General features: G+C 46.9%; 6 protein-coding genes and 1 pseudogene across 11 annotated transcripts in view; 3 read left to right on the top strand and 4 right to left on the bottom strand.

The window, feature by feature from the left end:
• Positions 1–8,358: 8,358 nt before the first annotated feature.
• Positions 8,359–13,832, bottom strand: LOC133352782 (potassium channel subfamily K member 1-like; annotated as a pseudogene).
• Positions 13,833–29,917: 16,085 nt separating this feature from the next.
• LOC133352600 (F-box/WD repeat-containing protein 7-like) lies at positions 29,918–57,531 on the bottom strand. The gene is made up of 12 exons (XM_061568344.1): positions 57,342–57,531; positions 55,447–55,625; positions 53,914–54,002; positions 52,540–52,731; positions 47,244–47,362; positions 46,642–46,793; positions 42,782–42,854; positions 41,736–41,847; positions 38,524–38,648; positions 36,950–37,025; positions 32,985–33,100; positions 29,918–31,989 (listed from the first exon to the last, which is right to left on the bottom strand). Exons 1-12 carry the CDS (start codon positions 57,468–57,470, stop codon positions 31,861–31,863), a joined length of 1,491 nt encoding a protein of 496 aa, XP_061424328.1. The 5' UTR covers positions 57,471–57,531; the 3' UTR covers positions 29,918–31,860.
• A 2,557-nt stretch (positions 57,532–60,088) lies between these two features.
• Positions 60,089–73,772, top strand: B3GALNT2 (beta-1,3-N-acetylgalactosaminyltransferase 2). 3 transcript variants are annotated; one of them, XM_061568430.1, is made up of 13 exons: positions 60,089–60,709; positions 61,176–61,292; positions 63,199–63,340; positions 64,070–64,170; positions 65,428–65,636; positions 66,289–66,384; positions 67,361–67,471; positions 67,913–68,003; positions 68,498–68,681; positions 69,109–69,237; positions 70,673–70,832; positions 72,546–72,602; positions 73,357–73,772. In XM_061568430.1, the coding sequence occupies exons 2-13, from the start codon at positions 61,190–61,192 to the stop codon at positions 73,498–73,500; spliced, it is 1,527 nt and encodes a 508-aa protein (XP_061424414.1). In that variant the 5' UTR covers positions 60,089–60,709; positions 61,176–61,189; the 3' UTR covers positions 73,501–73,772. The 3 variants fall into 3 exon arrangements, with proteins under 3 accessions (XP_061424414.1, XP_061424415.1, XP_061424416.1); XM_061568431.1 differs by having other exon boundaries at positions 60,089–60,582; XM_061568432.1 differs by lacking the exon at positions 60,089–60,709 and having other exon boundaries at positions 61,033–61,292.
• Positions 73,773–75,977: 2,205 nt separating this feature from the next.
• On the bottom strand, positions 75,978–90,733 carry TBCE (tubulin folding cofactor E). Its single transcript, XM_061568247.1, is given in 20 exon segments — positions 75,978–76,411; positions 76,852–76,943; positions 78,211–78,270; positions 78,794–78,859; positions 79,957–80,110; positions 80,791–80,919; positions 80,921–80,944; positions 82,088–82,152; positions 82,405–82,469; positions 83,561–83,656; positions 84,086–84,162; positions 84,732–84,834; positions 85,505–85,539; positions 85,541–85,605; positions 86,475–86,563; positions 86,683–86,883; positions 87,301–87,385; positions 88,284–88,384; positions 89,678–89,715; positions 90,722–90,733. Coding segments are annotated over 20 exon segments (1,650 nt in total). The 3' UTR covers positions 75,978–76,318.
• Positions 90,734–91,641: 908 nt separating this feature from the next.
• GGPS1 (geranylgeranyl diphosphate synthase 1) lies at positions 91,642–98,285 on the bottom strand. The gene is given in 7 exon segments (XM_061568417.1): positions 91,642–93,265; positions 93,478–93,723; positions 94,647–94,790; positions 94,792–94,947; positions 96,136–96,206; positions 96,659–96,775; positions 98,170–98,285. Coding segments are annotated over 6 exon segments (918 nt in total). The 5' UTR covers positions 96,735–96,775; positions 98,170–98,285; the 3' UTR covers positions 91,642–93,040.
• A 2,153-nt stretch (positions 98,286–100,438) lies between these two features.
• Positions 100,439–136,098, top strand: ARID4B (AT-rich interaction domain 4B). 4 transcript variants are annotated; one of them, XM_061568672.1, is made up of 25 exons: positions 100,439–100,972; positions 106,182–106,233; positions 107,179–107,289; positions 108,966–109,031; positions 110,091–110,181; positions 110,780–110,859; positions 111,013–111,104; positions 113,526–113,673; positions 114,308–114,387; positions 114,510–114,586; positions 115,857–115,999; positions 116,623–116,698; positions 117,383–117,477; positions 118,784–118,881; positions 119,702–120,266; positions 121,009–121,733; positions 122,702–122,872; positions 123,638–123,722; positions 123,894–124,113; positions 124,493–124,552; positions 125,100–127,058; positions 128,206–128,463; positions 130,138–130,377; positions 131,043–131,186; positions 131,821–136,098. In XM_061568672.1, exons 2-25 carry the CDS (start codon positions 106,228–106,230, stop codon positions 131,904–131,906), a joined length of 5,676 nt encoding a protein of 1,891 aa, XP_061424656.1. In that variant the 5' UTR covers positions 100,439–100,972; positions 106,182–106,227; the 3' UTR covers positions 131,907–136,098. The 4 variants fall into 4 exon arrangements, with proteins under 4 accessions (XP_061424656.1, XP_061424658.1, XP_061424659.1 ...); XM_061568674.1 differs by having other exon boundaries at positions 122,705–122,872; XM_061568675.1 differs by lacking the exon at positions 106,182–106,233.
• Positions 136,099–139,234: 3,136 nt separating this feature from the next.
• The window catches only part of LOC133352788 (interferon regulatory factor 2-binding protein-like B), a 6,845-nt gene continuing 1,900 nt past the window's right edge, over positions 139,235–144,179 (top strand). The window contains exon 1 of the mRNA XM_061568676.1: positions 139,235–144,179. This exon is cut by the window's right edge and continues 1,900 nt beyond it. Within this exon, the coding sequence (XP_061424660.1) occupies positions 139,915–142,395 (2,481 nt within the window). The 5' untranslated portion in view covers positions 139,235–139,914 and the 3' untranslated portion in view covers positions 142,396–144,179.

Here is a 144,179-nt window from a genome sequence, read left to right on the forward strand (position 1 = left end):
AACATTTTTCCTGGAGTTACTATCAGTGGTGACTGATATCTGAACGTCTCCTGGATGCGCTTTACAACGGCTAGCGTGGTTGAAATATAGTCAATCACCACCCATGATGGACATGGCAGTAAATTATTATTACATATATTTTCTGCTGTGACCCGTGAATCAGAATACGTGGACTCTGATAAAGACCATGGATATAAGCTGAAACCACACACACAGAAGCCTGGGGAGATGCATGCTGGAAATTTTGAACGAGGAACACATGGGTCAGAAGCATCATGCGGACTGTAAGAAATGGAAGCATGCGCACCAGACTGGTGATGGAATTTCAGCTCAAGGAAGAAACAAATAATACTGGTAGGAACCACTTGGTTCCACCAGCCCACAGGGGATTATTGTGTCCGTTCGTCCGTCGTGCATCCAAAAATGGGAGGGGTGGGGCTGGGTGGAGAGGGGAGGGTGGGAGGGGGCTGGGTGGGGAGAGGCTGGGTGGGGAGGGGCTGGGTGGGGAGGGGAGGGGCTGGGTGGGGGGGCTGGGTGGGGGGGCTGGGAGGGGAGGGGCTGCTCACCCGTGGTGCCCTTATAAAACTCAACGTTTAACCTACTCACGCCGGCTTGTGACCGCCCTCACAGTCGGGCATAATTGCGGAGTACACCACGCCGTCGTTGACCCTGGCCATTGACCGAGCAACCCAACGTTCCTACCAGCTCCCTCCGCAGGAGGAATGTGTGTTATTTTGTGCTCTACTCATTGGTCAAACGGCCTTCTCTGAGCGCACCCTATCAGCGGCATCTGTCCGATACAAGCAGACTCGAGATCGGTCTTGACATTCATTGACTCGTAAAAAAATCAGCCTTGCTTTGGCCAAAGCTGGTAAACCGCCAGATGTGAGAGACAAATATGGGAAGGAAGCATGATGTTTTATTAATTTTAAATTATGTATCCATGGAATGGCCTACGGGCAGCGCGGTCGACGCTGGCTCCAGAGGTACACGGTTCGAATCCAGCGACCGCCCTCATTATTACTGTGGGTCGATTAACCACATACATACAAAGCGCCGTCTGCTTCACACTGACCATTAAAGGTCCCCTGACGTTAAGCATAAGAGTTAGACCATTATGTGGTGGTGTCATGATCCAAATTTGGACAAATTTGAAAAATGACCCGCAAATTTCTCATTTGGAATAGACAGAGCAATTAGATTATCGCCCCTTACTGTAAAAAAACTTGGCAGGATCCTGCTGAAAATTATTCATGAGCCTCGGTGATTTCATTTTCGTGAGTCAACAAGCTTTCAGATGCGCTTCCGCGGCTATCCGGAACGCTCTGCCTTGCGATATTATGAAACCGCTGGAGCTATGCACTTTTACATAATTTAGATTGAAAACTCATTTATTGAGAACTGATTTATGTGTTTCTTTGTTGTCCTTCCCCCCGCACCTCCGTTCTGTACGGTTGGCTACGTACGGTGCAACATACATACAAGCATATTCATATGTCACCATTGGAACCTCATTTGCCAGTAGCAAAATATGATCATTGTTTTTTAACCCTTTTATCTGGCAACAAAACTGACGCCTTTTTTTACAAGGAGTCATGTTTGCATTGATCAGAATACCTTCAGTCGGAATGAAAACAAAAATATAACTCTGATAATGTATGCACTGTCTTTGAAATTGATTGGTTCACACTCAAAATACTCGGTGTGCATACATTATCAGAGTTATGTTTTTTTGCATTCCTACTGCAGGTATTGTGGTCAATGCAAACATGACTCCTTGTAAAAAAAAGTGTCAGTTTTGTTGCCAGATTAAAGGGTAAAAAACTAATTATCCTATTCATATGTGTTGTATGATGCTAGCAGCATTACACCAGCCCCAGCAGTGCTGGCATTGGTTGCGTAAACCCCCCACAGCCTCTCGTGCATGGCTTGATCAGAAGCGATGCTCTGACATATCAAAGAAATCTATTTTTGAACGTCTTTGTGAAATAGGCGAGATAAGATCAATGATCTCGGTTGGGCGAGCGGATTGTGTCCAGTGTCAGCTGTCAAATAATAATACTAATGTTGTTCTGCTGTGCATGGCGAAACAAAGACATTTAAATATTCATTATGTCCACCCACAGTCGATGTCGTTGTGAAATCGACCGTGCCAGGGGATGTGCGTGCAATAAATATGGTGATTCGATTCTCGGGAGTAATTTTTTTTGTTACAAGCTGCATTTGCACAAGCAAGAAAGTTCATCGATGGCATACATTTAAATATACTGTACGTGTAGTATATGTGTGAACGCGTGGCTGAAATTCAACCGAAGTTTCTGGGGCTGAGGTGCAAAATATATATCAACAACATGCTACCCCTTCCCACCTTCGGACCAAGGAACTGGGAGCTGCAGCAAAGATTCCATGAGAAATGTACGTCCCATGTAGGCGTGCAGGCCCTTTGTCAAACCAATGCTGAAAGAGGGCCTCTCTAAGCTGTGCGAGTTGTGGGGGTCGTTTGACCATACTTCACTATGCTGGTCAGTATGGGTTGGGGGAGGGGTGGTAACAGAAACGTTGGAGCATAGTACAGTACAAGACTGGATTGTGCAGCACTGCCCACCGCTGACAAAGTAGCGGTGAGGTTTGGCTGTCCAGTCCAGTGCTGTGCAACCTCCATCCTTGACTCACACAGAAACCCGAAGCTCATTCGCCTCCAACGCAAATCAATGATGAGGAATACCCACAGCCATTCGTCATCATTAACAACATCGTCGTCTGCATACACACAGTCGAGTTTGTAGCTCGTCAGTCCAATTTTAAAACGAATTATAATCATTCCTTTCCGGCAACCAAGTGCAGAAAATAAACAACCGGGTTGCACATTTTAAAGCTGACGCCGATTGGCAAGACTTGCAGCATCCTGGCTTGCGGTCAGCGTCACGTGTGTGGGCTTTCTGACAAATCGCCCGATGATGCTGGATGTAATTACCAGCGAAACGTCGTACTACTCAAATTGTCAATGTTCTAGATTTACTCTCCAACACACCGGTGAGCTGAAGTGGTAACTAATTGGCGCGTTTTGTTTACGTGGCAAATCCCTTACTCGTTGGCTGTGTCGGGTGGTGGAGGGTTACGAAACATTTATACTGACGCTATCTAAGCCAACAACCTTGATTGTGAACTGGCTTGCGGTGTCGGCGCACTTCCCTCTCAACGTACAACGGGCGGGGCCAAACGTTGCTGGCAGGTGGTTGGCACCGTTGGCTAAAGTTGGCCCAGTGTTCAGTGTTTCGTGGTTTTCCACTTTATCTCGCTTCTTGTTGTCCTCCCATCAGTCCAAGAGGGACAATGCGGTTACATTAACTCCCCCCCCCCCCCCATCTGGATGAAGGCTTTCGCCACGTCTCACCACCCATGATTCTATAAGTCACCATGCTGGTCAGTATAATAATGATGATGGCTGTGGTGGTGGTAGTATCAGTGTCAATTGCACGTTTAAGTAATTTGGACTTAACGCAGTTGATGTTTCTTCACGAGACATCAGTTCGCATGCACCACGACCAATGTGGAAACTTCGCCCACGTGTATCGGTGAAACCCAGAAAAGGACTGGCAGACAGATTGAGGAACCAACCAAGTACTCTCGCCATTCCCAGCCTCACACGCTCTCACGAGTTACAGAATATCTAATATTCACGGGGACACAGCCTCTCTGCAGTCATCACATGTGGCTCGCTAGGATGCTGTGCTTTGTTTTCAGGGTATCTCGCATGTTGGCCATCGTTTATGAAGGATCTCCCATCACACGGAGTTAAACGTGGGACACCAGGCCAAACAACACGGCACAACCCAAAAACACATCGGATAACCATGTGGTCTGTTGTCCAACTTAACAGATGAATTCTCTCGGTCAGAGGCAAGACTCACGTTGACGCTCAGGATGAACGAGCATCTTGGTCTTGACACCTACCTATCATAATCTTGAGACTGGAGAAATCCGATGAGCTGTGAAGCTCTTTTCCAGTAAACCTATATAGACAATCCCCTTTAACATTTGTAGTGACCAACTCGGAGACACTAAGAGTTGGAGTTACTTCTTTATGAACAAGCACCATCGGGGTTAACACTTTTATAATAAGTCCGTCTATGATCAGCGACGTTACTCAGTCAGGACACAGTTGGTAGGCTGTCTGACTGGTGACGCCCCGAGATGGTGAAGACGACGAGAATGGTGAAGACGACGAATAGAACGGTGAAGACGAGGAGGATGATGAAGACGAGGAGGATGGTGAAGACGACGAGAAGAATGGTGAAGACTTCAGCAGCACAATGGGTAGCCCACTCCATATGACAGCCCCGAGGTCCCCTTGTACCGCCTCCGGCCACACCCCCTTTCTAGAAGCTACCAGCGGGTTCTCGGTGTGACCTTTGTGACCTTTCCCCGAGATCCTCCTCTGGTGTATCACGTGGCCTGCTAACGTCAGGGGTGCCTTACGCCACAGATCCCCTTCCCTGCCAGCAGCCAGCGCTATGCTGCTACATTACTATTATTCTATGCCACTACACATTCATGCAGCATGTTTACATCACGAATCTCTGCATTTGCATAGTAGTGATGGGCAGCGGTAGTGTAGTGGACAGCGCACTTCGCTACAAACCCGGCGACCCAAGTTCGATTGCCGCTCACGGCCAATACCAGTGACGATTATCTGAATCGATTCCGCCTTTAAATGCGGTCAGGTGTGGTGCTAGCCACCCACCCCCTCGTGAGCCATTCAAACGTTCATAGATGCTCGCGAACAACACTTGCCAAGTCTGTTAAGGCTATATGGGGGATCGGTCTTTGTCGTAGACATGCTGTAGATTATGCATGTGGGGGTAATGGTTAGATGGCTCGGTTGTCTACACGTTTGCCATTATCATTATTTATAATTAAGCATTAGTCTTCACTCTTGCGCAGAAAACATTTGCCAGATTATAGGAAGCGCTTCGTGGAGGCCCTTACCTTCAAAAGGCTTCAATCTTCAAAGGGCCCGATCATATTCACAAGCCTCTTCATCGCTTCTGGTTTAATCAGTAAACTTCTGAATGGCGTGTCCACAGAAGGTTAAAACTAACTGCACATCAAACGTCCGAATATTTGAAACTTTTCGGACCTATTATTAATCCAATTCATAGTTGGTTTCTTGTAGGCATGTAAAGATAGTTTTTAAAGTATAACCCTCCACCATCCAAAGCCAATCAAATCAAGTTGTCACATCAGCAAAACCGGAAGAATTGTTTTCGTTGAACAGCAGGCACAATATTATTTGGAAAGCTGCTCAAAGAATTCCAAAATGGGTTTACTCCTTCATGGAGACGACATTACCACATTGGAGACCGGTTGTTTCGCGACACTACCCTTCGTCCTCTGCACAAGAACACACGCCACACGTTCGTATGACAAAGCTCAAAAAAATGTTCCTTTATTTTTTGTTCTCTTGTGCAGTCAATCACAAACACAACAACCATATATTAAAAGCCAGCCGATCACCAACCACAGCACGTTTGTCACCACGACTCTACTGAACAATGCCTTCCGCCGTGCGGCAACATAAAAACAAAACACCCACACAAACACACGATTCGTTATTAATCTAAGGCGCTGGTTCAACTCGGCACAACCGGAGGGGTAGACTGCAGTTAAAATATGAATGCGATGTCAGTGAACCTGCACGCACTCCATCTGAAGTGGACTGCGGTTCATATTTCACCACCCACGCAAGGCGCTGCCGAAGTGCGCACGTGCAAACTTGAGATCAAACCGTTGAAAAATGGCACGGCTAGAAAATGACTCTCCAATTCCCGTTACAACCATTGGTGAACGCGTCAATTTGGGTGAGACGGAGTGCCTTCAAGGAGACATTTGCCATCGGCCACTTTGTAATCAAGAGCGTCTAATTACCGCTACAATTCACGAGTTGTGTAAATCCCGTAACGCCAATGTGGAGTTAGGCAGCGTTAACCGATGGCGCAATGAGAAAATTGCACAGCAGCAACAATGGTAATCGCATTGGGTTGGTAATACCATGCTCTTCTTTGCATCGTTAGCTCGTTACACCACAGCGCCGTGGGACAAACGTGACCTGATTAAAATAAGTCTCGCGAACGGAACCTTTAGCTGCTCACTGCATCTCTTGTCGGACATCAAACGTTGTTTTCGTGCGATAAAAAAAAACATGGCGCTTTCAAGATGCTGACAATGTTGTGTTGCTATCCCAAGAGTGTTTGAGTTGCACCGCGTTTCGTTTGGCGCGACATTCATCTCCGTTCCCGATGAAAGCTCCCTCGACCCACTGGTGCCCATTACCTTTGCCAGCTCACATTTTATTACGATTGCTCATTGTTTGTTTCTACACTTGCCGAATTATCCAGGCTTTACAGCAGGACTTAACATCGTTCATTTGTCCCAGCACATGGGGAAGAGATAAAAACGTCGGGCAGCCACTCTTGAACAACACGTGGTACCTACAATCGGAGAGCCCCGTAAGAGAACCGCAAATACATACGCAAGCGCATTGTACGGCATTCGCTACGCGAGATTTAAACCCTCGACCTCGAAACCGACTAGTCAAATTAGGCATGCCGACCGAGAGAGTGCAGACATAAATACCTAAAGCCATATGCAGCGGGACTGTGAACAAACTCGATTCAAAGTGTGGCCAGCAAAGACGACCACTTTGCCACCCTTCGCGAATGGTTCACCGCAGAGGCGTTTCATCAGTCGCCGCCGACAAGGAGATTTGTAAACAATGACTTTCAAAGCAGCATTCTCTCGTTTTAAAGTCCGTATATTTGCACTAAAATGCGACTAATAGCTTCCGAGCCAGGTTCACAAAATACCTAGCAATAGCTTTGCACATCTCAGCTCAGAAATTAGGTTTAAAAAAGCCTTCCCAAATAATGCGAAGTTTATGAAGACTCGTCTTAGTGCATACAGCAACACAAAATAATAATTCCATAGGGCACTTTGTGGCCAACAATGGAGTTAGATTCATACGGTTGGTTGCGTTGTAGCTTAAATACACGATCGTTTTCCAATGCGAAGCATGCTATTTTTTGTGTAAACAAAGTGAACTTTATTATTCATAAGTAAAACATAATTTATTCAGATAAATACCCACATGCACTGCATCCATGTAATGCTTCCTACATTCTTACTACATGCTGCCCAGGGGCGTTCAGTTGAGATGCGATGCACTGCACACAGTAGAAACGTAACAATTCACCGGAGCAGAGATCACGTGAATTGTCACAACTCCAGATTGTGATGCGAATCCAAAAATGTATAATTAGGTCTCGTTTTTACAATCTCGTTTCTATTGCTTGTTATTTGTCTCACGTCAAGTTTTTGTTCACGTCGGTATACTCAATGTTACTCAGTCAAATTTGCACAAATCGCAAATCATCGTTTTTCACGTGAACACACAACTTGATGCTATTCCATGAGCGCAAGAAATACATTTTTATCAATGAACCAATGAAACAAGCACATCGCTCACGACCGCACCGGATAACGGAATTGAATAAAAGGTGTCGTGGATTCGAGTGACGGACTTAAATGGCCTTGAATGCCATTTGGCACAAAAGCCTGCGCGTGTGCTCAAGCATCTCGCATCAACGAACGGGGTGCAACTTTCACGGTTTTAAATTTGGTAATCAAAGAAACAAACACATTCAAGATCCATCCAATGGCTTTAAACATTGAGTGAAACAATTTTAAAAAATGTACATCCAACAGTTCATTTCCGAACTCAACAGGGTCAGTTATGTTTGTAAAGTTAGCTTCTGTGTTGTTTTGCGAGTTAAAAAATTTCCCCTTTTTCCTATCGTGAAGATTTCATGAACAGTTAACTAATTTTTTTCTGTTAAATGCTTTGAAATGTCAACTCCAACTTTACACTGTGCTTTGTTTAAACTCTGCATGCAAACAGGCGACGCGCCACAGCCCTCCCCGTGTCATGCGTCAAGTCCCCCGCGGGTGGACCGCTCCGAAAGCCCCAAAGCGTTTGTGGTGCACGCAGCCCTCTCTCAACTCGGACGCGGTCCATCAGTGCGGCGGTGTTGGTGGCGATGGACAGAATGAAGACCACGGCCCAAACGTTGAGTAAAGCGGAGCTTGGCATTCACAAGCTGGCGAGGCTGGAAGCTCGGCGCCCGCTGTAGAGCGGCGTTATCGGAATTCTTGCGATAAATTACATGCACGCATTTTTTGCGTATTTGTGGCGGGGTTGGGTTCCGTTGCCAATTAATAAATCACTTCATAACCAATTTTAAAATATTTGCTTTCACTCCCAGCAATATGCGCACGAGAGGGTGTTAAACAAATCACAGCTTTAAAAAAACGAATGTAACCCAACGGAGTTGAGATTTCGCCACGCTCACCGCGGCTTGAACCTGCCGCGTGGAAAACCGCGACGAATTCGTTTCACTTCCTGCCGGCGGTTGGCGACGTGGCGTCGGAGCCGCCCAGCGCCTGGTACGACACGGCCAGGGCCGTCGCGCTTGCGATCGAACAGACGCCGGAGCATCCCGTCGCCGCTCTCCGCCTGCGCCGCCTCAGCGGGCGACGCCGGCAACGCGGGAGCCTCGCCGCCCGTCTCCTTGACGGCGTCGCCGCGGTGGGTCCGCACGAGGCCGTGCGGCTGCTGCTGCTGCTGCTCGGGAAGAGAGGGCGGCTCCCACTGTGGGTGGAAGACGGCCGTGAGACGGCGCATCTGCGGGAGCTCGCAGAACGTCTCCAGCACCAGCAGCATGGAGACGAGGCCCAGCAGCAGATAGACTGACGGGAGACAGGGGTGGGGGTGGGGGGACACGGAGTGAGTGGGGCAGCGAGAAGGAATGAGAAACCTAATCACTTACGAGGGGCGACGATTCACGTCGTCTTGCCCGAACAAGTGTCGTTTAATCGAATTAAAACTTGGATGCGGTGGATAAATTTGCATCATTATCAACATCAGCCAAAATCAATCCACAGCTAAATGAAGGATTGCTCAAGTGATCGCTATTTCAGCCAATCGCAGGACAGTGACATGCGAGAAAAAACAAATAATCACATAGTTTCTATTTCGCTGCGTGAATTGATCAGATTGCATCGCCACCCAATCAACGCACACCGCAAAGCAGACGGCGCATATTCACGGCTAATACACCCGCAGCGTTCACCGGGGCGCGACCCGCTGCACTCGAACCGCGAACCCCAGCCACAGCCCGGCCGCAAAAGAGCGCACGCCACCATGCCGGCGCGGTCCGGCGACACTGTGCCGGCACGATCCGGCGCTACGCACCGGTGACGCAGACTTTGTAGAGCTCGCGGCTGGGCTGCCGGTCCGCCTCCCCCGGCACGTAGTCGCCGAGGCCGACGGTGCTCAGGGAGATGAAGCAGAAGTAGAAGGCGCCCAGGAATCCCCAGCCCTCCTCCAGCGACGTGAAGACGGCGGCGGGCACGACGAAGAAGAGCACGCCGACGCAGGCCAGGAGCAGCGCGGCGTGCGCCGCCGCCAGCAGCTCGGGCGACGACGAGGAGGAGGCGGCGGCGAGCGACCGCAGCGGGCGGCGCGTCAGGTGCTCCATCAGGCGCTGGACGATGGAGGTGAGCAGCAGCAGGGTGAACGGGATGCCCAGCACGGCGTAGAGGATGCACAGGGCCTTACCGGCGTCCGAAAGGGGCACCGTGTGCCCGTAGCCTGCGGCAAAAGCGCGTCCGCGAGTCAAGGACAGGAGGAGTCGGCGGAGAGGACTAAAAAAATGTAACTTTTTATTTTATTTTACCCGGTAAGGCCCACCGAGCTATATGGCTCGAAGCGACCCGGCCACCAATGCATAGCTCAACGAAGTATTTATTGCAGCCAAATACTCACAAAAAATGCACGTTTTCAAATGGCGAGGGGAAAACACCGGAGGACCTGGCGATAAAATCCACACGCGACCACGGGGAGAACGTGCACATGGGCAGGCCACGTCATGGAGAGCAAACCGACGAGAGGCGAGGGGCGATGTAAACTGCGGAGCGGAGACCAAAACGGAGTAAGAGGGCACTAGAGACGGCGGCAGCAGCAGCAGCAAGATGACGTCGCAGAGTTCGGGAGCCACGACTGGACAGGAGAGCAACCACAGCAACTTGTTTGGGCCCACGACCCAGGGGCGTAGTGCGGTTGTCCTGGGCCACGGTGAAATTTAATTGGTGCCCCCCCCAACACCCCCACCTCTCTCCACGCAAGCACCTTCGGCCCATGGGGCCACCGTGCAGCAGCTGCACTGCCTGCGCACTGCGAGGCGATACCACCAACCAGCGCAGAATCCACCGCACTTGGGTGAAGATGGCACACAGCTAAGCCACTGAGAAACGAACAATTGTGTGTGTGTGAGATGACATCCAATTTGTAGGCTAACACGCGTGAAAGGAATTTCTAAAAATAACAACAATCATTATCATCATCCCAGATACCCTATTCCACCGAGAACAGATTTTGCTGACATCTATAATTGAGGCATTAAAGTGAGTCACTGCCGAGACATTACCAACTGTGCAAATGGCACTGACATTTCAGCGCGGAGCGTAATCATCCACTCAGCCAGAAATTGTTAGGATGTTTCAACTTGGCGATGTTTTGCCAACCTCTTTTCATGTCGATTAACACAAATAATAGATCAGAAAAAGCCGTTAATCTCTCCAGAATATTTTTTTATTTTTAAACCGAGTCTTGCCCCCCCCCTCTGCCTCCCACGCCTCACGAACCGGCACTAACCAGTGTGGTGAAGTATGGTCAAAGAACCCACGTGACCAACACGGTGTGGGTGGTGGGGCGATCCTCCCGCAGGAACTTGACAAAGTTGTAAGATGATACATTTTTGGTTCAGCAGCCTGAGGGAGAATATACTAAGTGCCAGATTAATTTAATTAAGCCAGCAATCTGTCGACGGTCTGAGTTCATCCAGTCAGGCCTGTTCAACAACCCGTTCAGGCTAATCTTGTTTGTTGTTGCAGATTTTGCATGTTGAAGGATTTTGCATGGAATAAGGAAACCTGCCAGCATTCTGAGAAAACCGCACGCGTGAACATCTCTCAACTCCAGACGCTTTCAAGTCCTGTATTGACATGTTTGGACAATGCCAATATTGGGTGTTTGGTATGCCAAAGGAAATCACCGTACTCGGAGAAAACCCACCATTGTATTCCTGGGGTATAACATCCGCACCTTAAATTAACACGGTTTGGCTACGTATGGTGGGAAAGAAGGTGACCGTACGTACATCTCTGCACGTAATAATTAAATCATCTATGGCTGTGGCTGCCATTTTGCCACCCAACAGATCTCATCTAATACAGAACTGGGATTTGGATTTATGAGACTTTATACTACATTTGCAAATCGGTCAATGTTTTACTGGGTGCGAAGTGGCCAGGGAAAGACAGCACTGTACAACAATGGGGGAGTGCAGGGAATTTAACACACAACAGAGAATAAGAAATTATACACGACACAACAATGTCAAAATGTTTAAGCAATTCATCTAGTTAATCACACAAGTCCATGTGAGGGAGAAAATACCAAGTGCCAGCTAGACGCCAAATTATGCCATGGATGAAGGAGCATCCTCCAAATCCGGCATTAAGTCTTGAACAGAAGTTAGAACGAGACACTTAGAGGTGCTCAAAGACAACAGATGGAAAGTTCCACAAACTCAGGGGTACATTGCACACGCTATAAAGATGTGGGTTATCCGTATGATCGTTCAGTGGACATGTGTGGGCGTACTATGTCAACCAATGAAAACTCACTAAATTAAAAAAAATGTGTCCACCTTTCCAGATGAGGCATATTCATAAAATACCACCATGTCAGACACGGACACATTTGGATGGCGATGGGTGTATTTATGTTTATGGAGAGATCAATCTATTGATTCAATCCATATTGTAGGCCACATTTTCTAAAACCGTTGATTATAATGACACCCCAATTTGTGTTATTAGAACAATTTGCATATTTTGACCATCGCCTAATCCGTGCAATTATAATATCAACTTGCGGAGCAGACAAAATTCACTCTCGATGAGAGACGACGACTCGGGAGGCACGAAGAGCCACAGACGAACTCGGAGCCAAGCGTTGAGCCAGCACCAACAATTGCCCAAGCTTTGCAGTCCTGTATATATATTAAAGTGTTATCGGCCCAATGATGAGCGCACGGTATACATGCGAGAGGTAACCAAAGCACCTGGAGAAAACCCACGCGTTCAAGGAGACACTCTTATCCCATCCAGACGGAGCAGACGGAGTCGAGATTTTTTTTGCCGTGCCAACTTCTCCTGGCAAGTCAGGGCCATGGCACCTCCCCATCGTTCGCGGGAAGAGTTTGTTTCGCAAACATCGGCGCGGTGATCCCCCAACTCTCGCTGTTACCTCCAGTGCTGGATTACAGGTCACGTGGGTAGCCACCACCGCCCGAGCTAAACTCCCCGCGTGGATGAATGAAAGCATCGACAGACAACAACAAACAACAACAACAAGGGGAGCGAAACAACAACTCCCCGACTGTTGCGAGAAAGATTAACGAGGTCATTCGGAAATTCGGACTCTTTGAGGGTCGCCGAATTGTGTGCGACTGCCCGGATGGGAGGACACAACACAACCGCCAACAACAACAACAACAACAACCAACTCCTTACCGACTGTCGTGAGTACGGTACTGGCGAAGAACAGGGCAGACACGAAGTCCCAGTGGGGGCCGGCCGTGGCGTTGCGCAGCGCCGAGACGCCGTGCGCCTTGGCCTCGAGCGCGTCTCGCAGGAAGACCTCGAGCGCCTCGTCGGCCAGGCACGCGTGCTGCCGCACGAACGCGTCCCGGAGCCTCCTCACGTCGCTCCGGAGGCGCTCCTCGTACGGTCGCTCCAGGATGGAGAAGACGACGGCTCCCAGCATGAGGTACAAGGCATAGGTGGCCAGCAAGCCGACGAAGCACACCAGCGAACTCGAAGCCATCGTGTGAGTTGTTGTTTTCCGACAGCAGCAAGTCCACCCAACCCACCCTGCAGAAGATATTTGCTGTCCCTATGACACTAAAATTTCCACAGCTCTCTCGTTTGCCTTCTCTCTCTCCACGTCTACTGCAGTATCGTGCGTTGGAGGTGTTCTACCGTGTACGGATATATAAGGGCTGGCAAGCCTGGCGTGTTGTTATATTAGTTGCAGAATAACCCACGGAATTAAAATAACGATGTGTTGTTGTTGAACGCGCAAGTTAGGCGGCCGAGTTACGCACGGTCGTTTTGTGTCATCACGAAGACGCGGCGGCACCCTGGCACCCTGTGCGTCTCCGTAGAACCTATCGCTGCCTACGGCTGCATTCGTACAAGTCGCTCGAGGCGGGCGCTATTTAAATCCTCCCGGCTTGCCAGTTGCGTGGTACACGTTGCGCGCGTCAACTTGCCGAAATGTTAGCCGACGATCTGAACGCGAAGAGTGTCGAGCCCAACATCTTTCTGGGGAGGTTTCAATCGAGTTTGGAGCGACCTTGCCCTGCTGATCGAGAGAGAGAAAGAGAGACAGCGAGCGAGAGCCAGAAACGGCGGTTTTGAAATATAAAATGTGCACGTTGTTTATGTATTTATTAGAGCCGAACAATCGCACGGAATCGATCTCGCCGCTGTCTCCCCGTGTTGGCCACGCGTCTCTTTGACACGCGATCGCGAAAAAAAAATCCCCACCTTGCAAACCAACAATGGGGGAAGGGAGCCCTTTGAAGAGAGGAGGAGTCAATGAAAAACCACACCCGCCGCCTGGCCCATGTCGCCACTGATTTACTGGTGATGCCGAACGGCACGTAAACAATTACGTCTCATCATCGGCAGGAGCGGTCGTGGTACATCCACTGCTGGATGAAGCCTTCAACCCGCCCCCCGCTTCTCCTCCCCCACTCTCCACCGAGCTTTCGCCATCTCTCACGATTCTGTGATTTAATAATCCACCTAGCATCATCAGCATCAGCTCACAATCCTGAGATTTAATAATCATCTATTATCATCAGCATCATCTCACAATCCTGAGATTTAATAATCATCTATTATCATTAGCATCATCTCACAATCCTGCGATTTAATAATCATCTAGCATCATCAGCATCATCTCACAATCCTGCGATTTAATAACCATATAGCATCATCAGCATCATCTCACGATCCTGCCATTTTATAATCCACCTATTATCATTATCATCATGTCATGATTCTGGGATGTATTAATCCACTATAGCATCATCTCACGCGACCTCGCGAATGTAATGCGGTAATCCACCGTGCCAACATCTGCACACGAGCTGATTACAATCTTGTTCCGTGATTATAATAATTATACACGTAAAAACACAACATTACATTACAAGTAGTACGCCAATTAAGGGGTGAACTGTTCGTGTGCGTTCGATTGCCGTGGGTTGGATTGTCAGATGCGTGCTCAAAGTGGGAGGCATGTACAGTACTCTATTGAATAAAAACAATTATTAATTCATAATGAATCGTAGGCAACATCCTGTGTGGGTGGCATACGCTAAGCGTTACGAGGTTACCGTACATGTAATTAGCATTAATTACACCGATATGTTAATGTTTACATACTGTACTGAATGTGTATATTCTTTGGCAGGGGGAGACGCGGTGGTGCAGTGGTTAACGCACTGCGCTGTTCAGCCGGCCACCTGAGTTCAATTCCCCGGCCACGGCCAACATCGGTGACAACCGACGTGAGCACGGCGCTTGTGCCAGGCTAGGTGCACCACTTTAAGGCCACGTGAAGTGTCTAACGCCGGCTAGCAGGAGGTCATGGGTCAAACCCAGGTGGTGCCATGGGGTTGACTGACTGAGATGAGTGGCCGATGCACCGCCCGTGTCACCTCCAATGCCAACTTGCTGTGTTTTATCCGCCCGGCGCTCCGCTCGTTGTTGTGAGCGTCGCTCCTCTGCCCTCCGTTGTTGCTGGAGGGCGACTGCCTCCAACTGCCCAGTCACCGCCCCCCCCTACAACCTCCCCCGCCTCTACCAACCCACACTGACCAGAGTGGTGAAATATGGCCAAACAACTGCCGTGGTCGACACGACGTGGAGGAAGATGTGGACATGACAGTTGTATTCATTTGCTTACAAGTAAATTCAGTCAGCATATATCAGTGAATGTGCAATGTCAGTACCGTGGCATACATTCAGTGTAATGATTGCACATTATATCTTACTTTACGGATTATAAGACTGTCTGGCAAGTAAGACGCACCCCAAACGTGTGGCTGGTGTCACTAAAGTTATTCAGATCTTCATCTCACACCACACACACGCTCCTACCGAACTCTAAGACGCAACCTCCAACTACGCATTGCTCTTAGAAACACAGTGGAATCTGTGCGTCTTGCAATCCAGAGAATACGGTCAACGTTACTTTTAATATATGCGTGCGGACGCTTATCTCTGTGTTGAGAATGCATACCAATTAGGGCTTTGATGCCTTAATTGGGAAGGTGCGATTGATGAACAATTCATAGAAACACCCCACCCACTCCCCATGTATTAGCATGACCACACACATACGAGTGCGTGTGTGTTAGGACGGTACACGCGTGTAAGCTATTATTGTTGTACACACCCACGTGATATATTTCAACATTCACATCACATCCTAAATTGGGACCTGAACGGACCCGTTCTGTCCATTGCGAGTGTGTGAAGGTTCATAAAGAGAGATGGGGAAGGGTTTTTACGATGATGATGATTGTGGGGTTAAGATTTTCGTTACTAATTTAGCAATCCTGCCCGGAACGATGCGATCGTTTAATGACATTGCAGGTGGCTGAGTGTATTCACGATGTAACACGATTTTTGTCCCTGGGTAGTACGTGTTCTTTTTTATTGCTTATGCCTAGAAAAAGGAAAGTTTGTGGGGAATAATAGCAATTTTCTGTACTTTTGAGGCGTACGCAATTAGGAAATAACACTTACTACCCAGGACCAATCAGATTCAAAGACAATGCATAAATTATCAGAGTATTGTTTTTTGTTTGCATTTGACTGCAAGTATTGTGGTTAATGTAAGCATGATTCCTTGCAAAAGGTGTCAGTTTTGTTGCCAGAAAAAAGGGGGAAAACCCTATTAGAATATGAAATGTGTTACACAGTGTTATTGATGGAGTGGATTTTTAACTTTGCTTTTGTGTCCTGGTGACAAAATAAAAGTTCGTGGGGAATAATAGCCATGTTCTGTACTTTTGAGGCATTAGCAATTAGGAAATAACACTTATTACCCAGGAACAATTGTGTTTGTTACACAGTGGTATTATTCCATCGCAGCTTCGTGAGACGGCGGCTTGGGGAGGCCTTCATCCAGCAGTGGATTGACCATGGGCTGATTATGAAGATATTAGAAGGGTGACCGAGCCTCCAGCAGAATTGGGACGTTTAGTCCCCTTTCGTGTCTGACATCGCGATAATCGTCGCGACATCGTGCACTGCTGTACATGTTGAAATGTAATATCGTGCTATCGTCCGGTCAAATAAAAAAACAAAATAACGGATCGGTTTGTTTTCTTCCCCGCACAGATCCATTCGAAACTGTGGGCAGTTTGTGGGTGGCGTCGGTGTGCTCTGTAATTGCCCTCTACTGACTCTTGCTCTTATTGTTAGATACTGCATCGGCTTGCACACAAACGTCGGTCCGCGGCATGACCCGGGTATATTGATGATCATTGAGCCAACGCAGGGGCATGTCTCTGGCACATCATGTATGTTGAACTTCTTTCACACCGTACGTCGCCGATCGTGATAATTCGGAGGTGCTGATGGCACTTACTGTGGATTGCATTTCAGTAGTGTTGCTTGCTTTGTCCCCACGGAAATTATGTCTGGCCAATCTGAAAAGTTAACGACATTAAGGGTTTTAATTGACATTTCAGCTGGAATAATGTGAGCTTAATTTGATGATAGAGTTAACGACTAGGGATACGGTGTCTCCGTAGGAATGCGGTTCAACTGGTTTCATCGATCCATCTCCAGGGCGGTGGTCCTTATGGGCATGTTTTCCTCCTTTGGCTGCGTTAAGTCACCAGTCTCGTCCATCGCCATCGACCCTTCATGGTGCACGCCACCCGAATTGTCGGGTTACAGTCGTGCGCAGACACTCCCCAGCTAATGACACTGGCGGACAGCTGAAACAAACAAATAGAAATATAAGCTGACGTTTTAAGCAATGGTCTTTATTGGCAGAGCAGAGGCGCCCAGGCTGGGAATTGACAACGTGATTTTTTGGCAGTATATCATCGAATAACATCACATCAATTTAACCACAAGTGGTGCCATACCGACGCATACAGACCCTGCCCCAGGCCATTGATTTTGAACTCGGCCACGTAGATTTGGCGTCCGTCGCATCGGCGATGACAAGAGTTAGGATGTGTCACGTGCTTGGCGCAAGTGCGAGACAGCGTGACCCTGTGGAGACCCACATAGAGAGGAGACCCGTAGCCTCGCGTAGAGACCCATAGACTGGCACAACTATTTATAGTCTCACACAGAGTTACATAAACTCACATAGAGTTACATAGATTCACGTAAGAGTTCCATAGCGTCAAACGCATAGAGACCCATAGACTTACAAATAGCTCTCTGGACTCTTAGAGATCAATAGACTCACATAGAGCCCCATAGACTCGCATAGAGATCCATAGATTCACCCATAGAGTCCCATACAGGTCCATAGACTCATATTCTCACATAGAGTTACATAGAAGCACATAGAGACCCAGAGTGGGAGGCTAGCAAGACTCGATGAAGCAAGCCTTTTCCCGCAGACATCACAGGTGACGGCAGGAAGGCGATTCGTGATCAGGCTTCGAGTGCACGCCGCCCCACTGCGGACTCGGTGTCTTCTCCACCCTCGTCTCCTCGATTTGCTCCACGCCTAGGAAACTCCTCCGTTGTGAGCGATCACGAGCTACCTCCTCCCATTCGTCGACGGAGATACCAGAAGCATTCAGACGCCGCTCGATCAAATCGTTAATCCGCAGGCACTGTCCTCCTCAGCTGTGTAAGCAGGGCATCATTTATAACTCGATATTTTCTGCAACGCTGCTGGCCTGGCTCGGAGTAGGGATTGTTGGCATAAGGCACTACCACTAGAGTACAAGGTATGTCTATCCATGATAATTCTATATTGTACCCAATATCCATATACTCCTATGATGAAGTGTATACGAATATAGGGCAGAATGAGGACAAAGTCAAGCGAGATGGATGTGGAGTGCTAACATCATTCCCAGAACAGTGCTCTGGACTTGATTTGAAGCGCTGCCCAAAAGGGCCATGCCGAGAATTTGAACAACATTCGGATGATATTCTCGGGCCATGCAGAGACAGTGCGTTTTACATCGAAAAATATTAATGATTTATTTTTACATTGCAGCATTCATGAAAATTGCATCTGAAAATGCTGTAGCAGAATTTGTAGAGTGCGCAGTTTTGGCATGGAGGTGCGAGGGGAGACTATGGACAAGCCGGAGGGCAGCCAGAATCGATGCCAACAATTGCCCAAGCTATGTGGTCCTCTATTGGAATGTTTGTCCAACTCTGTAAATAATAACCATGCAATAGTTGCAGTGAAAATTCACTCCAAAGTGCCGTGCAAATTGAACCAGTAATGTCCAGCATTTATGCTAAATAAATTGTCATACAATTAATTGGCATTCATAAAAATTTTGCAGGAGTAATGGCAATATTTACATTTCATCTAAATTACACAATATAAAGCCATGCTCTGCATATGTGGGGCATAGCAAAAATAAAATAAAATCTAAAATACAGATGCAGTTCCCTTATGTAAAAATGTGTTCCGTTACGTGGCCTTGGGGCTGGTCATCATTGTGTAATAAATGGACTCAGACACTTCTTGCTGACTCCGTGTCCTTTATTTGGGGTTCGCGTTCTCCTTCCCACACGGCACTCCTCCTGAGACTCTCTCCCTGGCAGCCCCACATCTGCCTTCGCTCCCGTAGCCTTCCACGCTCCTGCAGCTCCGCTGCAGGCTCTTGGTGCAGCCCTCCGGCTGCCCCCACAGCAGCTCCATCGCTGCTCCCTGTTCCTCCGTGCGTGGCGATCTCGCCACCTCCCAATGTCAGCCCTTCGTGGCCTCTATGGCTATCTCGCCATTTCCTACCTCAGCCCTTCGTGGCCTCTGTGGCTATCTCGCCATTTCCTACCTCAGCCCTTCGTGGCCTCTGTGGCTATCTCGCCACTTCCTACCTCAATCCTCCACTCTCTCTTCCACCCCGCTGGCTGGCGCCGTCATGAGCCCCTCAGCCACCAGGCTGAGGCACGGCAACCACCCAACGTGTTCACCACCCTTCACTCCCCCGACTGACCCAGATAGCTTCCTGTCTCCCCGCTATAACTTCTCCCCCACGTCACCCTGACTCCTCCCTCTCGGATCGTCATATCCGCCCCGCCCATTTACGCCCGCATTACAATTGTATAAAACATCTGCTTAGTTCAATGGGGCCTTACCAGCTGAAATAAAGTGAGAGTATGCATGGTCGGTGTTCTCTAACAACACCAGTTTCCTCCCATACAAAGTCAAACACTCGTTCATATCAAAATGTAGCAGGACCCTACTGAAGATCTAAATTGACACCCAGTGAGGCTCCCCTGGGTGAATAAAGATACTTTTGGATAACTCTGCACCCCATCGCGTTTGGTCTCTGACAATGTATAAAGTTTGAATCGGTAGCGTGTCCTCTTCTCACACACATGTGGGGTTTTTTCCCATTCACTGCTAGATTTCCTACAACATGTCAAACAATAATAATCTATAACTATAAACCTGAATCAGTTGTATAACAAGCCTGGCTCAGGATATCCAGTATGTCAATACCAAGCCATGAGTTGCTCGCTTTAGCAGATGCCGCTTTATAATATTGGCTCAGATGGCTAGTAGGCTGAGAAGCAGTCTTGAGACTCCGAGAGCCTATCCTGTGTAAGTTAAAAACATAATTCAAAATGTTGTAATCCTTTTGTCCTGCAAAGTATTATCGTTTGTAAAGTGACGTGTGCTCAGCAGTTGATTTCACAGTCTCAATGGCTTTTCTGAACGAGACTGGAATGTTACAGGAATTGTCAAAGCAGGACGTCATTGATTTATTTTTTCCAAGTGCATTATGTGCACGCAGACCTTTAACCTACCTTCGTTAAAAACAATCTCACATAGTATTCATCAATTATTTAAGCATCACTTTACGACATAGGAACTACAATGAAGATGTGTGTGATTGCATTTATTGGGTAATTACATCATAAATAAAACATCAAATGTAACATTTCTTTCTTAATTTTGGAGCTTTCGTGACTGCAGGAATTATTCTTTGGTTTTTTCGGTAAAGTCACGTATAAAAATAAAATAATAAATTAAATAATAGCATACGACGTTTCGATTGCAACACAAGCAATCATCATCAGGTATAATGAAATAGCGACATAGAATATAACCAGAAAACTATAGACAGACATATAAGCAGACAGATATCACCAAGATACATAGAGAGAGCAACCCAGGTACAGAGAGAGGTGATCGTCTCTGTGGGGTGGCCTTAAATTGGCAGAGGGGGGCGGAGGCAGAGAGAGGGAGGGGGTAGGGAAAACATTTACATGTCAATGAGTACGAAGGGAGGGGAGTAAGGTAAGCAGGCTTAGAGGGAGACAGAACACACTAAATTAAATAACCTAGCAAAGTATCGAAATGTTATGTAAAACGACACAGAGAGTCGGTCAACACACAATTAACGCATTGCCTGGTCGATTACGTATTTCAAAGATTGCTAAGTTAGAATTTAAGTGTGAAAATTCCAAAGAAAGACAAAACATAAAAAAGAGGAACGGAGACACACAGACAGAGCAGAACCTAAGAACGATACAAAACGAGTGTAGACAGAGAAAATTACACTAAATATACAGGCAGAGAGAGAGAACAAGAAACCCAGAGAGAGAGAAAAAGGTAAACTTGGAACTTCCCCGGGAAGTTCCAAGTTTACCTTTTTCTTGTTCTCTCTCTCTGCCTGTATATTTAGTGTAATTTTCTCTGTCTACACTCGTTTTGTATCGTTCTTAGGTTCTGCTCTGTCTGTGTGTTTCCGTTCCTCTTTTTTATGTTTTGTCTTTCTTTGGAATTTTCACACTTAAATTCTAACTTAGCAATCTTTGAAATACGTAATCGACCAGGCAATGCGTTAATTGTGTGTTGACCGACTCTCTGTGTCGTTTTACATAACATTTCGATACTTTGCTAGGTTATTTAATTTAGTGTGTTCTGTCTCCCTCTAAGCCTGCTTACCTTACTCCCCTCCCTTCGTACTCATTGACATGTAAATGTTTTCCCTACCCCCTCCCTCTCTCTGCCTCCGCCCCCCTCTGCCAATTTAAGGCCACCCCACAGAGACGATCACCTCTCTCTGTACCTGGGTTGCTCTCTCTATGTATCTTGGTGATATCTGTCTGCTTATATGTCTGTCTATAGTTTTCTGGTTATATTCTATGTCGCTATTTCATTATACCTGATGATGATTGCTTGTGTTGCAATCGAAACGTCGTATGCTATTATTTAATTTATTATTTTATTTTTATACGTGACTTTACCGAAAAAACCAAAGAATAACATTTCTTTACCACGTATTAGAGGTTTGGGTCGAGCGGTGGGTGCAGTGGCGAGCGCGGTGCATCACGAACCCCGCAACGCGAGTTTGATTACCGGTGATAGCTGACATCAGTGGTGAGTGATATCTAAATAGGTCTTGTCACCCACCCCACCCCTTCAACCCATATTGACCAATATGGTGAAGTATGGCCAAACAATTCCCATGACCGTCATGGCATGGGGAGGTTTTCGTCCAACAGTGGATTGACAAAGGCCTGTAAATTATTATTATTATTGATACTGTATTCCAAATGTGTAATTAGAGTTGTGTCATGAAGCAATGATAACATCCTTACAGAACTCCTTCAGCCTGTAAACTATTGTTTCATCATTATCCCTGCGTTTTTATTGGTAGTTCGGTGGTGCAAGTGGTTAGCGATGAACCTGGCGACCTGAGTTCGACTCCCAGCAACGGCTAACATCAGTGGCGACTGAGAGATTGTATCCTGGGCCCAGCTCCACCGCTCCCCACAGCCTTCATCGGTCCGCGTTGAGGAAGCGTGGCTGGCTCGATCCAACAAAGACGGCCACCGCATCGCGTGGCGCTTTCAGGTTGTGCATCTGCGGCCGTCCGGAACGCTCTTCCTTCCGATATTAGGAAGCCGCTCGGAGCGATGCGCTTTTAAATCCAGATTGAAAATTGGTGTATTGCTCTTCGTGTGTTAGTTTGTTGTCCCCCCTCTCCCCGCACCTCCGATTAGCACGGTTGGCTACGTACGGTGCGAAAGAAGTTCAACAAACAAACAAGCCCCAGCCACAGACCAACGAGGAGATGCGGGTGTTCTTCAGCAGCGGGTTGAAAGAAGCACTGTCAAAAATGATGAATTATTTGTATCCGCGCTTTGTGTTTATAGCACAGTATTCCATGATACGGCCGTTTAAACCACTTCACATCTGCCACGAATACACAGCAGCAGCAGCTGTTTATTCACAGTCGCTGTTGGTCTGCACGCCTTTGCTGATTACACAGCGCTTCCAGTCGAAATGTGCATCATTGCTTAGACCAAGCCATTTCCCATTTATGATTACGACATTTTGTCAGTTTTTTTTCAAGATACAGTATTAATCTTGCTCATTCAGTATACATATTGTGTGTGTGTGTGGATATGGTGCAGTGCGTGTGAGAATGGAATACAAAGGTGGTCGGGCGTGGTGATAACCATCCCCACACTTTTCGATTTAAAGCTTTCGTGACTTGGTTCTTTCGGTAAAGTCACGTCGAATGGAAACAATAAAATAATAAAAATAAAACATAATAAAATAATTCTCACGACGTTAGATAGACAAAAGACAGCGTCTCCCCGACAGACCTGGTCTTCACTTGAGGACGGCTGCTTGCGTTGTGGCCGAAAGGTTGTGAGAATTATTTAATTATGTTTTATATTTATTATTTTATTGTTTCCATTCTACGTGACTTTACCGAAAGAACCAAGAAGATCATCCCCACACTGTCGGGCATCGTGCCGGCCTTCATAGGTGCTAAATAACAATACTTGCCCTCAGTCTGCCGAGGCTTATATAATAGACAGCATACAAACACCTATATTGTAAACTATGGTTGGTGCTATACCACAGTGGTAATTATCCACACTGCACTGTGAACCCAGCCATGGCTGACATCAGTGGTGAGTGATTTCTCAACCGGTCCTAGTGCCCCAGCTTTGCCAACCCACACTGACCAGCGTGGTGAAGTATGGTTTAAACCCCACCTGGCAAAATGCATCATCCAGCAGTGGATAGACAAAAGGCTGCAGCTTTATAATTTTACATAGTAAACAGTAACCTAGATGAGGTATTTTTGTAAGAAGTATAAAAGGTTCAAGTAGAGCAAACCCAGAGCACGCTGCCATAGCAACTGTATTGGCTGGTGGTGGTGGTGGTGACAGTAATTTTTGGAGACACCAGGCACTTTCATTTTAACTGCACTCCCGGGGAAGCTGGTCCCTTGTTTTGGAGGAATAGAGCCCTTGGTGTCACGACCTCAGACCTGGCACCACGGGCTTTTGTGTGTGTTGCATGTGGTCTGCTCAGATGATTTTGTGGCAACAGAAAATTAACATTGTCAGCTTCAACTCCGAATTATAATGGCGGGAAAGCAATCTCTGATATATATTTTTCAAACAAAAATTCCTCCGGCTGATAGTATTCATGTGACTCGTGAATGCCGACCGCTGAATAATTTACTGCGATGTCAAATCTCCTTTTATTCTTCTCCGTGTTGTGGAAAAGGAGGGCTTGTGTGGCTGAGCCACTTAGCGTGCTAACCCCCCCCCCACCGCGTTCAGAGGTCACGGGTCCACATGAAACCCTGTATCTCCGATGTGTTTGTAAAAAAAAATCCCCGACAACGTCTTCATCGGGCGGGTTTTTTTGTTTGTTCTCCCACCGCTTCATTTGTGTGTGCACAGAAAATATTCCTCGCGTTACTCGTAGCAGGAGATGGCTGTCAACAGCGTGAACAAAAAATAGCCGCGTCTATTTGGGTCAAATTACTGCAAACCAATAATAGGAGGGTGTCCTTGAAATGTTTTATAACCCGCGACGCATTTTTTTTAAATCACCTGTCATGGAAGGCTACCGTGGCGTAATGTCTAGCAGCACACTTTCACTTGCAATCCAAAGGACGCCGGTTGCATTCCAACTCCTGGCGTGGCAGATGAGACATTGGTGCCAGTTTCTTAAATCCCCCTCGCCTCTGTCCACCCGGCAGTATAATTGGTTGCACAACCGTTTATCGATTGGCAAGGTCCTGTGTTCTGGGATAAAGTGTGGGTTCTCTCGCCTCTGTTTCGGATGTCTGGTCAGAGGGGAAGAGTAGGCCAAACGCCACCTTGAGGGGCTCGCGGAGGCGCTTACACCAGCAGTGGCACCTTTGCCTTAACTGTTATGGCATTAGCAACACACTTGATATTTAAATTTATTGTATCATCTAACCGATTCTCATGGGATGAAGCTCATAATTAATTAAAATCATGCTATTCTCAACAACAACAACAATAACAACGACATTTCTCGGACATTGGAGCTTATGTGGGTTATTAAGCTTTTTTCCAGAACACTCATGCATTAAGATACGACATTTGCTATTTCCATAGGGGGAGTACATTTTTGTGCCCTGATTTCATTTATTGACTTCAAGCTTTCGTGACTGTAGGAATTCATATTATTGGGTCTTTCGGTAACGTCACGTAGGTATGATTTCATTTATGTTTAATAGTTATTGCCTTCTGGATTATGAAAGATTGATACTACAATGTCGATTTGTCACCTCATTGAGGTTGCATCAATAGGTACGTTTACTGGCCGTATGCTTCAGCAGGTAAGCGAAGCTCACAAGCTATAATTAATTGTGTTTTTAGTTACTATCATTCCAGGGCATAGAGTGTATAGCACCATGACCTCAATAGTTCAGACACAATCATGCATTTATGTATTTCGTGAAACATTTTAATGGTGCATTTTCCCTCTTGGACCTCCAAGTGTATTATATAAGGTTTACAGTAACAAGTGATTTTCCAGACAAACACACGCACACAAGAGCTTGAGTGATCAGAGGAGCCCTTGCGTAATTTCCTAAAGCCCAGCAACAAGATGCATCGGAAACCAGTGGTAATGTTACAAAATCTTGATCTTTTCCTAAGATGCTACCCCTGGTCCTGTCCTCTTGAGATTAAGTCTCGGGACTGGTCGACGTGCCAGTCCCGTTTATCTAATCAGAATTAATGAAAGAAGTGTCCCAAACCATTTCATCATCATTATCATTAGCCACGATACACTATTGGATGAAGGCATTCCCATACGCCATTACCATCTCTAATGATATTTCAATACAACAATCCATCTGGCTCTTGCACATGAGTTGAATCAAACGCTCGATATCAATAGACACATAGACATTATTAAGCTGGAGGATCCTGATGAGCTATGAAGCTTTTTTGACGTGGAATATGGCAGAGTAAGTTACATAGCCTGAAGGAAGTCACAAAGGTGACGCTCCATCTCCCATGTCCTCTTGGTCTTGTTCGCTCCTTTGGTTGTCACTCTTGTCATTCTCACCCACTGGCCAGTCTCTCTTCTCGTGACGTGGCCTGCCAAAGCCCACTTCAGTCAATATTACGTCTCTAATATGACGCGTCCTGTCCAATTTGAGCCTTAGAAATTATGCACAAGACCCAGCAAGCTGCTGATAACCGATGCAGCTCACGAGGAACCAATGCGGTGAATTCTAAGATATCTATACCCCGGGGCATTATTCATGTCACAATTACTACCATTTTAATAATACTGCTGAAATAATATTCATCATTCGATAATAATATTTATATCACGAAGCCTCAATGCTCTTGTAGAACGACCCTGATAGGGAATATTTGACCAAATTAACTATTTTGATTTAAAGCTTTCGTGACTGCAGGGATTCATCTTCTTGGTTCTTTCGGTAAAGTCACGCAGAAGGGAAATAATAATTTGTATTGTTTTATATTTATATTATTTTATTATTTCCCTTTTGCGTGACTTTACCGAAAGAACCAAGAATACAAATTAACTATTCCAGAATATTTGATGTGTGTGAGACGAAGCAGGATTTCCCAGGAAAAAAAACCCCAACACGCATGACCAGGTCTACTTGCTGTACTCCCGTCCATAAACCAACTTGTCAGTTAAATCCAGGTTCACACTATAAAATTAACGTACAGCCTTGTTTTGTTCACTGCTGGATGAAGGACACGTTATATCACTCGCTACCGATGCTAGCCATTGCCGGGATTCAAACTCGGGTGGGCCCGTTCATAGCGCACGCGGTGTGCTAACGGCTGCGCCTCCGCATCCCCCCAATGGCATCTAACCCTGAATCATAAACAAAGGCCACGCGTCCTCCGCTCGAGCGAAAACACAACACGTGTCGCCTAATGAGCGCGAGCCACGCCGCCTGCTGCAGCAGCAGCGGGCAGCTGTCTCTTGGCGATACACGGCGTTTCGTCTCCGGCATTTCGCTGTTGGCCGCAAACAGTTGTGAACCATCTTCTTATTCTTTGGTTCTTTCGGTAAAGTCACTTTTTAATTTACTTTTATTAATTTTAATTTTTTACCTACGTGACTTTACCGAAAAAACCTAAGAATATGAATCCTTGCAGTCACGAAAGCTTCAAATCTAGAACCATCTTCTTGGTTCTTTCGGTAAAGTCACGTAGAAGGGAAATAATAAAATAATGAAAATAAAACATAATAAAATACAATTCTCACGACGTTTCGGCCACAACGCAAGCAGCCGTCCTCAGGTGAAGAACAGGTCTGTCGGAAAGACAGCGTGGCCGAAACGTCGTGAGAATTGTATTTTATTTTTTATTATTTTATTATTTCCCTTCTACGTGACTTTACCGAAAGAACCAAGAAGAAGAATCCCTGCAGTCACGAAAGCTTTAAATCGAAGTTGTGAACCAGTGAATGTGATCATCATTTGAAATGAGTGGGGGAGGGGGGGATAGCGAGTACCTAGCTCTTCATTTGACCGCATGAGTACCGCGCTACTGCGGCTCAAGTTATGCCGCCTGTGGTGGTACCGATTTCGGCTCTGGCCCATTTACGAGATGGTGGTGGTGGTGCAGTGATGTGTCATCGGACGTGTTTGGTGGGTTACAAAACCCCGTTGCTGAGACCACACGCTACGAGGGAATTAATTACGTCCCAGTGGAATAGCCGTGGGTGGTAGCGGACACACACACACACGTAGTTTACAGGGTCTGTTAAATAACGCCTATTTTAAGGCGAGAGAGGATTAAAACAAGACGTGTCTCATCTCTTTATTTCATGTTGTCGAACAGACTGTTTTGTTCCCATAGACAGACTTGATGCGAATAAAAAAAAACCAGTGGTTTCCTGTTCAAATGAGTACAGCTGCCACTCAACACCACTCTGATGCCATTGGTGGGAATTCATAGGAACGACGGTGGGGTCAAGTCTATCCATAGGAAATCCACCGTCTAAGACTCTAAGCACCACATCACATATATTTGCATTAATCTTACATTAACTGTAATTTTGCGTGTATATAAAAAACTAAAATAGAATTATCTTGATGTTTTATTGATCATACACGGGCGGGGGGTGTGGGTCAAACACGTTGACCCCTCCCTTGCAATTCCGTGAAGTGCCAGGATGCGATATCATAACTTGATGCAAGATTGACCTCTTGACCTCTTGATTGTAACACTGTGCTGACTGCAGCGGCCTCTCTCTCTCTCTCGTTGCTGCGGGGATCACGCAAAGCCATTGTGTAAAACATGCAGCGTCTGTGACGTCTCCACGGCGACTGTGCCAGGCCAGGTGCACTTTGAGGTGCACTAAACAAATGGACAATCTTACGCGTTTCAATCGAAAGATGACGAACAAAAGCAAATTGCAAACGCATTGATTACAAATGTAATACACCCCAATGCTACTCATTGCCTGTCTTCAGATCAATTGTTAAACATGTGTGTGCTGCAACACCACCCATGTATTCATGTCTGCATGCAGGGCCACACATGCATTGCAGATACAAAGCACTTTATTTTTAAACATGAATGCCACAACAACAAACGCAACGCTTCAATTTGTTCGGTTCGTAAATTAGGATGTAATGACCGTCGCCTTCGGAATTATTTTTGACCCAAATTGCTCAAACGTAAGATATCTTTACTGCAACAAAATAATAACACATTCAAAAATTAGATTGATCGAAATAGTTTTTGACTTCACCAGGATCTCAAATGTGCTGAGTTGATGACCTCAACCCGGTCGCCAATGACTGTACAAGCAACCCCAACACGTACATTTTTGCTTCTTGAATTAATTTGCCTCAATTGCTTTGCCCGTCGTGACAAACATCACTCTCATATTTCAGGGCTGGCGGGAAAGTGATGCCCCCCGTCTACTGAATGGACGTAGTGACTTGAAGGGAACTCAGAGGTAGCTCTGCAGTGTCCGCTTGCGTGGGCCATTCTCGATCACGAAGGGCTTGCACTGCTGCGTGAGATTCATGGTCTCGTCACGTGACACCCATAGCCCATCGAACACAATATTTGCAGAACAAAACACCGGTACAGATCCGTCTCGCTGGGGCTGAGGTTTATAAGCAGATAAAAGGTGGGATAAGCGAACATCAATAGAAAACGTCAGTTGCACCGTGCAACACAAATGAGTAACTGGACTAAAGTGAAGAACAATAACTTCCTTGAACGGGGGAAAAGGCTGGACTGTTCTTCGGAAGGGAATGTACGTGACATTAAGTGCGTGACTCATTTATGAAAATCTGCAGATAATTAGTTTGGTTTATTCAGTTTTTGGAACCAGCTGGCCAGTATTGGGCAAAAACTTATCACGCGACTTTTCACCCAGGCACCTGGAGAGCACAGACGAAGTCTTTCTAACCCAACATTACAAACAACAATCATAATTTAGAATCAATCACTTGCAACGTGAACAAATACGACATTTTGTATTCACCCCGATCGCACGGACTTAATATAACGGCGAGGGTGTACATGCAGCTGCCAGGCAGCAGCAGCAACAGCTCTCTGCCCTGCACAGCAATGTCACCACGGCGCGCTTGTGCCAGGCTAGGTGCACCTTGAGGCCACGTGAACTGTCGAAGGCTCACTGACAGGAGCGTCACGGAACAGACCCAGGTGCCCATGGGCTGACTGACCGAGATGTACGCACGCCGAACTTCTTTCGCATCGTACGTAGCCAACCGCGCCAGTAGGAGGTGCGAAATGATGACGACCGGTAGGAAGGCACCAGCTCCACTCCCCACCACCGTGCCCACTTGCGTTCCGCTCGTTGTTGTGCACACAACCGCCCCACACAGCCACACGTACCAGCTCATGCACGCGGCTACCTCCGCCCCCTCCACCACCAGCCCTCCTTATCCCCGTGTGTGCAATTGCCGAGCCTGCAACCTCCATGCATCATTTATAAAGGGAGAGTGGTGGGGTGGGGGAGCAGTGGTGGTTGCTAGCCCAGTGGGAGGCCCTAAGCAGAAAATCTTTTTCAGGTCTCTCCTCCATTTCCGTTGGTCGCATCCCTCGTGCGTGACAGAAGCGATGCAGACACAAGAGAACGCCCATGCAGGCAGGGGAGAGAGCAACAGATGAAATAACTGTACGGTGGTCTGAGAGAAGATACGGGCAGACAAGATCGTGATGAGGCATTTATTGGCTTTATAAAACCATAATCAGCTTACGTTGTTTTTTCGGTTTTTGATTATAAACATATGAAGATGAGATAAGGGAGATACAACCAAGACAGGAATGTGAGATGTGCATTGCTTTTCTTGCATTCGAATTAACGTCGACATTTATTGGGAGTCGAATTCGAGGTGTTCTTTGATGGATCGTTCTTTCTTTATTCGTGAATCCGGGGGCCCCATTGAGCCACTTGGATGCCCGAGCCAATGTTTGCCGCAGTTTCCCCAGTGCTGTGCCACCGATGCGAGTTGCTCCCTCCCAGAGGCGCTGCTGTACATAGAGATGAGTGCTGGCAAAAAAAACCCAACAACTACCACCGAGATGCGCAGACAGATCGAGGGACGCCCACTGCGTGTGTGTGTCTGTGTTACCGCGCGTTTAACTCCTTTCACACACCGTAACGTGGCCAAATCGTGCTAACCGGAGGTCTTTCAAAACAGCTGCCGACTGACTTAATTCTGATTCACCGACAAACCGCTGAGAACGCGAACGCTCCTGCGTGATTTTTTTAAACGTAGAACCCAGGGGGGGGGGGCTTAATTTCAGCTCGAGTTATCTGGGGTTGGTGTCTGGAAAATATCCCACGAAAAACGAATCCCTCGTGCAGCTGTCGTTTAGGATCTAATTGTTGGATAAAAAATATATATAATTCATCATTGCGGTTGCCAATGTTCGTATTTAATGAACTTTGCTCAAATGTTAATCGTGTGTGCATGTAAAAAGGTGAAGGTGCGGCCCTGCAATTCCTTGCTCAACCCACTGCCGGTGGAAGGACCTCCGCCAGAGCGACCTCTGGAGGGCATTTGGCCTACTCTTCCACGCTGACTACACGTGTTGGAATAGGTGGACGTACCCACACTTTACCCCACCGCACGCGACCTGCTGTGGCGTAAACCCGTTTATACTGCTGGGTGGACGGTGTCGGAGGAAATCAAGAATCTTGTCCATATTTGAACTGCTGCAACAGAAGATGGAATTGAACCGGCGTCCTCTGGATTGCAAGTACACTACGGTGTCCTGACCCATCACACCGCTGTGGCAGCGTCCTGTGTCTGAAATCAATGTATGGATTGTAGATGTAAACAGGGTTGTATAATCTTCTTGGTTCTTTCGGTAAAGTCACGTAGAAGGGAAGTAATAAAATAATAAAAATAAAACATAATAATGTATGTCAATGGAAAACAAGGGTGTATCATTTATGTGAGAATGGTTAACAGCTTGATTTACATCATTGCAGGACTTGAGCCGTATATTGAAGTCATCATATCCAGTGACCGTTGCGGTTAATCATCAGTCAATTACATGTTTCACAAACATATTCAGTGGAATGTAATGTAAACATTTTCCAAGATGATATCCTTATTGATTTTATTCATTGCAAAAAAACTAAAATAAAACGCGCATTAAAGGCACTTTGATGAGGGTTTCAGCAGCAGTTAATAAGTTGCCCGTTTAACAATTATTTCAAACGCAGTACAACCAAAAACAGTGTTGGGGCTTCTGGGTTGAATGACATAAGCTACGAATATGAGGTCAGAATGCTGGCAGACAAGTTGCTGGCTTTTGCGAAGCAAAACACACACACTCTCCTCCTCCGTATCAGTGACCACTTGCCTACCGCTCCGTGTCTCTGCAGGGGAACGGTTAAGTCCGGTGGGCGTAGCGTGCTTGGCACGGGCCCTGGTGCAAGAAATGAAATGCAATGTGGTGCTGCGTCCAATTTTGATCTTCGTAACCCGGCGCCCGGACTCCTCCAGGCCTGGCAGACCCTGGCGCGGTTGCAACGTCCGCGCGCTCGATAGCCGCACCATCGGTTTGTCACGGCGCTCGTGGGCGTGGGTGCTCGAGGCTGGAACCGGCCTCCTCCCTTTCGACTCGGCTCTGACGAGACGCTCACCAGTAGGTGAGGAGGGTGAGCGTGCCTGGCGCTTCTGGGGAGGCTATCACCACGGCGGTTTCGCTCACCCACATGCGGTGGAGCAGCGACGGGTTCCTGTGCACCACGTTCAGCAGGCGGCCATTCTGTGAACCGAGACAAGCGGTACGTACGGTGATGATTCAGGTTTCGCCAACGTGCACGATCCACCAAGCCTCGCCTGTCAAGTGCTGGCGAACGGGGCGCTTGCCACCGTGTCTGGCTCAAATGCAAAGATCCTCAGTTCATCCGCAAAAGCGCTCACTGTGGGCACCCATGAAATATCGCCTCGAACGAGAGGGGTAGGAATGCCGTGTGGGTGTAGCCTGGTTGTACGGGTGTTGTTATGGGTGTTAGTGCGAGGAAAGCGATGGGGTCCACGTGTCCATTAGCCCCTCTTCGTAGCCCTGTGGCCTGACCCCTCCAGCCAGAGCAGTTGCACCGCCTGCACACTCGAAAGCGCCCTGAGAAAGATTGTTTCAGGGCACTTTATGAATGTAAATTATGAAATTATGATAATAAAATTTTTAATTATTGCAACACTACTGGAGACATGTGCATTACCATGCAATCATGATGATAATGATGATCAGGGCGTGTATTTACAGGTGTTCTCTTTAACATGCCTCGGCAATAAAAAAAAAATGCTTTACACCACATCGCCATCTCAACCATTACAATCACCCTGTGCAGAGTAGCCGAGGGGACCCCGAGTGGCAGCTGTCCCAGTGTGGCACAGGTTGTACGTAGGTTGCACGCAGCACCGGTCCGTCAGTATGAATCTACGTTGCTATTGTTTTTACTGCCAATTAAGTAATTTGCGAGTAATTTATCAAAATGTCACGACCAACGTCGTGACCCATAACGCCCTGCACGAACGGCCCAGCCGTGGAATCTCGTGGGATCTTTAACGTCCACCATGTCCCCCCCCTTCACTCGGCCGTGTCGCATCGAACGTGCGCTGCTGTTTGCGGATTTCATGTTCCGCCCTTCGTTCAGTAAACCAGCGCTTTGTATCAGACTCTTGTTGAAGTGTAACAACAATCTTTTAAATGTCCACTATGAAGCAGACGTCACATAGTATTTGACACGTGGCTCTCACCTTCACGTCCCAGACGACGATCTTCTTGCGGTTGCCGCCACTGACGAGCCGGTCACGGAGGAGGTGCAGGCACAGCACCACCCCCACGTGCTCGCGCAGAGTGAAGAGGCAGCGCCCTGCGCGCAGACGCGTCACGCGCCCGGTTGTCACGCTCGCGGTCGTCAGCACCAGCACCAGCAATACCAGACAGCGGCAGTAACGCCGTCAGCGATACCGACAGCAGAGGCGGCACCAAAAATGCCAACAGCAGCAACGGCAAGAATAATACCAGAATAATAATAGCAGCAGCAACAAGAATACCAGAATAAACACATTCATGCGGAGGGAGCTGGTAGGAACGTTGGGTTGCTCGGTCAATGGCCAGGGTCAACGGCGGCGTGGTGTATTCTGCAAATATGCCCGACTGTGAGGGCGGGCACAAGCCGGCGTGAGTAGGTTAAACATTGAGTTTTATAAGGGCACCACGGCGTGACCAGCCCCACCCTCCCCACCCTACCCCACCCCTCCCAGCCCCTCCCCACCCTCCCCTCCCAGTCCCACCCTCCCCACCCAGCCCCTCCCCACCCTCCCCTCCCCACCATACCCCTCCACACCCTCCCCTCCCCACCTAGCCCCTCCCTCCCCACCCAGCCCCTCCCTGCACGACAGACACAATAATCCCCTGTGGGCTGGTGTAACCAGGAGGTTCCTACCAGTATAATAATAATAGCAGCAGCGGCAAGATCAGCCAGTGGCTCCCTTTATAAATTGTCTCATTGGTGTCATGCTATGAAACAAATGTACTGTGTTTCTTCTTCTTGGTTCTTTCGGTAAAGTCACGTAGAAGGGAAATAATAAAATAATAAAAATATAACATAATGAGATGAATCCCTGCAGTCACGAAAGCTTTAAATCGAAATGTACTGTGTTTCTGTTATGAACTCTCACGGCGAGCAGTGCACCACCCTGTGTTGGAGCACAACTCGGGTGTATGAGATAAGAAGGCTCCTTCTGAAGTCACTTTCATTGACCTCTTAATCTCGTCACGTGCCAGTGAAGCCAACATTTTCAATTCTCATAGCTGGACCCAGCCAACATCACGTATAACATGACGGATACTTTTTTTTAGAATTCATCGCTGACCATGCTGACACTGTCAGCTCACCCCACGTGAGAACCTCGTTTCGTTGTAGGCGGCTCCCAGGATTTCGACCCAGGAACCCAGCGGTGCCAGCTCGGTGCTCTGACGTGCCCAACTCACATGACTGCCTCCTGTCAGTGGGGTTCCCAATGGGTATGGCCACCTTCTGCTAGAAATAAAAAAATACCCTCGAAATAGCCAGAGTTGACATCTACCTGGCACATTTCTTCATGTTTCCAGACGTGGTTATCGTAACTTTGGCACGCCGAGTACACACATTGCGTGTCTGCCAGCTATCTCATTCAGTTAACCCAGGGGTCGGCAACCAAAATATATATTTTTTTTAATATTTCAAGAGCCGCAATGAATATGAATACCAGACGGTGGTTGTGCATAAATAACGTCACCAAGAAGTCCTTAAAGAGCCGCTCGCGGCGCTGGATCCGCGGGTTGCCAACGACCTCTGAGCTAGCTCAAAAGCACCTGGGTCTGCCGCGTGGCCTCCTGCCAGCCGGCCTTCGACATTTCACGTGGCCTCAAAGCCTGGGGGAGGCGCTGTGGTGTTGTCACCGCTACTTAAGTGGCGAACGGCGGCGGTGGCGAGCGTTGGAAACGCGTCCGTGGCTTTGCTGCAGGCAACAAGGTGGTGATGCCACACGCTATCGAGTCTCGCGCGGGCAAATCCCAGCACGTCCGTGTTCTCAGTGGCTCCACCTGAAAAAATAACTCCCGCATTGGTGGCGCTACCCCCATTAAAACAAAAACCCAAATCCTGTTGAGGTGACAGAAGACAAACTGATAGTGGAGATGGAGACCAAAAAACGATGATAGAAATGAAGTGACTCGTTATGTTAATAAGATTTGTGTTTTAGAAGATGTGAATTTTAGATTATAAATTTTAAGGACTCTGGGTGTCCCTCGCACTACCTGGGGCCCTACGCCCAGCACCTCTCGTGCTCTCCATCCACATTGGTTATTGAAGAAGTTTCTCTGTGTGCCTATGTATGTGTCTCTCTCCATGTATCTCTGTGATATCTGTCTCTACTTATATGTCTGTCTATATGTCTCTGGTTCTGTGTTTTATCTCTCTCTCAAATTTAGCATTCTCAGGAAGAACGTAATCAACCAGGTAGGGTGTTGACTGTTATGTTATCCGACTCTCTGTTGTATTACATTACATTTCTAAGTATACTAGATTTGTGTTTCTATTTCATTTATACCTGATGATGATTGCTTGTGTTGCAATCGAAACGTCGTAAGCTAGTATTTAATTTATTATTTTCTCTTTGTATGTGACTTTACCGAAAGAACCAACGAGTATTGAAGAAGCATAATTAATTCAGCACAGCGCCTAGCGATGTCTGCCAGAGAGACTGCTCTTGAGGTCCGTTGGCATTTCTTTTCTTTATAAATGAGTTTAATTCCGTCGCTCCCTGTGTTCCGTTTCTCCAAATAAGCACTGAGATTAGCAGTGGAATAGCGGTGTTCTCATGGAATAATAATAATAATGTACAGACCCATCGTCAATCCACTTCTGAATGAAAGCCTCTCCGTGTCATGATGATTATGGTGGTTGTTGACTCATACTTCACTGCGCTGATCAGTGAGTAAAAAGGAGGCCCAGGACCATATCACTGATGTTCGCCTTTGGCCAGGTGTCAAACTCAGATCACCGATTTTATAACGCAGGACGCATAACCACAATGCCACCGCTCCACTCAAAATGTTTTAAGCAGCTCGATGCATGAAGCAGCTCGTGTAAAACACAAATTAATTGTTGTTATTGCCTTATACAGCTGACCACTGGTACGAGGCTCAGTGAGCAAACTGTGATTGGCACAGCAGCATATGTGGCTCAAGTGCAATGGAGTGAGTGATTCTAGAGTAGAATGTAATCGCACATGCCTAGACTTAAAAGTGTGTGTGCTCCAACCTCTTACAATACACTCCCACCTCTTCAAATACATCTGGCCAGTGTGGGAGAGGAGGCCAAATGACCCTCTAGTCTACAGGGAGGTCATCTCTGGAGCTCCCTCTAGTGGAGGCCCTTCCGCCAGCAGCGTCGTGAGCCAGACAATGCAGGGCTGCACCTTTCACTTTTTAATTTACGTTACCATTATATTCTTGGTTCTGTCCGTAAAGTCACGTAGAAGTGAAATAATAAAATAATAAACGTCGTGAGAAATTTGCATTATTATTTTATTATTTCCCTTCTAAGTGACTTTACCGAAAGAACCAATAACATGAATCCCTGCAGTCACGAAAGCTTTAAATCGAAATTTACGTTACCATTCTTACACGCTTATAATTGTGACAATTCATTGAATCGTGAGAGGGATGAATCACGGACTGCTCGCTGCACGACGCCCGCCATCTCCTCCATGCCGCGTTGGAAGCGCAAAGATGAGACGCTGCGCCGCCGACACTTTTGGGGACGTCGCCTTCGCCGTGGCGCCTGTTTGATGTCGACCTGCAACCCCTACAGTCGTAGCGGCTGCTGATCACAACGAGGCAGCGACGCGGCCAAATGAATAAAACACAAAAAGGTCACGGCAGGGAGGCCCCTCGGCCTTTTCCGTTTGACCGTCTTCGTGATGAAGGCTCGTCTGATGAGGTTTGACTGACACGCGTTAATTTGTTTGGCCCTTTTCATCCAGAGGCGTATGATGTGAAATAAAGCAGCCGGGTGACTTTTTTTCTTTCGAATGCAGACAGATGTTGTTGTTGTGGTTAACGCATCGTTATCACCGCCATCATCATCATAGCGTCGTTTTGCAAATGGATGAAGTGTTAACGCAGAGTGGCGATTTGGGCGGCTTTTGTTGCCGTGTGTGCAGGTACAGACCTTGAAAATTCCACACCCGGACGGAGCTGTCGGCAGATCCGGAACAGATGACATTTTCATTGTAGGCGACGCAGTACTGTGAAAAACCAAGAGGCACACGTGACTTTGAAATTCTGATTAAAGTCCAGAAGCACGACCGTGAATTTTGCATGCCTGGCCACCAAACGAGCGGTTCTTTGAAATGGTAATGTCCTCATTTATTCCACCCAATGTTACTGCAAAGGTAAAGGGGCAGGCCTGCAAACACCACACGCCGCCTGCCAATCGGCTGCTAGGCATGTAACGATGCAGTCGATAAATAAAATATTTTCATGCTCGCGTTACACGTACCGAAGTGTGTTCGTGTTCACGCTTGATTACTAACCCAAAACGTACCAATTAGATGCCTACCAGGCACCCAACAATACATCGGGCTCAATCCTTGCACTCGCCATACATATGCATCAATTTGTTTGCTGGAGAACAAATGATGTTATGATTTATGCCGAATATATGGAAATTAATGTGGAAGAATAGGTTGCAATAGGGTATAGAAGAGGCCCTCTAGAGCTCCCTCTAGTGGAGACCCTTCTTCCAGCAGTGGCGTGAGCTTACAGTTGCAGGGATATGATACTCCGCAGGTCTCTCTTGCAGAGCGGCCTATGGCTGAGTGTTACTCAGCCGCGTTTCCAAATAGAACTGAACTGTTAATCAAATCGCCAGGGCAGGGTGTGTGTGTGTGTGTGTGAATCAATACAAGTCTGCTTCATGAACAAACAGCTTTGTATCCATGGCACACACCACGGGAAGGAAAAGTCAGAGTCAAGGATGTTATGAATGGGCAAAGGGGACGGGAGAGGGAAGAGAGAAGAGAAAGAATGGGAAATGAGATGAAACGGATGGAAAAAGAACAGAAAAAAACTGGAGCAAAGGTCAGAAAATATGGGGACAGGGAGAGGCTGCACAAGGACATCTACGCTGCACGGTGCAGCGTCTCGATTTAAAGCTTTCGTGACTGCAGGGATTCATCTTCTTGGTTCTTTCGGTAAAGTCACGTAGAAGGAAAATAATAAAATAATAAAAATAAAACATAATCAAATAATTCTCACGACGTTTTGGCCACAACGCAAGCAGCCGTCTTCAGGTGGAGAACAGGTCTGAAGACGGCTGCTTGCGTTGTGGCCAAAACGTCGTGAGAATTATTTTATTATGTTTTAGTTTTATTATTTTATTATTTTCCTTCTACATGACTTTACCGAAAGAACCAAGAAGGTGCAGCGTCTGTTTTCACAGCGGGCGGTGGGGAGAGGGGAAGGGATTGAGAGTGGGGATAGCCACACCAGAGGTCGCAACCGGGTACCCGATACCCGTACCCTACCCGATACCCGGTTACCCGGGTACGGGTAGCTGTTTGTGACCCTGGTGCGGCCGGGTACGGGTACCCATTTGCGACTCTGGTGCGGCCGGGTACGGGTAAGGAATCAAAACCCGTTTGCGACCTCTGAGCCACACATCTCAGCTGATATACGGGAGGCTTGAGCCGTTTAGGATATGAGAGATGAGCTCATCTGTGCCACACCGACGCCGCCGCTCACCACCTCCTCCGTGTGTCCCGTGCACGTGGCCAGGCGCTCCCCACTCGCGGTGCTCCACACCACAACGAGGCCATCGCCCCCGCCGCTCACCACGCGTGCCACGTCGAACTGGCAGCAGTACACCGCTGCGGACAGGCGCAGCAGCGCAGTCTTTTCATAATATTCAACACGGAGGCTTTCCCGACCAATGTTATCCGTAACAAAGAGTTTTTTTGGGTTAGATTGCGTAAATATGAATATGTCGTTAAACCTGCCACCACCCGACGCAGCCAAAAAAAATGCTTTTTATTATACATTTTTAAAATAATTTTTACTTAAAACTTTCGTGACTGCAGGAATTCATATTCAATGGTTCTTTCGGTAAAGTCACGTAGATAGAAAATAAAAGAAAAAAATATAAATTATTTCTAAAAAAATATTAAAACCAAAAAACTCACGACGTTTCGATGCTGTTCGGCCCCTATTCCCAGTCCCTGCATGTCTCAAGCGTGTTGGCCCTGGCTTAAGCGAGCCGGCTCAACGAAGCCACGCTCAACCTTGAGCCGGCTCTGAGCATGGTCCCCAGCCAGACTCAGGATTTCCGTGAGCTGAGAGTGAGCGAGCCGTGGCTGAGCCACCGCTCGCTCACGTATCTCTGAAAGCAACTGGGCGGCTCAGGACTGAGCCGAGCCAGAGCCGAGCCACGACTGGGAATACGGCCCTGTTAGAGCCAACCTACAGGGTGCAGTTTTGCTCTCGATGAAGACAAAACCCTATTGTGGGTTATTTATTTAAATGATTGTTCGTAATATTTCACTACATTTGGTATTTGCGCCATTCCCATAGGGCAAGGCCATCACGGAGGCGCTACGCTTCACAGACGAGTTTAGTTTGAGAGCAGGGGGCGATGTTGTTTTGTGGTTTTACCCAATTCATTAATTTTCCGAGTACAATAGAACCCCTCATAACGATCGCCGCCTGTTAACGACTAATCTCTTAACGACGGGCCTCCCTAGAACACAATGTGTTCGCTTACCGACCATTCCCCTGTTAACGACGGACTTAAGACGAACAAGCGACCGCCAATTTCGGCCAATCGGCGAGCTCCAAAGTGGTCTGATCAGGCCTCGGCCAATCAGCAACGTTCATTCATGAGCATTGGGGTATTGTTTAAATTTAGTGTCTGCAGCACTTTGAAGTTGAAACATAAACTCGCTTAACGACCAAATCACTTAACAGTTTCGTTAAACCAGTTACCGTTGATAAGAGGGCTTCTACCGTATTTCATTTTTTGGCACTAGCCTACTCATGATATATCATGGTATCTGAGCAGACAAGGGGCAATTCATGGTAAATACACCCACAACATTGAGGCCTCACCATGCTGTGTCAATCAAGGGGGTGTGTTGACCATATTTCACCATGTGGGTTGAAGAGGGTGCTCAAGAAAGGTTAAAATTTCACTCGCCACTGATGTTCGCCATGGCCAGGAATTGAACTCGGGATAGCAGGTTCAAAGCACAATGCGTGAACCACTGCGCCACCACTTTCCCAATATAGCCATGACATATACACTGCACACGACGTGAGATGTGTCATCTGCAGCAGTGGCCACACTATTTAATTCTGTTATGATAGCTTTGGAAAAAGGAACTCATGTGGATCCTATTGCCAATGTCTCACTGGAGTCATATACAGAGTGGTCTTGGTACCGAAGCCCAATGTTTAATATTTAACATCGCCCTGCTGTCATTTATTCATTTCTTTAGCATTTTTTGAAGTGGCAATTTTCTCCGACTCATATTATCAGGCTCAACGGAGGGGTTTCTGGCTCGGTGCCGTGCAAGATGACGTCAATGCTTTTTAACACCTGGGTTAGATGTGATCACATTCGGCCAAGAACTGCTACCCTGGGGATTGAATTTGAAATGCAACAGTTGGTGAGCCGAATTGTAATTGAGCTCAGAGGTATTATAAAACCCGGAATGTTGTTGTTCTTGTTGGGGTATTCTCTGGCGATTTAAATCAGCTACAACACAATGTGTGTGGGTCTATCCACTGCTGGATGAGGGCCTCCCCGCGCCGTATGGGTCGTGGTGATTAATCCGACCATACTTCATAGTGCTGGTCAGGGCGGGCTGGGGAACGTGGATATTCGTATGATCATATTGGCGGCACACCGGTGGTTGACGGTATATATTTTTTAAAAAGCTACATTTTCGCACTCAATCATTTATTTTCCCGCGATTTGCAAACCCGGTCAGAACATCTTGAGGTGTGGTGGTGCGAGTCAAAATCAGTTCTGGTGATGTCAAAGCAGCCGGAAGACAAATCTTTATATGAGCGGCTGAACACGAAGAAGCTTCAAAGTCTGTTGCCGTATAGCAGCACCCAGCCTGATGACGATTGGCTGGCTACGTGTTCCAAAGGCAGATTTGATTCTTCGCGCCTTAAACTTGGTCGAACGGTTCCTCCATTCAACGGACCAAAATCAACGGCCAATATTGACCATTTTTTCGCAAGTCTCAGTAGACTGAATAAACCTTTGAATCGTCAAACCTGTCGACAGGGTCAATTAAAGACTGATAAATAGATGTGCTGATTAAAAATTTATATTTTAGACTGTTTTATGAGGACCGGTGTGTTATGCTGCACCGGTGTACCACCAATACATCCATGTATACGGGAACATTGAATTACAGTACAACAATGGATTTTGCTGCAAGGCCCTCTGTTGATGTTACATTGCAAAAGTCCCGCAGCAGAGCATGCCAACCTGGCGTGCATGGTGGTCACCCAGCCTCATAACATTCTGGCTGGCTTACGCAAGATGTAAATGCATCATTACACGGATTACGAAAATGACTTGAGTCATACAAACCGACATGCCTTCACTTCCTCCGGAAAATATTGCAAAGCACGGCTTTAATGATGAACATTAGCTATTTATCGAGAACTTGAATTGTTGGGTGTGTTATTTAAATAATATTTTGTCAAGAAGTTAATAAATTGTATCGAATGAGCAACGACAATAACGATAAAAAATAGTATTCAGCAAAATGGGCGTTTCGATTACCGTGGAAGCCATATCAAACGACGTATCGTAGTTGTGGATGTATTATTGTCCTTCCCCGGCACCTCCGATTAGCACGGTTGGCTGCGTACGGTGCAAAAGAAGTCCAACATACACACATATCGCGGCGAGCCTAGCAGGTACACACATTCCAGCATACCTTCGGAGTGACCCCTGAGGATGGCCTGGCACACTCCGCGCTCCGTGTCCCACAGTCGCAGGCTACAGTCCCAGGAGGCGCTGAGGGCCAGGAGTCCACACTGATGAAGGGCCTGCAAGTGACGGGGCAGTGGGCGAAGCTCAGAGTTGTTCAGCCCAAGCAGCGTCCTCCCACACATTTGACCTTTCTCGTATTGTTTCACGTATGCTATTGCATTGGAAGTGTGACTCACGATGACACTACGCTCAATCATTTTCTACGGCCAATCTCGCTGTAGTTCGTTTACAGCCCCGTCTCTCGTCTATTGAAAAATGTATGGCCATTGGTATCAGGTTGAGTCTCCTTCTGAATTTTAAGTAGGTAACTAATTGACTCACTGCCAGATACATTTGTGCAATGCAGGGCCACGATTCGACGCGAGAAGCTATTTCGGTGTTTATCTACTCGTCTGTATTGTTTGTTGTTTTGTCTTGCTTGCATATTTTTGATCACTCCATTAGCCTACATGGAGCATTAAGATACAATTTACATCTAATTTTCATCAAACGATTGTTACGGTCGTGTTGACCTCATTGCAACAGGATTACCCAGAATGCAATGTGCCAGAAATGTTTGATAATTTTAGTTTACATACAAATTACTTCACAGGCAGTCCTCGACTTACGAGCACCCACAATTACGAACACCCGCACTTAAAGCAGGTTCCATCATTTTTTTTTAACATTGACTTAAAACACGACCTCGCACTTGCAAACTGAACCACGGAACTATTTTGTTCAGCGGAGCGATCCTCCGCGAGATGTAACGAGTCAGCCTCGCGCTGCGAGTGAGTGTTTGTGTGTGTGTGTGCGCGCACACATATGTGTGAGTGTGAAAGTGAGTGTGTGTGGAGCGGTTGTGTCGCGGTTAGCGCGCTGCGCTTCGAAAGCGGGGACCCAAGTTCAATTCCCACTCACGGCCAACACCGGCGATGATTATCTGAACCGGCATGGTGTTGGCCTTTTGGCTTTCGAGGCCAGCATGGGATGGTATGAGATGGCCCCCACCTGTATCTCGTCTTCATGCCCACGCAGAATGTGCAAGCACCTGCCGCCTTTGACCGCCCACACGCGCACGGTCCTACACGCACACGTGCACACACATGCATGATCTGTGTGTGTGTGGGCATTTTTTGTTAGTAGGGGAGCAGTAGTGTAAATGTGAGCGCGCTGCGCTACGAAACCCGGGGACCCGAGTTCGATTCCCGCTCATTGTCAACTCCAGTGACGATTATCTGAACCGGTCCTGGGTTTCCCCTAGCTCGACTCAGCCTCAAATGCATACCTGGTGCGGTGTGTAAACATCTCCACTAGAAAAACAAAGGCGTGGTGCTGGCCACCCACCTCCTCGTGTGCCGTGCTGGCCTTCATAGGTGCTCGTGAACAGCCCTTGCCCCGACAGCCTGTTAAGCCTATACTGGGCATCTTTGTATTTGTGTACCATCATTAATGTACGTGTGTCATCACTAATGGTTATCAAGCGAGATGTATTGTCGATTCCCAGGGCCGTGGTGGCTTTGGGGAGGAGTTCATCCAGCAGTGGATTAATTTTGGCTGACAATTAATTGAAGGAAAAATACAAAGATCCCCCTTTGTAGCGATCACCAGACTCATTGGTTAAGTGAACAGCGGTGCAGAAGTTGCACGCAACATTATGAACCTGGCTCACATCAAGTGGTGACCCTGGGCATCATCCAGAGCGACACAGCCTTACATTAGTACCCAGTGTTTGTAAGCATCCACACTGGGGAGACAAAGGCGGCTGGGCATGCACGGTCCTGACCGCACTACGCCCTCATGCGCCGTGCCAGCCTATACATAGGTGGGTGCTAACAGCACTTGCCCCAATAGTCTGTATAGGCTACACCAGGATCTTTGTCTTTTTTTTATCCCATCATTAACCGAAGCCTTAATACAGCGAATGGCTAAAACCTTTTGTTGTTGTCGAGGCTGATTTGCAATTTCTACTCTCGCGTCGAAACAAAGCTTCCTTCAGTAATTCTTATGAAATATTCACGGAGGAATCAGTGCCGTAGCGTTTCCAGCCTCAGCCTACCGGTAAGATAACATCTGAAGGAATGGATACACTTTTAACTCTAGATCATCGACAATGATAACTCTCTACAATTACATTATGAGACCTCCTTTGCCAGTAGCAAGATAGAGTAATAGGTTTTTACCGATTTACTTGGCAACAAAACTGACACCTTTATACAAAAAACCCCTATTACTACTAACTCTCTACAACTTTGCGAAGTCAGAAACGCCCCCCCCCCCCCCCCCCCAATCACAGCGTCCGTCCATTCTCCCCGTCTCCCCAGACACCACTCTGCCGCACCACCTTGCCAGTGGCCGCATCTTCACTCGTTCCGACCCAAAGTTCCCCGTCCTCCTCTCTCAGCGCGGCGCTTTGCAGGCACTTTCACGTCTCCTCCGAGGACCTCCGCAATCGGAAATACTGTCCCTTTTACGCACAAAAATATCCCACTCACACCCTAGTGCCCACCATTACAACATTCACCGTTTAATAATTTTTTAGACTCAGAGAGACTTCCTGAACATTCATGGTCAAGGAATCTCTCCTTAAGGTCAAGATGTCATCTAAACTGCCCATTCTCTCCTCGTCAAAAAAAACAAAGGCAGTCACCGCCTCGCGCGCTTTCAGATGCGCTTCTGCGGCCGTCTGGAACGCTCTTCCTTTGGATATTAGGAAGCCACTGGAACTGTGCACTTTTAAATCATCATCTAGATTAACAACTAATTTCTGTAGAACTGCGTTTTGTGTTTAGTTTGTTGTTCTTCCCCCGCACCTCCGATGAGCGCGGTTGGCTACGTACGGTGCAAAAGAAATTCAACATACGTAGGCATATACATTGCTGGTGCCTCTTTGTTCACCAGATAAACCCGTCCCGTTATCGTGGATCCCACAGTCTGCCCACCTGCTTTCACCCGGCCATGCCGTCAGGGGGCCCTGCTTGGGCAGGTTCTGGACACAGGGCATGGAGGTCTCTGCGAGGCGAACCTCCACCCTTGGGGTTTTAGTGACAACCCACACCGCCACTGTGGCACTGTGCAAAAAACATTGTCGCGCGTTGTCGTCGATGATGATGATGACTGTCCACTGATTCGGTTCAGCGGAGGTCTACGGTGATTTCACATGGTCGACGGGGACGCTATCGCATGGCTCGGCGATTTACGCACGCGCTGAATGAACCACGACTCGAACGAACGTTGCGAAGCTAACCGCATTTGGCGAAGTTTCCCTTCGTCATCGTAGCAGGCAGATTTCACCCACCGAGCTGTACCGAGAGTGTCTCGGCCCGGCCCGGGATTTGTTTTCCAACAGCCGTGGAAACGCAGCAGCAGGCCATCGGCAGTGCCGGCACGGTGCTTTGCAAATAAGCGTTGCGTTCCCTTTTAAGCCAACCTTGCCACGTGCATCAAAGGCGAATGCTTCTTTTGTGACTTTGACAGCTAAAACTTTGATGTTCAAGCGCAATTGCACTCGTCTGCCGAGTCTATCGTAGTCCCTGAGCAGCAGGGCAGGGGATTTGCCAGGCGAGTGAGTTTCAGTATCTTCATGCTGCGATGTACTCACGCCACGCTTCAGACTTTTTGTATTGCACCTATTTTAGGATGCATCTATTTATAAACACGTGGCACATTGTCTGTTTTTTGCTAAAAGAAAACATGGTGTTTTGTTTTTTTGTAAAGTGCGGTTACGCCGTGTGGTTCTCCGTTGCGGTGTCGTGTTGTACACCGTGCTGTTCGCTCCACGCACTGAGGAGGCTGCCAAAATGTGGAGCGAAACATTGGACACAATCTGGAATGACATGCGGTACGATCCCGAAAACACATCGGGGAGCTGTGAACAACGCTCGTGAGAGTGAAATGCCCTTTTAGGCCATTTTACTTTGGAACATATAATTTGGGTCTAATTAGTGTGTAATTGCAGTGGCATCTCAGGAATGAGGATTATTTTGAACGTCCTTTCCAATAGATTGTGTTTGTTTTGCAGTCTTTCCCAAAAGCCCACAGAGATATGGCCAATAGTTTTTCCTGAGCTGTGTGGTAAGTTTCATAGCAACTGGGTTACCGATAGTTTTGGAATTGTTGTGAATATGAGATGGAACAGACGGATGGACAGAGAGATATAGAAGTTCATGAGCATATAAGCGAGTAAGAAACACCGAGAAATGCATGCTTGAAGAGAAACATTTGAAATTGAGAACGTACGCAGGTAGGTGTATGACATCATTCAAACTTAAGCAAAGTAAGGCGGGCTTGGGCAGGACACGGGGCCGGAAGAAACGAATCTGACGCTCAAGGATCATGACGGAGGGGCAGCAAGTGAATAGCGGAACCCGTATACATCCACCGGGGGAGACGGAGCGACTAAATCAGTTCGTGGGCAGGTGCTGGCTGGATAATTACATCGGAGGATTGTGAGAGATGGCGGCGACTTGGCGAGGCCTTTATCCAGCAGTGGATTGAACAAGGCTACTGCTGTTACTGCTGATGATGATATTGATCAGGCCATCAGTAGTGGTGAGATGTTAACTACCCTTCCCGGTATACAGGAGGTTGTGGGTTCGATCCTCACCCGGATGCCCGTATATATGTGGACTTGGCATGTTCTGCCCGTGGTCGCGTGTATTTTTCTCCGGGTCCTCCGGTATTTTATCTCCACATTCAGAAACATGCGTTTAGAGTATTTGACTGCTACTATAAATACCCGCGTGATAAGCCACTTCGTTGAGCTATAATTTGTGGCCAGGTCGCTTCTGAAAAAAGAGCCACATAGCTCAGTGGACCATAGATGTTAAAATAAAAAAGATGGTTTTAGTTAACTGGTGCGCGTGCTTCACCTGTCCGCACTCGCGCTCAGAAGTCTCGCTCCGTCGTAGCAGAGGTGATCGACGGCGGCCGAGTGGCCCATGAGGGCGCGCGTGCACTCGCCCGTGGCTGCACTGAAGACGCGGATGAGGGAGTCGGAGCAGCCCGTGAGCACCACCCCGGCCTGCACACGCGACACGCACGCGTCACCGTACGTGCCACGCCGGAGGGCGTTGGGGACGCACGCATGCCGGGTGATCGAGGATCCCACCGCCACTGCCGCCATCCCAGCCACCGAGAAGCAGTCACCTTCCTTACAACTGGAAAATAAAAATAATCTCTGAATGCAAAAAATGGTGGGACAACATCGTGTCTGGTAGGGCAACCCGGATTCGAAGACAATATTTTCAGGCGTGCCAGCTCAATGCTCTGGCGACCTCCGAACCACGTGGCCACGCACCTCTCTGTTCCCACTGTTCTTATTAGCGCAGAGAGTACCGTCAAATCGTATTTATCTGAGCTAATGGGAGGAAGCGGTGGGTGGGTAGGAGTGGATGGCACAGATGACACCAGACCACAGACGATGCAAATGCACGCCTCGTGTGTATTTGACCGAGGGCGCAGCAGCGCTTACCCTGACCCGCACGGCGTTGACGGCGTCCGTGTGCCGGGCGAGCACGTGCGCGCACTCCGAGGTGGCCACACGCCACACGCGCGCCGTGCCGTCCACGCTGCCGCTCACCAGCCACTCGCCTGTGGGCCAACGCGGAGCAGCGGGCCACCAAGTACCCTCGTCGTCATCATCGTCGTCGTCGTCATCATCATCGTCGTCATTGTCGTCGTCGTCATAATCGTCATCATCGTCATAATCGTCGTCATCTACATCATCGTCGTCGTCATCGTCATCATCGTCGTCGTCATCATCGACGTCATCGTCATCACCGTCGTCATCATCGTCGTCGTCGTCATCATCGTTGTCATCCGCATCATCGTCGTCGTCATCTTCATCATCGTCATCGTCGTAATAATTGGAGGCGCACTTTTAAATCATCTAGATTTGAAACTCATTGCTATAGAACTGCTGTTGGTGTTTAGTTTGTTGTCCTTCCCCGATTATCATGGTTGGCTATGTAAGGTGCGAAAGAAGTTCAAAAACACATACATATATACATAGCTGGTACCGTGGTCGGCATCATCATCATCGTCGTCATCATAACCAGAGGCGCACAGGGGAAGGGGGGGGAATGGGCTATTTCCACCCCCCGACACCCCCCACCCTTCCACCCCCCATCCACCCCGCCCGCGAAAAATATATTTAGACAGCCGTCACATGTCATGCACATTTTTTTTTTTGAATAAAATTACTGATGAGTCTTGGCGTACATTTAATTTTAGATACACTTAATATTCTAGAAAGTGCTCTTAGTAGGACACCTAGTGTATTAAGGCAGCCGATGGCGCATGTGTGAGTGGTTTTGTCCATCGCTCCCGTCACTTAGATATCCGTGTGTTTTTTTTATACCAAACTGCATGAGTTTATTATTTTAGGCTGAGTTGACCTCGGGCAAAGCCAGGCCACAGTCAGATATCAATTGCCACTGGTGTTGGCCATTGCTAGACATTAGTCGGATCACATTACAAACAGTCCCTGGGTCTCGGAAGACCCGATTTACGGAAATACGACCTTACGAAAAAGCTCCCATAAATCATGTAAAAAAAAATTAATGCGTGGAAATGTTTGCGTTAGTTATGTAAGCGCAAGAAGTGCAGCGCGGCGAGGTTGAGGATGAATACCGTGGAGCATTACGCCTCACTCTAGCTTCACTAGGATGAAGGTAAATTTGAATTCATCTTGATTTTAGGACAATTGTTCAGTTTCCGACATACGGAAAATTCGGGTTACGGATCGTTCTTGGGAACCTAACCCGTCCGTAACCCGGGGACTGCCTGTATAGTCTGGGTTGGCCACCTGGGAAATGTGTGTGCGCACGGTACACAACATCCAGTATATCTCTCGTTATGGCTGTGGCTACGAGTCACGTGCCTCCCCCCAATCTATAATCGCGACCAAGAAAATATCTGGTGAGAAATTAAGTGTGGAGAGTGCAGTTATAATCGCTTACGAATGCACACATTTCCTATTTCCGAAGCTCAGACCTGCAGCCAATAATAAAATGCGATTTGGATTGGCATAGCGGCTAATGCGACTGCATCTCAAGACACTATCAAATCCCTGGTGAGCAAATGAAATGTTCAATTTCATGCATACAATAATAAAAAAATAATAAATATTCCCCTTTCTATAATTAGCCTCATACATGTTTTATTTGCAAAGTCAACTCAGAGTCAATTCCTGCTCCAATGAGCATTGAGGGAGTGCTCATCTTCCGTTTACAGCCCTGAGTCAGTGGGGGAAATTCCACATTCCTATGGCTGGGGGGGGGGGGGGGAGCTTATCCAGAGAATAACCACTTGACTTCCTCACATTTTATATAAACTAAGAGTCCCCCAATCCCCAACCTGCACTATATTAGCTCGCAACCTTCTGATTGTGAGCTGCTCGCTCTACCGCTGAGCTAGCGGACCGGCTCCGCTTTATTTGCAGAGACCTCGCTCAATATTCACTCGCACCCAAGGCTAGCAGCTGACAAACTCCCATCGTCATTCTCTCTCTCTCTCCATTTATGTTTTATTAATTTGTGTGGAACCGAAATAACAGCCTCTGCCGAGTGAAAACTGCACTCCTCCTCCCCCTGCAGAGATGACAGCCCCAGCGACCCTCACTGCAAGTTCACAAAATGTACCCCAAAGAAAATCATTGTGGGATCATTTTACAAAAGCGAGAAAAAAACAAGGAAGAAAAATGATGTGTGCATGGATTTTATGATACGACCTAATGTGTGCTTGTCTTCGGATGTGTTTAGTTTTGTTCGAGAACATACACCGGTTAATGACATTATTAAAACTGTTAATTAAAGTATGCATCTTCTTGGTTCTTTCGGTAAAGTCACGTAGAAGGGAAGTAATAAAATAATAAAAATAAAACATAATAAAACAATTCTCACGACGTTTCGGCCACAACGCAAGCAGCCGTCCTCAGGTGAAAACCAGGTCCGTCGAGGCGACAGAGTCTGAATGAAACAGCACACGGGCTTAGAGCATATATATAAGCTGGGCGCATTGACAAAGGAATTTGCATATCAACAGGAATTTAGCATATTTATGGGAAATGCAGGAATGTAATTAGTACTGCATATGCATGTGCATTATGCAGGATTAACAGCATCAAAGGGAGCTGCAGTTACTGCTGCTGCAGCAGTTGCTGCTGCTGCTGCAGTTTCTGCTGCTGCTGCAGTTGCTGCTGCTGCTGCACTTGCTGCTGCTGCTGCACTTGCTGCTGCTGCTGCAGTTGCTGCCTTATCCATTTTAATATAACACTATGTATTATTCTACCCACCCTAATGTGTATCATAATAATACATAGTGTTATATTAAAATGGATAAGGCAGCAACTGCAGCAGCAGCAGCAAGTGCAGCAGCAGCAGCAAGTGCAGCAGCAGCAGCAAGTGCAGCAGCAGCAGCAAGTGCAGCAGCAGCAGCAACTGCAGCAGCAGCAGCAACTGCAGCAGCAGCAGAAACTGCAGCAGCAGCAGCAACTTCTGCAGCAGCAGTAACTGCAGCTCCCTTTGATGCAGTTAATCCTGTATAATGCACATGCATATGCAGTACTAATTACATTCCTGCATTTCCCATAAATATGCTAAATTCCTGTTGATATGCAAATTCCTTTGTCAATGCGCCCAGCTTATATATATGCTCTAAGCCCGTGTGCTGTTTCATTCAGACTCTGTCGCCTCGACGGACCTGGTTTTCACCTGAGGACGGCTGCTTGCGTTGTGGCCGAAACGTCGTGAGAATTGTTTTATTATGTTTTATTTTTATTATTTTATTACTTCCCTTCTACGTGACTTTACCGAAAGAACCAAGAAGATGAATCCCTGCAGTCACGAAAGCTTTAAATCGAAATTTAAAGTATGCATGTTGAACTTTTTTGCCCCGTACGTAGCCAAGCGTGCCCACGTGGCGATGGGCAGGACATGCCGCTATAAGTGACGATGGCAACATTGATAGTGATGGCCGGTGGTCAGGACTCACGTCGGGAGTGGAAGCCAAAACTAGCTCTAATATCACTTGTCACCGATGTTAGCCATGACCGAGACTCAAACTCTGGTCACATGGGTTACTGTACCATTATATGTATTGTAATGTTTGATTTACATACATAGATTCATACAGTCCCACGTTAACTACCGTTTCACCTCTGTGCAAACGTCGCAGCGCCGGAATCGGGGACCGTTCTGATATGGTTATGCACGCGGTGCTCTTAGTGCACCGTGATTTCTGTTATCCGGTCCGTTTGCCGATTCGCCTCGGGACTCAGACTGACGCCTCACCGCCCGCTCACTCTCACAACTCACGCTTGTAATGCCTGAATTTAGCAGCTGCATCGCACATATTCCCGCATGCGCCCTGAATAAATGAGCATCACCACAGCTCGGGTTGCCTCCCCTTCATGTACAAACCCCACCCCCCCCCCCCTAAAAACAACGCCATATCATGGGCAGAAGAATAATGTCGAACAATTGTGGAAGAGGGAAGAATTACATATACAGTACGTGGTATTGTCATGAGCATTGTATTATTACACAACTGATAAACACCAGGAATTTTAATGACCTGGGAAAACGTAGACATTTCCCAGGGCAGCTACACTCAAAAAGGGAATGATCCTGTGGAAACCAGGATAAGTGTCAACCTTATGCACAACGCAATCAATAACGCTTGCACGCATGTTGTTTCCCCCTTCACTTTTCACGGATTTTTCCGCCAGGAATTTGATCTGTGCTTGTGACGACAGATGGCGTGCCATTTGAATCTCATTATGGGGCCGTTAGGGTTGTGACGTTTGCTATTTCCGTTCATCGTGATGACGCTTTGCTGAAGAGTTTATCAACTTGTTTTTACTAGATTTAATTGATAAGTTGGCATCATGCCATGACTTTTAAAAAAAATCACCATTTGGCATGTGCATCGCCCTGTGTCAGAGAAAGCCCTCCTCAGAAGATGACCTCCTGGAATTATTTCTAAAATAATCATCTCTATGCACACTATAATAACATTAACTTATAACACACACAGTATCCGTTGCTCTCGAAGAGACAGCATGACTCAGAGGCACGAGGAGGAACCACAGATAAGCTGGAAGGCAGCCATGCTGTGGTCAGCCGGTGCCAATGATTGCCCAAACTTTTGTGGTCCTCCACTGTTATATATGAAGGTCAATTAATGAGTGTTTATATGTAGGTGAAAAACGGGGAACCTAGACAACACTCTATCCCATACAGGCTTTATAGGTGAGGTCCACATTTGCTGTGCTGCCTTTTCCTCGCGAGCCTCATCGACGCCCACGGGATGTGAATTTCAAAAAATGTGTGTGATACGCCAACCCTCGCTGCCTCCACAGTGCTGGATTACAGGCCGCGTGCGTAGCCACCCGGTTAAATGAAACTAAAATATATCTACAAGCCAAAAAATATTGTATTTGACCAAGTAACGCCCACTGAGCTATTTAGTTATTTTTCAGAAGCAACTGTCCATGTGGATATTTACTTCAGCCAAATACTCTAAACGAATGTTTCTAAAGGTGAGGGGAAAAACCGGAGGACCCGGAGAAAACCCACGTGATCACAGGGAGAACATGCAAACTCCAAATATACAGGCGTCAAGGTTGGGATAGAACCCACGGCCTCCTGTATACCAGGCGAGGCAGGCAGAAATGTGCCAGAATGAGGTGCGTATTGCGAGTGACTGCCTAGTTGGGGGACTGCAGGCAGCGGCGATTTTGAGACGAGTTCAAGGGTCCATCTCACCGTCGCAGTCGAGGCACGTGACGCGGTCGCCGTGCCCTCGGAGTGCGCGCTCCACCACGTACCGCCCGCGCGCCCAGTTGGCGCTCAGGTGAGCGGCGCGCGCGTGCACGCGCTTCCAGTGGCACGTGGGCACGAGCGAGCTTCTCCCCGTGTCGCGGATGCTGTGGTCTGTGTACGCGGGGCTGGTGCGGGCTGCAGTCATCACCACCACCACAACCAGGGATTCAATTCAACCGCGTCTGTCCAGAGTCGGCGATTCGGAAATTATTTCTGCACCCTTGCGCACCACGTCCAGTATACTACTCGCTACGGCTGATCATCGTCTGATTATTATCATCATCCATTCACAATTTGAAGGTACATTTTGTCTGCATGTAAAACAATTGTTTTATTTAAGTCCATCATCATGTATTCTGGAATAATGTCACCACCGCAACCAGGGATTAATTTCACCCAGCTGTGTGCGGTTCGGTGACCCATAACATAATTTACATCTGGCGAACCACAGCCAGAATATATACCTCTCAATGTGGTTGTGACTACCAGTTAAGTAGCCTATTGGAGTCGCCAAATGACTGGGTGGGAAATTAAACCCTGACCACAACCATTGTCATGCATCATTAATCGTCAGTGTTGCCAGTGCCATTGTGACTGCCCTCTGTGGGTTTGTCAATACGCCCATTGTTGTTCTTCACCCGCACCTCCGATGAGCACGGTTGGATACGTACGGTGCGAAAGAAGTTCAACATAAATGCATCATATGTTTATCATTCTAAGATTCATTAAACAGATTTACATTTTCTTAGGTTTTTTCGGTAAAGTCACGTAGGTAAAAAATAATAGAAATAAAATAGTAAATGAAAATAAATGTCTCTTATTTTTTACCTACCTGACTTTACCGAAAAAACCTGAGAGTATGAATCCTTGCAGTCACGAAAGCTTCAAATCTAGATTTACATTTATCTCTGCACGTCAAAATATAAAATTGCTTTAGTTCATCAGCCAATGTGCCTTTCGGACTAGGCGAGGATTGCTGACCAGATGCTATTTCAAGATACGGCCCTGTTCAACGCAAAAGCAATGTGCATGTACACATACAGTCCTTTGTCAATCCACTGCTGGATGAGGGTCTCCCCTCACCATGTGGGTCATACTTTAACCACGCTGGTTTGTGCCGGTTGGTTGAAGCAGGGAACGTTGGCACGGGGACATAGAATCACGGTGCAACAATATATTGCTGCCCCATGCTGCCCATAAAATTGCTAGCGTGTGATTACTCACTGTTGCGGACCATTACGGATAGTAAAATTAAAAAAATTTGAAACCGTTTTTATTCCGTGGGCTCATGGAGGCTGTGGGTGTGTCTGTGTGCACCTGTAGCTGAGCAGTGGGAGCGTTGGGTCTCAACGAGGAGTTGATCCGTGCCAAGGTGGAGCCATCCCCGTGCCGCACACAGCCTCTTCCTGTGTGGAGCAACACAGTAGTAACACGGACGTGGGAGTACGGAAGTACCCTACACCACCGAATTCTGCTGGTGGAAATCCATCCAACGACTGTCCAGAATGAATCCTGTTTAGCTACCGAGATATGATGAGATCGAGTGCATTCCACGTGATTCAGCCGTAGGTAGACGGCACAGTAGGTGTAAATAATTCATCCATCCAGCCCTGCAGCATCACATTGGATGCCCATCACATTCAAGATCAACGGTAAGATGGAACCTCCCAACCCAACCCAAACATATATTTATTCTATGGGTCTATCGGTAAAGCCACGGAGATAGAAAAATAATAAAAAAAAAACATCACGACTTTTCGATCGCAACACAAGCAATCGTCTTCAGGTGAGATTGCTGGTGTTGCGATCGAAACGTCGTGATATTTTTAAATTATTTTTCTATCTACGTGGCTTTACCAAAAGACACATAGAATATGTATTGCTGCAGTCAAGAAAGCTTTAAGTCAAGATCAAACGTATATTATATAGAATTAACATGGGCAGGATGTAAATGTACAACATAGAGTAACAGCAGAGTTGGGCGAGATCACCGAGCAAATGGGCACACACTCGACACAGCTTATATGGCCCCTCCAATCGGCCAGAAAATGATTTAAGTTGAGTGTGTAGTGGCCCTATTCTCGATTTGGGTTCGAATAGGAGTGTCACTTGACATTGATTAAACTGACTTTTTAAGTGGAGCAAGTTTATGGTCTCAGCCTAGTAACCAATGTCTGCACAAAAACGAATTGCCTTAAATTTGGCGTTTCACTTCATATCAGCCGTGAGAATTCAACAATTTTGTTTGACTGCTAAGCAGCAGGCTTTGTGGAAAGTCCTCGCCCTGTGTGGACAAAAGGTCACTTGAAGGTTTCTTAGAGGTAGTTCTATTACACCTGCTTCCGTGGGCGATTCTCAACAGACAGCACAAATGGAATCAAATTGGTCCAAAAAATATCAGTACCATTTGGTGAAACGGCACAACTTAGTGGAAAATATAAAGTATTTGGGTAAAGTAGGTTGCTTCACAAACAGTGGAATGTCCACTACAGGTCTGGTTGCCACCTGTCAGAGCCTTCCCAGAATGTGTCCCCTTTTGCTCTCCTGGGGAATCTGTAAATGTCCCTGGGTCATTAAAATTCTAGATTTCTTTGTCAATTGCATTATAACGGACCTCTTCCGGTTGTTTTGAGATACAGATCTGTATTCTTATGCCTGTGATGTGTCCCAGTATTTGTACCTCATGAACAGACATTCGCCATGGATACTCGTTTGACCGCTTGGACATGGGAAACACATTCACTTTGAGCTTTGCCTGGTTGACCCAAGACATCTGGAGTTGTGGACCTGGCTGCATCTAAAAGTCTCGCTCTTTACCTGGGAAGGATGGGGAGGGAGTGTAGAACCCACCAGAGAACGTCGCTGTTGGCCCGCTCTCTCCACACGCGGCTGCAGAGGGCCACGTGGCACAGATCGGAGGGTCCAAGCAGCGCCAGGACCCGTTCGGCCAGCTCGGCGGGCAGCAAGCGGACTGGGTCGACCAGGAGCAGCAGTCGGAGCGAAGCGAACGCCTCCCGCAGCTGCTGCGGCTATGTGGGACAGAGACGCGTGGCCTCCGCATCACTGGATATGATCGTGATGATGACGGCGACGATGTAATAATGATGGTAGGATGATAGAGTGAAGGTGTATGGAGCAGTGGTTGTGCAATAGGGGTGACAGTCGTTCAGTAATCCACGTATTTATTATTAGAATTTATTAGGATTTGAATTCGAGATGATTTGTTCGTACACCCCTTAGTTGCGTCAATCGATTATCTCGGGGCCCTCTTGAGCTACATGGGGCTCTGTGCTTTTGCTTGCTTTGCTTATAAGTTTAACATACACAGGCGTCAGGGTCGGAATCGAACCCACGACCTCCTGTATACCAGGCGAGGTAGTCAACATCTCGCCACTGTACACGTACACACACTAATTTATGTAGAACTGCTTTTTGTGTGTTTAGTTTGTTGTCCTTCCCCCACACCTCCGATTATCGCGTGGTGGACAACGTTACGGTGCGAAAGAAGTTCAACAAACAACGACCGCCGCTCGCCACTAAGTGGCGGTGACGTCCCCACGGCGCTTGTGCCAGGCTAGGTGCACCACTTTAAGGCCACGTGGAGTGTCGGACGCCCGCTGGCAGGTCAGGGGGCAGACCCAGCAGGTGCCATGGGTCGACTGACTGACTGAGATGACTGCTGGCCGATGCACCACCTGTGCCCCCCTATTACTGTGCAACACAAAGACAACAGTCCCCGCTACTACACACTGTAGGGGCAAGTGCTGTTAGATATACATACACACAGGCATACAGATATACATACAGATTTACATACAGATATACATGCACACACATACAGTACATACAGATATACATACACACATACAGACAGATATACATACACACACATACAGATATACATACACATACATACACACATACAGATATACATACAGACATACATGCACACACACACATACAGATTTACATACACACACATACAGATTTACATACAGATATACATGCACATACATACACACATACAGATATACATACAGACATACATGCACACACACACACATACAGATTTACATACACACACACATACAGATTAACATACATACATACATGCACACACATACAGTACATACAAATATACACACATATATACATACAGACATACAGATATACATACACACAGATATAAAGATAAAGATCCCCCATATAGCCTTAACAGACTGTAGGGGCAAGTGCTGTTAGCGAGCACCTATGAAGGCCAGAACGGTACACGAGGGGGTGGGTGGCCAGCACCACGCCCGACCGCCTTTGTCTCCCTAGTGGCGATATTTACACACCGCACCAGGTACTCATTTGAGGCTGAGTCAACACACAGACACACACACAGACACATACACACAGACACACACAGACACACACAGACACACACATACACAGACACACATACACACACACACACAGACATACACACAGACAGACAGACAGACACACATACACACACAGACACACACACAAACACACATACACAGACACACACATACACAGACACACACATACACACAGACACACATACACACAGACACACACAGACACACACACAAACACACATACACACACATACACAGACACACACATACACACAGACACACATACACACAGACACACACAGACACACACACACAGACACATACACACACACAGACATACACACCGACACACACACACCCCTAGCGCCTCTACCTCACCTGGCAGGTGAGGTAGAGGCGCGTGAGGGCGTCTCCCTGCCGCTTGGCAGGCAGCGACGAGAAGAGCGCCGCGATGTCGCGCAGCGTCTCGTCCACGCCACCCTGCTGCTGCTGCTCATGGGTCGTCATCTCTCCCTAGGCACAGGGCAGCGGGCACACCACCACCCACCACCACCAACAACCACCACCACCAACAACAACCACCACCACCTCCCGTGAGCGTCTCGATCCGTGTTGCCACGGCGACTCTGTGTGTGTGGGGAGCCCACGCGACGCGTCTCGTTCACCGCGTCGCACGAACAACGCTCGACTCACAAGTGGCGCACTTTGGCTCAAACGAGCACACGGTCTGCTCCAAAGGCGATGTACCCACAATGTAGGTTGCTTTGGTGGGAGAGGGGTGTGGGTGAGATCGCGTTAATATGAATGTGTCGTGAAACCTGCCACCACCCGACACAGTGGGTCTGTCACGTTAACAGAACGTGCCAATTAACGCGTTATCAGTACAGCAACAGCGGTGTGTTGGAGGGCAAAGCCACAACATTTACAATCTGAAGTAACACGCCGTGGGGCGGTCGTTTGAACATACTTCACCACGCTGGTCAGTGCGGGGGATTGTTGAAGGCTGAGTTGAGTTTTACCAGGTGAGAACTCATAATACCAAGACGGGTCCCATTTGCAAGAATCACTTGGGTCTCACAACAATGCCAAAAAGCTTAAAAAAATAGTAAAAACATAAACAACTACGACACGACAAATAAAAAATATCACACAAACATACATCAGTGTTAAATCAAAGTTAAATTAGACGCACAGTAAACAGGTTCGGGCATTATTTTTGTACTGACCATTGCAAAATTTTAAGATTTAGGGACAGCACAAAACACACGAGGACCGATATGGGTCTCGTTTGCGAGAGTGATGGTAACATCACCACGGGGTTGGTTCGTAGGCTCTCCTGCCGAAAACGTATAAATAACATGCCACATTTAGAACAAGAACAACAAACATTATCTTTGGCAAAATCTACAGCGATAGTAAAGACTCGCAACAATAGCATTCTCTACCCGCTACCCATCACAGCCAAGTGTGCACACAGAGCAATTTATCTTTGCTATTGAATTGCTCAGACAAGCGTGTAATGAATGCATTTGTGTGTTGTCTCTGAAATATTATGCTACGTACATCGCACGACTACTGCTGCTGGAAATATCCGCAATATATTGGGGAAATATCGTATTCTCTACATTATAAGACGTTCTGGAAATTAAGACTTGCAAACACAAAACCGTGTCATGTCAAAATGAGTTTTCATTTCCATCTTGTATAATTTGATGTTGCATTATGTCATTATGGTGACCTCCAGGTCACTCTTGCAAATGTGATTTATCCCAGGATTCTTGAGTTGTGTTTCCCTGTTTAAAACAAAATAGATCTTCCTAGAGTTGTACAAATATGGTTACACGCACCCTGAACTTTTTTATCTAAATTACAAAGGGAAATTTGTGCGTCTTAAAATCCGGAGGGTATGGCAATCGTTCAGAAGATTCAACTCGTCATGCTCGCCACGTGGAGAAAGAAATGATCTGACAAGAGGGATCTTGGCATACGTGATCATTGTTTAAACAACATCTGTATTATATTGATGAGCTGTGTCATTTCATTCATTTGATTTATACTTCGTAGATTGACTGTCGTTTTAAAATTGATGACCACAATGTAGAAGTGTCGTATGATGTAGACAAATACAATTTGATGTACGGTGGGCCTTCTGGAATAATAAAGACACATTGATGATTGTCAGCCCCTGTTGGCGATGAACGTTTATCGACGAAACTTTGCCACGTCCTGTCAGTGCGGGTTGATGATTCTGGTGGAGATGGTGCCGCACCTCCGATGAGCACGGTTGGCTACGTACGGTGCGAAAGAAGTCCATCATACAGCACACACACCCTGTGCCAGGACGAGCTCAAGTGTTATCACTCGCCACTGATGTTAGCCGTGCGTGGCCGGGAATCGAATTCAGGTGGGAGGACTTTGTGGTGCGGGGTGATCGCCACCTCTCCTCCAGCCCGGTGGCTGAGTGTGTGCTTATAAGAGCTTATATGAACATGAGTGTGTGCTTGTGTTGAATCAATGCTGCTGAAACGACGCACTCACAAGAATGCGGTGTGGTTGATGGGATGTGTTTAAAATATTTATACGTTTCCATATATTTTTTCACGTGGAGATACTATGGGTATGATGCGTATTTATTGTCCCATATATATTGTTAGGGGTGCCGTGGTGGCGAGATGTTAACGACCTCGCCTGGTATACAGGAGGTCGTGGGTTCGATCCTGACGCCTGCTGTATATTTGGAGTTTGCGTGTCTCTCTCTCCGTGGTCGCGTGAATTTTTCTCCGGGTCCTCCGGTTTTTCCCTCCACATTTCGAATCAACATCACGCATTTTAGAATATTTGGCTGCTATACGTTTCCACATTGCGCTATCATTCGTGGCCAGGTCGCTTCTGAAAAAAATAAGCTACATAGCTCTGTGAGCCTTAGCTGGTAAAACGAAGAAACCACAATCTTAATATTTTAATACATTCAGCAGTTAGACGTTGATGAGCAAGTGACACATTCCTATTTTATAACCGCGTCTGCAGGGACCCCTGGTGGACACGTCCCGCTAAAGCCACCACGCTGGTGAACATCCTGGGCATTGACCCAGGATGTTGATTCCGTGCCTGCCTGAGGACTCTGGGATGGTCTCATTGAAACGTTCAGCCGGCCCGTACACACACACACGCTGTATGGGCAGCCGCTAGCAGTTAGCGAGCACCTATTAAGGATACCGGAACGGAGCACGTGGGAGTGTGGGTTGTGGCCAGCACCAAGCCCGGCAGCCTTGGTGTTGTGATACGTTGACCTGGATTCGAACCCAGGTCACGTCAGCCACGTGTGAAAAGCGCAATGCCCCTGGCTGATCCAGCCGTGAATCATTGATACCTTCAGTGGGCTGTGATTTACAACGCTGCGGTTTGGGCTGTGGTGCCAGCCCATTCATCTTCACCGCCCTAAGCCAATGTCTATTCCACTGCTGGATGAATGCCCCTCTCACTGGCCCATGCTGCTTGCCCCCTCCATCTCAACTCCTGCACGCGGACCGATGCGATCGCTCCATCTCCGCTGCGGTGGTGCCTTCTTAGCTCCTGGATGCGTTGGTGATATCAACGCAAACTCCCGAAACTGAGCGTGGTACGGTACTGTAGAGTAAAACGTTACTAACCATTACGGAATAAGGTAGTCTGTGCATGTTGGGTAATTGCATAACTCTGTAAATGCACTTCTGGATGGAGACCTCTCCCACGCCACAGTGTTCGAGGTCAATGTGAGTTGTTTTGCCCATACTTCATCGCTGGTCAGTGTGTTTTTTAAACATAAATTGGGATTGCCCTAGACCGGTTCGGATATCGCTTGCCACTGATGTGAGCCGTGGACAGGAATCGAACCGAGTTGCCCACTGGGGTCAAGTAACGGTAGACATGTCCATAGAACTCTTAACAGTGTTCACGGTGATGATTAAACCGGCTGATAAGTTGAGGCCGATTTCGACTCGGCACTTTGTAAACATTGGCTCTGGCGCCTATATATGGTCACACGAGTCTTGCCTTATTATAGACACACACCACCACCACCAACAACAATAACCGGGAGGATAGTCACATCAGTGTTGTGCGAAGGCATGCCACGGGCAATTTATAAGTTGGGTCTGAAAATGTAAAGATTGCATGAATGTTGGCACCTCTCAGTCCTCTCTCTCCCTGTGGCCGTCGCCAAATTCTCTCCAGAGTTGGATTCCTGGATGATGGACAGGATGTCGTTAATACCACCGCTGCTCTGCTGTTTGCTGTCCGTGCTGGTGGTGGTGTATCGTGAGTATCTATTGGACACGCTGAGACTAGGAGGTGAGTGAACGTGATTGGGGAAGTGTGCGCACGTTTCATAAAACTTTAATTAATGTGGCGTTCACTTCGGCGCGATGGGGTCAGATATTGGCGGAAACCCGTTTGCTGTATTATGAATGTATGTAGAACTTATTTCGCACCGTACGTAGCCAACCATGCGAATCGGAGGTGCTGTCTCCAAGCTAGGATTCCCTTTAAAGAAGATACTCTGAGGCTGTGGTCTCATTGGGTGCTTAGCTGGACGTGAATCAGCATGGTTTATCCTGGCATGGGTGACCAAGCAGGGCTTCATATTCTTGGTTCTTTCGGTAAAGTCACGTAGAAGGGAAATAATAAAATTATAATAAAATATTATTTCCCTTCCACGTGACTTTACCGAAAGAAGCAAGAATATGAAGCCCTGCTTGGTCACGAAAGCTTTAAATCAAAATTCAAGCAGGGCTTGCCAGGTGTTATAGGCATGGGGCTACGATGTGGCAGGGATATAGTAATGCTGAGTGTCACCCCCTCGTATATGCGGTGGGGTTTCTCTGGGTCGTCTGATTGTAAATGGTAATTGTTTAACTATAAGATACTCGTGAATTTAACCCGCTGCTGTCTTTCATTATGGATGAATAATTTTTAATTCGCAAAGTCCAAATTTCTTAGCCCAGACTCATTACAGTTATGCACAGGCACTGATACAATGTTTGGTTGTATGGGTTGTTACTCATTGTGTTTTGTGGTCGTTACAGAAATGCAGCTGAGTGTCTTTCGCTTTTAAGACAATTCCATGCGATTCTGAAATATTATCGCCAGCCATTATCACGCCACTGCTGTATGAAGGTTCTTTCCCAGACATTATTTTGTTTGGCTGCCATTACATGACCCGTCCCATCTGTTGACTCCTACCCCTTCCAATGATGTGTCCTGCATGTACGTACCTACGCATGTTGAACTTCTTTCGTACTGTACGTAGTCCTGCCCAAGCCAAATTGCAGTTACTCACAGTGTATATGACATCTCTGATTTGTGTTTGTCTCATGTGCAATTCTGTCTTATTGTGATGCCAAGTGTGCAAATATTTTTCCGTGGTTCTTTGCTCACTTTTCAAGTTTTTTCTTTTTTCTCTGTCATTGTCCATGTCCCTGACCCATATGCCGTAGCTGACATTATGAACCGATTGAAAATATTATTGTTTAAAATTTAAGTTTTCCAAACGCTCGATCTTGCTCTTGTTCACCTCTGATGTTTCATTGTGGATTCAAACCACATTCAATGTTTGCCCTGACATTGTATACACATTCTCCTGTGTTTTACACTTGCGTCCCTCCAATAATGATTTTATTTTGTTGGGTAAACTTATTTTTCCATCACTTTCATTTTGCCCGTATTGATCTTGTGCCCAAATGTGGTCTTTTTCTGTTTAGGATGGTGATGTCATCGGCAGATCTGACATGGAGTTTCTTAAGCATTCAAAAAACACTTTTAAAGTGATTCCCAAGTTGTTGTAAATGCATTGTTTCGGTATTTTATACAGGATCGCTGATGTTGAACTGGAATTTTCCAACTTAACATCGCGTTTACGGAACTTGTGTTGAATTATGCCATGCCAATTGAGGTGACACGTTTACGTTTGGAAAATTTATGCCGCTGACTTATTTGTATACACTGTACTGTACCTACACTTGTGCATAAATGGCCAGTGCATGCCTACTGCTCACCTCATAAAAAATGTCTGCGAATGTAACGGTAGCATAGCATCGTGTCACTTGGGATAACGATCAGCGAGGTATTGTGGTTCATTTGTGGCGAGCACTTTGTGTGTGTAATGAATATTGTACGATATATATTGTAGTATCCCCATATCGAGGCAAAGCCAGGCCTCAAGCGGTATTTGCGCCGACTGACGGACAAGTGGTTGCAGGATCACGAGTGGGATCGGTGGCGGTTGGTCGCTACGAGCTGGTGGTCGCCATCCTCTCCGCGAGGGACAACTGGGTGCTCAGGCAGGCTGTGCGTGACTCCTGGCTGCAGGCCGTGACGGCCAGCCCCTCGCTGAGGAAGCGGTGAGTGTGGCCAGCTCCTTTTCAATTGCCGTGGGTCAAAAGGCAGTAAAGTCGGTGCAGGTGGCTGGGTTTAAGTTTCAGCTTATTTTGATTTGTTACATGGATGATCGCGTTTTGCAGAGTTGCCCGGCTATTGTACAAGGGAGATGCGTGGTGCTTGAGCACAACAACAATAAAAATAAAGACAGAAACATCAGTACGGTATTGCAGAGAACGAGTACAAGGAATAATGGGGCATCACGGTGGCGAGATGTTAACTACCTCGCCTGTATGCACGAGGTTGTGGGTTCAGTCCTGACCCTGTGGTCTGTATATTTAGAGTTTGCATGTTCTCACCATGGTCGTGTGGATTTTTCTTCGGATCCTCTTCCCTCCACATTTAGAATCAACATGCATTTAAAGTGGTTGCTATAAATGTCCACGTGATAAGCCACTTCGTTGAGCTATCATTTGTGGCCATGGTCACTTCTGAAAAGAGCTATATAGCTCAATTGGCCTTACCTGGAAAAATAAAAAAAAAGTTACAATGTCGCTCAGGGGTTGGATGACTGAGCTGGCACTGCCGAGATCCCGAGTTCAAATCTGGAAAATGTGTACGCAATACAGGAAATGTAATAACCAGAATATTTAGAAGAACGGTGTTGTCCCATCTGTTTCTAGACAAGAGGCAAAGCAGTGGCAGCAGCAGCAGTGGTGGAGGTGCGGTAGTCATGTGGTTGTGTGCGGTAGGGTCCTGCCGAGGTTTGTGGTCGGAAGCCACGCATGTGACATTCACCCTGAAGACAGAGAGGACCCATACTCCTGCTCTTTACTCAACATCACTCTGCCTGGTGAGCTCCGACAAACTTACATCGCTCCGACAAACTTACATGGCTCTGACAAACTTACATCGCTCCGACAAACTTACATCGCTCCGACAAACTTACATCGCTCCACTTAAAAGTCAAAAGGTTGCTTTCTGGAGGTCATCAGGTGGCCCAGAGGTCAAGGCCTTGAACTTGCACCTCTGAGATCCTGGCTTTAAAATCCAGCCAGTCGCTTGTGATTAAAACTGCCTTCTCAAATCTAGTGAGTTGATGGTGTCAGCCTGGTCATCCATTACTGCACGAAATAAGCCATCGTATTCGAGCAGCACGTTAAATGCGATAAGCATTGCCCACTGTGTTCAGAGCGGGTAGGCAAGTGCTGCCCCTTTCTGTGTGGACCAGGGGATTTCAGAGGTAGCTCTGTGTTATCTTTTTTCTTTGGGCCATTCTCTAGCACCAATGATTGCACTCCTCTATGAAAGATGCGAATGGATTCTTTATCTCATTACATCGATAGCACAATAAAAATACAATTGGCAAAAAGTACAATTATTTTAATGTGAGTTTTATTCCTTTAGCCAATGGGTTCTATCATTCTAATGTTGTTTTGCTTGTTTTATCTCTTATGCCTACTGTCTTCATTGTGCTTGTTTTCCGTGATTGCTTTTGTCATATTTGTGACACAGGTCACTCTTTTAAATGAGACTCTCCTGGTCTCTTGATGTCTCAGCAGATTGAACAACAAAAACTTTATATCACACAGGTTCGGTAGGATAGTACATTTGTATATGGTTGCTGCTGCGGGTGTGTTGACCATAGAATATGCGCCGTCGCCTTCACAGTGGATAGTACATGTGTCCCCTGGCATCTTTCGAAATGAGAAGGCCATTGTGTGCTGGCGTCATGGTCCGCAATTGCCGAATTAAAAAACAACTCCCCGCAAATGGCCCAATTGGGATTACACACGCAGCAGAAATGTATCGCCCCCCCTATTAGCAGAGTAATGCCCGTTTGCAGATCAAGATGCTGAGTTACCTTGCACCCGCAAGGGCAGCTGCCACTGAGGGTGCCCTTTCCATAGTTTTAATAAGTATTTTCATAGTTAAAATTTGTTGAGATGAGATTTGATGTAACTTGCATATAATGTGTACAACACCTTGAGGTGCCCCGGTGTAGAGGGCACAACAGAAAAAGAAAACTATGATTAATTGCTATTATTATAATTGCTATTATTAATATTCACGTTTTCAACGTGTTTTTTTCACCCCGTCCCACGACCAGCGAGCGAGCGGGAAATCGAGGCGGTGACTTGGCTGGAACCGGGGTCGGCGTCGCCGGGGCCCGGGCCCCGGACTCGCGTGGCGCGGCCAACGTTGCTGGGGCTCGACTTCCGGGTTCGCCACCCAGTGGTGGTGACGGCACTCGGTGTGTTCGCCTGGGACGGCACCGTCCCCAACGTCACCGTGCGGCTCCACAACGCGGCCACCAGGGTGACTGCTGCCATTGCCACCACCTCCGCCGCCACTACTGCCTCTGCCGCCACCACCACTGCCGCCACCACCACCACCTCCGCCGCCGCCACCACCACCACTTCCGCCGCCACTACCGCCTCTGCCGCCACCACCACTGCCACCACCGCCACCACCACAACCTCCGCCGCCACTACCGCCGCCGCCACCACCGTAATCTTAATTTGGACTGGAAGTACAGAAAAGCACAAGCGTAATTCAGTACGAATCTTATATCGGCGTCAACCGTCATATATTTATATTGTATCTTGAAATATGAAATCGTTGAAGTTGTTGTGGTGACAGCCACCCAGTGAACGTACCACATTCGACAAACGTTCGCATGTGGTCGGAACGTTTGCCCAAGGGTGCCATGTTTACTAGGCAGTCATTATTTTGTACCTTGTCGAAATTACAGATCAAACTATTCTTTACCCGAGCGTTTTTTTTTTTTCTCCGGTCAGCAATGACCTCGAGCGGACGACGACCGATCATGGAGCCCGACGATGGCCACGGCTGCTGGCCCGCCGTCATAGATCAAAGCGCGACTACTGACTGCGTGACAAAGACGGAGTCAACGGGCCTCAGTGAAAGGCGCAGTCGCAGGCCAACGGTCGTGTCCGTCTGTTCTCAGGTGGTGCTGGCCGTGGCTCACTTCGGAGCCCTGAGCCCCGGCGTGCGCGTGCGAGCCTGCAGGTACAAGCCCGTGCAGCAGTTCGTGCTCCCCAAGGTGAACGTCATTGCGCTCGTTCACCCATGAGCTTTGTGACTTTGTTTTTTTGCAGAGTCGGGGGGGGGGGTGGGGGGGCAATTGTTGCTGTGTACGATCCCCAATTGAGTAATTTTTGGATAGGTTTTAAAAAATATATAGACTGTGACGCTGACGCACAATGGCCTGCTCCTTTGAACGACGTCACGGGATGTTTAACGTCCGCTGTGGAGCAGATGCCACGGCTAACACACCCGCAGTAGTAACCAGATACAAATGTACTATCCTATCGTACCTATGGGATATCAGTTTTTTTTATTGTTTTAATCAGCTGAGATCTCAAGAGACGACTGATAGTCCCATTTACAAGAGTGACCTGTATCACACATGTGACAAAAGCAATCGCATAAAACAAGTACACTGAAGACAGTCGGCATGAAAGCAAACGCAAGCAAAACTAACATTAGTATGGTAGAACCTAAAGGAATATAACGTGCATTAAAATAATTGTTTTTTTCCCCAATTTCATTTCAATTGTGCTATCCGTGTCATGTAATCAGATAAAGAATTCATTCACGTCTCTCATAGAGCTATGCAATCTTTGGTGATAGAGAACGGCCCAGTAATAACCAGGGCGGCCACTGATTTTGAAGAGGATAATAATAATTATTAGAAGTACTTAAGAGTCTATATAAATTCGCATTTCAGGCACGAATTTGTAATCCACCGCTGTGAAGGCAAGGTTTAGGGGATCAAACTAATGTGAAGCGTCAATTTTTGTGGGTATTGAGGTGCCGTACCCTCGACTAATCTCCATCTGTTCCATCTGTATGGGATAGTGTTCCCCCCTTGCATGCATGGGTTTTCTCTGGTGCATCCACATGTAAAAAAACTCAATAATTGGCTGAAAATATTTTAACATATATAGAGGACTTCAGAGCTTGGGCATAAAGCCTTGCTGCCTCCCCGCTTGCCTGTGACCACGTGTGATGTGCAGGGCTTCGAGGGCACAGTGGTGTGGGACGGGGTCACCCCGGCGGACATCGTGCTCTCTGACCCCGGCGACTACACGCTGGACGCGGGAGGGGGCGTTCTGAAATTCGCAGCGGTGTGCTCGCGCAGTCCCCCGCTCCCGATGTAACACTGCCCGGCTCGTTCATCTCAACTCACGTGGCTATCTTGTGATGTCGAGAGCGCCGCGTCCGCGTCCATGCATCGTAGCAAAAGGTTGTGTCCGCGAAGGCAAAGGACCGGGGAAGATTGTGGCTGCGTTATCTCGTGTGCGCGGCCAGATCGACTCGACCGCGTTAAACAAAGCGTGACCATCGATAACGCCGTGTTGCTGCATATATTTATAAGGGCCAGCTTTAATGAACTCCGGAAGAGCTTCTTAATCAAGTGCCCACTTTGTTCAATGTGTTTACGCAGGGTAACTAGCGGACTGCGCACAGCCGCCGTGTTTATCTTGGGCCACCCGATATTGAGTGGACGGATCGATCGATCGATTAATTAATTAACGAGTGGGTGTATTTACGAATGTGCTGTTCAGACGGGGCGGTACGGAGAGGTGGGGGACGAGTTCCCGGAGTTCAGACAGGAGCGGGCGGCACTCGCGGGGTCCTTCACCTTCGCCGTTCAAGGTTAGCGGCAGAGACGCCGTCGGGGTGGGGGTGGGGGGAGAGGCGGGGGGGGGGTGTGGGGGGAGAGGCGGGGGGGGGTGTGGGGGGAGAGGCGGGGGGGGGGTGTGGGGGGAGAGACGGGGTTTTTTTCGATAAAATATGACGTTTATAAATGTTTGTTTATTAAAAATGTTATCCTTTAATTTTTCAAAGTAATTTTTTGTTAAATAAACGGCAATTATTATCAACCTTCGCAGTTGATAAAAAAAACAAAAAACTTTTCACTCGGTAAAACAGTGGTCACCTACACATGGACTGGCCTCCACTTGGGGAACGTGGAATTTCCGCCACTGGCTCAGTGCAGCCAGCGAGTTCGAGCGCAGCCCCATCGCCCGATTGAGCGAGGCGCCACTCGGACTCATCATTCGCCATTTCTCTCCGCGTCTCTCTCCGTGTGCCGCATTTCGCCGGCTTGTACGTCCAACCCTCCCGCCCTCACCCGGCCCCTCGTCCAGACGGCGGCTCGCTCGCCACCCACGCCTCCGGCCGGGCGCGCCGGCGTGCTGAGTGGGCCGAGACGGCGCGCCGGGAGGCGGCCGCCCTGCGCGACGAGTCGGCGCGTCACGGCGATCTCGTCCTGGTGAACGTCACCGACGTCTACCGCAGCCTGCCCAGCAAGATGCTGCTCTTCTCCCGCTGGTGGGCGGTGCGCGCCGCTCCTCCGTCAACGCTCATCCGCGCGTCGTTATCCACCCCCCTCGTCATCCATCCCCTTGTCATCCCTTGTCTGTATCGTTGAATGGATTGACCATGGCTGATGATGATTTATTATTTCATTATTACTTCTCTTTTAGGAGGGTCCTGCCAAGGTCTTACATGGGGGTGGGGGGTGGGTGGCATGTTGCCGTGTGTGATCCCAATTGAGTAATTTGCAGGTACTTTTTCAAGCCATTGGGATGTTTGGCCAATACCAATGTCACAATGTGTGATTGACGCGATGGCAGCAGCAGCAGCAGCAGCACAAGTGGAATGTCGTTGATCGCGTTAACGACTCTTGTTGCCCATTGCGCACAGCGCTAGGACGAGTGACCTCTTATAACGCCACACGTGGTTCTCATTGTTCCAGGGCAGCAGCATCTCTGGACTTCAGGCTGCTGCTGAAGACGGATGACGACAGCTTTGTGGACGTGGCGGAGGTGCTGAGGAGTGCGGTGCTTCAGGGCTACGACCAGACCCCGGGCCTCTGGTGGGGCAGGTAATGGCAGCTCACCCCACCACCCAACTCAACTCACCCCACCACCCAACTAAGCTCACCCCACCACCCAACTCAACTCACCCCACCACCCAACTCAACTCACCCCACCACCCAACTCAGCTCACCCCACCACCCAACTCAACTCACCCCACCACCCAACTCAGCTCACCCCACCACCCAACTCAACTCACCCCACCACCCAACTCAACTCACCCCACCACCCAACTCAACTCACCCACCACCCAACTCAACTCACCCCACCACCCAACTCAACTCACCCCACCACCCAACTCAGCTCACCCCACCACCCAACTCAACTCACCCCACTACCCAACTCAGCTCACCCCACCACCCAACTCAACTCACCCCACCACCCAACTCAACTCACCCCATCACCCAACTCAACTCACCCAACCACCCAACTCAGCTCACCCCACCACCCAACTCAACTCACCTCACCACCCAACTCAGCTCACCCCACCACCCAACTCAGCTCACCCCACCACCCAACTCAACTCACCCCACCACCCAACTCAACTCACCCCACCACCAAACTCAGCTCACCCCACCACCCAACTCAGCTCACCCCACCACCCAACTCAACTCACCCCACCACCCAACTCAGCTCACCCCACCATCCAACTCAACTCACCCCACCACCCAACTCAGCTCACCCCACCACCCAACTCAACTCACCCCACCACCCAACTCAGCTCACCCCACCACCCAACTCAGCTCACCCCACCACCCAACTCAACTCACCCAACCACCCAACTCAGCTCACCCCACCACCCAACTCAACTCACCCCACCACCCAACTCAGCTCACCCCACCACCCAACTCAACTCACCCCACCACCCAACTCAACTCACCCCACCACCCAACTCAACTCACCCCGCCACCCAACTCAACTCACCCCACCACCCAACTCAACTCACCCCACCACCCAACTCAGCTCACCCCACCACCCAACTCAGCTCACCCCACCACCCAACTCCGGCGGTGACAGCGCCAACTTGCTTTGAGGTACATACGTAATGAGTTATTCATTAATTGTCATTTTTTATTCATGACGAATACTAAAAGATAGTTTTATGATATCACGGCCAACTAATAATGGAGGAGGCAACTGCTCCTTATAACTACCCCCCCTCTCTGTAAACTCATTGAATAGTTTATTTTATGAATGCAGAACCCTATTTAGAAATCTTCACATATCAGGACCCCTGCCTCCCAGGGAAGCTTCTAGATCCACCTCTGCCCCATGCACCTTTGGTTGCCTGCAACCAGAATTGCCAATGCCACACCGTCCGGTGGTTGCACCGGCGATTTTACAACAACGACGACGACGACTACGACTGTGACGACGACGAGAGCATTCGCTCTGGACGATCGCTCGCTCACTCGCTCGCTCGGCCCGCCGCACGCTCGGCAGCTTCCGTCGGAACTGGGCGGTCGACCACGCGGGGAAGTGGGCCGAGCTGAGCTACCCGGGCCCGGCGTACCCGGCCTTCGCGTGCGGCGCGGCGTACGTGCTGTCCGCCGACCTCGTGCGGTGGCTCTCCTCCAACTCCGACGTCCTCGCCGCCTACCAGGTGTGCGCCCCCCCCCCCCCCCGCCCCCATCTTGGCTGCTAGAAATTTCCACGTGATAAGCCTCTTCGAACTTCTTTCGCACCGTACGTAGCCAAGAGGTATCATTTGCGATAGCCAAGTCGCTTCTGAAAAAAAGAGCTATACAGCTCAGTGGACCTCACCTGGTAAAATAGAATTAAAAGTAGTTTTAGTTGACGTCGATTCTACATGTGGAAGATAAAAACCGGAGGACCCGGAAAAAATGCCACGCGACCACGGGGAGAACATGCAAACTCCAAATATACAGGTGTCAGGGATGGAGCCCACGACCTCCTGCATACCAGGCGAGGTAGTTAACATCACGCCACCGTGGCGTCTTGCGGAGGGCTCACTGTTCCGCCGAGTATGGTGGCCTCGGCGCCGGGCAATCCGGAGCTCTGGTGAATGCTACCAAGCGTCCCAGTCTGGTCGGGAGAGTCCCGGTTGGTTTCAGAAAGTATTTTATTATTTTTCTATCTACGTGACTTTTCCGAAAGACCCAAAGGGTATGAATTCCTGCAGTCACGAAAGCTTTAAGTAAAAATTTACCCCTTAATCGTTTGCGAAAATCAGGATTTTATCCGGGTTTAAGCATTTCTGGCCTCATGCTCGACTCATGATAATGGATGACGTTGGTGGAGGAGTAGACGGGGGCCTATGAGCAGGAGGTGTATAATCTATGGAAACCTATAATCCTTATGTAACAGATATAACTTTTCTGATGAGACTCCGAAAGTCGAAACCAGCCCCAGGTTTGTCTTATTTAAACAAATTCTGCTGGAAGACGTTCGTCCGGAAGTCCCATGATAGGCTGATTTATTAAGTGATTTTATTTGAATGTGCAGAAACATGGTCATTGTCTATTTATTATCAAAAATGATAAGCCAGAGTTGAAAAAAAAGTGCATTAGTTGCGAATGATACCTGATGCATTTTGTTGAGACTTGTAGTGTTGTGTAATTTACAAGCACAACAAAGCAAGCTGCTTCTTTTAAAAAAAATATAATTTCAAGTTGGACACATTCAAGGTCAAGAGGTCATCATGGCCAATGCCAAATGATGCCACCTCACCTCGCCATCGGTTCTGTTTGCTGGATGCCATATTTCTCGTGAAGTCGACACCCCGACCTTCAAGTCCTTCTCCCCACAGTCTCCCAACGGGTGGCCTCAGCTCTTCCCTGTGGTCATAGACCTGTGGGTGCTTCTCCAATGGCCGTCACAGTAACCTGCCCTCCAAAGACAAAGATCCCCCGTATAGCCCGAACAGACTGCTGGGGCAAGTGCCGTTAGCGAGCACCTATGAAGGTCGGCATGGCGCCTTTGTCTTCCCAGTGGTGATTTATACACACCGCACCAGGTACTTTTTTGAGGCTGAGTCGACCTTGGGGGAGGCCATGATATAATCGTCACTGGTGCTGGCCGTGAGCGGGAATCTAACTCGGGTGGCCGGGTTCGTAGTGCAGCGTGATAACCGCTACACTCCACTGCCCTCGTCCACCCTGCACAGTGTCCCACCCATGACAACCTCCTTTTCCTGATTACGTCTACAGCACTTTCCACATTCTCATTATGAGCTTCCAAGTTGCTTTACCCAAGCCTTTCCATAGAATTCTTGTTTTCAAATTCCAGGTTCATTTTCTGCTAAGCGATAACGAGTACATTGTGTTAATTGGGTGAATGGCGCGTGCACGTACAGGGTGAAGATGTTTCCATGGGCATATGGATGGCAGCTTTGGCACCAACTAGGATACAGGTAAATAGTGTTTACACAGAGAGTGTACAAGCAAATGGACAGAATTCTCTCATGCCACTAACGTCGCCATCTGTGCCAGGTTTCCAGGATCATCTTCGTGTAAAGGTAGCTGCCATGGGAATTCTGTGAGTCTTCCCGGGATACTATAAAAGTCCCGGATTTTGTCAGTTGTGTAATAACACCACCTCTCAAGACAATGACTTGACATGCAGTTCTCCTCTCGTCTCAATTGTTTGTGCTTCAAAGGTAGCAGCGCTATACGCCACTTATTGTAAGAAAAGATATATGTGAAAGCATCTGTGTTAACATAGACCTCCCCCCGCACCTCCGATTAGCACAGTTGGTTGCGTATGGTGTGAAAGAAGTTCAACACACATACATGAGAACCAAAAAACATATCCTGACAGAGATGTATTGCAAATGATAATGGATCCATTGTCTTTTGAAAATGTTTATTAAAGTTAAATATTTTCTTTGCAAAAGTATCACAGCATGCACACGATTGTATGTAAAGTTTCGTTGAAAGCATTGTGCTCCCGAGTTATTACAAAATGAAATAAGTTATGGATTCTGATGATTAATGAGAGGATTGCGTAACAAAACTAGACGACTCAATGTGAAGGACACGTTTAAACAAATCGGCAACAGCGTGGAACTCATCCCTGTAGGCAGCCCCGAGTCCACGGTGGAAACTCCACGTTGCATTCTCACGTTCAACAAATAAATTGCCGCTCGTTGTCGTGCTGCCCTGCAGGACGACCGCTGGTGGTGCGACGCGGCCTGCGAGCGCGGTGCCCTCGCATCCTCGCAGCACTCGCCAGCGCGGCTCGCCACCATGTGGGCGGCAAAGCAGCGCTGCGGTGACGCGTGCACGCCATGCGATGCGCCGGACGTCTAGGACGCCGGGCGCTCGTTTACCCCCCCTCGATCACCCTCCCTCGCTCACCCTCCCTCGCTCTCTTCGCTCGCCCTCGTTCGCTCACCCTCCCTCCCCCTCCTCGCTCGCCCTCGCTCGAACCGGGCCCACTCGTACGGGACTCCCGCCAGCGTCTCTGCAACTCGCACGCATTTGTGCAGCGTCCGATTGCGACTGCTGTTCAGAACTGTGGGCTGGGACAGGACCTGGGCAGGACTCGCCGCTTGAAGGGGGCGATGGTCCGAGGTCGAGAATAATCACCGAGCGGCAGACGAAGGTGGGGAAAGCGCCCGAGAGGACGTTGACCGCGGAGGCGGAGTGACGGGATCGCCTCCTCGAGTGCAGGCGCCGGGCGGATTGTTGCATTGCGGCACAGTAAAGAATGGCGGCGACTTGCGGAGGCCGTTATCCAGCAGTGGATCGATTACAGCCCAGTGATGATGATAATGAATGCGACTGCATCTCTGAATGTTGCTGTGCAAATTAGGTGCAACGTGTGAAGAAAGTAGATCGGCAAAAAAGTATTTTTTAGAAGATACGGTTAAGCAGGGCAGGGAAGTGAGATGATGGCACGCTGGAGTGCGACTGAAGACATTTCATCGAGAAGAAACGGATGTTCGCCGGCTGTACAGGAAAGGAAAATGTGAAGTCTGGATGCGAACAAGGAAAGGATCTTAGCAGTGCGAATTACTTGAGCAAGATATTTCCAGACCATGAAGAAACTTGTGGAAAAGGAGTGATCTCCCATTGAGCGGTTGACTGCAAGCTGATGCGTCCGTTTAGATTGCACGTTCGCATGGAACGGCTTATGTGGAGCCTTGCCAAACCATTTTCATGGACTTCAGAAGCCCGAGCAGGTTACCAACCACCACTGTGGCACCGAGCCGGAGAAATTCACTGACGAGAACAAGAAGAACTTGTATTGAACTTGGCATGAGCCAAAAATGAATTCCCCGGCCAGAGCACCTATGCTGTTCTGTTATCGATCCTGCCCACGACATCCATTACGTAAAGTGAATGAAAGAGAAGTACAGCTGATAGCTCGTAAAAAAGTGGCCGTGAGATACGATCCGTCACCAACAGCCGAGTAGTAGTACGCAGGCCCAATTCCGCCAGCTTTTCTCTTGGTGATTAAAATATGTATAAACGTAAAAGACGAATAGCTAATGAAGCAGGACTTTGAAACAAGTTTTTATTGATTAAAACGACAAATATTGGAACCAAAAACAACTATAAAAGTCAAACTAATAAAATAGCTTTGTGTGGCCTAGTGAATGTTGTGTAGTGAGAGTGCCGCGTGCCACGAGCAGTATTAGTGAGTGGCAGCCGTTGTGTCGTCGGTGTCGTAGGATGAGTGGTTGTGTCGAGCAGCGGCTCTCGGAGTGTGCTCCCTGGGCCAGCGGTGGTCCGCGATGGCTGTGATGCAATTGCACGTTGATCAGAAAATAATAAAATAACTCATTCATATTTTACCCATATTTAATTTCAAAATGTAGTTTGGTAAATGACCCTGATTAAACTACCAGAACATCAAAATGCCCCTCCCCCTAAAAAAAACTCCTTGTAGCCGGTAATATGAATCATTTAGTATTAGTGGTATTTAGAGAGCTAAGTGAAATGCGTTTTGTCACCAGGGGTGCGGGGGGCTGGGTGGTGGTCCGTGGAGAAGTTTGCATCGGCTGAGTGTCTCACGGGTGGAGAGCGAGCGTGCGAGAAATGTTTAACGAGTAGCGAGTGTTGTATTGTGTGGAATAAAAATTGTGGGTGGGGAGGGAGGGAGCGGACTAAAGCAGGACTTTTGATTTAAAGCTTTCGTGACTGCAGGGAATCATATTCTTGGTTCATTCGGTAAAGTCACGTAGAAGGGAAATAATAAAATTATATAAATATAAAACAATAAAAAATGATCACGTTTCGACTACAACACAAGCAATCATCATCAGGTGTGAAATCCACAGCAAGAAAATTTGAAAAAAATAAAATTCTTGCTGTGGATTTCACACCTGATGATGATTGCTTGTGTTGCAGTCGAAACGTCGTGAGAATTTTTTGTTTTATATTTATATTATTTTATTATTTCCCTTCTACGTGACTTTACCGAAAGAACCAAGAATATAAAGCAGGACTGTTTAAAACTAAAACTGACCGAAAAAAAATTTAAACAAAATCCCATCAGGTGGCAGCCAAACCGCGCCCGCGTCCTCTCGGGCAACCATAGCCACCTCCCTGCAGACCAGTGGGTGCTCGATCAATGAAGTGTTTTGAAGTGCCAAACTCTGCTTAAGGATGGGTGTTCCTAACCAACTAAATGCCTCTTTACGTTGTGCATCCTATCGCCCTATCTACCGAGTCCTCGCGACAATATTTACATTATCAGACAATATTTACATTATCACCACACCAGGATAAAAACAATTGTGTTATATCAGCAGAATGATTGCAAAATAAAACAACACAGGATCATTTAATGTATCCTTTATTTCTCATGCACAAACGTATAAGTTATCTGTAATTTGAGTGTTCACAAGTATTGGCGTCACAGGATTTTATTGTGACATTGTTTACCGACAATTTTTCTTCTCGTAAAAATCTACCACGGTAACCTTGATATTATACGTCATTGTGGTCTAAGGAAAATATTTTCAAGAGAAACGTTGCCATATATCACCTTGAGTGCTACCGAATTGTAGTGTGAAGTGAAAGGTGACGTTTTTGCAACAACAGTTTTAGTACCATTTAGCAGAACTGATAATAAAGACGATGGGAATAATGAAGATGACTGTTGATGATTTTATCACCGTTACCAGCGGACCACCAGGTTGTCTCCATCCTCGATAGAGTAAAATCTGAGTGGCCGAAGATCATTGTCCAATTCAAACTCCTGCCCCTCCATCTGAATCCGCGCAGAAAGAACAAACGTTATCATTAAACATTGCCGTAGCTAATATATAAAGCCACTGTCAATTGGACAAAGCCAGGGTACAGTCAAACAATCAATTCGTGTCTATAATGTGCACGTGCGCGTATAGTCCTTGTGTGATCCACTGCTGGATGAGGGCCTCCACAGACCGTGCAGGTTGTGGGGATGACTTGAGCATACTTCACCAAGCTGGTGAGTACGGGTTGGTGAAGGTGGGCAGCATAGACATGAGAGCACAGAAGTACAGTACAGCAATGGACTGCCCTGTGCTGCCCTGCGACGTAGCTGCGACGCCTGTTTTATCCACCATAACCTCCGTGTCAAAACTGTCGCCTTAATTATCGATCACGATAAAAGTAGATTTACAACCCTAATCCGGGCGTAGAAAGCGGTAGGGGAAATAAGTCACTCACCTTGTGGCTCGTGTATGTCAGCACCAGGTCCGACGCCTGCACCTTCAACAGCCTGCACAGCATTCCTTTAAGCTTCTGTACCGTCATCGAGTCTGCATGGAGTGGTTATCATTGCTCGTTATCATCGTCAGCATCACCAGTGGAATAGTCAAGGCATATCAATAAGGCAATGTATTTATTCCAACGTTGGGTTATGTTTGCAGTGTTTGTTTCGCATTCTTGTATGTGCGCTATAATGGGATCCTAGTCGTCTTCGTACGATGGACAGTTGACCAGCAACAATTGTGTGTTCAAGGTGAGGTTGATGAGGGAGCCAGTGGGTGGTTTCAGGAACATTCTGCTGAATATCTGAAACGCTTTCCACATACGATCTAAGCGCCGGCAGTCGTGTTACTGCACGGTCTATGGTTTGAGATATACTCATAGATAGATGTATATAGAGACCCATAGACTCACACAGACGACTCACTAACCTGATGAACATCTGATATGCTGCAAAGTGAATCATTCAAGTAGGTAGTTGCTTCTTATGTGGTCCACAGTTTGCGATTAGTAACCGCAGCCCCATTGTGGACCATTCTTTTGTTTGTCAGCATTTTTTATTGGTTTTTCAAGAACCCAGAATACAGTGGGAACATCAAAAGCCATTGGGGACTATTCTTAATTGCTCATCATTGGTGTAATAGATCGCTGCTTCTGCCTTGCCATGTTCTGATGTGATTCAGTAAAAGACCAGAGATTCAAGTAAACTGGATTCACTAGGTCTACTTATCCTAAACAGAGTATCCAGAGAGGACTTTCACTTTTGACTTGGGTCCTGGTCATGATGGTTGACTACTCAAGTCTTATTACTCTTGCATGAAGGTTAAGTAAATCATTCTTGAAAGGTAAACAGTAATTGCACCTTGCATTGCTTTAGTTCACGCACGTTCCAAATACTTGTCCTCGCAGTGATGGCTATGGGAGAGTGTCAGTGGCACTGCGTTGCGCAGACACAAGCGGCCACAACAGACAAATCATTTCCGACCCCACAAAGGGAACCCACTGGCTTCGATCTGGCTCGAAAAAAAATGGGAGCCATACACAAATGCATGAAGGCATCACATGGGCCTCTGCACCCATCTCATGCACCAAGTGCAAAAAAAAAATCTCCAATTGCGACTGCTGCTCCACGTCGCACACCGAGGACCACGTCCTCAACCACTGCCACACAACATCGTGCAGCGGAGGAGAGGAGCTACACACGGCCTCCATAAATGCCAGAATTCGGCTCAATCGACTGGACCTCGATATCTAAATTGCATTTTGACGACTTACATTCAGTCACGCGCGATAAAAATAAGCGGCAGGTGTACTTACTTGGCAGTTTTTTCTCTACAGTCTTGTGGTTCGCGAGGTCGGGGCATGTGATGTTAATTGCTGCAAATGACAAAACGACAAAGATCCCCTATACAGCCTTTATACCAGACTGTTAGAGCAAGTGCTATTAGCGAGCACTGATGATCAGCACTTTGAGAGGGAGTGGGTGGCCAACACCACGCCCGTTAGCCTTTGTCTCCCTAGTGGCGATGTTGACACACCGCACCAGGTATTAATTTGAGGCTGAGTCGACCTAGGGGAGGCCCAGGACCAGTTCAGATCATTGTCACTGGTGTTGGCCGTGAGTGGGAATCGAACTCGGTTCGCCAGGTTCGTAGCGCGGCGCGCGACCGTTCCTCTTACACACACACACCCGGGTAAGTCGACCCACATTGCACAAGTGCATACATATATTTTACGTGTTCAAATATTAGTACAGACCCCATATTCTTTGGCTAAAATACGACATATACTTGGTAAACTAGATGTTGATAAGATATACATAATGTTTAATTGTTCTTACGTTTTAATAGGATATACAGATCGAATAATAAAAAATATATATAGAAGTCAGTTTGCTCACCGACAAGTTTGCTCTTCAAAGTGAAGACTTCCTCCTTTAACTCCGAGTCTTCAGGTGCTCCATGCTCTGAGAAAAAAAAGTCAAAGATGTAACAAGGCATAAGCTCACAATGCCCTACATGACCACACAGCCTGTGGCCAATGGAGACTGGCCACATTCTTCATAGTATAATGCACCAAAACTACCAGTAGAGCAAGCAGGTTACTGGCAAGTTATCTTTGCGTAACTTGTTTCATCTCTACATGAGTGTGTTTTCTCACGTCCCTCAAGTTTCATGCTGCATGCAACAATACTACCTTAGAGATTTTTCTAAATATCCCAAACATTACGCTGCTACAAAAGTCCACAGATCACGGCCGTACCCAGCTTGCGACTTCATTTCATACAGCCCGCTGTCACATGAAGCACACCACTTTGAAATGGTCTGTATACAATATTTATCAATTGCTACAAGCATCATAGTCACGCTATTCAGGTACGAGAAGAGAACATTTTTGACCTGCAAAGGCTACATTTTAAATGTTAGCGTGCTCAGTCACTTCAGCACACATGTTTGTTTGCTGCCCTGGGATATTAAAAGCTTCACCGTATGGTGCGCGCGTGCCTTTAGTGTTTGTGCATACCACATGGTACAGCTTTTACATTCACAGAACAGCGCAAGTAACATATGCATCAACAGAGTTTATTACTTGGTAACGTGAAGGTGTGTGTTAACGTGTGGCCTGCCAATGATGTTTAGAAGTCATATTTGGCTCACAGTAAGGAAAAGGTCTCCAGCTTTGCTTTGAATTCACAAGATGTTAACTATCCTCGCCTGGTATACAGGAGGTCGTGGGTTCGATCCCGACACCGATGTCTGTATATTTGAAGTTTGCATGTTCTCCCTGCGGTCATGTGAATTTTTTTCCAGGTCCTTCGGTGTTCCCCTCCATATTTATAAACATGCGTGTAGATTATTTGACTGCTAGAAATTCACAAGTGATAAGCCACTTCTTTGAGCTATCATTTGCGATCGCCAGGTCGCTTCTGAAAAACAGCTATGTAGCTCAGTGGGCCTTACACCTGGTAAAATAAAAAATAGTTTGTAATTTAAAAAGTTTACTTTAAAGCTCTCTCGGGTTACAGATGTGTTGTTGTAGAGAGAGTGTGACGGATGGTCTCACTGTGTACGATGGACATGTAGCGTGGGTGAGCCGCCGTGAATTCCGTGCTGGCGATTGCCAGCTCTCCATTCTGGCGGCCACCGGCTTCGAGCCAAGCCAGGCCGTAACGCTTCAAGTAGTCACGCTCTGCTCCGCTCCGCTCGTTACTGCACACCTGAACCCACGTACACGTGCACGCACACGCGCACGCATCGGTTCCAGTGTGTCCTCAAATTATTGCACTAACTCAGAATCAGTATATTTATACTGGAGGAATGCGATGAGCCGTAAAGCACTTTTTCACAGATGTTCAGTCGGGGTGGGTCAGAACGTTATCACAACAAACAGTACAGACATGATAGTCGTGCAAAGTACAAGAAAGGTAAACAAATCACCCAAACACATACAAATGAAAAAATCAACATCCCCATCCTACCAGGCAAAGCCCACTGAGGTAATAACTTATTTTTCAGAAGTGACCTGGCCACAAATGATAGCTCAACAAAGTGGCGCATCAATTTGGAAATTTAACATGTAGGCTTTCGCGACCAATATCCATAATATAGGTTTTTTTGGGTTAGATCGCGTAAATATGTGTCGTTAAACCCGCTATCACCCGACACAGCCAATTAGTAAGGTTTGTCACATAAACAGTGCATGGCAATTCGTTACAAGTACGCGATCTAACCCAAAAAGCCGATATTATGGATTTGGAAATTTATAGGACCAAAATAATCTAAATAATCTCAATGTATGTTTCTAAATGTGGAGGGAAAAAACAAAGGACCCGGAGAAAAACACCACTTTGAAACTTTATCATTACTCATACAAGAATAAAATAAATCAAATAAGAACCTTGGAGTGGTTGAGCACCCGCAGACGTGCGATTTTGGCGATGACGATCTGCCAAACCGTATTTTGATTTATCTCGGGCGTTTCAAAGTATTCCAGACTCAGATTCACCACCTCCAGGCTCTGCAGCTTTGTCCAGCTCATTCATCGAGCTCCACTGCACAGAGAACGTTGAGAACAGCGGTGGTGGCACAAGGGCATGAGGGCATGGGAAGCAGCAGCAGCACACCACAAGTAGAAGGAAGCAGCAGGGAAATCAGGATATTTATTGACACTGCAGAAATCCGATGAGCTATAAAGCCCTTTTTCACAGATGTCCAGTAGTTTTCACAAATGGCAGAACAACGAGAAAGCTAGATTTGAAGTTTTCGTGACTGCAAGGATCCATACTCTTTGGTTCTTTCGGTAAAGTCACGTAGATGAAAAAATAAAAAAATGAAAATAACTAAATTAAATCACGACGTTTCGGAGGCAACACAAGCTTCCGTCATCAGGAGGAACAGCCACAGCAAAATTACTGGAAATTACCACATAGCAAAATTACTGTGGCTGTTCCACCTGATGACGGAAGCTTGTGTTGCCTCCGAAACGTCGTGATTTAATTTAGTTATTTTCATTTTATTATTGTTATTATTATTTTTCATCTACGTGATTTTACTGAAAGAACCAAAGAGTAACGAGAAAGGTGTTGGTAAAAGTGCAGCCCTGCAATTGCTTGTTCATGCCACTTCGAGCAGAAGGGCCTCCACTAGCAGGAGCTCTAGAGAGCCCTTCTGGAAGGTATTTTGGACTCCTCTTTCAGATGTCTCGGAAGAGGCGAGTTTAACCACATTTTACTCCACCACGCGCGCCCCGCCAATCATCTGATTGCGGTGTACCCATTTACACTGTGCAGGGGTTGTGGAAGGAGGCTGAGGTGGGGGGGGGGAGAATTTTAGAATGTTGCTTCAACTTCTGCACCCACAAGTCCAATGTGCTCACCATTACATCATGGCAGCATTCCCAGGAAAGGAATAGGAGTGCAAAAATGTGTAAGAAATAACATACAATTCGACACAGTATCGGTATTTTGAAATGTCTTCTACGTCAATTTGATGGAGCTAAAACAATAAAAAGGCACCCCTGTTGAATAATATTCGTGGAAAGCATTGTTTTTATTGGTGACCACATACATACAATCGAAACACAATTGGGGTAAAAAACATTTTTCAAGTAAATTGTATATGTGTACGCACTGCATAGTGTAATCTAATTTATTTGCAGAAGCTGTTATTGCTGTATTAGAATGAATGGAATGTACCTCTGAAATCTTATTGTTGTCGAGTGATAAGAATTTCAGCTTGGGGAACATACTTGTTTGGCAGCCTGGAATGTCAAAGCAAAGTAACAAAAATCAACGTATATAGAAAAACATGTTATGTGAACACAGTTCATCAACCACAATACGGAGGAGCTATTTTTTTATTTTTTATTCTACCAATGAAATAAAATCCAGGCTAAATCTTAACTGAAATTCCACAAGTAGTCGTCATCGAGATTAAAATGCTGACTAAATTATGATCACACGCAGTGGGTGAATTCCACGGTGGAAGCTATATTCGCTTTATTCGGACTCACCGCACTTGACGTCGTCAAAGTGAACGCTGGTCAAGCCACAGTCATCGAGCCGCAGTGATTCCAGGCTAGAACAGGGGACAGGCAGAGGTCAACATCGTCATTATTGGGGACCATCGGCAGCACTATCACCAGCATAATTTCACAACGTGCGTAGCACACATCTGCAGTTACTAATTGTCCATAATAGAGGTTTTTTAGGGTTAGATCGCATAAATATATGTGTCGTTAAACCCGCCACCACCTGACACAGCCAACTAGTAAGGGTTGTCACGTAAACAGAACGTGGCCAATTCGTCACTAGTACAGCACACCGGTGTGTTGGAGAGTTAAGCCACATTTACAATCTGAGTACGACGTTTCGCCAATAGTTACAACGAGCTTCATCAGGCGACAACCAGATTTGTGGAGAAGTCCACAAATCATCACATCTACGCCTCTATATAAGGAACGAAACAGGTAGCAGCACAAATGATAGCACTCAAGTTATGAACCCCACCGTTATTTTCTTCATGTGCACAACAATAAATACAGAACTTTCATCATGAAAATTACATTTTTAAATATATAAACTATGATCATTATTTGGGCACTACTGCCTAAAACAGGAGTGCCTTGTGAATGCTGAGATATTTTTTGGTGTATGCCACCCATGGAAATAAATGTTGTTTGGTCATACAGTAGTATCCCGATTCACGTCTTACCCTTTCATGTCATTTTGCAAATACGTTGTCACTTTATGAATGCCACTACTGGATTTGCGTTGCCTCAACCTCACACTTACGTAGCTGACAGCATCGTTCGTCCTTTCTCGTATCCGTAGCCTCTCAGCCTTCGCTGCCACCTACAGCCTGTAAATCGCTTTGATTGACGTTTCGATTTTCGCCTGTCGCACCTTTCAGGAACGACGTAAACCGGGGTATTACTGTATACAGATTTTGGCAAAGTCCGTTATGTCCCGCCTTCAGAGCAAAGAGGAGTTACTGCCAGACATGTTAACTTACAATATATGTATTTGGTATAAAGCAGTGTTAATGAATGAAGTGGCAATAGTTTAGTTTTTACATGTACACTACTGCCTACACGTCCTCTTCATTTTAATGATGTACTTTATGTCTGTGTTTGCGCCATTCAACATGGGTGTTGCACCTTGCCCCACCTCGGCAACATCGCGATGCGATTGATCTGTTCGTTGCCCTCCAAGCTGTTGCCTTCCAAATTCAAGCTGCGCAAGGTCTGCAGCACGCCCACCGGCCTGCAGATCACACAACCATCGTAAAACCAACAAGTTAGATCTTGTCAAAACATACGCATGGATTATGTCACGCGTTTGTCTTCGGAAGTATTTCTTTAGCAGTATGGACACTGACGGGTAGCTGTCAGGGCAAAACACGTTTGCAAAGTCCTTTTTTCTATGATGTCTCAAATGTTGAGAAAATCATCCATCAATTTGGTTAGTTTGAAACAGGGTAAGCCCCTTATAGGAATGCAACTTTATACCAACGTTTTGTTTATACTGAATCATCTTTAAATTCAATATAGTGCCCTCCTCCCCCCCCCCCCCCCCCATTACAGATGGACAGACAGGGATAAAGGATAGACCCTTTCAACCTTAGCTGTAAAGTGTTAGTGTAATATTAGAATGGGTGATTTAGCTTAAACACTCTGTCCTTCCAATCCTCACTTCTCGAGAGTAGTGATATTGTTCTTCAGCAACTCAAGGTGTTCCACATTTGGCCACATTTCGGCACACACCAGCACCTGCCGACACACACACACACACAGGAGACACAGACATCACAGCGCTGGAATTTATGATGTTCACATCCTCTCCATTGCTTACAGGAACATCCAACAATAATACGGCTAACCCCGCCAGCTGTTTCATTTTGTATGTTGGTTAACGGTGAAGAGCTACATTAACCCCCCTCTGGTCTTCGCACCTGATAGGCTCAAGGTGATGGCATCACCTTTACCCCCTCTATTTAAGAGCAAAACAGGAAGAAGTATCCACAATTCTGGCTATTGTCTGATGAAGCTGGTTGTAATTACCAGCGAAACATCGTACTCGAATTGTAAATGCTGTGGGCTTACTCTCCAACACACCGGTTAGTGCTGTACTCGTAACGAATTGGCACGTTTTGTTTACGTGACAAACCTTACTAATTGGCTGTGTCGGGTGGTGACCAGGTTTAATAACGCATTTATATTTACACGATCTAACCCGAAAAAAACCTCAATTGTTTTTTTTAACTTCACAGTAACGCGATAGCCATGGTGTGCATGGTGCACATGCAGGTGATTATGCGCGTATGCACCCACATGCCCACCTGTGACCAAGTTAATGAGCAGGAATTGAGGACCAGGACTGTCAGGTTGGAGAAGCAGGGGGACAGCGATCTGGGTGTCTCAGGAATGTCGAGACGATTCTTGCTGCATGCCACGCAAATAGAACAAATACACTTAGTGCTTAGTCCGTTTTGCTTGCAACTAACACATCGAGCAATCCAACTTGTTGTGGGTTTGCGCCATATAGAGCAGCTGGGCTTTGTTAAAATGTCCATTTGGGTAAAGCAAATGCAGGAGCTACCATAAAGAACTTGGCTGTGCTGACAGAAGTTGGCCAAATACCTCACACAGAACCCTCCTGAAAAAGTACTGAGACTCATTGAGGCTTCCCTGGATTAAGTGCTATCACATGTATGTTATACCATTAGCCTGTATGTAATACTATGCATTGCATGTTGCAAGCCACATGAACAAAATGACTCATGTAAAATATTGGTTGTTTTATAAAAAAAATATCGGTATGTGAAAGCAATAATGTGTAGGACTGACTTCTCGTTTCGTTTAACAGGGTGATTAGCAACACGATATGTTGCTATTGGGGTTGGTGAGCCAGTTGTACGTATGTTGAACTTATTTCCTACCATATGTAGCCAACTGTGCTAATAGGTGCAGGGGAAGGACAATAAAAAAAAGGTGAGTGAATGAGCACTCATCACCGCCCGATCTGTAATTCAAGCTCAGCAAAACAATGTAAATACGTTTACTATATATATTCCAAAATTCCAACTGAGTAGATGAATGCATGTAGGTTCACCTGAGGATCAGGATGGACAAGTTGCACAGCTGTCCCTGTGATGAGGGCCACCTCTTGCCACGAAGGCAATAAACTCCGTGAGATGTCGAGATCTCTGATATCTGATGCCAATTCATGAAGGACCACGAAGATTAGAAGCTTTTACAATCATCGGATGAAGTGTGAAATGTGACCCGTTAATGTCATCGCAATTGTGTCACCAGAACTTTTCTCTTATGTATTCAATGATAATCCGTTTGTATGTATTTATGTAAACTGCAGGACTGAATAAAACAATAGTGATTCGATGCCCCAAGCATCGAACTGTGAAACACTATCTTTATCTTACAAAGTTAAAGAGTTAGGAGTGGAGCTGGAGCACAGTAGCCATCGCACTGCGCGATGACCTCGGCGACCTGGGTTCAGCTCCTGGCACCAGCTAACATCAGTGGCAATCGATACGTATGTATGTTGAACTTGTTTCGCACCATACGTAGCCAACCGTGCTAATCGGAGGTGCGGGAAAGGACAACAAACTAAACACAAAAAAGCAGTTTGAAAGAAATTCGTTTTCAATCTAGATTTAAAAGTGCTAAACTCCAGGGGCTTTTTAATATTGGAAGAGAGTTCCAGATGGCTGCAGAAGCGCATCTGAAAGTGCGTGATGCGGTAACCGTCTTTGTTCGATGGCCCGCCAAAAGCCGCTGCGGGATGACCGAAGTTCGCGTGATGATTTATACTACTTGACAAAATCAGCAAGGTAGTGTGGTTTAATTGTAGCAAGCACTTTGTGTGTAATGAGTGTGACACCTGCCACCCCGCCCCTCTTCAATAACTGGCACTAACCCGTCATGGTGATGTGTGCTGAAACTACCCCCATAACCTGACAGGGCATGGAGAGGCCTTAATCCAGCAGTGAATTGACAATAGGCTGTACATCATTAGTATTCTTAATGCGTTAAGCAAAAACTGCATTGATAGCCAAGGATACTGGGACATGCTTCTCGGATGGCCTCTGCTGGGCCAGGACTGTTCACCCCGAGTCCAGACAAGGCCACAATCTTCAGACTCTCAAGGCAACTGCACTGGCACACAATGTACAATGCATCATAATCATCGCATCACAATCATCGCATCATCATCATCATCGCCACGTCAGTTGTCACGCCGCTGAATTCAACGTACAACGGTTTCCTTACCTTTGTTTCTGGAAAATCTTCTTCATTCCCACAACCTGCATGGGAATCTTCTGCGATGTGGAGCCCGCAGAAGACGTGTACTCCTGAGGGAGTTCTCCCATGTCGTCCTCGAGCTGTGCGTACTTGTCCCGCACAGCCGATAAAAACGGCACCCCCAGGTCTGCCTTCTTGGGCCGGATGAAGGAGCCCCCCGTCGGGTGTCTGCGAATGATGCACAAGATAACTGTGTGCAGAAGCGTTCAGTCACCTCTGTTTGCTCTATGAACATCTCAACAAACCTGCATGTTTTGTGGCAAACATTCCTAATCCCCATTGCTCTAATTGACACCATCAAAATGCACCTTGCAGTCTTTCAATTGCACCCCGTCTTCTCCATTAGACCACATTTGTTTACATGATAGAAACCAAAATTCAAACGATTTAACAAAAATAGTCATGCAAACCAAGGTGAAATAAATTTCTCAAAGTGTTGCAAATTCTAACTCACCTCAATGAGGTTCTTGGTATTATAAAAATGTTGGTCAATAGCGATGTTTTATTCTCGTGTACAGCGGGGCACATGAGTGTTGAGCAATGCTGTGATGAATAACTGTGGTGTGGGACTGGGTCTTTCCTCACTGGCAGTGGAAGTAACGAACGCCGCCGTGGCTCCCGTCATGTTTGCCGCGTTCCGGGTTGTCCCACTCCACACCAAACCACAGTCCTGTCCAGCAGCCAATACCAAAGCTCATGAAACATAATTTTCAACCAGCACATGAGAGTATCAATTCATAAACCATCGCAATACTAGCGCATCTCGAGGTGCTATATAAAAATGTGGGGAAAAACCATAGGGGCAACATTACGGCATGTTCCGGGGCACGAAAAGGTCTGGGCAGAAGCCAGACCCACGTAGTTAGAACAGGCTGTTGACTGTGCAGGCAGTGTAGCTGCACTAAAGGCCCAGTGACCAGATGGGCCTCAGGCAGCAGGTTACAAAGAGGGGTGAAATTGGACAGGGAGCCCCAGGGCCAGCGGCGATATTACACAAAATCTGCCTCAATATAAACAGCTTTGTACATACCGCCTGTATGCAAAGTCATGCTCAGCTGTATGTTTAGAAGCTACAGGAGTCACCCAGTACACATCACTCACATACGGTCCACGGTTCATATTTGGCACTGCAGGGGGGGGTTAGTGGAGGCCTGGTGTGGTGAAATCTTCTTTAATGAGGGCTGAAAAGGACTTTCAAATACCTTTGGTGGACCACACATTTACACCTAAGCATCATTAAAAACTGCAACAAAGTAAAACATTATTAGGGCTTGCATTTACGGAGCATGCTAACATAAGAAGCACATTGTTACTAGGTCAAAAATATTCCCACCGAGTACCCCATTAGTGTGGATTCTTGCAGTGACTGATATAATTATTGTCTGCGGGCTGGATATGAAGTGGTAGATGTAATTGATCCGCGAGCCTTATAAAATTAAGTTGCGGGCTGTGGGTTTCCCTGGGCTAGCGGTAGTGGTATGAGAGATGAAATCCGGGTCGATGGGTCAGGACTACGATCAGGGACGCGTACGGGCTTGAGACGGGAGATGTCAAAAAGGGGTCTTTACCCTGTGTCGGAGGCACCTCGCCTACGAAGCGCACCCTGCCACACTCTCCATCGCTGAGCACTCGCCTCCCAAGCACATCTTCAGGCACCTCGTCCATCGCCCTGGAATGACAGCAGATGTGGATCGTCTTGGGAGTTCTTAGATTGTGACCAAAGCACCTTCCAGAATGCCCCTGATCTCGTCAAGATCTCTGGGTTGTTTTAAGATTGCTCCCAGGATGCACGCAATGGTTCCTCGGCAGGGTGGTGCAGCAAAATCTATTGCTGTCCTGTGCTCATGTGCATCTATTGTTAAAATTCCGTCAGTTCCTATGATTGCTTTTTCATTGCCTTCATGGCTTTATTTTGGTGATTTCGAAAAGTGTATTGGTTTAGCCATGTTTGTGTTGTTGTAGTACAGAGTTAGACTGATGGCCTTAATCTAAGTTGTCTTGTGGTTGTTGTTGTTGTTTGACTTGCATCCCACTGGGATTTTTGCACACAGCGTTGGTGTACGGTGTTTTTTCTGCAATATTTTTGCTGTCTTTTCTTGGATTTTCTCTTTGCACTTAGTCACATATTCACTTTAAGATGTTTTTTTTGTTCATGTTTTTGTTTTTTGTTTGTTGCGGTTGCACCCGATTCAAGAGCTGAATGGCTCACAGGGCTATACCTAATAAATGAACTTGAACTTGAATCTATGCTCCCCACCTGCGACAATTTGACATTGACCAGCGTGGCCAAGTATGGTCGTCACCCCCAATGACCTAACACACACTGTATGGGGAATAATTTCATCCAGAAGTGGAAATGACAGAGGGATATGATGGGAGCAGTATGGTTAAGCATGCCTTGTGAATCCCAGCGTCGAGACTGGACATCTGTGAAAAAGAGCTTCATAGCTCATCGGATTCCTCCTGCAGTCTAAATAAAGATTCTGATTCTGTATTCTCATTTGCACAAGGATGCGCGTCCCACTGTTGTGTGGGTGTCTGCTCTGTGAGTCACTGAAAGACAGGTCAGGTACACGAGGCAGCATCATCATCATCATAACCCACGATCAATCCACTGCTGGATGAAGGCCTCCTCCATCAGCCATCGCAGTGTCTCTTGAAGGGCCTTTTAAATAACAATAAACTTGTGAGACCATGGCATCATCATCATCATCAACAACATCATCAATCGCGATTTGTTACGCAATTCAAACAATATTACACGCGAAAACACTGTATGGATATCAGTCGTTAAGTGTATGTGTCTGAGCTATACGATGACTGTACACGTTAACAACTGTTAGCAATACAATAAATAATAATTGTGCTGCCCGACTGCCAATCTACTGCTGGTTGAAGGCCTCGACCGCGCGATGTCAACTCAAGCGGGGGGGGGGGGGGGGGGGGGGTCGTTCGACCATACTTCACCACGCTGGTCACGGAGCGCGTTGGCCAAGGCGACTGCGAATGTTATCACGAACAAAAACAATTAACTTGTAACGCGAAATGTGAACAGCGGTAGGCGGGGGGCAACGCCGCCTTATACGAATACCGAGACGGTGCCTTGCGTGTGACACAATTATAGAGAAATATGATGCGACGTTAATGAATAGTTGTAATTACAAGCGCGATAATGTGACGTTGTGTAATGTAACGGTGTGTAAAGTAACGTTTTGTAATGTGACGTTATGTAATTTTAACTTACAATGCTGAGCCCGCGAGAGTCGTCGGTGGTTCCGGTCACGGTTTCCACCCGGAAGATGCGACGGGCGTGAGGTGAATAGCATAGACCGCATAGGCAGTATCGGCGCGTGGGAGCGTTTGCATTTCATAGAGCGGAACGATCTTTTGATTTAAAGCTTTCGTTGACTGCAGGGATTCATATTCTTGGTTCTTTCGGTAAAGTCACGTGGAAGGGAAATAATAAAATAAGATAAATATAAAAAAATTTTATATGTATATAAAATAAAACAATATTTTTTTTAATAAATAATAAAATAAGATTACTATAAAACAATAAGTTTTTTTATTGTTTTAGATTTATATAAAATAAAACAATACATTTTTATATTTTTTATATTTATCTTCTTTTATTATTTCCCTTCTACGTGACTTTACCGAAAGAACCAAGAATACGGAACGACCTTCCTTCCGATATGGAGCTGTGCGCTTGCGATTACATCAATAGATAACCCAGATTGAGAACTTGGTTATTTAGAACTGCTGCTTTGTCTTTAGTTTGTGCTGCCGATTATTGCAAGTTGGCTACGTACGGCGCGAAAGAAGTTCAAATAACTATTGCAGGCCCTGGTGCCGGGTCACATTTTTATTTTATTTTGTTACCCAAAAGCTGCCACTGGGGGGTGCCCGCGATGAGATGTCAACTACCTCGCCGGGCATGCAGGAGGTCGTGGGTTCGATCCCTAAATTATTTTGTCAGTTTTCAGTTTAATTTATTTGGTATTGCCCTGTGGGCCATTCGGCTCTCGAATCGGGTGCAACCGCAACAACAAACAAAAGATAAAAACATGAACAAGAAAACATCTTAAAGTGAACATGTGTCATTTTGCACGTCTCATCTCCCCGTGGATTTTTCGCCGGGTCATCCAGGATTTTCCCCTTCGCGTTTAGAATCAAGGTCACGCACGAGTTTGAACATTTATTTTTTGGCCTCTTCGCCGAGCTATCGTTTGTTGGTGTATAAATTCGTGTTTAGTCTAAATATCCGAGATCAGCATGTACAAGGCATACCTGTCAACCCCTTATCAGTGCCTAATTACAGACCAATTCAGACCTTATTGGTCACCCCATGCCCTTTTTAAATCTAAAGTTCATCCGACAAAGTCCCATCACAAGGGAGAAACACAAAGACATTTTTTGCCCGTAAACTCAATTTCCCTGTACAATACGGGTACACCGTATGGGTTGACAGGTATGTTATATGAACATGTATGTTTCCCGCACGTCCGATTAGCACGTACGGTGCAAAAGAAGTTCAACGTGCAAGCAGTCTTCAACTTACGAACAATAGACTTCCTAACGGGTCCCAGGAACGAATTCGTAAACCGAGGACTGCCAGTACATAAATGTAACACCTCTTGTGTCTGCAGGAGTCATGCAAACCAATTAAAGTGTACATAAGCATTATAACACTCCTAGATGCGGTTGTTTGACCATACTTCACCACACTGAAGGGTGTGGGTTGGTAGAGGGGGGCAGAGCCGATTCAGATCCCATTAATCATTGAGGTTAGGCATGGCTGAGAATCAAATTACCTCCATACAATAGACGCATTGAAAATAAACAATTCCATAAAATAACTTATAACCGCAAGATGTGACAATGCTTCCAATAACTGTAAATATCCATACAGGTCATTCCAAAGGGTACACACAATGCATTGAGGCTTTATTTGCAAACAAAGATACACAAGTGAAAACAAAATCACGAACATTTGTGTACATTGCATTTATCACGTTGTATTTCAAAGCGTTTATTTAACTATGTTTGGCATTCAATACAAAAAAAGTCGTGTTCCGTGTAGAAAAGTTGCACAAGTACACCATTACACTCCAACACTAAAACGTAATTAAATGAAATATTGCAAAGTTAAACCATACATTTTTCAGTGTAAACAATTGTAAAAAATTCCAAATGTAATTGTTGCGGTATTGACTGAATCACAAACGCCTGTGTGTTTTCATAATTTGCACACAAGGTGTGCACTTAACACTTATTTATGTAAGTGTTACATTTACGAGTGTACCAACTCTTTCCATTTCACTTAAAAATGAGGCGTACTGCATCAAACTGGGGTATGTTTTCATCAGCAACGTTTAGGAACTAGTTCTGGATACAGCAGTCTTAAGTGGTTTTATGAGACTTCTCCAGGCAATGGTGAATCTCATATTAGTATGTGTCAACTCAGACAAATGCAAATTAAAGTCTGGCAAATGCAAGCATCCTGCGCGTGTATAAAATCAGTCGTGACAATCTGATATATCATACACCCCATGCAAAATAATGCAGTGTTCTTCTTTAGATGTTACGTTTTATCTTTTAGAATGGCGAGACTATCCTTCTGTTCCCGTTTTGCAATTACGTCTACTCATACAAGATGGATATTAAGGAAATTTGCTGCACTTCCTCTTAATGTAACACTGATGAAAGGTGCAATTAACATTTGGCTTCCGTGTCACCATTACATTAAAATTGATTTTGCTCAATAATTGTATCGACGTGTGGAGTGGCAGCGCCGCAGTTTGTGGCGTTGCACTATGAACCTGTGAACCCATTTTCAATTCCCAGCCTTGGCTCCAATCAGTTATTTTTGTAACTAGTCCTAGGCTTCCTCTTCATCAAGCGACTGACCAGCATAGCAAAGTATCGTCAAACAAACCCCATGATTGATGTGGTGTGGGTCTACCTGCATGCAGCAGTGAATTAACAGGTTGGAATTGTATTCATCATTTAGTCGATTGCATTGTCAATTGTGCGTCTCTACTTTTTCAACTTACATTTTATATTTCAGAAACATCTACTCATACAATGCCCTGAAGTACTAAAAAAGAGCATGGTCAGAGCACCAAAGGGCAGAAACACCACTGGCATTCGAATAACGTTACCCTCCATCCGTGTTCTGTCCAAGTGCATTCCGCACGATTGCGTGTACTACTGCAATAGCTCGCACAGTGCTGCTTCTTCAGCGATAGCCTTGCGCCACGAGAATGGACGCGAACACCACATGCACTGAATGTACAATACCAAGGAGTTAGTGCAGCGTTCCCTACTCCTGTGCATTTGGTTCCTGCTGAAAAATCTCCGCAAGGTGTTTGACCAGCGCCTCCAGGAGTGGATTTCCACCCAGCTCGGCAATCTGCTTGTACGCTTGCTTCTCCAGCTGCAACAAAGTCTGCCTCGTGTACTCGAAGGAGCCCAAGCGTTCCAGATGCTCGACACAGTACCGCTTGACGTCGATGTCTTCTGTCCGCTTTCGCAGGATGCTCAGCACCTGTCGGTGACGGAGACAATTGCAGGGTCAGGCTTGTGAAGGCTGAAAAAGTAGGAAGACTAACCATCAAGACGGGAGATGCAAGCAGAAAAACGAGTAGCTCATGTACATGGCGAGTACACATCCAACGTTTAAATTAGGACATTTACCATCTATTCAATTCAATATTTGGGAAATGTTTCCAAAGAGACACAAGTAAGACCCTCAATTACCTGTGTGCAATTAGGTTCCGATTGTATGGCGTGGATGAGCGGAAAGGAAAACTTTCCCTCAGTCAGGTCCTCGCAGTAACTTTTGTTCTCCATGTACTTTTGCGAGCGCAGGTTGGCGTAGTCATCCCGAATTTGGAAGAGCATCCCCAGCGTGTCAAGTATTGGCCGCAGGTTGGCTTTGTTCTCGCTGAACAGCTGCATAAGCCCCACCGCAAGTCCAAACAGACCGCCCGTCTTGCGCAGAACCTACCAGGACAGAGAAACGCGTTCAGCATGTCAGGCAACCTGCACTAATGCTCTTATCACGGCACTCTTCTAAAAGGAAGATGCGGCTAAAAAAATATCAGCTCTTATTTTGTGGATACAAAGCAAGGATGTCAAACAGGAGTTTTAACTTTTGTTAATGAGAAAAAGAAATACGATAAAATATAGGCAAGCACGCCATTATGGCATTCTAGTGACATCACCCCAATAAGTGTTAATGATACATAATAACAAATGTCTAACAATGGACAATCCAGGATGCAGATCCCATATATCTACATAATACTAAAGACATGCTGTCGATTCTCTCTGGTTGGTGATTTTAGAAAAGTTTTTTGGTTTGGCCATGTTTGTTTGTTGTAGTACAGAGTTAGACTGATGGCCTTAATGTAAGTTGTCTTGTGGTTGTTGTTGTTTGACTTGCATCCCACTGGGATATTTGCACAGGGTTGGTGTATGGTGATTTTTCTGTAATATTTTGCTGTCTTTTCCTGGATTTTCTGTTTGCACATAGTCACTTTAAGATGTTTTCTTGTTCATGTTTTTGTTTTTTGTTTGTTGCGGTTGCACCCGATTCAAGAGCCAAATGGCTCACAGGGCTATATCTAATAAATGAACTTTGAACTTGAACTTTGAAGTCCTCTCGATCTTCCTTTTTATATTTGCCTATGACTTTCTCTCTACGATGTAAATGTTCAGTTTGTGCGCAGCATCTTGTGATTCACTTGCATTAAGATGCTATGGTGATCCAAATTGTATAAGAAGTTAATTATTTTTAGTCAGTGGGGGAAGGTTTGTATTCCTACATAAAAAAACTATTCTTGTACCGTAAAATAACAACCGGAAGACACAGAAACACAAGCCATGCTACACAGGCGTGAGTGTGATGCCCAAGGCAACTTCACCATGCGGATGTAGTCCTCCTCGCTGGGGCAGGTGTAAGAGTCACGCCAGTAGATGTCCATGCCCTGGCCGCGGTGCAGCTCCAGCAGCTGGTTGGTGAACAGGGCGACGGCGTCAGCGTGGCCGAGCGTCAGCACCTTCTCCAAGGCCGAGGAAGTAAACGTAGTTGGCGGAGTTGATGACAGAGGGAATGCCGTAGATGCTGTGCGCCACGGGCAGGCCGCGCCGCAGCTTCGAGTTGTCCTCGATGTCGTCCACCAACAAACTCGCATTGTGCAGCATTTGCGTCACCTCCATTATAATCTGCGGCGGATGGGCGACGTGAACATGGACGCACTGCAAAAGTATGTTATAACAGCGGACATGTAAAGATTCACTTGTGGATTTTTGAGGATGTGCTGTATGGCTCTCTGATGTATTTTCAGTTTGTACCGCATGCGTTGTTTGGCACGATGTCCGATGTTTTGAATTCAGTTGCCTGAAGATACTCCCAGCACTGTGCAGCCAAATGTGAGACATCGTGTCGAACAACACGCGGTACACAACCCAAAAACAAATCACGGAGCTGTGTAAATATTCACCCCTCGAGGGATCAGATGAATTGTCACAATATGGCAGTTACAATCTCATTTGTACTGCGTGGCTCGTGTCTCATTTGTGCTGTGTTGTGTATTCTATCTCATTTGTACAGACTCCTTCCTTACATCTAATCTTCTGTCTCAGTTGTATATTTTTTTGGACTGTCTGCTTTCTCATTTGTATCGTCTACCCCATAAATTCTCTCATGTTGTCTTGTTTGTTCAGTTTATCCTGTACGTTTTTTTATTTGTGCTGTCTGTATTTTGTGCCATATGATTTGCTCATTATCTTGTAGATACCATTATTCTAAATGTATATTAGCACACATTTGCATAAATCCTGAATAATCAACTCTTAAGCCCATGATTTAAAACATTTATTTGGAGAGTAAGAATTAATGTCAATTGCAGAATTGATGTATCTTTACATGTTTAGTAGACAATATTTGCCAAACTGATAGCGAATAGAATGAAATACAAAAATGCATTGAGAATGCAATATAGTAATAGAATGGTGGTGGTGTAAGGATTATCAGTGGGGTGGAGCAGTGGCACAAGAGTTAGCAAACTGTGCTATGAACCCAGCAATCAGTTTTATTCCTGGCCCCGGCTGATATTAGTGGTGAGTGATAGCTAACTGGCCCTAGTCCTAGATACCACCTTCACCAACCCATACTGACCAACATGGCAGAGTATGGTGAAACATCCCCTTGAAAAAAAAGACTTGGGGAGGCCTTCATCCTGCATTTATATAGGCCTGTATGACAAACGACTATCATACTGTGGTTATTTAACTCTTAAAAATGTAACAGACATTGATGTGTCTGCCTACCAGCTGTATCAATACATACATGGACTTTAGACTAATAATTTGTAAGACTGATAGGTATGTTTCCGTGGTGACATTTTCCACCTGTAATTTGTCTTCAGGGATGTGTAGCCAATAGTTGAAAGCCTTTGAGAGCTTGGTCCTTATTTGCGCACCTGTATAAATGCAGCACATTGTACAATCCCATGCCAACATTCGTTGACAGTACAAGACAGTAATTGTAAAAGTATTATTATATGGTCAATAAACCCCAACAATCCATATGGCACTCATCCAGCAGTGGACTAATACATGGCTGTACATTTACATTCAAGATCAAGATGTAATCATGGCCAAAGAGGGTGATGATACTGCACCATTTCAATGCGTTATACCCTCCGCCAAATCCTACAGCTGCTGCACAGTAGAACTGTGAGTTTAATTATTCAAGTGTGGCAACTTAAACTTTCTCCTCCATGTGAGAAATAACATTACCAACTCAACTTCACTCACAGTGACATTAAATGAGCCCTTCCTCTCTCCATTACCAGTTCACTGGTTTGCCATAGTCTGACTATGCATTTCCAGATTTGTTAACGTGAAACCCAGAAATGCCTTCAGGACCAACCTGGCAATTGAAGCAAGTAGTTGTACGGCTCCATGAGGATTCTCTCTGTTTGATCTTCCTTTACGCTCTCCGCCATGCTGTCACGTCAGAGACTTAGTTGTGTCCCAACTGCAAGTACTGTAAGTACCAAAGGTTCAAAGCAAATAAAACGCAAGAATAACAGTACTTGTTTACAGGTGAGGAGTAAACAATTGTAAAACATATTCCAGTCCTACCACCTAAACTAATGAAATAGTTAACCAGCACTGAGCACTATTCAAACCTCTAAACCCACTTTGTCAGGTCCCTTTTTCACATCTTTGTTATACATCATCCCCCCCCATTTGTGCTGATGCCAACTTTATAATTGTGGCGTTGTTTATGTGACAAACATTACTGGCTGTCGGGTGGAGGGTTACGACGCATTTATACTTACGCGAACTAAACCAAAAACCTTTATTATAAATATACAGATTGTACTGAAGATTTAAATCACTGACCACCACTAAAATAATGCCCTATACAAGTTCGATTCATGGACATGGTTAAGATCCGTGGCAAGTTGATGCTTCAACTGAACGTCAGCATCCAGAAACCAGAACAAAGAATTCATACTCTTAGGTTTTTCGGTAAAGTCATAATAATTATTTTATTTCTATTATTATTTATTATTTATTTTTTACCTACGTGACTTTACCGAAAAACCTAAGAGTATGAATCCTTGCAGTCACGAAAGCTTCAAATCTAGAACAGAACAAAGAAGGCAGCATGAATTGAACATCTGAGCACATGATGGTTTGTGGTTTACGTGAACTTTAAGCAATTCATATTCAAAAGTATTGAGGTTAAACCATTCAACTTTTCCTGGAATAATATACCTATGAATACAGCACAATAACGGCGAGAGCAGTGGTGCAATAACAGTTAACTTCCCAATGAGAACAGCCACCTAAGTTTGACTCCAATGCGGCACGATGCCAACCACCGACCACCAACAAACCCGCATTGACCAGTGGGCATATCTATGGGACACTTTTTACCCGTATCAAAGTGATACACAAAGTAAGAATAGACTTTACCCTTTCTGGCAAATTGTCAAAGTATTTTCTTATTGTTGCATTTACTTTGATCGTGACCACCACAGCCACACGGCTCTTTAAGGGACTGCCTCGTGACAGCTACTTATTAAACTAGATTTGATGCTTTCGTGACTGCAAGGATTCATACTCTTAGGTTTTTTTTCGGTAAAGTCACGTAGGTCGTGATTTAATTTAGTTATTTTCATTTATTATCATTTTATTTTATTAGAATAATTTTTTTTTACCGAAAAAACCTGAGAGTACTTATTAAACGTTGATTTTTTTTAATTTACCGAATCCGAAAACAAAAACCGGCTCTTCTTGTTGGTTATTTCTGCTTGATAATGACGAGTGACATCGCACCGCATACACCTCCAAGACATTCGCTCTCATCACGCCGCAACCCAGACCACCACCTCAGCCGGGTAAAGGGACGTTTATAAATGACCTTACCCCCCGAACGACCGCGTCCTCCCGCCTTGTGAACAACAACAACAGCTGAGATCGTCTCACAACAAAACGCGACTGTCGGCAACGAGTCCATTCACAATACCGGCATCGAATTCCATACAACGCATAGGCAGAGTCCCCCCACCCCCCATCCCCTGCCCGCGACTCCGATTGGACCAGAGCCGGCCACGTGGTGCGTCCGGCAAAATAAATTTGCACCAATGAGGGTGGCCGAGCTGCTTATGCGTGTTGGGAAATGCAACACGATTGCCGGAACAACAAAACAGCAACAACAACCCTCTAGCGGCGACCGGGGGTTGTTGTTGTTGTTGTTGACTCCGGGGAGGTTCTTCTTATTCCTCCTCCGAAAGACATCGCCGCCAGTTACAATGTTACCCACGGACGTTTTCTAGAGCTCCATGGGGTGTTTGTGTGTGTGTGTGCGTTAGCTACGGGGTTATTAACTCGCATACGTTCACGCGGGGTTCCCCGTTGCGCGAGACGACACCTCGTGTACCCACCAACACCCATCACCACCATCACCTCCACCACCCACCAACACCACCAACAACACCACCACCACCCATCATCACCAACCAACACCACCACCCATCAACAACCACCCACCATCAACAACCACCAACCAACACCACCACCACCACCCACCACCACCAACACCCATCAACAACCACCCACCATCAACAACCACCAACCAACACCACCACCCACCACCCACCACCACCAACACCCATCAACAACCACCCACCATCAACAACCACCAACCAACACCACCCATCAGCAACCACCCACCACAAACCAACACCACCCATCAACAACCACCCACCATCAACAACCACCAACCAACACCACCCATCAACAACCACCCACCACAAACCAACACCATCCATCAACAACCACCCACCATCAACAACCACCAACCAACACCACCCATCAACAACCACCCACCACAAACCAACACCATCCATCAACAACCACCCACCATCAACAACCACCAACCAACACCACCCATCAACAACCACCCACCATCAACAACCACCAACCAACACCACCCATCAACAACCACCCACCATCAACAACCACCAACCAACACCACCCATCAACAACCACCCACCACAAACCAACACCACCCATCAACAACCACCCACCATCAACAACCACCAACCAACACCACCCATCAACAACCACCCACCACCACCCCGCTTCAGATCACTCGGCGATGTTCAAACTCACTGCGGATTATTTTTCTTTTTGAGTTTCAAAATTTGAGTATACGACAACAACAACAGAGTGAGTTAAATAAAAGCGTGTAAGTAATAATAAACACTTATCACCTCGCTCCTCAACAACGCCCCACGTGGCCTGAAATACCAGTTAACACAAAGTCGTCACGTAGAAGTTTGTGGGGAGTTGGCGACCACTTTACATGCGGTAAATATTTTGGGGCATGACACAAAAAAAATATGAATTTTTTTTCCCGATCGTGTAGAGGTTGGTTTTAATTCGCACGAATGGAAGTTACACGTTTAAAGCCTAATGAGGGGAAATAATAAATGAAATTTCTGGAAATGGGCCACGTGTTTGTCCTGAGGAATCATTGCCCGAAACGTCGCCCATGACTATCCTCAATATGCCCCCTCCCTTTAAAGCCACACGCATGCACGGTGTGGTGATACTGTATGTGAGGAACTGTGTGCTTTCAACACAGTACCGTATCTCAATACAGTACTGTCAATGCAGTACTCTATATCAGCTCAGTACTGTTAGTTTTGTTAGCCTTACCCAAGATGGCGGCGCCGGCTTCCGGCGAGCGTCACGTGGCGGGCGGGGCTCCACCAGGAAGTGGCGGCGGCGTGAGGTGGGGTGGGCGTGGCTTGGTGGGGGTAGTAGGGGCGGGGCGGGTGGTAAAGGGGGCGGGGTGGGGGGTAAAGGGGCGTGGTCTGGGGGTAGAGGGGCGTGGTCTGGGGACAGAGGGGCGTGGTCTGGGGGCAGAGGGGCGTGGTCTGGGGGCGGAGGGGCGTGGTCTGGGGGCAGAGGGGCGTGGTCTGGGGGCAGAGGGGCGTGGTCTGGGGGTAGAGGGGCGTGGTCTGGGGGCAGAGGGGCGTGGTCTGGGGGCGGAGAGGCGTGGTCTGGGGGCGGAGGGGCGTGGTCTGGGGGCGGATGGGCGTGGTCTGGGGGGCATAGGGGCGTGGTCTGGGGGGTGACGTCACGCGCGTGGTGTTGTCATCACGCCGTTGTTAGTTACTGGGAGCCGCCGTGGCCCCGCGGCCTCCCCTCCCGCCTTCTTCTGTGTTGCCACTCGGCTCCCTCCCTCTCTCGCTCGCTCGCTCCGCTTGAACGTTTTGCGTGTTGACGACTTTGCTTCGTGGGGGGGTTGTTTTATTTACGAAGGCGACGTTGTGCAAAGAAAGCCCAATTCACTAGCAATAGTCATAATCGAACGCGATTGTTGCAGCCCGCTGCTGCTGCCGCTGGTGGTGGTCGGTAAATAATTAAATAATCGCGGCCCACGAAGCGGTTTCGACTGAAATGTGTTGAACATTTTTGTTTGTTTCGCAATCAGTCGTAGTTTTTATTGTTTTAATTCCCTTGTTATGGTCATCGGTTCAGTTTTAAACGGCGATTCTAAATCGGCAGCGTTTGCAGGAGTCGTTCGCCCCCGTTAGTTACAAGGATGTAATTATTTATAATAATAACAACACGATTACAACGTGTTGTGATGTTCTTTAAGCGCTGATAAGTTCACTCCGTATGCATGGAGCCAGGGAAGTGGATGGCCTGACCACGGGTAATTATTACTACTGCTACTACATGTGTCACCACACACGAGACACTCGTTCATTCATAAACATCATCACCACCCATTCATTGTTACAAATTATCATTGCAATGTGTTATTTTCGTGTTGCTATTATAGTTTAAAATATCGTGGTATGTTTCGATTTAAAGCTTTCGTGACTGCAGGGATTCATCTTCTTGGTTCTTTCGGTAAAGTCACGTAGAAGGGAAATAATAGTATTTTATTATTATTTTTATTATTTCATTATTTCCCTTCTACGTGACTTTACCGAAAGAACCATGAAGATTATATCGTGTTATGTTATACCTTACATCACCATGCATAGACCAGCACACTACCCCATTCATTCATCACTGATTCCTCATTTTAATAAATTGCATTGCTGTTACATATCTTTAATGCTATGATAGTGTATAACATGTGCGTTCATCTCTGTGTCCTCATCACCTCCCTAATCCATTCATAATTAAATCTGCCCTGCAGTGGTTTTGCTATGGCCATGCATTGTTTGGTCTTTTGTGTAGCAACGCTGTGACCTCATCCAGCAGCGGATTGATTGATCGTGGCCGATGATGTTGGCAATGTTTCAGATTTGTCGATGTTATTGTTTGTTCCGCTGTGGTTTGGCATCGCTGTGGAATTTATCGTCAAGGATTTCAGGTGATCGCATGTTCATCTTTATTGTATTGCTGCTCCGTTGCTGCTCCTGCTACCACTACGGTATTATTTAAAGTATTTTTAAAAGAAAAAAATCAAGATGATTACGGTGTATACATCCATCCATCTTGGTCGTTTCGTAGCAGTTGTGCGCTGCTTGCTTTGCACACAAGACGTCGGTGGAAGGACGTGGTGAATGCAAGTACTGTGTACAGTGCCGTGTAGTAGTATTAGTAGTAGTAATAAGAAGGGTGACGTTCCTTTATTTACACGGGGAAAAAGCCTCGCCGAGTCTCGGCACTCGTTCACTTTGAGAGCATTCGGTGGACGCTCAGCCGCCACGTGTGTTTGGAGGAGAGAGAAGAACGTGAGAGGTTTGCAGGAGGATGAGGCCGTACACACAAGTGCCGGTTCACGATCTTAACCTACACACAGATACAATGGCCACCTGTGTGTGTGTGTGTGAGTCTCTACGTTCAGACACGTTCCTCATACGTGAGATACGTGAGATTCTGCGTGTCGCCCGCGCAATAATCTTGCACGCTTCCCAAGTCCCCGGCACTTGTACGGTGCAATGTTCGTGTGTCAAATGAATCCGGAGTTGTATATATGGTCGATACTATCTATCCCTGCGGTGATGTGACACACGTTGACGTCTTGCATCGCAGTGAACACGCATGCAGGTCAACGCGCCACGTGGGGTGTTAGAATGAGACGCAGCATGCACACGCAATGTCTGATTACAAAATAAACAAAAGCTAAAAGATGTTTAGATATTGACACGTGGTAATCGGTTGCTTGCTCGAGTACCAGGAGCGTGTTGCAGCATCAGGATATGGCACCGGCTCGGGAAGGCCTCATTCAGCAGTGGATTGAGCATGGCTGATGATGATATTGCAGCACGTACTACAACATAGTATGCACTGTAATATACACAGGACAGGATACTGTGTATTGTGACCATGAGTGCACCGGTCAGTTCACCGATGTATAGCATTAGTGCGTTACAGTGTCAATGTTTAACCCAACAGGGCTTATATACCAAACATAGGATGACGTGTCCGTGAACGCGAGACATTGTGTGAATCTCCTAAAGTATAAAGCATACTGCAGTATGCTACATACAGCCTGCGTTTAGTGTAATGTTTCACTTGCATAGTGTTTCACACATTGTACAACAGTGTAGAGGAGCATATTGGGTGGAAGATAACCATCCCACAATGTTATGGTAACACATGCATCGATCATAATGGCACAGGAACACTTGATTTAGAAAAAAATGCATGTTGTGTATTTAATTTGGTGTATCTGTGCATATAGTGGCTTTTCGAAGCATTGTTATTATCGTGCATGCACAGTCCGTATAAAACACTCTTCCACCACTTATCAGTTGTATCAACGACTCCTGCTCAAGTGCACTTGAAGCCATTGTAAATGTTTCCATTTTAATTGTGAGTCCGATTTTTTTATTCTCGATCTCGTCTCGTTTGTAATCCAGGATTTAGAATCCTCCCTTTTCCCCTGCTCACATTTCATTCGTCTGCTGCGTAATGCGTGTGTCGCCTTTTAGTATGCAGTGAACATGTGTCGGATAAATCTATGATTCGGCCAAAAGAAAATGTTCGTCTTATTTTTGTTACATGTGCTTTTGTAGTTCTTGGTTGTAGGTATCCCGTGTGGAGACCCATCCATCTTTTACTTGATAATGGCTCACTAAGATTATATTGTGGTTGTAGTCTATTTGATCGTACCCAATTGTAGGTGCTGGCAATAATAATTATTTTATTCCTACGTGACTTTACCGAAAGAACCAAAGAGTATACTAATCAGAATCTTTGATGATTAAAAAAGGGTTTTGGTTTAGATCGCGTAAGTATAAATGTGTCGTAACCCTCCACCACCCGATACAGCAAGTACTGGTTGTCACGTAAACAACGCGCCCATTAGTTACTACTTCAGCCCACCGGTGTGTTGGAGAGTAAATCCACAACATTTACTATTTGAATACGACGTTTTGCTGGTAATTATATCCAGCATCATCGGGTGGTGGAGGCTTACGACACGTTTATATTTACGCGATTTAACCCAAAAATCTTTATTATCAATATAATATTGGTCGCGAAAGCCTACATGCTAAACTCTTTTATTTATCCTGGAGAAATCCGATGAGCTATGAAGCTCTTTTTCACATTTGATGCAAATCACAAAAAATAAACACGTAAAATAAATTATATAAGTTCAAATTGCATAAGTACACCAATCCCGCAACTCCGCTTAGCACGGGTGCTACGTATGGTGCGATAGAAGTTCCTACATACAATTGGCAAGTTTGGGTAAGGCAGAAAAACGACAGCAAAAACAGTCCCAGACCACACCAAGACAACACACAGCCCCGCAATAAAATTGCACATCAACATTTAACTATCGATACTGGTTTTGGTCGTGAGTGGGAGTTGATACATGAGTAAGGTTGAAAGTTACAAATAACATTTGCAAATGCAGTCGTATCCAGCACTAATCTTCTGCTTCAGGATATATTTTAAATGAAGATTTACGATGTTAAGGGAGAAACAAGGTTGTTCCAAAACGTTGGTGCTGTATTGGAAAAGGTTTTGTCAACGTTTCTTGTTCATGGGGTTAAAAAGCAAATAAATGAACGTCTTAGGTTTCTTGGCTTTGACAACGGGATTAATAAATTAGCTAAGTATAGTTCCGATTTGCAAAGTAATATTTTATGGATGAACAGGGTCCAGTGTATATTTATTTTTGCACCACGTGATGTCAGATTGGATTTTGAGTAGGGGTCACAATGGTGGGTCCTGTATGGTACATCCAGTGCAAATCAAAGAGTAGAATTATTTAAGCGGGTTAGTCCGTTTTGTGTTTCATTAGTAGCTGATCTATAAGCAGTGTCGCAGTAGCCAAGCAGTTGTAGAATTACGGCTTTAAACTATTTCCAGGTGCAATGGAATGAGAAAACAATGTTTTTGTATAAAAACCCTATTTTTAATTTTCTTTTAAGATGTGCTGATTATGGGATTGGAATGTAAGTTTTAAAATCAATCCATAAACCCATTTATATGAAGCACTCTGTTCGTTGATGTTGTTTCTGATATCCGTAATAGGTGTAGGCAATTAAAGTGGAGTTTTATTTGAAGAAAATAGCATGATCTTCTTTTGGGGATTTAGGAGCAATTTTAGTGATGATGATACAGCTCGACTTATGTTGAAGGAATTTGAATGATCAAGTGGTTTTCCTGTAAAAGTGGCTGCTTCTGTGGATGCTGGAGTTTTCTGCCACATGTAAAAACATACTAAAGAATAAGTAGGCCAAAGATCAAAAGAAGAACCTCAAAGAAAAAAAAGATGATTGAGTCTCAGTGAGGCTGTCCTGTATAAATGAGAAAATGCACTACACAAAAACGGTCAATGAAATTCTCGAGTTGAGAGCATTGACAATTTTAAAGCATATGTTTATCAGTTGTTTTTGTAGATGTTTCGAGTTAATTTATTTTAAGTAGGTAAGAGCTCTTTGAGAGGCAGCATCTTTTTATATTACAAGTTTAAATTGCCCGATGGTACGTATTTTGGCTATTGCCTGTAACATCCAGACAGCACTGCCAGTTATGTAGTCATTTGTGGCACGCCAATGGCTCGTACAAGTACAAAATCCGTGTCACGTTAAATAGCCGAGAGCAGAAAATGTTGACCTTGAAGGCATTATCAGCTCAACAGTTTTTTTTTTTCTTTTACGATGTTGAATGCACAGGATATGCTGAGTGATGGCACAGTGCGTAGTATACTATGCTATGATCACGGTAGCCTAAGTTTGAATCCTGGCCACAGCTAACATTAGTACCGAGTTATATTTGAACCAATTCTGGCCCCACCCATTCACCATCCTGCACTGACCAGTATGGTGAAGTATGGTTAAGTAACCTCCGATGACGGAGAGTTCTTCATCTAGCAGTGGATTGACAAAGGGCTGTGAATTATTTCAGGATATGCTGCGTCTGCAATGTTGTATTTAACAGGGGACGGGACACTGCAGTTGTCCGAGGCTGTGAACAGCATTGTTAAAAATTGTGATGGGGATTCTGAGCATGGAGAGAATTGGGTGCAGCCTGTCTGCGCCTTCCTTTAGCCCTGGTTGCCATCACGCCAGGCAGCACATTGTCCACATAGTGTGTGTGTATTTGAGCATTGTGGGTGACGAGTTGTGTGGTCTCAGCAGATGGTGTGCAACATACTCTTGTAGTCATCTGCACACTTGCACACACGTACAACTTTGCCATTTTCCATTGTTCCTTCTGACCAAGTCTTTGTTTTCATTAGGCAAATGTGTTACATACTGTGTGTGTAACATGACAAATATTTACTATTTTTTTAGAGAGATTAAAAAACCCTCTGAATCATAATTAAACCCAATAGAACAGCTATCTATTGCCAGGGAGATCCTGGAAAAATTATTATGCCATGATAATGTAAGAGTGAATGATAAGGTGTGTCTGTAATCACGTTTTTTTATTTTTGCATAAAGGAACAAGAATATATATTTAAATGAACTGACCTTCAGGCACAAAGACATGAAGGTAAATTAAATGCATTTCTCCATTTGTCACCTGCTCCCCACATAAAGCAAGTTGCACTTGGTTCAAAAGGGGTCGTTCCAATCAGCAAATTCCGTGTAAACAAGAGGATATGCTGGTAACACCACCAGCATTGCAGTGTTGGGAAAGTGTCCACTGTACATGCTCACAACCTAAGGACTATAGCTAAATGAGTGTTGTACATTTTCAATAATTTAATGGAAAAAGCACCTGATAGATTGAAGGTTTTATGTTAACAAAATGATTGGCTTAATATACGAGTGGGATGTCTCTAAATTGAAAACTCATTTCTTGATAAATGCTTTTTGTGTTTAGTTGTCCTTCACACACACCTCCGATTATCACGGTTAGCTGTGTAAGGGGCGAAAGAAGTTGAACACACATACATACGTTGCTCGGCATGTGGCAGGAGGGAAGGCAGGGGGCGGCCTTCATCGAGCAGTGGATTGACAAAAGGCTGCTGATTATTGGTTTTTGTAAAAATATTAAACAGCATGGTATTTACACAGACATAATGTTTACAATATTTGCATAAATACACACAAAATTTTAGATGCATTTTTTATTCATCAATACATGACACATTTACTTCCTGGAATAAAAGCTTCTGAGATTAATATATTTTTATTCCGCTAAATGAGTACATATTTAAAATACTTATATTTCCATTGTTACGTTTCCATAATGGCCAGTACTATAGCATGCTCCCGTGCAGTTTTAAATGGCGCCTTAACATTGACACTCGTCATGTTCACTTAATTCGGAGATTGTGAACATGGAATGGCATTTTGGTAATTCTACGCAACAAGTTTTGTGAGCAAGAGCATAAAAAACGAATTTGAAAGCAAAAAGTTTGGTTTTGTGTGATCTTTTAATTTTCTTTGTGGTGCATTGCTTTTTGTGTGACTGTTCTGTTTGTGATGACAGACAATGAATGAACCTGCCTACCTCCTGGTGGGCACAGATGTGAGTGCCAAGTATCGGGGGGCCTTTTGCGAGGCCAAAATCAAAAGTGTAAAGAAGCTGGTCAAAGTAAAGGTGAGTCAATATATTTATGTATATAATGGTTTAATATTTGGCGGTCTCTGGCTGTCGTCTGATGAGGCTGGTTGTAATTACCGGCGAAACATCGTACTCTCATTGGAATTGTTGTTGGTTTACGCACCAACACACTGTTGTGCTGAACTAGTAACGAATTGGGGTGTTCTGTTTACGTGACAAACCTTACTAATTGGCTGTGTCTTGTGGTTGCGGGTTTAACTACACATTTATCTAACCCAAAAACCTCTATAGTTTTGTACTTGTATTACGCGGTCCTAGTACACAGTAAAAATGGACGTAGAGATGTAGCATACTATGACAGTGAAGGTGGCACACTGCTGTAGTCTTAATGCTTTGGAGGCAAGGGTTGGTGGGTCACAGTAGGTCGACCACTCAGAGCGATTAATGAACTGGTCTTGTGAACCTATCTCTGTGGATCTGTGCATGTTGTCCTCCTTGTGTGCCTGTATTTCCTCCAGGCGCTCTGATTTCCTCCCATGTGCAAAATACTCCCTAAATACGAATTGGCCAAATAATCCTAATGCAGCAAACATGCTTTAAAAAAAATGTTTGAGGCTGTCTTGGATATATAGCAGCATTTATGTATCATATATAAATGATGAAGTGTGTGTTCTTTGATCCATTGTTTGCTGTCTCTTTAACCGCTTTAATAACGTACACGTTATATAATGCTTGTTTGCCCAGGAAAGTCTCGCTTCTTGTTTCAGAGGGTCCTGTCAAGTTTTTGCAGTAGGGGGCCAATGATTGTTCTGCATAATGCATTTGAGTAAGATGTGCCATTTGAATGCTTTTACAATTGGTTAATTTGTTATATAACTTATTGATTCTTCCTTTCGTTCTAAAATATGGTTGATAGATACATGACGATTTTCTGAACCCTTTCTGTTATCTTGTTGATTGCTTCTGGAAGTATTTTGGTCATTCAGGAAATATTTTCTGAAAGAATGTTAGCCATTGCAATCACTTTCCTTACTGATGATCTAAGAAGACATCTGGAGGACATGTAGACATTCATTCGTTAAATGTCTTTCGGAAGGTTGTTACAAATGTATTTATATTCACTTGAGAACGAAGATAATTTATGGATGACGATTTTGGTATGCAGAATATCCATCTAGATTTGAAGCTTTCGTGACTGCATACTCTTAGGTTTTTTCGGTAAAGTCACGTAGGTAAAAAAAAGTAATAAAAGTAGCAGCAGCCGCACCAACCTTACCATTAAAAAAAAACTCTGATCCAGGGGCCTACCCTGGCTCCTCCCCCCTCAACCAGTATATATACAAGGTCGGGTCTCTTGAAATTTCTCTTTAATTGATACAGCATTTGTGCTGTGACGGTTCCACCTGAAGACGGAAGCTTGTGTTGGGTCCGAAACGTCATGATTTTTTATTTTATTTTAGGTAAAAAAATTCCTTTATTAATATTGAGTGAAAAAGTGTCAAATATAATTTTCCATATTTCCCATCCTTTTGTTTTGATGGCAGCTCATTTGCGCCTGCCCACATTGCGAGACCGTTACCTCTGATGCATTGTCTGCATGCTTATCTCAAAAGAAGGAAGTGTCAAGTCACCATTGTTACTCTACTGCTTTTCTGCAGGCTGCTAAGCCGTGCGCCGTTATTGAGTCTCGTTTTCGTGTGACTTTTTGCCAGGTCCTGTTCAAGCAAGACTCCTCATCTCACGTTGTGCAGGACGACCAGATCAAAGGATGCCTCCGGGTTGGTCCCTCGATATAACGCACGCGCACACACATACGTACGGACACACGCACGTACAGGGTGGTGACCTGGCCGAGCGGGAGCACTTTCCCCGCCTGTTGTAGGGGTTCGCGGTTTTAATCCAGCGGCCAAGCCTGATTATATTATCACTACCGGCGTAACAACCACAATAATACTCTGCGCCGTTCTGCTTCGTTGTGAATATTAGAGATCTCCTAACATGATTCACAAGAGTGGGCCATTGTGTGCTGGTGTCAGGATCTGAATGTTTTTAATTATAAAATTGCAATCATTGCCCCCTACTGGCAGGCTGATGCCCCAGGGCATTTGCAAAATGGACTCGTTTATTGAAAAATAACTTAACTTGAACCCACTTACACACATTCAGCTGCTAATTCAACCCGCTTTGAATTTGCCGAGTGCAAGTTCACACTTTTATAGTGAGCTTTTAAAGTTTTGATGGGATATAATGAAATCATTTAAAAACATTTTTAATACACACACTCTCCTAATATCACTTCACGGCCCTGGACACATTGTTTCGCACAGTGAGCCTTCGACCATCTGACAAAAAAAACAACGGGATATTATATGCTGCTGTGGGGTTACATTGTGGCAGCAGAGGGCATTGAAGTAACAATGCATTGTTGTATTGTACTATGCTACTACATTTGTTCTCACCTTTAGTAGCCCACGTAAGGCAGTGTGGTGAAATATGGTCGGACAACCCCCATGGACTGCAGGGCTCGGGCTGGCTGTCTGCCAGCAGCAGATTAACAAAAGGGTTGTACATGTGCACACGTACATTGATAATTAGATGTGTACCTGGGCATTTTATCTCTGCATAGGCATGTGTTCACACATATGGTACATGCATTCGATGCAGTATGAACCTGGACTTTGTGGTGAGAGACAGATGTGGAGAAATGCGATCGTGTTGTTCTTAATAGCTGGAGAGCACATGGATGGTCACCCCACCTGACCTAGATGCGGTTCATGTACGTACGCAATACGTAACTGACTTTAAGTCGTGTGTCCTGTTCCTCCTGATCCGTCCAGATCGGCGCTGCAGTGGAAATCAGGATGTCAGATGGAACTCTGCAGGAGGGCATGATTAGCAAGCTGACAGACGCAAGCTGGTACACAGTTGGTGAGGATGTCATGCAGTTGCACGCATATCTTGATTATTTTGTCATAGTTTATTTGTCTTTATCCCCAATTATATTATGATTGTGAGATGAGCAATACATTCATACTTGTGTTTTTTTTTAATTCTCAGATCTGGAATTAAGCCAGAAAGTGCCAAACTGATTGAAATGCGATGATATTTTATACAATGATTTGGGGACTTGACGGAGACCGTTAACTCACTACATTTTAGGAACCATTTGAATAAGAATCGGCTCCCTGGATTCGAACCCAGGTGATGAGCGCTCTGAGCCACCACGTCACTGTTGAATGAAGGGAATTAGCAAAGGCTGTAAATAATTATTAGCCGAGGGCAGTTCGTCTTATTGATGAGTCTTTTCCTTGTCGGCTATGTTATCCACCACTTGGCCCAAAGAACAATTATTAAAAGCACTCCAAATTGCACGTAAACAAGACATTCTTACAATGACGATTATAACGCACGTGTCAAGAGCATAACGCACGATTTTCATTGAGAGCTTGTAGAATAATTACATCCCGAGTGTTGGCACTCCAACTGCTGCTTACTCACCAACCCCTCCTCTTCTGTATTGTCCCAGTTTTTGACGATGGCGACGAAACTGTGCTGCGACGATCTTCCTTGCGACTCAAAGGAGAGCGGCACTTTGCCAAGAGCGAGGTAGGAGCTTGCGCTCGTCTGTCGCCACTCCGTTGTTGTTTTTTTTCGACGCGTAGCCAATTGCGTTTGACAGTGGTACGGTTACTAAAAGTGCGCACCAACATTTTTTTTTCTCTCTCCCACCACCCCATTGCGTTGTGCTTGGCACTGCAGAGCTTGGACCAACTCCCGCTGACACATCCGGAGCACTTTGGTACGCCAGTCCTTGGAAGAAAATCCGTTAAGGGCAGGAGGTCGGGTCTGACGTAAGTAGTGCACAGTGCTCCGTTGCTAACCCCCAGGGTGTGCGCATGCTACTGGGTGTCTACTCATGTAAAACTGTGTCAATTTAAAACTGGTCATTTGTCAAATTTCTTTTAAACGGTTCCAGTTTACTCTGGGTGTCACCAGTTTAACTTGCGAGATCTAAATGGATGTGAGAAGATCTTTCTGTCCTCTGGCTCTGCTCTGAAGATGGGGGATTTGCTGGAAATGTTAGCCTGTTATTGAATTTTGAATTTAATAGGCAGTCCTTGCGTATGATGGCAATGCGTTCAGGGAGCTAAATGCCATTGTCAAGGTCTGCTAGCTACAACAGGGCTTCAGGGAGAGAGTTACTGTAGTTTTTCTATTCCTCCATTGCAGGGGCAGTGTTAATAATGAATTCATAATAATAAATGCACTTAGATTTGTTTACTTTACTCCAGTAAAAACGCATTGTAAAACAGACTTTTATTCGAATGAGTTAACTTTTTTAAATGCTAGTACTATATTAGCTTGCAAATTGTGGGCACACGATAATTGTCTATCTCACAACAAAGTAAAATAACATTGTAAAGAGGTGAGCACTTGTGTTTTTTTTCATATCGCCAACAGCACTTGCCACAACAGCCCATGCAGACTACATGAATGATTTGTGTGTGCCCTTATAAGTACAGCAGTGCATGGTTCCAGTACCGTTAGCATCAGCAGTCTGCTGAACGATCTTCATGCATCCACAGGTCATGTAAGATGTGAGCGAAGTGGATAAAGAAGTTATACCAATATGGCAAGAGTCTGTAATTGGCAGATATGAATAGATCAAATGGCCATGTGAGGGTCCACTCGTAATTCAGTGCACAACACTAGTTGTGTACTTCAATCTTAGTGTCTGGTAGTAGAGCATTCTGCTTGTGATGTAACTGTCTCTCATTGCTTTTGAAACAGCCTGAAGAGCATTGATTTTTTTGATCCTGTGTGTTTAATGATTCAGTATACCACCACATTAAATAACAAGTCTGTCCAAATGTTTAATAAATGTGCTTGCAAAGCGTGGCATGAAACGAAATGCAAATTTCGTTTTGTTAAAATAGATGTACAGCATTCAGCAATGCTAATTCAACTTTTGTTTATCAAAGTACTGCTCATCATATTAAATTTGTGTTTACATTCATTGCATTGACTTAGAAGTGCTGTACATGCAGCTCATTCACATGAGCATTGAGCCTTCTTGGGGAGAATACATCACCAAATTGCCCTTGGCAAGATATTGACAGAATTGGACCCTTGCATTGGCACACAATAGATTGTTGTAGAAAATTGTTGTAGCGCCTTCATGGCTCACTCCACGGTAGATGCCTAACTTAGCATAATGCCCTTCACGGTTGGTTGATACCAGGTAGGGTTTTATCCAATAGGCCAGGGATGGGAAGGTTTTTTCTTACCAAGGACATGAATACGACTTTCATATACCCATATGTAAATGAAATAAGACTCATTCTGCTGTGGGTGCTTTATTACACAACAATAGCTCTTGCTGTTGTAGCTCTTTGGACAGCCTCACTCTCTTTTTTTGCAATACTAAGTTGCACATCTCAGTGTATATTAACTGAGGTGGGGGGGGGGAATCTACATTGATTTATTTCGTGATTGCATTGCATTGCATGAGAATTTTATAAATTTTTTTATAATAATGTTATTTTCAATTGCTACTGTATAAAAGCCAGTTGAGTGCTCTCAACCACAAATAACCACTGCACTGTTTACTTCAGTGTTTGAAAAATGGTCAGGCATTAATGTATTTTTGCAATTTGTACTTATATGCTTTATATTTAGTGACTTGCTTACCTTTCCTATACTTCGGACTCCGATGGGTTTTTATATTGTTTGTTGATGCAATTTCCTGACCCGCCCTGACTGGACATATGTGTAAAAGAGGTTCATAGCTCATCGGATTCCTCCAGGATGGTTAAAGATTCTGATTTTGTTTCAAACATGGCCCGCAGGCAGCATTTTTAGTTAAAAATTGCACACGAGCATTTTATCCAGCAAAGCAGTGGCACGTCCATCTAAAAGCATATCCGTTATCGCCATCTGCTTGCGAGGCTGCCCACACAAGATGAACATTGCTAATGTTTACGTATAATAAGAGAGAGAGGAAAAAAACTATCGCTGTTCACTGGCACGTTGGGAATTGGCATGGGAATTGGTGTTTGAAGGAATTGTGGCCAAAGGTTGGGCTAAGGCAGGTGTCGCCGCAGGGTACGGTGTGCGTGCCATCATGCGTACTCTTTGTCATGCGCACGCCTGGTTCTTCACTCGTGCGCAGGTTTGGTCCTTCGTGCTTTCAGTTGGTGTTTGTGCAGAGGCTCGATTGAAGCGTGCGCACGAAGTTTAGTTCGTGCGTGTTGGTGTGCGTGCGTGTGCAGTGCCGGAGATGAGAAGGAGGTGGCAGAGTGGAGCGAGGAAGACGAGGCGGAGCGAGTTGTGGCCGACGACGGCACAGTGGGACACGTGGTGTGTGTGGAGAGTAGCGCAGACGACAAGAGGAAGGGCTACCCGCTGTTCCCCGCCCTGGTCAGTTTCTACTGGCAGTCATTCGAAATATTTTGGAACTTATTGCAACAGTTTCTTGATGAATGTAATACATAAATTGTACCTTCCTTTGTCAATCCGCTTTTGGATGAAGGTCTCCCCCACACCATCTGTGATCATTTATAAATAAAACATTTGGTTTTACTTTGATGGGATAAAACGTGACTGCAGCAGAATGTTCAGGAAAGTGCATCGCCCACAGTGTGTGAATAAGAGGTCACTTGAAGGGATCTCAGACAGTAGTCCTGTAATGCTACCTCTTGCAGTGCATTCTCTAAGCACATGGGGATGCACTGCTCCACGACCATTTCAAAAGGATATCTTCCGTCTCATAACATGACACCAGTGGCATAATTGCAATACAATTTTGAAAAAAGACAAACACGTGGAAAATCCTAATCTACAAGTAAGTTTCAGGAAATGGTTTTCACACGTTCCAGTTTTTGCCACAAGTTGGCAGTCTTAAGCAAATATTACAATGTAGCTCCTTGGTGTTGTCGGAGGGTTATTATTTATTGTGTATTTTTATAGAGGGAAGCACAGCGATGCAGTGTATCATCCTTCAATTGGTGTATTTTTTTAACTAAATGACTACATTTTTCTTTGTGCATGATAGGTCGTGTCCCCTGACTGCAACGATGAAGTCACAGTGAGAAGAGACCAGTGCTTGGTTCGATCTTTCAAGGACGGAACTTTGTAAGCCGTTGTTTGACTTTTCGTTGGTTCCTTTTGCAAACCCACTCGTTCTGAAGATTCCTGTTTGGGTTAGGGTTCAAAAGACCGCGCCAATTTACTATGCCATTTGGTCTTTTGTGCAGTCACTGCGTGGCACGGAAGGACATCCGCGTAATGGACAGGGAGTCCTTCCCAAAGCCAGAAGCTGCATTGAAGCAGGGTGAGTGACAGCTTTAATTAATGCCAAGGTCAAGTATATATATATATATATTTTGTATTTCTTATTAAGCCACTTTAGCCTCAACTGTCCCACTTATTTTGGTTCCAGCTTTGTTGTTTTAAGTCTTAAACATGAATAAAATTGGCTGTGGAAATAATTGAACACTTCATCTCACCTGTAGGTGGTTCACAAGTTGTAAGGTAAATATTGTAAATAGGCTAGATCTGCACCACGTTGTTTATGTTTACGCGAAGGTATGCAATGCAATTTTCATTTTTCTCTAAATTTAGTGGTATGTGCTCACTCTTCCAGTATTTCTCGGGCCCAATGTTTAGTCACGCTAAAAAATGTTTGCTATGATTGGACTACGACCTAGTTAAAATGAATGAAAAACGGTTTAAATCTGGAATAAACAAAAAATCTCCAAATAATATTTCACTGGGTTTCCATGAATAAAAATGTATTTCTGGGAATTTAAATAAGTTGAGTAGCCCTTGCCATTTTCAAAATAGCCACTGATGGCTTCATGGACTGTGATCCATATATTTTGTTTAGAGTAGTCTCCTAAATAAACATGTATTCGGATAGAATCGATCACGTGTATCTTATTCGTCTTGTGATTATTGACTGCTTTATTTTTATTCAACAATATACAAAAGATGTATAGACTCTTATTTAAATAAACAATATGTTATTGGAAACCCAGTAATTTTACCACACGTAGCACACCAATGTGTAGATGTTATTGGGTATGCCAGCTCATAAAACTGGTCAACAAAAAAAAGACATTTTTTTCTGGCCTGGACTTTTGCAGCTGTTTTAGACTAATTTCAGGGTGCTGATTCCAAATCTGATCTCAGATTTACTCTATCACATCTCATTTTATGCTATCGGCATACCCCATTTTCATTGATTTTACCAGAAATTAACTCTGTCACTTATGATTGCAAGTTGTTGCGAGTCAGTGACTGCTTTAGTGTTAAAATATGGTGCTGTATTTTTAGGATAGTGTGTTTATAATATCATTTTATGTAGATATCCACATTTATTTAATATTTTTCTTTTGCAGTTTTTATTGAAATTGCAATATTTGATATCTCAAAAACCTGATGTGATAGACAAAAACTGATGCCAGATTTGGAATCAGCACCCCGAAATTACCTTACACCCGTTGGAATACCTTATGCCAGAAAAGTGTGTTGACCAGTGATTGCCATTTGTAACGATAGCATTTCTTGCATCTGTTTTGTGGTGTTTATGGTTTTCACAGCCTTTGAAGATGCCCTGGGCTTCTTGGAGGGCAAGGAATCTCCTGCCTCCTGGAAGAAGGATCTCAGCTCAGTCCACCAGGATGACTCGGGCAGTGAAATTGGAGGTGATGAGCAGACGGTGGAGCATGAGGAGGAAGAAGAGGTGAAAGACCATTTGCCTCATTCAGTCACATCCGCAGTCTCCTCCTCCTTGTTGATAGAAGCAAGCCTACTTTGTTGGGTCACGTGATTATGGCGGATTCAACTATACTTTAATCGTGCTCTTTATTTAGTAACGCCTCTGAGTCTGTAGACTTTAAGGTCAGTTTCATTAATAAGTTTAAACTGTGCGGAGAGAAATCATCTATACGAGGGGATCAACACTGTGTTCTGCACAGAACCAAGAATGCATTTGCGGTACTTCCCTTCTCCTGGCAACCACGCTGGTGTAGGGTTGGGGAGCTTCAAAAGTCTGACAAGCGGTGGATTATAGCCATGTGCCACCTCTCCTTGCTGATCCGACGAATAGCCATTGCCAGCGTTACACAAAGCCTGTATGATATACACCAAGATTTTGTATCGATTTAGTGTGTTTGTTTTGGTAGATACACTAAATATTCAAAGCACATTTTTTATGACTTTGCTTACAACGCAAAAATAACTTAACAAAAATAACTGTTACAAAACAAACCACTTGATTCAAATGATTTCTAATTTGCTTGGGACAATAGCTTTTGTTTTGTTGTGTGTCATTACACGAGTTGTTGAATTTCTGTCTTGTTAAAGGCTGACGATGAAGAGTCTGATCCTGAAGAAAGGGATAACTTTCTCCAGCAGCTCTATCAGTTCATGGAGAACAGAGGTAATAGAAATGCTGTCTTGCAATCTAGAATGTGTTCACATATAAGTGTGAGGACCGTTCGTTTCACCAAGTGTTTAAACAGGTTATTTTATATTTTATTGTCGATCCTTTGTAGTCGTTACTATTAAGTAAAATGATCTACTCTTAACCAATAGACAGGGTGGAGTGGTGGCGCAGTGTTTCGCGCACTGCGCTATGAATCCGGCGACCTAAGTTTGATTCCTGGCCACGGCTAGCATCAGTGGTAAGTGATGTTTGAACCGGTTCTGGGTCCCTTCCCTTCCTCAACCCGCACTAACGAGTGAGGTGAAGTATGACAAAACAACCCCTGCATCGGGGAGGCTCTCATCCAGCAGTGGAATTTTTAAAAGGACTGTAGGATATTTGGATTATTGAGATGTCAGTCTAGCCATTCGTGCTGTAACAATGCGTTGATTTAACATTGATTCTTAACATCAATATAGGCATCGAATCACATGCATAATCATTCATGCTTCCAATTTGTATGCTTTGTATGTAAATGGCTGCGTGTGACCTTCTGCATCCACTTGATGGTGCTAGAGTTCTCACCTGCTTGAACAAAATACACATTCTATATTTGATGATTATCTTTCGACAATGGGGTTTGCGTCATTGTTATCGTCTTGGCTGGTTTTGACCGGAGGTTCCATGTGTGTGCTGTAGGGACTCCCATCAACAGGCCCCCAGTGCTCTGCTATAGGAGACTCAACCTGTTCAAGCTGTACAGGCTGGTGCAGAAGAGAGGAGGATCTACCGGCGTGAGTTTACACTGGCAGGCAGCCGAACCACAGTGCCACGATTCGTACATCTGGACTTGCGATTCGGAGATCGACTGTTCGATTCCATCTCCTGGCGCGGCAGATTAAACAACTGTGCAAGTTTATTAAAATGTCCCCCGGCTCAGTCTACCCAGCCGGTATAAATGGGCACGCCGGAGTTAGTCAGTGGGCAGAAGAGGTGGGTAATCCCACTTCTTCCGAGACGTCTGGCTAGCCTGGAAGAGTAGGCCAAATACCATGTAGAGCTGCCTCTATTTGACGCCCGACAGCTAGCTTTAATGTGAGTAAGAAATTGCAAGGACTTTATCTTACCGAACCCTCGGTTTCCGTCGGTGGATTATTCGGGTTGTGGAACAACCATGCTTCTGAAAATATAAATAAGGGGTCACTGACTTGGTGCCCATGTGACCACAAATATGTCAGCAAGTAAACCGCTTACTTTATGAAGGAATAAGAACATGGCATAGTCTATGTTTTTAGATGTACGTGTATGTAACATTAAGTAAGTATGTTTTAATTATATTATTTACATATTTTTAGCATTATCTTTTATTTGTTTTATCTGGGCCACCATTTCCCAACCCCATTACCATGGATAATTGAGCATTGGCTATAATTCTGTTTGTATGCATCATTGTCAGCCTTGCTACGCACGCATTAGTTATTCCTCGTAAGCTCTCAAGTGTTATAGGGTTTAATCCACTTCATGGTTCTTTTTTACAGATCCATACCCTCGTCTGTCTAAGCCACTTGGTCAATGCTCATTGCTCACGTGGTGATGCACTGAGGTTATCCACCAGCTCTAAACCACCGTCATTGCGTTCGAATGATATCTGAACCGGTGTTGGCTCCCCTGCCACTGCTGCCCTTCCCTAACACGTGCTGTCCAGCGTGGTGAATTATGGCCAAACATCCCCCATGGCCGACAAGGCATGGCAAAGCTAACATGCCGCAGAATATTGACAGGGATGAACGTTATTATTTTATTACTATTAAAACTCCTGCCTCATGTAAAATAAATAATTAATTGCAATAACAAAAAAACTAAAACCGTGGCCCAATTACCTTAATTTGGTGTTCAGTGTTTGAAGTTGGATGTTATTCAATGGATAACACCATTCGATGATTAAGTAACCATTCTGAATGGCTTTGTGCCTGTATCCTCTGCAGCTGCTGTCGATCAGGTCATGGCTAAATGTGCGTGATTATATGAACGGAGTTTATCCTAGACTGGATTTAGGACAGTTTTGAAAAGGTGCCTTCGTGTGTGTGGGTCCCTCTACAGATAAAGAGTGGGACCACGTGGAAGCAGGTGTACAAAGAGCTGGGGGTCCCAGTGTTAAACTCTGCTGCTTCACACAACATCAAGAGCACCTACAGGAAGTGAGTGACCTACGCTGTCTGTAATAACAGTGTGAGTGCAATTGCAGCCTCTTAAGTCGGGGGTTGGGAGCCTGTTGACTTTGTGGCGTATGGACCCACGGCCATATAAAGCCTACCACTTGGAAACGGCCCTCAAACGATTGCTTTTATCAATCGCTGCAATCATCTTGGTTGCATTTATCAGGTACTGGAGGGGAATGTTTTTTTACCTGTGTTTCTATTTTTAGCACACTTAGCCACTTGGAGTGACAGATGTGACAGAGGTCTGTCTTTAATGCGTGGGCCGGCATATTCGGTTACGTATGGTGCGAAAGAAGTTCAACATAATATTCAGCTCTTGGCATGGAAAAGGTTCCCCATCGTAGCTGTAATTCACGCTGGGTATGGTTGCCTCGGAGCGTAAATGTGTGTGTGCTCACATACCTGTGCATTGGTAGACTTACACTGCAGGAGATGAGCAGCTTGCAAGTTAACGCTGTGCGCTGCACGCCCACGGACGTGGATTTCATTTTTAGAGATGCATGTAACAATTCTCGTACCTCTTGTTCTTTAGGCCAACATAAATTGTCATAATTAAATAAAAAAATGAATTAAATTAACTGGTAGCCCGAGCAAATTTTCCCTCATTCCATGGTTGAAGTTGCATGTCGAGTGGTATCTGAATCGACTTCAGCAAAATAACAGTGGTAACATGCGTAGCTAGATTGCCAGGTAACATCTATATGTGGGCGCTACATGTAAGAAAAGACTAATTTCTTGGGAGATTCCCTCCATTTTTTTTTTTGACTGGCCCCGTTCCTCTGATCGATTGCGGTCGCAGGTACCTCTTCGGCTTTGAGGAGTACTGCCGCTCGGTCCGCATCCGCTTCCGGAGCGTGGAGTACGCGATGGAGGCCGAGGGCCGGCAAGTCGGACGGCGCACAGGGAGGAGGAGGGAGGCGCCCGCACCTCAGCCCGACCCCGAGGAGCCATCGGCGGCAGACGAGGCCCCAATGTCCGACAAGAGAGAGGCGACGATGACGAGGAGGAGGACCAAGGCTTCTCCTGCCGCTGTTGCCTCCGAGGAAGAGTGCAGCGACGAAGGCACGGAGAAAAAGGAGGAGGAGGAGATGGATGTTGTCAACGCGGCCGCAGTCGAAGAAGAAAGCGACAAGAAGGAGGAAGAGTCGGGCATCAAGGAGGAGCCCGACGGTCAGATCGTGGCGGCGGTGGTGGCGGCAGCGGCGCCGATGGAGGAAATGGAGGAGAAGCTCGTGGAGGTGGAGGAGAACGATGAGAGGATGGAGACGTCCGTGGCAGAGGAGGCGTCCCGCAGCGAGAGCGATACCAACGTTGCGACCGGCAGGCTGGTCGCCAGAGCGGAGTTTAATGCGACGCCTCTGCGGGTGAGTGATTATTACAGATGTAATTTTTGCCATCTAGTGATTCTCGTGCAAGAGGTTTTTTCGGGGCTCAATCGGCTCTCCTCTAGGTTTTAAGTAATATTTTGTATGCCTACATTCCGTGCATTAATGTTGTCTCTTCCTAAAAAGGGCCATGGTCAGCTTCAGTATGGTGACATCAATTTGTGGGATGCATTTTTTTACTTTTTAAAAACATGCTAATTAATGTCGGGGCATTGAGGTGCATAGATTTTCGTACACATTTCCCCGATGCATTTTAAGGACCTCTTATTATTTGTTCCATATGTTTGGCCTATTACCAAATCGTCGTGACCAAATGGAATGGGCCGTATCTTATCAGACCTTGGAAAGCTAACCATGGTTTAGCCTAGGATAGTGCTCGGATTGGCGGTTGTCATAGGCTGCCGTGGGGCTACCTATTGGGTAGCGGAGGGCAGGGCAAAAAATCTATTGTACTGTACTTCTGTGCTTCCACATCTATGCTCCCCGCCTTCACGCCACACTAACGAGCTTGGTGAAGTATGGTCAAATAACCCCCGTGCCCCGCACGGTCGGGGGAGACCTCATCCAGCAATGGATTGAAAAAAGGGCAGTACATTTCCGCATGCACGCTGTACAATTACGCTCTTGCTGTGTCTGTACGTGCATCTGTGCCTTCTCAGATATACACGCAGGATTGTGCTCGTGCATGTTGAAGCGTGTGTTGCGCCCGATTTGCTCACAGGGACGCCGTCGGAGTGGCCGAATTCCCTCTCCGGGCCTGCCGAAACCGACCGAGACGGCCGAGACGGCCGAGACGGCCGAGACGGCCGAGACGACCGAGACGGCCGAGACGGCCGAGACGGCCGAGACGGCCGAGACGGCCGAGACGGCCGAGACGGCCGAGACGGCCGAGACGGCCGACACGACCGACACGACCCAGACGACCGAGACGACCGAGACCACCCAGACGACCGAGACGACCGAGACCACCCAGACGACCGGGACAACCGAGACCACCCAGACGACCGAGACAACCGAGACCACCCAGACGACCGAGACAACCGAGACCACCCAGACGACCGAGACAACCGAGACCACCCAGACGACCGAGACAACAGAGACGTGCGAGACGGAAGAGAACAAAGGCACACCGAGAGACGTTAAACCGAACGTGGAAATGACGGAGGAGCGGTGGGCGGGATCGGAGGGTGGTGCCAACAGCGGCGGCGGCGGCAGTGGCGACGGCAGAAACGCCAGCAGCATCGCGGCGACCGCCGTCGCTGCCGAGGCTGTGGACGTCCCGGACGATGAGGACCGCGAAGAGGATGACGACGAGGCCGACGATGACATGGAGGATGACGACGGAGACGAGATGTCGGAGCGGAGCGGGGAATCTGACGCCCCGGGGGTGCCGTCGATGCGTGCGGTGCACCACAGGGTGGACACTGATGAGCAAGGCGATGAGAAGTGAGTGCTTCTCCGTCATGTCCACCACCACCACCACCATCGCCACGGCACAATCATTACCATCATCACCTTTCACGTTTATCATCTTCAGAATCGTCACTGTCCCCATCATCATCACCACTGTCTGCATCATCATTGCTGTCATGGTAGTTATTGGCATTGCCACCAGTCATCGTCATCAGCAACGTCATAAACCACGTTGTGGTTAATCTCTGTACGAAAATTGTGCGGCTTGGTTCATAGGATGGGAGCCCAGGACTGGTTCAGATATCACTCACCACTGATATTAGCCGTAGCCATGGATTGAGCTCCGGTTGCTAAAATTCACAGTGCAGTGCATTAACGATTGCGCCATCTGTGGACCCCTTTAATTTTATACCACACCTTTATCGGCTTGAAGATTGCAAACCGTAATTTGTTATTGACAGAAAAGTGATATGAGAAAGACGTGTTTTGCCAATGTTGGCCATCAACCCGACAATGAAGGAGTATGATGTGAAAATAAATAAAATAAATATACCTCCTTTGTGTATTGCCAGGACTACAAACATAATATTGCTTTCAAGCTGTGTAAGATGATGGACTGAGGCAGTCTGAGGACTCCAAGCCCAATATTTCAAATCTTTATTTTCTTATGTTGCAATATAATTACGGAAATGAATAGGTCGCTGCCGTATGCAAGTTACAAAGCCATAAACCTTGAGAGAAAATACGGGAGTGCACATAAGTGCATGTTTGGACAGTGCGAGTAGAGAGAGAGAGGGGAATGCACACTGTTATCACCCAAGCATCGAGGGAGGGAAACGGACGACATTTGCAGACCCTGCTACCCTAGTGAGACAGCGTCAAAGGTGGCATGTTAGCTTGTCGGTGATGGGTGGCATGATAGGTGGCTTGATAGGTGGAATGATAGGTGGCATGGTCCTGGTTTGGCTGGGGTCGTTAGAGCCCGCTGGTTGTCGTTGTAGCAGGGACTCGGATGGAGCGGACGATCTGGAGGGCTACCCGCTGGGCACGCGGCTCCAGGTGAAGTACGGCCGCGGCAAAACGCTCAAGGTGTACGAGGCGAGCATCCGCAAACGTGGCGTCGAGGCCGGGGAAATCATCTACCTTGTGCACTACTTTGGCTGGAATAGCAGGTATGTGCGGCTTGCAAGTGTGCGCCTCTGGGTTGATGTGTGTGGGTGGATGTGTGGGTGGATGTGTGTGCATGTGTGTGTGTGTGCTGGGCATGGTTTTAGCCACACCACCCTCTTGTGTGCTGTGTTGGCCTAAAAAGCTGCTCGCTAATAGCACTTGCTCTTTGTCTTGTGCAATTGCGCATCCATATGTGCGTGCAGGTGGGTGTGTGCGTGTGTGGGGGCATGTCGGTGTGTATGTGCAGGCTTAGGTGTGTGCCAATACATGGACGTGTCTGTGTGTGGGTAAATATTTGTGTTCCTTTGTGCACCTGAGTGTGTGTATATATGTGCGTGTGTAAGTATGCCAGAAGTAGTCGAGCAATGGTGAAGCACACTGTTCTGTGATCCCAGCTACCTGGGTCAATAATGGCAAAAGATAACTAAATCTGTCCTGAGCCTCCCCGAGGTCATCTTCATCTTTTGCAGTGTGAAAACATCATCATTGGGGGGGAGTGGGGGTGCTGACCATTACCCACCACACCCCCCTTGTATGCCAATGCCCAGCAGCACTTGCCCCATTCGTTAGTCTTTAAACTTTGGGTGATCCTTTTGCGCAAGCTTGCATGTCACTTTTTTTCACTTTGCCATGTCACGTAATTTACACGCAAATTTGTGTTTTGAGATGAAGTTTTAAAGGTTGACTATTTTATACCTGAATTTAACATCGAGTGTCATTGTTATTTTTTGGAGTGCTTTTTTTTACCTCTTGGCTGATTTTAACAGGTATGACGAGTGGATTAGGGCCGACAGGATTATTCGGCCCATTGATAAGAATGTTCCCAAAATAAAACATAAAAAGAAAATAAAGGTGAGATTTTACACAACTTTCCTGCCCCGGTTTCTGTTCAATTATAATAGACATTTTAAGACGTAACTTTAATTTCCTGTTATTTTGCCTTCTATTTGTGGATATTTTTTCTTAAAAGTAACAACAAAAAACACGCGCGATTTGATGCCCGCTTGTTTACGTTATCCGCAGCACAAGCATGACAAGGAGGAAGAGAAGGGGGGCGAAAAGCAAGAAGAAAAGGCCCTCACGCCGGCACGCCGCGGACGCCCTCCTTTACACGCAGCCAATCGCGTGCCGGGGTCCGGTGTCACGAGGACCCCCTCGAGGACCCTGGGCAGTGGCGGCCGTGGCAGTGCCCGAAGCACTCGCAGCACGCCAACGTGGGACTCGCCCAGTGATACGTCGGAAGGTAAGACAATTGGGAACGTGAGAAAAATTGTGCGTCGCTTAGAAATATTTTACATTTCAAATGCGGGCATTTTATCAATATTTATTCTTAAATGCTTTGCAACAGAAGGTTAAGAGTGTTGTTACGTGAGCTATAGTGTCCGTCTGTCTCTATGTCCATCTGTGACGGTGATGCGGTATGAATGAGACAATTCACAAAGTTGCGTGGCCCGTGCTCCCCCAAGCAGAGCTGCCCTCCGAGCCATGTTGTCTCATTGCGGCATACAAATGTCGCACGAGCACGACTGTTATTTTTTGCGAATTACTTGCGTTGAACATCGTTACAGAAGCCATGCGTACGCACGATTTTTCTCCCTTGTTTAATAAACAATGTTTTGCAGGACATTTGAGGAGGCATCGTGGACGTCAAACCGCTACAGAATCAGAGAAAGGCTCAAATGGTGAGTACTTATTTTCTTAATTGAATGTCATTCTTTTTTCCCTGATCATGAGCAAAATGTGTGTCTGCTCTTTAATATCCCAGGGTAATGATGTCGCTCGCCTCTAATCCAACACTTTGGAGATAAGGGATATATGACGATATCATTTTAAATATCATCTAAACGTGACCACATCTCAAGATACTGTACAGAAGAGATGGGCATATTTATTTAAAAGAGAGGGGCAGTCGGTCATAGGCCATGGTGAAAAGAAAATGGATGAGTTAATCTCTCCTATATGTCATGATTTTTTATTTATTAAGAAAATAAATAAATTTCTGGTGCATGTTTTACAAGCTTTGAAACCAAACCACATTTGATTGTCATAAACCTTAATTTACACTCGTGTGGAATGTATACCACACACCTCCGATTAGCACGGTTGGTTACGTACGGCGTGAAAGAAGTTCAACGTACATATATCCGTTGCTCAGCATGTGCCAGTAGTGAAGGCATGGAATATGAACATGGGAATGTGTCTGCGATGAACATTGTCGTGCGTGCCCAGACTCGGGGAGCTCCATGGATGACAGCGAGACGGAGGAGGATTATTCCACGACTGGCTCAGTGTCGCAGGATGGCGGCGGAAGCCGCAGCTCCCGTGGGCCCTCGGAGGGCGGCCCCCACAGAGCCCGCTACGCCGAGGATGGCGCCAGCGCGGCCTCCAGCGAAGCCGGCACCGCCGCGACGGACGCCCGGGGGTCGAGCGCCGAGAGCGCGAACGCCAATCGCACAGAGGAGGAGGAGGAGGATGACGATGATGAGGACGAGGAGGAGGTGATTACCGCCGAGGTGCGCACGCAAGTCCCGGCCTTGAACTGCGCCTGCTCCGAGGCTGAGCCGACGGAGGTCGTGGAGAAAGCCGATCCGTCTGACGAGCCGGCTGTGAAAAACGAAGTTGAGGTCGAGGCAGAGAGCGAAACACAGGAAGAGAAGGTGCCGGAAAAGGTGCAGGAGAAGGCGGAGGAAGAAAGTGACGTAAGGGCTCTTGACATTGATGATGCCCCTGATGCTCCGTCCCTCACGGAGGACGAGAACAGCGTCGCGCTCACTGAAACGTCGGCCCAGGTCGTGTCTGCCAAGGGTCAAGAAGAAACTGAATCTGAGGTTGCGGCAGCCAAATGTGAAAAAGAAGAGGATTTGGAATCGAAGCTGCTGTGCCGCGAGGAGTTTTCTGACATTTTGGACGACAAGCGGGACAGCGAAGATGAGCGAGCTCCGTGTAAAGAGGAGGCCGTTCAGAAGAAGACTCCAAAGGAGGAAAGGAGGGGGAAAAGGAAAACGGATCAAAGCACAGTTGCCAAAAACCCCGTCAAGAAACCTCGAGGGGCTAACCTGGACGATGAGAAAGTGAACCGCAACAGCATTCCAAGTGAAGATGCCAAGATGCCGCTCTTGGAGGAGGAAAGGGAAAATGTCTCCGATCCGAGTGATGTCGGGCCGGAGAAGCCGCCAGAATCGGGAGTGGACGAGAGCCCTCCGAAACTCAACAAGGCAGGCGGCGGCGCCAAGGCAGCCGACCAAACGGCACAGGCGAAGCAAGTGACCTCGCTGTCCTGCGTGAAGAAAGCGTGCGCCGAGGAGAAGCAGGCGGGGGAAGAGAGTGGCGTGGGCGCGGACGCCGCTTGCCCGTCGTTGCCGGTTTCTCCTGCTCACGTGCGGGGAAGCTCCCCGCCGAAGAAGCGTGTGTTTGTGTCGCTGCCTCAGTGCGGCGTGCTGGGCCTCTCGGCTGGCCAGGACTCACCCCTAGATGTCGTTGGCGACGAGAAGGACAGCGTGGATGAACCCCGGGCGGACGACAAGGTCACCACGGAGGTGGACACGCCCGGCGTGATGGTTACGGAGTCGTCCTCCACCAACGCTCACGAACCCGAGGCTCAAATCGAAGACGCTGTAGACGTCAAAGAAAGCGTCGACGGTGTATCTGAGAGCGCGGGGACTCGGAAATCCGACGAGCCCTTAATCGCGGCACAGGATGAAACAAGCGCTCCGAGTTCCGCCTGCGCAGACGAGCAAGAGCAGACCACTGACGAAGACAGCAAAAACTCTAGCGGCGGCACTGAACCCGAGAGCCGCAGCGACGCAGCCGAGAATGAGAAGGAAGACTCGAGTCCCACGAATGACCAAGAGGCCGGTAAGCAGAACTGGGAGGTCCGGGAGGACAGCGGCTTCACCAGCGCCGAGGCGGAGACATCCCCGTCGGCTGACGCAAGCGCAGCCGTGCCCGCAGTCGTGCCCGCAGTCGCTGTCTCGACGGCTCCATCTCCCGTGGCGTCCCCGGCAGCCGTGGTGGTGGTGGCGGCGGCAACGGAGACAGCGGGGCGCCCGCGGGAGGCGTCCCCCCCGCCACCGCCGGCACGCGAGACGACGACGACGACGACGATGGGCACGTCGTACGGGCGACGCGACGTGACCGGTGCCAGCTCCAGCTCGAGCAACACTCCCGAGCCAGAGCCACCACAGAGAGGTGAGAGGATGGAGACTCCAAGGGGGGGGCAGTGTTGTATGTGTTTTGAGTTGTGATAGATTTCGTGTAAAAAAAAAATTGCCAGTTATTTATACACGTCACGATGAGCCATGGCTTCGCCGCCACCGCAATGAAGGCCTCCCAATAGGAGCATCATCGTTCATGGTACTGCGGTGCCTGAAACCCATCTCACTATCTGCACGTGAACTGATCTCATCACTTTATCTCCATGGTGGCTGTCCTCTGGGGCTATGTTCTCTCCGTTGGCTGCTATTCCATCGCCAGTCTCCCCTGTCAGATATTCCTTCTCGTGCCCATTTTCATTTAGTTTTCTCAACAGTCACTGTCAGGTTTCTGATTTGCATTTGTTCCCATGCGAATGTGCTCCTTTTTCTGCTTCTCAATTCAGTTTTCTTTGTCAATGCCTTTGCTTCTAATCCGTGTTATAGCGGGTAATATGCACCGATTTAGTACTTCTTTAAGCACATTGTATGATGCTTTTCATATTCAAGTTCAGTTTTTCAAAAACACTCCATCCTGTTCTTATCCGCCTACTGTTTGCATCATTTGTAAACCAACCCACCTTCAATAACTGTGCTAGTTGTACGTAATCTTGCGTCTTGTTTTACAGTTCTTTTCCTTCAACAGATATTTTTGTGTATCAATTTTGTGTTGCTCATTTATTGAATAAGTTAAAGATGGAGCACTCTCTTTACTTACTCACAACACTGCTCACGGCAAGGGCCTCCACTAGAGGGAGTTCGAGACAGACCCTCCTAGAGAATATCTTGGACTACCTTCCAGACATCTGTAAAGAAGTGGAAGTGCCCACGCTTTAGCCGACCACATGCGAGCTGACGATCGACTAACTGTGGTGAACCCATGTACACTTCTGGGTGGATAGAGGCTGCAGAGGGATTTAAGAAACTTGCACCGTTGTTTCAACTGCATCACCCGGAGAACGAATCGAACCAGCGACCTCTAGATTGCAAGTCAAGTGTGCTCACCATTACACCACTTGTGCCAGCATAATTTATTGTTTACCTGCAGTCAACAACGTGTATTAATTCATTCAAACTTAACTATGATTCTACGTTGCCCGGTGGGTGTGGTGGTGGTGGTGGTGTGTCCGCACGACCCCTTGCAGAAGTGCTGCGCGGCGAAGTCGTGAGCTTCAAGCCTTCGTTTCACCAAGTGGACGCTGTGCCCCGGGGCGGGCCAGCCACGTGGGGCATCTCCGTGCGCATGGGCTCCAGGCGGCGGGTGTACGTCGCGGGACAGAAGCGCGCCAAGGTTGGCGCTGCTGCAGCTGCCGCTGCGGCTGCCTCCGTCGCCGCCGCCAAAAAGCCGCGACTGAGCCCGAAGCACACGAGGAACAGCCCGAGAACGGAGCGCCACAGAGTCGGTAAGAGCGACGCGAGCGCAGGCACGGTGGTGGTGGTGGTGGTGCTGGCCGTGTAGCCGTGTAACAATGTAACGGTGCACCATTCCATCGACTAGGGCCAATTGTTACGTACGCGCATATGTTGAACTTATTTTGCACCGTACGTAGCCAACCATGCGGAGGTGCGGATTACACTCGCAATGTGTGCGTTGAATCGTGTGTGTGTGTGTGTCGGTGGGTTCAATCGGCCAATCAATCTTTATTTTCCATGCCAGCATCGCCCTGGGTAAAGTAGGCGTCAGTGCAGATTGCAGCAAAACGGGCATGGTGCAGCGATAGCAAAACGAATGCCAGATCAAGCCGCTGCTGGCCGCAAGGCATCCCCACTAGAGCGAGCTTTAGAAGCCCCTCTAGTAGAATTGTGCGTGTGTGTAAGAATCGGCAATTTGTGAGTCAGAACACGGAGCAACCACTGCTGAGATTTTGGGTTTGAATCGAGGGAAGCCAATCGTGGCCCCTTCCGCCAACCGTTTGGTGAGCAAGTAAATGTCGGTCTGCACCGTTAAACAATAACGATTGTGAAGTTTAACGAGTTGACGATCTCAATCCAGTTACCAATGGCTGCACCAAAACATTTGAATCCGTTCCATTTTTTGTCATGTAATTAAGCATACTTCAGGTCTGAGAACCAACAAATATTTGGTTTAATAGCAGGGTATGTGGAAACGTGCATCAGCTATTAATAATAATACGAGCCAGTTAAAGTGACATAAATATTTCTGTGGTGTAATTGTATCGATCATTCTCTAGCATGGGATTATGCACTGCTTTCTGTGAGAGTTGCAATGCTGCACACACACAAAATCCGAATGAGGTATGAGGACAGTGGACATTAATAGAGAATAGATGCGGGTTATACCCACATGGAGAGAGAAAATCCAAGCAGCCAGCCACATGCAATAACGGGACTATCTGCTTTAAAGAAGAGGGAAACTTCCAACAATGTTTTTATATTATTAGGGGAGAAAACATTCACATTTTTGACTCTTGGTCCATGGCAATAGGATTTATTTTTCCTGTTCTTGCGAATGATATTAAGCAGGATTTAACATCCACTTGGCTCATGGACGAAACAAAACAAGACGTGAAAACTGAGACGATACAAATAAGCCGCTAAAAATGAGACAAAATAAACTAAGAAAATTAAATGAAAAAGTCGATATTTGAATTGAATCACAGCCACGAATCATAACGCTTTGAATCAGTCAGAGAGGTGGGGGGGGGGCAGTGAAGCATTCTATGACTGACCAATACCAGTGTAACAAGTAAGGGAAATCATGCATAGGCAGGGTTTATTTAATGCATTTCAGCAAGCATTTGTTTTCAGGAATACTTAATTAATTGTTGGGGAAAAAACGCATTTGCAAATTTACAAATAGTCTTTTATGCTATGGTTTTGGGTCTACAAGTTTTGGGCAACAATTTGATGAATTTGGCCGGTCTTCCAAGAGGGCAAGTCCCTAACAGCAACACGGTTCTTATACGACATCTCAGTCCGTGTTCGATCGTCTGTACGAGAGTTATCGGGTCCCCCTCTCCCGTAACGGATGGACGGAGATAACAACAATAATAAAAGTACATTCCACCCTTTCCAACCTTCCATTTAAAAACGCCTCTCGCACGTCGACGACGCAGGCCAGAGCAGCGACAGCGAGGAGCTGCCGCAGAACGAGCCGATGGGGGGCAAGAGCGCGGCGTCGCATGGCAAGCACGCGGCCGCCGGCGCGACGAGCAGGAGCACGCGAGCCGCGCGCTCTCCCCCGGGGGGCTCCCCGCCATCCCTGCCGCTGGCAGGGACCCCCCACGGCCGATCGGGCGGTGAACGCGGGGCCGGGGAGAGGGTGGGACGACCGCCGCGCCTCAGCCTCCAGATCGGTATGCTGCCGCTGTCGTGCGGCTGACCGCGGCGGAAAGTCGAAGCTTTTTTTTTGCCCTTTCCTCTGCTGAATCTCAGAACGCGAAAACGGTTAGTGCCGTTGTTTTCTAAAGGCGTACCGCAGAGAACTGCAGCAACGCGAGCGCATTGTATGGAAGCTGGCTCCAAACTGCGCCACATGCCCTCCCGCATGGCTTTGTGGGAGCCTCGGTATGTCTTTCCCGACCTGAAGAAGAACCGATAAAGTTGTTAGTTTTTAAGGGACTTGCGTCCTTTGAGTGACCAGCTTGAAATAAGCTTGACTGGTAACACGTGAAAGGTAAAGTTTATGCAAGGATGTGGCTGTTGATCTCGTACGTGTATATAGCGTTTGTGTCTGCACTGTGTGGGGAGCGGTAGTGTAGCGGCCAACACCAGTGACGATTATCTGAATCGGTCCTAGTCTGCCACTTGGTCGACTCGGCCTCAAATGAGTACCTGGCATGGTGTGTAAACATCACCACTGGGGAGACAAAGGCGACTGAGCGTGGTGCTGGCCACCCACCCCCTCGTGTGCTGTGCCGGCCTTCATAAGTGCTAACAGCATTTGCCCCAACAGTCTGTTAAGGCTATATGGGGGGGGGTCTTTGTTTCGTATGCTTATTAGCATTTCTCATTTTTCCAGAACTGGTGGGGATGAGCGGTGCGGAGAGGATCTCGTTCCTGCAGGAGCGCCTGCAGGAGATCCGCACGTACTACCTGTCCCTCAAGACCGAGGTGGCCACCATCGACCGGAGACGCAAGAAGCTCCGCAAGAGGGAGCGCGAGGGTGAGCCCCGTTTACACCCCCATCGCGCACCACATTTACCAACGGCAGCACATCCACTGCTCCACCGCTTGAACTGACTGCAGGACCACATCCAATGCAGCATCTCTTCTTCTGCTGCTGCACCACTTTCACTGCTGCACCACAATGTCAACTGCAGAAAACGTCAAGTGGAGCACCACATCCAATGCAGCGTCTCTTCCACTGCAGCACCACATTTATCAGCCGTGGCACATTAATCCGCAGCAGCACGTGCACCTGCAATACATCATCCACATGAATGTTTATATTTGGTTAAGCAATTATGGCAAAATGGCCTTAACCACGAGGTTTCCTGTACTGTCTGCCAGAGAAAAGGAAAGGGGAGAAGAGAGGGAGTTGAGTTGACGGCAAACAGGGAAATAGTAAAATGCTCGCACTCGCGTGCAGGTGTCTGGGTCAAAGCTCAGCCATGTGGGGGAAGCTCCTCATAAATATGGGTTTGTAAACGCGTGTGCATCTACCCATGTGACACCGCTTTTATATCAGCAGTGCTACATCCACTAGAGCGAGCACCTTCTGCTTGGGGCACCACATGCTTGTGTAAGTGTGTGTGTGTGTGTTTTCTGTTTGTATTAATCCTGCCTTCTTTCGGCAGCTACGAAGTCACTGACGTCATCCGAATCGTGCACAGGATCCCTGTCACCGGCCCGGCCTGCCCTGGCGTTTGAGCTCAGCTCGTAGCCGCGGCGTGTCGTCGCTGGGATATGCGAAAGGAACAAAAAACTCTTTAGAAGTGACCGTATCAAACGACGACAGCAACAACTATATCCATATCTATGTGTGTGTGTGTAGCACTTCGGGTGCGTGGTTCGTTGTTGCCAGAGATGGTTATCAGTGCCGTGGATTCTTTCACGGAACGTGCTGGAAAGTTAAGTTAAGGTTCAGAACAGCCAGTTCATTAAAATGTGACGGTGATAATGCTACGTCTTCATATCGCGCTCATGACGCCGGGGGTGCCACCGGGAGCGCTTTACATCCACGTCTAATTTAAAACATTTGAAAGAGGGGACCCCCCCACCAGTGGCAGCTGTGTCCCCTTGTGGGCACAAGGTGACTTCAGCACCTGGCTTGCAAACGGGCATTAGTCTGCCAAGTATGAGGGCGATGATTGCTTTGTGTAATCCCAATCGCGGTAGGTGGCAGAGATGAATTCAAAAGGGAGCGTTGTTGTGGGCGTCTGTGTACGTGCGTGGTGTGTGTGTGTGCGTGTACGTGTGATGTGTATGCCATGTGCATTCTTCAGAGAAGGTGGTGCAAATAAGCAAACAGCCTTCAGCCAACGACAACCTGTTTCACCCGGTATGAATATGGCTGTCCCAACTAAGAGCGCGGAACAAACGGTGACGCAAAAGCTGTGCAAAGCAAAAAAAAGGCCCCTTTCCCTGGTTAATGCCACTGTGCGAAGGCTTTTTAAATAAAATGTGACATTTTTATCACGGTGGAACAAAACGGCCACGCAAGTGTTTAGTTGGTGCTCTGTCGCCTTCGAAACGTTCCATTGCGAGCGGTTCTTTGTGTTCGTGTGCACCTTTTGCAACTGCCATGTTTGATTTTAGTGGGGGAAAAAAACAAGGCAAAGTGTGTCTTCCTGATTACGGTGTGTTTGTATATGTATACAATATGTAGCTTGGGGTAAAGCGTTATGGCAGCTTCGTAGCCTTACCCGAAGACGAAACTTAAACCAAAAGTGTGCACACTGCGATTTCGGACGGCACCCATGGAACATTTTACACGCATTAAAGTATGGATTCTTATACACTATTTATACCCTAGTATTTATACAAACCAGTCTGGAAGCTAATTATATGAACCTTACATTTCTGAGGCTTACAAATTTGGTTAAATATAGATAGTTTGGGAAATTAAATGACACATCACAAAATCCCGCGTGTTAAATGAAATGCGTTTTGGTTGCTTGATGCACTGAGATTCAGAATTGTTTTAAAAAGTTTGTTGAATTTTTTTAAAATATCTAAAGTGCCACTGACCATTTTGGCTTAGTCTTAATGTGTTGCCTCTTTTGCAATTAAGACCAAATAGCAGAATATTTAACAGAATAGTATTTTTCCCATAATCCATGAGCCTAATGTTCAAAGCATGTGTTTTTATCCTAAGTTCTCAAAGCCATAATTCATCCCGTTGTTTACGTTGTTCCAAAGCTTGGATTTGTTCATTAAAATAACACGCAATTTATCATGTACTGCAGTAGATTGTAGTCCGAACGTATGTAGGCTTTTTTTAAACATGTACTTTTTAATCGTACAGAGTACCTGCTTACAAGTACCGATACTTCACCATCAACCCGTGTGCGTTCGTGTAAGCGTAGGAATTTTGGGGAGTGAAATGGTGACAATGAAGTGCTCATAAGTAGATCAATTAATTTATGAAATTGTATTTTTTAGCAGTTTATTTTTTTGCGGTCCTCAGAGCCTGCTGGGTCTTTTCGCGACGCGTTATTTGAATGCACTGTCGGCCTCTCAGATTCGTAACGACGTGCCGCGTCTTAGGGCATCCGGGTTGGTGCAAGGTGCCATCGGCAAACGAACCTAGTCAGGACACCGCAGCTATTTTGCGAAAACCCAAAACGTTACCAAAAAATAACACACAACTCAGATTGTTTGCATTACCAGGGTTCATTACTACCAACGATGCTTTATAAATGCATCGTTAATCCTTACAAAACCCAAAGTTCGCTGCATTTCAGTCACGGTAAGCCGATAAGGAGTGGCATATGCACGGTCTCTACATTTCTGTCTGGTTTTCGTCGTGTTCTGCTCCGTTGGTGTTACTGAACCATCTCTTGGTTTTATCACCCCAAGGTGCATTTTCCGTTCTTCTACAGGGTCCGGCACTTCGAGTGACTATCAGAACCACACGCCATGCCACCCATCCCTTTTATTATCTGAAAACCGGCCTGAAAGCAATTATTTTGATACGTATAAAAATAAAAACAAAAAAAATTAATTCTACAAAATTTATGACTTGAAAATGTTTCTCTTTCCACGGAGAAATGGTTTGATACATTTATTAAAAAAAAGTTATGAGAGATGTAAATGAACATTTTAACTTGCCTGCGGTGAAATCTACTATAACGCATATTTATTCTAATAACGGTATACGTGTGTTGTTAGTGGTAGGGATTTTTTTCATGATGCTGTGCCGAGTATTATGTGGCTTTTTTCAGGTTCTTCCATGTCTTAGTATTGCATGTCCGCTTGTGCATGAAGCGCCATAGAGAGAGGTGGTTGAACATAGCCGGTTTTCACATCGTGTTGTGGACAAAGCCTGAACTATTCTGACATCAGTTAATGCAAAAAAAAAACCATTGTACTTAATCGATGTGCCCAAGTCATAGTTTTCAAATAAAACTATACTTAATCATACAAAAGATTTCAAAGAGGCCAAGTGGGGTATATATGACTTGTAAATAATAGTTTAAACTAGATTTTTTGTAAAAGGCCGGACGTCCAAGATTGCATTCATAACATATTTATCTAAATGTTGCGTCTGTTTCGATTACGGCATGACATAACAACTGGGGAACTCCCAGAAAACGTTTTTTCAATAAATTGCCTTCCCAGTAAAAAAAATACACTTGCAAAGTAGACACGAATGCAATGGTATAGATTGAGGGCTTTTGTTAACAATTCGAGCAGGCAAAGGCATGAGAACGTAAGGTCGTTAAATTTAGTGGCGAGTCTGTGCTGTATACAGACGGACACGTGCTTGAGATGATGCCTGCAGTGAACAGACTTAAGGAACCGTGGGACGTTTTGATTTTTTTGCAAGCAGGTTTATTATAGCCAAGACAAAAAAAATGTTCACGTTTTTGTACTATCATTGTATACTGTGATTTTGATGGAATTTCGTTGCTAGTTTTTTTTTAACTGGTTTTGGTTCATTTTTTTTCATCGCGTACGATTTTCAGGTCTTTAATGATACAAGCATTTGTTTTCCTTCCATGGTGCGTACAGAAGAAGAGATCCGCAATGGTACTTAAGCCAGACCTTTTAATCTTTGAAAATGCAGTTTGTAAACGAGTTTTAACGGTGCGTGTACTCGAATGAAGAGATAATGGGATTGTTTCATTTGCAGTCGGCGCTTGCCAACATGCTTTCTCATGCCTAGTCTCCCTCATGGGAGATGACAAGAGTGTCTTTATAGCTGATTGTACCATTTCCTCTGAAGCCACGGGCCAGAATTGTGACTTTTGAGCCAATGAGAAAGAAATGTTGTGCCTCTGTAGAATGCGAAGTCGCAGAGTGTTGTGATCCGTTTGTATTTAAAGAGTGGGGGCGGGGGGGGGGAGTTTATATATGGTAGGTGATTGAAACAATACTGTAATTGCAGTGCAATAGGCTTTTGTTCAAGAGAGAATGATATTAAGTCACACATCGTGGGCTCTGGCATATTGTTTGAGCAAATAAAATCAGCAATATGCAGCACCGCAATGTATTTTAAATAAACATGTACAGTATAAACCAGCAGACGATGGACATTTGCAAAAAAAAAACCCAAAACGTTGTATTTTTATGTACATTATGACATATGAACCGAATGTGCATTTGAAACAATCCTTGTTGTAATCAGTGTTTCGACTTTGAATGGTTGCTATATTAAATGTGGTTCGCCCCCCAATGCGACAAAGTAATCAGCTTGGGACGTGTTGTTTTGCTGTCGTTGAGATGAACGCATTAATTTAGTAGATTCTAGTAACGTTTTCTCTGCAGCGTACGACATATTTGTAACGAGCGTAGGTTCATATTAAGCACAATACATATAATTTTTAAAAAATACATACATTTATAATTCCTGCTGTAATCGGGAATAGCTTAACTTATCAGTACACGAAATAAAAAAAAGAACGAGATGACATTGTGTATCGACTCGCGTTTACTCAGCGCCGTGATTCGCTTCCACTTGCCACCAGAGGGCGCCAACGCGATTTCTCTGGTCACCTGGTCCACGTGGATTTGTGAGTGCTCCAGTTGATTTTCAACCAGACGAGTTGTTCAATGACGGCAACAAGAGCATATCTGTCAACCCCTTATCAGTGCCCTACCTTATTACAGACCAATTCAGACCCTGTTAGTCACCCCATGGCATTATACATCTAAACATTCAAACTTCAAAGTCCCATCACAAGGGAGAAACAAACAAATTGACACCTTTTTTGCCCGTATTGAAACGGCTGTACGCCGTACGGACCTGAAAATTCATTTTTCCTGTACAAGAATACGGGTAAACCGTATGGGTTGACAAGTATGCAAGAGGCGCTCTGTTTCCACTCTTGTTTCACATCTGCAATGTATTCTCGCGAAGTTTGACTCAAAAAAATAAATATCTCTACAATCACCCGGAATCAATCGGGTTTGAGCGTGTATAGTGATGGGTTGGGTGGCCACGATGTATCAAAATACGTGCCGTGGTTTTCTACAGGGCCACACGCTGTCAAGACGAGGGCAGTGCAACAACATGTTGTACTGTAGTTTGCTCCCAACGTCTATGCTCCCCGCCCTCACCCCACCCGACACGAACCAGCATGGTGAATGATGGACCAGGCGCGATCAGAATCGGTGTCTTTATTTGTATTGAAGGAATCTGATACGCTGTGAAGCTCGTTTTTCACAGATGTCCAGCACACTGGCGGGTCCACAACGCTACATCGACAAGAAATGCAATAAAGGGTACAAGAGTAAGATAGAGAAAATGTAATCAAACCAATCATGAATATAAATTAAGCGTGGAAGTACAAATTGCACTCGGTACATTCCTGCACATTTGTCAATTTGAGCGCAGGCTGACAATCCGCACGGCGTGGGGAAAGAGGTCTTCGTCCAGCAGTTGATTCACAAAAGGGCCGCACTTTGACACAATGCAGCAATTCGTGCGGTGGTGCGGGCTATGAGCTGTGCATGCTCGCCGTCGACTCTGTTCCGCACCGACCACGGAGGGAGACGCAGACCGGCACCACCACTCCCGTATTTGTGATGCACTCCGCGTTTTAACAATCCCGCCTCCCACCGGGGGTATTTTAACCGCAGCATTTCCGCTCAATGCACGCGGTAAACATTCGGCAGCTGCAGTGAATTTAGTTGTGGCATCGCTGAGCCACGCACACCGACAAGCCCTGACCACCGTTTTTTTTAAACCTTCATCTCTCTCCCGGTTTAACCGAGCTATTGTCTATACAATGAACAAGCAGACACTCCGTCTCATTCACACGTGCCCCCTTCACACGACCAAGCAAGCACCAATACACGAGTGTGTTTTACACATCCCATCGGCTGCACGTTTTCTGAGCAGGAAAGTCTGGACCGGTTTCTGATTTCAATGCCTCGTCAGGCTTGCTTGTACCAAATGCTGGTGAACTGACAGATGTTTATACTGTATATCGGCAAGGATCCTCGCTTAGATACGAGCCCTTAGTTCGATGTTAAACTATAATATTTAGCATTTCACGATAGAGTATGCGTTTAATATGAGCAAGTGTGTGTGACGTTCTGCGTACCGAGGGTGGAATCGCAGTCATTTGTAAACCCGCTGCTGGACGGATGAAAGCCTTCCCTAATGCGTTGTTTGACCATACTTCACCACACTGATCAGTGCGAGTTCGTGAAGGGGGCGGTGGAGTGGTGGGGGGAGGCATGACCAGTGTAGACATGAACTTGCCGTGGCGGGGAATCGAACGCAGGGTATAGTGCTGCGAACTATCGCGAGCAGGCTCCACTGAAGCACTCACCAGGAAAGCCCACGTGGCGTTGACATAATTGACCGAGCGCTCAAAGAAAAATATATTTTTGAAACGACGTCGAAAACGTGGCACTCGAGTACCCGATTCGTGCGGCTAAGATGCGGTGACGGACACCCATCGAAGTTGTGCGCCACGCCGGGTGGGGTTGTCGGGTTTATTTGAACCATCCATCAGACGCGATCAGAGTGAGTTGGGGCTGGTGCGCTCATGCATCTACAATTATTCATGAACTGGTATACGTGCAGCGCAACAGAAATTGGTTGTATGGCACTGCCCACAACTTTGCCTAGGCACGACGCAGACACACCACGGACATAACCACACTTACAAAAGACAAAGATACCCCGTATATAGCCTGCAGACTATAGGGGAAAATGCTGTTAGCGAGCATCTATGAAGGCCGGCACGGCAGACGAGGGGGTGGGTGGCCAGCACCACGCCGGGCCGCCTTTGTCTCCTCAGTGTCGATATTTACACATCGCATCAGGTACTCGTTTGAGGCTGAGTCGACCTAGGGGAGGCACAGGACCGGTTCAGATAATCGTCGCTGGGTGTTGGCCGTAAGCGGGAATCGATCCTTGGTCGCTGGGTTCGTAACGCAGCGCGCTAACCGCTACACTACCGCTTTACACAGCAAAGCTCCCCCGTATAGCCTTAATAGACTGTAGGGGCAAGTGCTGTTAGCGAGCACCTACAGCACACAGACAGACACACAGACAGACACACACAGACACACATAGACAGACACACATAGACAGACACACACACAGACACACAGACAGACACACAGACACACACAGACACACAGACAGACACACACAGACACACACAGACAGACACACACAGACAGACACACACAGACAGACACACACAGACACACACAGACAGACACACAGACACAGACACACACACAGACACACACAGACACACACACAGACACACAGACAGACACACAGACAGACACACATAGACACACAGACAGACACACAGACAGACACACACAGACACACACAGACAGACACACACAGACAGACACACACAGACAGACACACACAGACACACACAGACAGACACACAGACACACACACAGACACACACAGACACGCAGACAGACACACAGACAGACACAGACAGACACACAGACAGACACACACACAGACACACACACGCGCGTGCATCGCGCGGTGACGTCAGGGCGAGGCGCTCCGGCCGACCCTACGTCACGTCTCCTCTCATCCCGAGCGCGAGACGCGCCTTGGCTCGCGAGAGCCTCAACAGCGAGCGGCGAGAGACGAGGAGGGGAGGATTAGACGGCAGGAGTAGCACCGACAACAATAACAACATCAGCAACGGAGACACGCAGACAAAGAGTAGAATACCAATTGCAACAATAGCGACAATATTAAGCATTACAGTCATCATTGCCAGCACCACCACCACCATCGCCTTCATCACAGCAAACACCACCACTTTTTACCATTTGCCCAGTGATGATATTATTATATTAATCTTGGGCTCGTTCGTGTAAGCGAGTGGCTTGTCCAGCCGTTACTGTAAATCGTCACCATCGCCTTCATTAACCCCGTGTATATTTAACGACGGTGATGATTTCTTCCGTTCGTGAGAGATAGCCACCCGTGCATTCATTCACTGCGCACGATCGACAGTTTACATAGACTGCACAACTTAACGCACACACACATACAGACCATTGTGGATAATCACCATGGTTGTACATCAATTAGAAGACACCCACGATTCGGAACGAATAACAACGCATCGGTGTTGCCATAGCCTAATATAAGCGACGATACTACACCGGCATCGATAATAATATCGATATATAAAGTCGGTGGATGACACGGACATCGACCGGACAACACATCCCCGCCGCCGCTGTTAAATCATTCGAGGCGGAGTGTAGCAAGCACGAGGATGTCTTCGTCTCCGCGGAGGCAGTCGTGCTACCTGTGCGACCTTCCCCGCATGCCGTGGGCCATGGTGTGGGACTTCACCGAGCCGGTGTGCCGAGGCTGCGTCAACTACGAAGGAGCCGACCGGGCCGAGCTGGTGATCGGCACGGCCAGGAGATTGCGACGTGCCCACGGACTCCCTGTCCCAGGACCTGATCTCTCTCATCACCACCACCACCATCAACAACATCATCAGCAGCAGCAGCAGCATCATCAGCAGCACCAGCAGCAGCAACATTCAAAAGCGGAGTCGCCCGAAGCTACGGCGGATGGAGCGGAAGCAGCGGAATCAGGACGAGAGGATACGCGGAGCAGCAGCAGCAGCCTTCATCATCAGCAGCAGCAGCATCACCAGCATGCTCAGCAGCAGCATCGGCAGTCGCCAGCTATGATCAGCAGCAGCAATTGCAGCTACGGCGAGGGACGTGGTGCCTTTGTGCTGCGCTATCCCAGCGTGGAGCGCGGTGGTGCGGGTGGTGGCACGACCACCACCACCACAGCCCACCCACGCCAACACCCGCTGCACGGAGCCATGCCTCTGGCGCTGTCTGGATCTGTCGCCTGCTCTTCGTCGACCTCGTCTTCCTCCGTGCCCTCCCCGCACGCACACGGGCGAGCTTTCAGCCACGCTGCGGCCGAGATGGAGGACTCTTCACCCCCGAGGGACTCCAGCTTAGATCAGTCGAGGAGACATCTCCTGCACGCGGCGAACTCGACCAACAGCGGCAGCAGCAACTGCGGTATCAACTCTTCGAGCGCAGCCGCCACCACCATCACCACCACCACCACTTCCCCCTCCTCCTCATCGACTATCCTCTCTGCACAAGCTCCAAGCGGAAGCAACGGCTCTCGCTCATGCTACTCGCTGATGATCAGACGAACCGGCTCTCAAGGCCAGTCTCACTACAACACGACCACCTCCGCCAGCAGCAGTGGCGGTGGTGGCGGTAACGCTTTGGGAAACAGCAGCAGCAGCGCCGGCAGCGTTGGCATCAACCCGGAGATGCTTGTGATCGGCGCACAGGAGAGGACATCGGCCAGGGACAGGCAGAGGAACGCCGAGGTGATGGCCGAGCTCTGCGAGAGCTTGCGCAACCGCGCCGAGAGTTGGGCGAGCAAGCCGGCCACGGTGCGAGACACCTTGATGGCGCTGTCTCGGAGCTCGCCGTTCGAGGTGCGCTTCAAGAAGGACCACTCGCTCGTGGGCAGGGTCTTCGCCTTCGACGCCACCGCCAAGCCGGGCACGGAGTACGAGCTCAAGATCTACATCGAGTACCCAAGCGGCTCGGCCAACGTGTACTCGAGCGCGTCCGGCGTGGCCAAGCAGATGTATCAGGACAGCACCAAGGACTTTGGACGGGGCCTCTCCTCGGGCTTCAAGTACCTAGAGTACGAGAGGAAGCACGGCAGCGGCGACTGGAGGCTGCTCGGAGACGTTCTGCCCGAGTCGGTGAGGTTCTTCAAGGAGATGGTGGCCGGTGACCTCTTGCCGCTGCCCTTCCTGGACAGCAGGTGGCCCGTGCTGCCCTCGGCCCTCTGCGAGCACCCGCGGTCGATGTCCGCTCCGGGTAGGGGCGCCGGCTCACGCAAGCGCAAGTCGTCCGTCCACCTCCACCTCAGCAGAGACGGCAAGATGCAGGCGGGCGGAGACGACCATCAGCAGCAGCAGCAGCGACTGCGGCAGCACTGGCTGATGCAGCCTCAAGCTGACGTCCTCGTCAAGGTGCACGGGTGCAGGACGTCCGGTTCTGGCTCGGCAGGGTTTGGGCAGCAGCCGCCGCCGCCGCCGCCCTCATCAACATCGTCATCCTCATCCCCGCGGCCGAACTGCTCGCCGGAAGTCACCGCGTGCAGCAACCTCACGGCCACCACCACCACCACGAGCACCACCACGAGCACGGGCGCGCTGAACTCGTTCGCTCAGCCCACGATGGAAGACGACGACGATCCCTCGTCGACGCACTCGCAGCAACACGCGGCGTCCACGCGCCCTCAGGGGGCCGGCTCGGAGGCCGAATCCGGAGGCCCTCTGCTCATCATCTCGCCACCGGCCTGGCGAGGCTCCTCCCTGCGCAATGGGGACCAGAGTTCGCCGACCCCCGACGTCGCGTCCCAGGTGTCGCTGCACGGAACGGATCCGTCGGCGCTCACCCCGACCTCCGCTACGGCCTCGGCGGGTGCCACGGGCCCCTTGCACTGCGCGCTGTGTCAGGAACGGCTGGAGGACACCCACTTTGTCCAGTGTCCCTCCGTGGCCGCGCATCGCTTCTGCTTCCCTTGCTCTCGGGGGAGCATCAGGTCCCAGGGGGCGTGCGGCGAGGTGTACTGCCCCAGCGGGGAGCGCTGCCCATTGCTGGGATCGAGCGTGCCGTGGGCCTTCATGCAAGGGGAGATTGCCACCATCCTCGCCGGCGATGTGAAGGTGGAAAAGGAGAGAGACTGAAGATTGAATATTGAAACGTTTTGCTCCTTTGCGCGCGCGGATGACTGGTTTATTAAAAAGCGACGTGTGATAATGTACAGCCCACATTTGTCAATCAATTGCTGGATTAAGCCCCCCACCACCTCATGCTGTATTGGTTGTGCGGGGTTACTTGATCATACTTCACCACGCTGGTCAGTGGGGGTCGTCGGGAGTGCGGGTTGCAGACAATGTACAGCCGTTCGTCAAACTGTTTCTGGACGCAGACTTCTCCCCACTCTGTATCGGTTGTCGGGATTGTTTAACCGTACATCATCATGCTGATCACTGCCGGTTGGTGAATATTGGGGGATGTGGATCCAAGACCGATTTCGGATATCGGTCAGGTCGCTGGATTCACAGTGCAATGTGATAACCGCTGAGCCACTTCTCCACCACCTCGCCGACAAGTCCAATATCCATGTCTGTGTAAGTCATACCATCGGCTTTGGGCTCAGTTGAACCCATATCTGGGTTATTGATATCACGCGCTCGCTTTGTGCAGCTTTGCTAAGGCTTACTTCGTGAGAAGGTAAAACCATGTTTTTTGTTTTGTAAAAGTCAAGGTTTGTTTCCCTACTCAAAACGGATGATAGGGAGGGGGGGTCAGCCCGTGGCTCAGTTTGCGGGCAGCAGTGGCTCGGTGGTTTGAAACGCATGGAGGTGAAACGCTCCCTCGGTTGGCAACGAGACTGTGTGTGGACGCTGGGGGGAAGTTCGCCTAAGCAATTGCAACAAATGGCCACAGACATCAAGGAGATTTTGGGGGAAGAAAAAAAACCGTGTAAAGTCCCCCCAGCGTCCACCCAGTTGTATACACACGACGCAATGGCGCATTTATGTATTCATGTTTGTTTAAAGGCAGTGCTAATTAGGAATGCGGTGATGGGGTTTTTGTTGTTTGTTCATTTGTGCTTGAGCACCACTGCCAACGCAGTCACTTCAAATCATTTTTGTTTATTCCCCCGTGTCTAGTAATGCAGTTATCAGAATCAGTCGGTATATTGGAGGAATCCGATGAGCTGTTAAGCTCTTTTTCGACGGATGCCCAGTTATGGGCAGGTTCAACCCCGACCCTGTGACTGAGGTATTCCCCCAGATCATAAGAGTCGTATAATGCGTTTCTTTAAATTGCGCAAGGTCGTACGAATTCGGGGAAAGAGACGATCGGAGGATATTCCAAAGCAAAGCAGATATCGGTGAACAAGAGCTTCATGGCTCATCGGATTCCTCCAGGATAAACACAGATTCTGAGAAGCAGAACGAGCAGAGGTGTGACCTGCAGGGTGATGGTGGTGGTGGTTGAACGCAGTGTGGATGAGACGAAACAGTCCGGCTGACAGACCGAGTCCTCAACGTGGGTGGAGGAATCAAGGTGCGAAGTTCGCGTGAACCGCACCCACGGTAGTAGCCATAGAAGCGTTACTGACAAGGGGGGTGGGAGAGACTGGCGTCGATGAGTGTGACGAGAGTGCAGCAGTGAGTGCCGACTCGGGCCAGACGAGAGCGAGAGTCGTGGGTCGGGGTAGAGTTGGGCGCATCCAGGAATTCATGGACTCACCCTGCTGGTCCCTTGCTCCCCATGCCGTACTCGTGTCAGCGTGCTGGGTGACGAGAGGTGACACGTGCTGGCCACGCTAATTGACAATGCGATATGAGACAGCGGCGTAGCTTGCTTGGTAGGCAATAGGTCCTGGTGCCAGGATTTAAATGACCCCCCCCCCCCACCACACACCCCACATCACTTTTTTCACCCAGAACCTGGA

The sequence above is a fragment of the Lethenteron reissneri genome, chromosome 41 (assembly GCF_015708825.2).
Source record: "Lethenteron reissneri isolate LAM-NWPU_2019-01 chromosome 41, ASM1570882v1, whole genome shotgun sequence".
Taxonomy (NCBI): Eukaryota; Metazoa; Chordata; class Hyperoartia; order Petromyzontiformes; family Petromyzontidae; genus Lethenteron; species Lethenteron reissneri.

Bases quoted from the DNA above. Each gene is read 5' to 3' on its own strand.
- B3GALNT2 (XM_061568430.1), top strand. From the start codon at position 61,190: ATGATGGACAGGATGTCGTTAATACCACCGCTGCTCTGCTGTTTGCTG. The intron at 61,293-63,198 runs GTGAGTGAACGT...AAGTGGTTGCAG, and splicing joins GGACACGCTGAGACTAGGAG to GATCACGAGTGGGATCGGTG. The intron at 63,341-64,069 runs GTGAGTGTGGCC...TGTGTGCGGTAG, and splicing joins AGCCCCTCGCTGAGGAAGCG to GGTCCTGCCGAGGTTTGTGG.
- ARID4B (XM_061568672.1), top strand. The intron at 111,105-113,525 runs GTAAGTAGTGCA...GTGCGTGTGCAG, and splicing joins GGCAGGAGGTCGGGTCTGAC to TGCCGGAGATGAGAAGGAGG. The intron at 117,478-118,783 runs GTGAGTTTACAC...GTCCCTCTACAG, and splicing joins AGAGAGGAGGATCTACCGGC to ATAAAGAGTGGGACCACGTG.
- LOC133352600 (XM_061568344.1), bottom strand. From the start codon at position 57,470: ATGACGACCCATGAGCAGCAGCAGCAGGGTGGCGTGGACGAGACGCTG. The intron at 42,855-46,641 runs GTGAAGCACGCG...GTGTGCGTGTAG, and splicing joins CTGAGCGCGAGTGCGGACAG to GACCGTGCGCGTGTGGGCGG. The intron at 41,848-42,781 runs GTGGGGGCCATC...CGTCACTTGCAG, and splicing joins GGCATGAAGACGAGATACAG to GCCCTTCATCAGTGTGGACT.